Raw genomic sequence first — 144,179 nt, 5'->3', positions numbered from 1 at the left:
CCTAGTAAGTGAATTGAGTTTTCTGCAGCAATGTATTTACTGCATACAGAAATAATGTTTTATAAAATAATAAAATGCAATGTTTCTCTATCATTTACATAACAATTAAACAAGTCAATATAATAAACAGCTGTTGTTTTAAACATTGTTTGAACATTAAAACATGACATTGTCATAACGTTTAAAATGGTAAAATGTAACATTACTCTAACGTTCAGACAACAGAAACGTTCCTAGAACTTAAAAAAAACTAGCCGCTTTTAACGTTGGCAGAATGTTTTTGGGAACATTCGGGAACTTTCAGGGAACGTTCTTAGAACTTTTTATTTCTAGCTGGGTATTCTTTTATGGCAAGTAAAATATTACCAAAAATTACATAATCATTCTTAACCCCATTTTGCACCATCTGAACACAGATATTAAACTTACCATGTTTAAAGACAGGTAATAATAGTTATATAAAGATGTACTGAATTATACATAATTTTGGTTAAAGGTGCAGTGTGTAATATTTAGAAAGATCTCTTGACAGAAATGCAAAATGATATACAAAAGTATATTATCAGGGGTGTATAAAGACCTTTCATAATGAACCGTTATGTGTTTATTACCTTAAAACAAGATCTTTTTATCTACATACACCAGGGCCCTAAAATTTACACACTGCACCTTTAAAGTCAAACATTACAGGACTTGTTTATTGTTTTGTGTTTGTTCATTACAGGAAACAAGAACATTAGCAGTTCACTTCGAATAGGAATAATTGTTGGTGTAGTGATTCTTGTTGTGGCAGTAGCAGTTTTTGTGGCTTGCTGGAAGCGAAACTCTAGTTCAGCAACAAATAAAGGCAAGTATTACCTACTTATTGATCTTTTCATCTGCCTAATTTTATTACTTACTCAAATAATCTATTTTTAAAGGCACAATATGAAAGATGTTTGGGGAAAAAAACTATCAGAGTTATATATTCACTTTATTTGTGTAGTAGTTATATTATTCCATTTATTTCAAAAATGTTTGAATCCAGAAATATTCAGAATTTGAACCAGTGTAACATCAATCCTTCATCCCCTGTCAATGGTGACATGTACACATTATCCACATTCTAAATCAATCTATGTGACCCAGACGAGTTGACAGTACTGTATTCATTATAATGTAACAGTTATAAAACGTTTTCACTACGTCATTCATGAACTACATTCAACCTATGTCAGTGTTGTTTTTATGACCTCTAGTGGTAAAATGTACATATTGTGCCTTAAAGGGGACATATTATGAGATTTTTTTTAAGATGTAAACTAAGTCTAAAATAGGTCTGAGCAAAAGTGTGCCGTTTTGGGTGTGTCATTTAAAATGCAAATGAGCGGATGAAGTGCAACCACTGATCACAATGATGGTGGTTTGTTGCAATTGAAACTCAATTGTGCTGTGAAATATTTTATCTCTCTCTTTCTCTCCATACTAAATGGTTGTGCTGTGGTTGGATAGTGCAGATAAAGGGGGCGGTATTACCTTATTCTGACATCACAATAAGGGCCAAATTACAATTACCTATTTTTTCACATGCTTGCAGAAAATGGTTTACCAAAACTAAGTTATTGGGTTAATCTTTTTAACATTTTCTAGGTTGATAGAAGCACTGGGCACACAATTATAGCACTTAAACATGGAAAAAGTGAGATTTTCATAATATGTCCCCTTTAAACAATGTTAGATGTACAATTAGTTTTGTATTGTGAAAACTGATTATGATCAAAACAGTTGATGAGGTGATAACTAATGAAGACGTGCTTTACTCCGAGACGACATTTTGTGCTCGTGGTGTACATGGTCCGGTAAGATATGAGATTGCTGTGTGCACTGCGTGTTTCTGTCTGCCTGTAAAAAGCTGAATCCACAGATGCTGAAAGTTTGCTTATACAAGTGGAAGAGCCACAATTGTCTTTTTGTGCTTTTGCTTCATACTTAATTAGTGTTTTTGCATTATAATCAGAAAGCCAATATAATATATAGGGGTGCAAATTTCCGGGATTTTCAAGGCTTCATTTCGTCATACCTGTTTCGAAACGTTTAGAAAATCCGACAGTTCACCACTAGGGGGAGTTGATCACTAATGACCAGTGTAGGTGAACTCGGGTCAGTTTTATTATAAAAGTTTATAGAACATTCATCCTTCTGACTAATAACACTACCATTTTGTCTACTTTTTGTTTATAAACAGCTTTAATGACAAAAATGTGCATAATTACAAAGGGAGTTAGTTTTAATGATTTGTTTGCCATAAATAAAACTAAAACACAGAATACGCTTTAATTACGTCTTAAGGGAATAGTCAATTTTCTTAAAAGAAAAATCCAGATAATTTACTCACCACCATGTCATCCAAAATGTTGATGTCTTTCTTTGTTCAACGGAGTTTCAAAGGACCATAAACGATCCCAAACGAGGCACAAGGGTCCCATCTAGCGAAACGGAAAAAAAATGCACTTTTGAACCACAACTTTTCGTCTAGATCCGGTCCAGCGTGACCTAACGTAAATGCGTGGTGACGTAGGATGGTCACATGTTACATGTATGAAACGCACATTTGCGGACATTTTTAAACAATAAACTGACACAAAGACATGAATTAGTATCATTCCACATACAACAACGTAGGAACGTTCCTCTTTCTCAACACTTGTAAACACTGGGGCGGAGTTTCGCGTTCGTCCTCTTTGACCTCTTGACGTCATGATGTATTACATGAGGTCACATTGGCGCATCACGACCGGACCTAGACGAGAAGTTATGGTTTAAAATATTTTTTATTTTTCTTGTCAAAAATGACAATCGTTTCGCTAGATAAGACCCTTATGCCTCGTTTGGGATCGTTTAGTCATTTGAGACTCCGTTGAAAAAAAACGTTAAGTGTTGAGTTAAATATTAAATGTTGGGCTCTATTAAAGAAAAATCCTGCAATGTTTTCCTCAAAAAACATAATTTTTTCTCGACTGAACAAAGAAAGACATTAACATTTTGGAGGACATGGTGGTGAGTGGATTGTCTGGATTTTTTGTTTAAGAAAATGGACTAATCCTTTAATTAAATTAAATAATTTATATTTCTTAAAAACATTTTTAGAGCAATCTTGCTATTATTTTGTAAAATGTGTCAAATGTTTGGACAGATCTTGCTGCTTTTACACTATTTTGACCAGCAGGTGTCGCCAGCGTGTATGGTGTTTCGAACGCTTTGAAAAACTGATTCAATTTGCGAAGCAATTGGTTCAATTGATTCAAAGCTTTGAAAAGCTTAATTTCTCCTATCACTATTACACACAAATAAATCCAGGCTTAAGGAGTGTAAGTATCAGGAATCTTCGAAATTTGTATTAGGCGATGCATGTCTGCTTATGAACAAACAAAATGTTTATTTATGTTTGTATATAATATAGTTTATTAAAATTTCTCAGAATTTCCAAATACCCATAAATTTCCATTAAGTTTAGAATATGTAAAAAATCCCCACATCCCATGGAAAGTTTCAGAAAATTTACTGGAAATATATAATTAAAACCCAAAATACAGAACTGCTTTGTTTAACACCCCTTGGTGGTTGAAATGTTAAACTTACTTGTATTAATTTAGCAGAATGTTTTACTAGTTAAACTAAGAAATCATCACAGGTTACACGAGTCCTCCAGTTTCTAAACAAATATATAAAAGTACAAAAAAGTAAAAAAGTGTTTGTTGCGTCATGTGAACAATGTTTTGTCAAAATAAGTTCATATATATGAAGAGTTTCGTTGCAAAACAAGATAAATCAATTTTTTAACATTTTTGTCAAAACATGTTTATTATTATGTTATCATGTTATTATTTTGTTTTATGGTGCTACTTAGCTGTATTTTTTAAGTTATGAAGGTTTAAATCAAAACAAACCAACAGCAGTTGAATTGATATTAATTGGAATGCACAAACAAAATTTTTGAACAATTAAAAAAACGGTGGTTATCTCGTTTTGCAACAAAACTCTTAATATGTCAAAACAGACGCTTATGTTTACGAAATATACGCAAGACACTCCCTTAACAGTAAACTCTGATTACGCCTGAGATTATACAAGTATCTGGCAAACGCAAGTGTCTTTTTTAATCATAAACTCATTAGACGCGTCTGCAGCACGCACTTATTTTGACAAAACACGTGATGCACACAGGTTCACTCGACGCACCGAACACATATTTTGAAATTACGAAAGTTTTGGAGGGCATTTACACCAGTCTTTATACGATTGGATAGCTATCTTATCAAAGAAAACACAAGTGACCAGGTGTAAAAAGCCCCATACTCTCGGTGTTGGTAAATTTTGTTCAGTACGCTTTATTTTAATGACACATGCTGCTTTTCAGTCTCTGCATATATGTGGCCCTAAAAGAATTTGGACTCTTGAAAGTGTTTGAATGTTAGTGCACTTAAATTAATGACATCTGCATGCCACCTACAGTGGGGCAAAAAAGTATTTAGTCAACCACCAATTGTGCAAGTTCTCCCACTTAAAAAGATGAGAGAGGCCTGTAATTTTAATCATAGGTACACTTCAACTATGAGAGACAAAATGAGGAAAAAAATCCAGAAAATCACATTGTCTGGTTTTTTAGGAGTTTATTTGCGATTTATGGTGGAAAATAAGTATTTGGTCAATAACAAAAAAGCAAGATTTCTTTCTCTCACAGACCTGTAACTTCTTCTTTAAGAGGATCCTCTGTCCTCCACTTGTTACCTGTATTAATGGCACCTGTTTGAACTTGTTAGCAGTATAAAAGACACCTGTCCACAACCTAAAACAGTCAGAATGCAAACTCAACTATGGCCAAGACCAAAGAGCTGTCAAAGGACACCAGAAACAAAATTGTAGACCTGCACCAGGCTGGGAAGACTGAATCTGCAATAGGTAAGCAGCTTGGTGTGAAGAAATCAACTGTGAGAGCAATTATTAGAAAATGAAAGACATACAAGAACACTGATAATGTCCCTCGATCTGGGGCTCCACGCAAGATCTCATCCCGTAGGGTAAAAATTATCACCAGAATGGTGAGCAAAAATCCCAGAACCACATGGGGGAACCTAGTGAATGACCTGCAGAGAGCTGGGACCAAAGTAACAAAGGCTACCATCAGTAACACACTATGCAGCCAGGGACTCAATTCCTGCAGTGCCAGATGTGTCCACCTGCTTAAGCCAGTACATGTCCGGACCCGTCTGAAGTTTGCTAGAGAGCATTTGGATGATCCAGAAAAAGAGTGGGAGAATGTCATATGGTCAGATGAAACCAAAACATAACTTTTAGGTAGAAACTCAACTTCTTGTGTTTGGAGGAGAAAGATGCTGAGTTGCATCCAAAGAACACCATACACAGCAAAATCCCCGGTGTTAAATAAACACTGTGGGTGTATGTGTGGTCCACTCCCAGATGGGTGTGTGTGAAGACCGGTGTTAAAGTTTAACACTGAAGCAGTGTTAAAGTTAATGAGATAATGAAGTGATGATTAAGACATTAATGGTGAGCACCTGCTGGTAATTCTGTGTCGGATCATCTTCAATCTATTTTCCCTGTCTTTAATGTTTTATTTTGATGACTCTTTTTCTGGATAAAGTAATACTAAAGTGATGCAGAAAGACAAAATATTTAAATGTAATAGATGAAATCCCCATAGTTAAAGGGGACATATTATAAGATTTTTTTTAAGATGAAAACTAAGTCTAAAATAGGTCTGAGCAAAAGTGTGCCGTTTTGGGTGTGTGATTTAAAATGCAAATGAGCGGATGAAGTGCAACCACTGATCACAATGATGGTGGTTTGTTGCAATTGAAACTCAATTGTGCTGTGAAATATTTTATCTCTCTTTTTCTCTCCATACTAAATGATTGTGCTGTGGTTGGATAGTGCAGATAAAGGGGGCGGTATTACCTTATTCTGACATCACAATAAGGGCCAAATTACAATGACCTGTTTTTCACATGCTTGCAGTAAATGGTTTACCAAAACTAAGTTATTGGGTTGATCTTTTTAACATTTTCTAGGTTGATAGAAGCACTGGGGACACAATCATAGCACTTAAACATGGAAAAAGTCTGATTTTCATAATATGTCCCCTTTAAATAAACACTATCATCATCATCTCTGTTTGAAAACTAAAATTACAACTTGCTTGCAGAGTTACATGGATAACTTCGATACAACTGCTGTAAATCTGGTTAATAAAGTTAGTCACCATTGCTCCGATTAGTGTTTCCTTTAGTTGGGTACTTGGGTCTTAAAGTTTATTGTTAGTTTTTCTCTGCTCATTGTGGCAGTGTGTTTATAAAACACTTCTGTTAGAGCATAGAAAGATGAGAGAAATGAAGTCTAGAACTGTTACAATGTTAAGTATTATGAAAACATAAGTGTTGTGATTCAATGATCTCATACAAAAAAATAATCACTGTATGTAAGTGTATAATTTTATATTCGGTCCACCCAATAAATCCATATAGCCTTAAGAGTTAATATTTTTCACCGAAATCTAATCTGTGATATCAGTCAGACACACTGAGACATCAACAATCAGCCTATAAAACACAATCATGGTGACAATCAAGAACAAAGCTTCATGCCGCAATGCATGCTGGGTACCAGGATTGTATAAAACTCATTCATAACTCCCATCATGCATTGCTATATGAGAAAATCGTGCAACTTTCTTACCATTTACTGTCACTCTTGTTGAGATTTGTATCAGAAGTTATGATGTCTCTCTTAAGCAAAAAAAAAAAAAAAAAAACTAAAGCATTACAGCAGTCTTATTCAGAACAGTGTCTTTCATAGAGCATTTTTGTATTTGCATTGTATTACCATTTATTTATGATGAAATGTTTTAATGATTGGTAAAAAATAAAATAAATAACCAAACTCAGATGCTATGAAAAGTTTTCCCTCTACATCAAGCAATGAACAAACAGTCTTAATAAAACAATGTTACAATTGCTAAAAAAGGAAAATTAGTTTAGTGAAGGTCAAAGGACGAATGTCTAACTAAAGAAAACGTTAATCACAATAATGGTGACTTCAAATGAACCCATAACAAACACAAACTTAAGATTTAATGTGATACATTCTTTGATTACATCACGTCAGAAAGAAGATTTGTCTACTAAATCATGTGTGTGGATGCTTGTATTTTGTTCTGACAGCTGTTTAGAAGTTAAACTTATCATCCCGGTTTAGAAAATAACGCTGCAAGTTATAATTTTAGTTTTTTTTAACAGAGATGATGATAGACAGGCTAACGTGAAAGATTGCAGCTTTTGGAGTCATACACCCAACAAGTTTCATTTAATACTGGGGATTTCGCTGTATTCATCTATTGCATTTTGTCTTTCTTCATAATTTTAGTATTACTTTCTCCAAAAAAAAAATCCAGGAAAATTTAGTTGGTTTGGCACAGAATGACCGGCGGGTGTTCACCATTGGTGTCTTGATCGTCACTTCATTGTCTCGTTGGCTTTGACACTGCTTCGGTGTTGAACTTTGGCACCGGTCTTTGTGCACACCCATCTGGGAGTGGATTGTATGTGCACCCACGGTGTGTGTTTGGCACCGGGGATTTTGCTGTGTACCTACTGTGAAGCATGGGGGTGGAAACCTCATGCTTTGGGTCTGTTTTTCTGCAAAGGGACCAGGACAACTGATCCGAGTTAAGGAAAGAATGAATGGGTCCATGTATCGTGAGATTTTGACTCAAAACCTCCTTTCGTCAGCAAGGGCATTGAAGATGAAATGTGGCTGGATCTTTCAGTATGGCAGTGATCCCAAACATACCGCCCGGGCAAAGAAGGAGTGGTTTCGTAAGAATAATTTCAAGGTCCTGGAGTGGCCTAGCCAGTCTCCAGATCTCAACCCCATAGAAAATCTTTGGAGGGAGTTGAAAATCCGTGTTGCCCAGCGACAGCCCCAAAACATCACTGCTCTAGAGGAGATCTGCATGGAGGAATGGGCCAAACTACCAGCAACAATATGTAAAAACCTTGTGGAGACTTACAGAAAACGTTTGATCTCTGTCATTGCCAACAAAGGGTATATAACAAAGTATTGACATAAACTTTTGTTATTGACCAAATGCTTATTTTTCACCATAATTTACAAATAAATTCTTAAAAAATCAGACAATGTGATTTTCTGGATTTTTTTTCCTCATTTTGTCTCTCATAGTTGACGTGTACCTTTGACAAAAATTACAGGCCTCTCTCATCTTTTTAAGTGTGAGAACTTGAACAATTGGTAGCTGACTAAATACTTTTTTGCCCCACTGTAGTTTGGTATTTGCACTCATAGATTCTTCCAAAGTGTCCAGATACTTTTTTTGGCATTGAAGAGATTTCATTACCTCACAGTTTCTTGAGGAACGCTTCAGGGCTTGTTTCTCATGTTTCAATTTCTGTTTTCTTGCAGATGGCTGATGAAGACCACGTAGTGTACTCAAGTGTCACTTAAGAGATGAGATCATTAGTAGTATATTATCAATAGATTTCAATTTCTACATTTACAAAGCTACATTTAGCTTAAATAAATTGATTGCGACCACTTACCTTAAAAAAAATAGTAAATTGAATGAATAATTTTTTTTTAGTGTACTTGCTTTTGCAATGATGGTGCATTTACACCAACCGCGGTAGAGGCGTGAAGCGCGAGTGATTTCAATGTTAAGTCAATGTGCGGACGCGTTGATGCGCGTCAGGAGGTCCCGCGGCGCGAAAGAGGCGTTCGGCGCGAATTGAGCGTTGTGCGCGGTACGCGCGAATGGTGCTATTGTGCATTTTGCGTTTCACGCGAATTTGCGGCTGACGCTGAGTTGAAAAATTTGAACTTTGGCGGAATTTCGCGCCGCGTTAACCAATCAGGAGCCTGCCTGCTGCTGTGGTGGCAGCCCCGCCCGGAGTCACTCACTCAAACAGTCACTCGAAGCTATATGACACAAGTTGTTATTTCTATTAGGAGACAGGAATAAAAAGGACCTCGCTTGTAAGAGTGTCAGTAAGGACTTTTGGCAACCTGGTACGTTGTAATACACACTTCACTTTTGAGTCAAGTGACGTTTATTCGACCCGCGCCGTTTATTTACCCCCTATAGTAAGGTTACCCAATACAAACTGGTAACTCTCTTGATAAATGCACAATCAACATCAGTCATCTTGCAAACAGACACTCGCACAGCAGTTGCCCCTCCCACAAGAAGCGGATTTTGCCTCGGACGCGCGTCAAATGCTTGCTTTTTCCGCGCGTCTTTTCCGCTCTACACGCGCGAATGCATTCAAAGTGTTCAAGCTGCAAACTAGGCGCGGTAGATGCGATTTTGACGCCCAAAACGCGTTTGGTGTAAACCCTGCATAACAGTTGTTGTTACACTGAAAAAAATGATTAATTGAATGTAATAATTTTTTTTAAGGTAAGTGGTTGCAATCAATTTATTTAAGCTACATTTAAACAAAAAAGATTAGTAACGTAAAGTAAAACATAAAACTTTTGTTTAAATGTAGCTTAAATACATTGATTGCAACCACTTACCTTAAAAAAATTTATTAAATTCAATTAATCATTTTTTTCAGTATATATGCAGTTAGTTGTTTAATCTGTTACACAGTACATGTTACAACATAATGTAAATGCTGAGAAGTATTTCATTTATGAATACTCTTATAATAGCATTAGTCTGCCTTTGATAAAAACTAACTGAACTAAACTCACTTGTCTTTTTACAGCACTTACAATTTTATATGATTTTTTTATACTGTCTTTACACCAGAGATTATATTTTTCTATCCATTATATATCTTCATTTGGCCGTATAGGATATAGCCTTCTTCTGGATCACATTTTTTACAGGGTGTCATGCCTAAAAGGGACTGTTAAATGATCTACAGGCACATTAGAAGCTTTTGATTTGGTCATCTATTACTTTCAAATGGCTATAACTCTGTTTTTATCACTTGTTGTTGGAAAAAAGAGCTTCCAATGTCAGGCTAAGAGCATGCTCATCATGAATAAGATATGAAAAGTGGTTGATGATCTTGGAAACAAAAGTGTCCAATTGTCTGTGAATTTATACTGCACTTAACATTGTTGGGCCTGGACATGCAATATAAACAGTATCTCAAAGTAACCCAGACTGGTCTTGTCATGTTTTAGTATCATGCATACACACTGAAAAAATGTTATGTTGAATTTACTTAATTTTATGATGACAAGAAGATGCACACAATTAATTTATCTAACTCCAGATATATTTATATAAAGTTGAGTGTACCTATAATTTATCAATTGAGTGTACTTATATTTTATATGTAATTTCAGATTAATTATATTCATAATTATTTTGAGTAGAATTTGCTCAATTTTTTTATGTTCAGTACACTAAAATTAATTATGTGCAAACAAATCAATTTAATGGTTTAATTTTTACATACTAAAATTAAGATAATCCAATAGTTTTTTTAATCTCTTATTCTATTTAACTTTTCACATTTGACTGCCACATTATGTTGAGCAAGTAAGAAGAGACTCAATAGATCCCAGTACTGGCATAAGCACAGTTATTGCTTACATCATGATTTTCATCGTGTCACGTATTGTCTATGTACACGCACCACTCTTCTGAATGATGGTAACCACAAAACTCCAAACAGAAACAGAAACTCTTCTATATCTCAAAGATAATTTAACCTGAAACACTAACAAGTCTTTCTTTTTTGTTAAAAACACAAAAATAGCGTTTAATTTCAAATTTTACTCTCCAAATGCAGTCCCATGCAAAGCATGCTGGGAAGTACAAGCCCACTGCCTAGTTAGTTATATTTACTTAAATAATTCAAGTAGTTTCAACACAAAATTTCCTTCTTACAAATTTGGGTGGATTTTACATAATGAAATTTACTCAGTAATTTGTTAATTTAGAATTAACTTAATTTTTGTGTGTTATTTTTACTTTTTACATTTTTTTAATAGAATTTAATAATTTCTTTTAAGTTAAATTTATTAAGGCACAGAATCATTTTTTTCAGTGCATATTTAAATGAGTGATTTAAAAAATATATTGTTTTCGGTTAATGATGCCAAGTTTTTTTGTTGATCCCTGTTCACTTACCTGAATTGTATTGTCCAACACGTGTGCAATGTGCACAATGCATGTAAAGTTTTAATGTCCCCTTAATGTGCATCACTTTTTCATGGCCTAGAAATTTAAAAATGAAAGATTTTCATCTTACAAGCATATTGTATATACAGAGCCCCCTCCGGCTGGGGATCGTCAGTACTGACTCATGATTGGTTCTTTCTAGTGAAAGGCGGGACTTCTGTCCTCAGATGGGCCATGTGGAGCATTGCATTTGCCCCATAACGTGCTCAATCTTGTTATATCTATATTTGACCATGTAAACTTTGTTTTAACTAAATTTTTCATTCTGCTTTTCTAATGTGTTTTCTAACAACCCACAACATGCAGTCTACACAGTAAACAAAAGTTTCCGTTAAACTAGGTCAACCCTGTTGATGTGTGGTTTCATCCTCTCACATAAAATCTAAAATGTTTTAATCTATTTACTTAATTCACACCATGGAAATATTAGCTGACAAAGCAATACTTCATAGGTGTACTGTTTTAAAAAGTGTTTTATTTTGCTCACAGTTACAACATAAACCCATCAGCGAGGAGACAAACAAGAACAATTGTTTGTGAAAGGGAAAGAAAGCGAAAAAGAAAGTTTCGGTGGTTCGATGTCTGAGAAAACATTTGCAAGGTGCGGAAGTGCATTCATTGTTAACTGAATCTTAGGCATTGAAAGCATTGAGTTCTTTGTTTTGTTTGTTTTTTTATGTTTATTTTTTCTCAACTGATGAAGAATATGAATCACTCATTGTTTGTTTTGCTCTGTCTGCTATGGTGCTTAAATGGTAAATTTTACTTTCTTATTTTTTCAGCCTTTGCAAGTTAGCATTAAAAATTTATAATAACAAAATATTTTTAATACCAAATTTTTAACTTGGAGTGTACAACATTCATTTATCGCATATTCCATATTTGTTTGTGTGCCAATGTTTTCTGAGCTTAAAATGATACAGTATGTCACTGATGGTTGCATGTGCGGCTGTGTGTCCCAAAACCTTCTTAGCTTTAGGTCGTTAAGTTGTGCCTAAAGCTTTGTTTTATCATGTGTTTCCCGAAATATTCTTAGTTAAGTTTACCTCCTGTAAGTCATACGTTAGGAAGGTTGGTATGGACAGTTAGGTAACCATATCGGCCTAGAAAATCGCAACTTTTAATTTCCAGTCTTAGTACACGATGTAAGAGTCAAGTTTTGAAGAGGAACAATATTGATGCTAATGGTCTAATCAGATTCAATGGGTTATGCTAAGCTATGCTAAAAGTGGTACCGCCAGACCCGGAGATCAGCTAAATGGATTCCAAAACAGTAAAACTCAAATGTTTAACTCTAGGGTAGTGTCCTTTTAAGGCAATGCAAAGAAGCAAAAGACATCCTGCGGCTCGAAACATGTGAATGAAGCAAGTAAACTCAAAGTGTTCAAGCATTCAACTTTTTTTGCTTCTTCCGTGTCTGAACAAATTCTGAAACTATTTTTTTCACGACTAGAGTGGAATATGTAAAAGAAAAAAATTATTTACTTTTCCATTTTAAGATAAATAAACAAATTATCCAAAGGTACCCTAATCGATCACGATTGATGCAATCTCTGTTTCTTCATTTTAAGCTGAACTGAAATTATAACATTTTGGCTTAACTTAATGTTTTCATTTTGAAAGAACATGATTCAGTCAAGTAACTCAAACATAATGCTCCTCATCCAGTTTACTTATTTTAACTCTTTTCCCGCCATTGACGAGTTTAATTTTTTTCCCCGCCATTGACGAGTTATCTCGTCAATTAAGAGAAAACATTTGTATGAAAAAACGTGTTCCTGATGAGTTTTTAGTGAAAAAACTGAAGCAAAAAATTATTTATCCATTTTAAACGCTGTGTATGTTTTAATCAGACTGTAAAAAAAGATGGAGGTAGTGTCCGTGACGTCACCATTTGGTTTCTGAAGATCGTTTTTGAAGCTTAAAATAGGCGTTGTCTGCCGTAGCCACCTTGGCCGCACGTCATTGCGCATCACTTTCTGCGGATATCAGAAAATGGGTACAGAGGCGGGAGGTGGGTGAAGCTGAGGTGTCTGGTTGCTTAAAACAATGGTTCCCAAACTTTTGCAGCATGCGGCCCCCCTTGTGTACAGTGCATTTTTTCGCAGGCCCCCGAAAGAAAATTTAGGACAAAAACAGTTTTAAAATGTAATATTTTAATTAAACAAAACATATAAAATTATACCTAGTAGTGCTGTTGGTTAGTTGGCTTATTTTTTAGGTTTAATTACACAGAATTCATGATAAATTAATGTATTTTATAAAATGTCATAAAACTGGGGCCCCCCCGGCACCATCTCGCGGCCCCGGCCCCCAGTTTGAAAACCACTGGCTTAAACCACGCCCGCCTAGCTCGACTCTATGACCGCAGTGGCTGTTCACAAGTGGCCACGACCTTAATTTTGCCGAACTTTAAAGCTTAATATAATTTTTTTTTAATTCACCCCCCTTGTCATGAAGGACAAACTTAGCTATACAGACCAAAAACTATTTTTGTACCATATTATTTTCTGCTGTAAAGTTGGCCATTTTAACATGGTGGTCTATGGTAATTGACTCCCTTTTGGAGCTTGCCTCTAGTGGCCAGTTGATGAATTCAAGTTTAAGTAACTTCTGTATTGGCTTCATCAGAGAGATCGGAAGGTTGCCCTTTGGTTTTAATCTTCATTCTGAATCTGATCTCTGACAAAATTCCTACACAAAAATGCAATTATTTCAAATATTTTTGAAGAAAAATGCCAATATTTACAGAGCCCCTAAGGGGACATGGAGCAAAAATAAATAAAGTTTAGTAACACGTGCTTACGTGAAACTATCGCATGTGCACATGAAACTACCGTGTTTAATTTCGTGTGCTCACTTGAAACTATCGCGTGGGCAAGTGAAACTTTCTCTTTTAAGTGTAGGAGTGATAGTTTCACGTGAGTGCGCGAAAGTTTCACGTGAGCGCGCAAAAGTTTCATGTGAGCACGCGAAACTAAACTTAAAAAAAAATCTGCACATGAAAGTTTCACGTGAGCACATGAAACTAAACTTTAGTTTTTTTACTTCAATGTCACCATAGGGGCTCGGTTAATATTTAAGAGTTTATAAGCAGATAAAAAATATAGATAGGATGAAATGTTTTTTCCCCGTTTTTTTTTTTAAGCAGAGGGTCTGTTCTTTTGTTTGATCTATGTATATGTTTATATATTTTTAGAAGAAAATTTTCCTAGAAGACATTTTGTGAAACTTGCGAAAATCACACAAAAAATTATTTAAAGGTGATGATTGAACGGGGTATTTATCCTTGTTCTGTGATGTGACATGTAGACAAAACATTTTTTGTTTGGTTCTGTAATGCCTTAGAAGCTTCCTAAATACCTCTCTCAGATAGCTCTATTAGGGTGGGGGATTTTAAACAAGTGGTTTTGCACCTATTTGGCTCCCCCTACTGGCTTAACTTGCAATCTCATTACTGATTGGCTGACTTTACTGCCACTCAAAAAATGTAGCCAATTATTTTAAAGTGGAGGGGCAGTTAGATGCCTGTGATGTCATAAGCATCAGTTTTTCAGATTGGGCCGTTTTCTGGCTGACATTTCTAAAAGAGGAATTTCTATGAGACTGAGATGTTTAGCATGTTTAGCACTTTTTGTATGTTTGTGAATGTGGGTAGACTATCATTATTCAACAAAGACAAGCTAAAAATGTTTTTTCATTCTCTGTCCCCTTTAAAAAAAAAGCTGGGAATGAGTTAAACATATTAATTAATTTTGTTGCTGTTTTTTTGGGGTATTCAGGCGCTTTTCGGCTGATTATGCTACCAGACCACTCTTCAAACGTTATACCAACATATCAGCATGTTTTTTTGATTTCTAAATATTTGTATCTGTGTTCCAGATGATTCTTGTCATGCAATAAAGACAGCGATGAATGACACACATATACCTGATGTAAGTTCACAACTCTAGACAGTTCATTTTATCAAACTGCTTCAGCTTACAGTATATGCAATTTTTGCTTTTCTCGTTTCAGATCCCAACTCCTAACATGGTCAGAGATTTTTCATCATCTATAAAGAATTGTATCATTAAGTGTTCTGTGTCGAGTGTAACACAGGCAAATCTCTTGTGGTATAACGGAAGTGGTGTATACACCAGCCTGAAGATTACTGATCTCAACACCAGATTATATCTAGAGGTGGACTATCAGGATAAAAACAATTACAGCTGTGTTGTGTCCAGTTCATGTGCCAATGTGACCTTACATCTCAACATTACTAAACTCTGTCAGCAGCCATGTTCAGGTAGGACAGATCTGATGTTTCTGTCTGTTTAATATGTGACATCACATGTCTGTCAGATGTATGTATGTATGTATGTATGTATGTATGTATGTACGTGTGTATGTATGTGTGTGTGTGTGTGTGTGTGTGTGTGTGTGTGTGTGTATATATATATATGTGTGTGTGTGTGTGTGTGTGTGTGTGTGTGTGTGTGTGTGTGTGTGTGTGTGTGTGTGTGTGTGTGTATATATATGTGTGTGTGTATATATATGTATATATGTATATATGTATATGTATATATATAGTCTCCTGATGTATTTTAATACAGATAACATTTCAACTTTGATGCCAGTGAGTGAGGGAGAATCTTTCACTTTATCCACTAACCTTACTAAACTGCAGGACAATGATTTCATAACATGGTATTATATAAACAAATGGATTGCTCAACTCCATGGAAACAAAACCGAATATAAATTGAATGATAGATTCAATAACAGACTTCAGCTGGACATTAATACTGGAGCTCTCACTATCACTAACACCAGTAAAATCCACTCTGGACTCTATAAACTGCTGATCACCAATGGAGCACATCAGAAATGTCTGAATTATAATGTTACTGTATATGGTGAGTTAATCTGACCTGTAGTAAAATCATTGTAATGCATTACCGTCAAGACTCAAGGTTTACTGCATGCTTTTATAAAACTTTTGTTTGTTTATTAACTGATCATGTATGTATTTAATCTGTGATGTGCTCCAGATCGTCTGCCCTCTCCTATCATCACCAATGACTCGACACAATGCTCTTCAGAAAATTTAAAATGTGTTGTGATGTGTTCAGTGAATGTGACACATATGACTCTTTCCTGGTATAATGGAAGCAGATTACACTCCAGCATCAATGTGTCTGATCTTAAAAGAAGTAACTTTCTTTGTCTGGTGATTGAATATCAGGATAACAACACATACAGCTGTGTGGTGAACAATTCATTCACCAACAAAACTACACAACTCAACAAGAGTGCACTATGTAATGGTATGATATCAGTTGATATTATTGCTTATTTAAGATGATCTCTGCTTGTCAAATTTTGTTTTCGCCACAGCTCCAGAACTCTCAGCATGACTTATATTTGTAAAAATATAATATAATATACAATATATAAAGAAACAGTCGGCTGTCTGTAAATGTTTGACTGTTGTGCAGATTAGAGTTTTTTTATGGAAACTGTATATGAATTTAGCAAATTGTACTTGTCGAGTCATTCACGTAATCGGACAGAGTAAATAGGAATTTTGATTTATCTTCATGACTCAAATCATTTCATTATTTCTCACTTTAGCTCATTTCTTTGTGTATCCTCTTTTCCTCAAAGTGCACAACTTTCACACTAACTGCCACTTAGTTCTAAGAATACTGTTTTATTGCAATAATTTATGTCATGTGATGAATTAACCCCCATAAAGTAACCAAATATCAGTTATTGTTAAATTTCTGCTGATTCTTGTAGCTGTTTATTATCCGATTGGCAATCATATTTGCAAAAGTTACACAAATATCTGTTTTCTGTTTGTTCATTACAGACCACAGTCAGCCATCAAACTACACTGATATTAAAATTGGTGCTTCTGTTGGTGGTGTTGTTGCTTTCATTGTTTTTGTTGGTTTGGTCTGTTGCTGTTATAACAAGAAGTTCCCATGTCAAAAGGGCAAGTATCTCTAGCATTTACTGTATAAACATATACACTGCAAAATCCCGGGAGTTAAATTAACACTGCTCAGTGTTTATATAGGTCCACTCTCCAGAGTGTTAAAAAAGTAACACCGGAGAGAGTTAAAAGCTACAATCTGTGACTTTATTCTCTCTATCACCATCTCTGTTTGAAAACTGAAATTGCATTTTACATCTTACTTTTACATCCTACTTGAGTTATTTTCTTAACTTAGGTTTAGATGTTGGCTGTTTCATTTAAAGTCACCATTATTGTGATCAGTAGTTGTTTTAGTAGGACTTGACTCTTGACTATTAGCTTGTTAGTTTTTTCTAACTGCTATATCTTAGTGTGTTTAAAACACATTGTTATAGCAAAGAAAAGGTTATTGTGTGACTGAATAGTGATGATTAAAACAAAATGTCAAACATAATCATTTAATGAACAGATTTATTAATATAGTTTTCCCCCTCATCAGAAGCATCATTTTCTATTAATAATAAATTACTACAGTTTAAGGTCCAGAACTCTCATAGCAGTTTGTCACTCTAAAGGACTTTGATAGTGTGCACAAAAACATTAACTGCTGAACAATGTAGATACAAAGACATCAAGAATCGGAGTATAAATCTCAACAATGGTGACTAAGAATATGGTAAAAAAGTTCATTATTTATTCATGCCGCAGTGCATTCTGGGAGTTCTGGATGAGGTTTGTAATTTGTTAATACCCAGCATGCATTGCAGCATGAAGCTTTTCATTTTATTGTCACCATCATTGTGATTCATACTCTGATTCTTGATGTTTAAGTGTCTACATTATACTGCAGTTAATCTGTAAATGTCAGTGTTTAAAATTGTTCAGAATGAAAAACTGCTATGAGATGGCTGGATCTCATACTACAGTATCATATTATTGACAGAAATAAACACTTCTAGTAAGAAGTCACTAAATTAATTAATTATTTTTTAAGAGTGTTATTTGAAACTATATCCATAGAGACGCACTAGTGTCTCCTCTTTGGCCACAAAAACATGTTTTAAACACATGCAATTGTAACAGCCAAAAAAAGCTGAAAAGGTAAGACTAAGACTCAAGAGTCCAATTAAAACAACCACTATTCACAATAATGGTGACTTTAAATGAAACAGCCAACATCTAATCCTAAATTAAGAAAATAACTCTACAAGTAAGATCTAAAATGCAATTTCAGTTTTCAAACAGAGATGGTGATAGAGAGAATAAAGTCACAGATTGTCGCTTTTAACTCTCTCCGGTGTTACTTTTTTAACACTCTGGGGAGTGGACCTATATAAACACTGAGCAGTGTTAATTTAACTCCCGGGATTTTGCAGTGTAACACCATTTAAAATAAATATGCCACCACAACCAGTTTTGTTGTTTTAGCGCAATTTTAATGTCCATCCTATTTATTTTTTACTCTTTATTTAAGATACAAACAGAAAATACAGGAAATATGTACACAAAATTAAAGACTAAATGAAGAGTTTGGTTCCAAAACGCAATAAATCCATTTTGACAAATTTCGGTAAAAACGTGTTTTCTATACCAAAAAAGTGACAAGATGAAAACCACTATTTTCTATTACAAACTTTTACATAGCATCTTTAGGTTATAAAAACATAAAAAATTCAAATCCATAACTTGATTTTCAAAGATTTATTATAAAAACTAATTCTTTTTTCCACAAAATGCAATAAATCCATGACAGTTTTTTTATTTCAAAATGCTATAAATCTATTAAATTAATGTATAAATGTGCATTCATCTTTACCATTTTATATTTATTTAGTTGACTAGTGGTATACAATGATTAAAAAATAAACATTAATGGCATTAACCAAAAACACTTACTTTGTTATATTAAGAACACAATGTGTTAGCATGAGAAGCTTGATGCTGTCTGGAGAACAAGCAACCGAGTGCCTCTCAGGGAAATTATTAGATGTTGATGGCTTACATTTCTTTCCCATCAAAGAAAACCATCACAGTTTTAGCAATGCAATTAAAGTATTATTTTGTTTTGTTTGTTTATTACGAAGTACAAAGTAGATGAGGAAAACTAGGACTCCGTGTACTCAGCGGGCCGCCATTGTTTGTTTACATTGCGTGAATGGTGCGCTGTGGGATTTATTGCGTTCTGTAAAAAAGGAGGAGTGGCGTTTGCCGCATTTTGGGAAAAAAGGGAGAAAAGATGACAGAATATCACGGCGGGTATGGATTTTGCGTAAAATTAATTATTTACTTTTAACTACTGACCTGATATAATACTGATTTTGGCAGTAACTCATTTTTTTCAAAAATGGCGTTTATCGCGTTTTGGAACCAAACTCTTCAAATGTCTTCTTTATGCATCAGTCAGTATTTAGTGTGACCTCTTTTGGCACGAAACACATCTTGAGCGTTTTTGAGGAGACTGAAGTCCTGAAGTCATTCCATTAGAATTAGAAATTAGGATTTAGTTTTATTTAGGTTTAAGAGATCCTGCATTTTCCTGCTATTGCTCAAGTGGAAGGGGAGTTTACCCTAAAAACTTTACACATCAGTTTACATTTTTATACAGATCTTAATACTATATACAAATTTCCTGTATTTTCTGGATGAGACTGAGAAATAACTATATATATAATCTCTATAACATTATAAAAACAACAAATCTTATAGTGGCATGGCCTTAGACTTTTGCAAAGTACTGCGTTTATATATCTGCTTTTTTTACATCTTCACAATACACTGTCCTTGTGTAAATTCTTCAATAATACAATATATTGACTTAAAAAGGACAGATGATATTTAGGCCAGAGATTACAAATAAGTAAGTATAAGATCTCATGGTTATTATGATGACTCTGAATTTGTTTAGCAGATACCAGTGAAGATCAACAAGTGGCCAACACTCCTGGACAAGCAAATGGTGCTTTACATTTTTACCATACATCTTAAATCAATATGAATTTTTGTTTGTTTTGTTTAGCACATTGATAAATGTAAAACTAAAAATGTGTATCTTTAGGTTGTTGACCTGCTATACCAAATTGTAATAAAGTTTAAGCATAGCATAGCAAATGTTAAATGTTAAAACAGTATAAGATCTCATAGTCATTTTGATGTGACTCTGATTTTGGGTGTTCAGCAGATGACAGTGCAGATCAAGAGCAGACCAGTAGCACTTCTGCACAAAACAATGGTAACTGATGCTTTACATCCTCACAGTATGTCTAAAGTGTAAAGCATTAAATAATTACTCAAATGATACTGTCATGGCGACATTTAACAGAAAATGTATTTTTATAACATGGGCAGCTGGAGCAGGCACTTCAGGCAACAACCCTGAGGAAGATACACCTCTGATAGATCAACCATCATCATCATCACCACCACAGGAGTCTGTGCCTTTTAAGCAGCTTTGCTGCAAATAGTTACAGAAACCTTCAGTTAGATAAACTATAATCCATTCAAAGGTTTGAGCATTTTTTATTATGCTGTATTAATATGATGTTAATAGTTGCATTAATAACATGTATAATATTATAAATTACAATTTTAATTTATTTTAAGCTAATGTTGTTGTCTTCTAACTTTCTGTTCATCAAAGAATCTTTATGAAGCTGTTACATAATTGAGATTTTCAGGTACATGCTCTACGTTTTGTCTGTGACCTTGAAATGTAGATTTATCCATTTAAAATTATTCAACATTCAATTTTTCAGAAGTACATTGGTCAATTTGTAATCAGAATTTTTGTCGTTCTTTTCTTTTGCTCTTTCACTGATATTGCAGCTTAAACCATCACAGATCCAACACTGTGTTTCACCATGGACACACAAAATTCTCTGGAGCTTTTCTACAACTCTTTTATATCTGAGAAAGAAACTGAAAGTGCACTCATCAGAGGACAATACTTGTTTTACAATGACACGGCTGACACCATTGAAACATTTGGCATTGGAACAAGTGACCAAAGGTTTGCCTATACCAGTAAGACTATGCTCCCAACAAACATTATATCCATTTTTATTTAATTCATTATTTTGTACCTACTTTTATTTGATAAATATTTAATATTTAAAGGATGTTTTGGTTTCATTTATTTTTGTAACAAAAAATCAATGTTGAGTTTATTGTGCAAAGATTGTTTTTTATCTGACAGCTTTGTAATGTTTTTAGCTGCATGTAGTTTTATATATTCACAATCTGAAACTGAAAAGTTCAGTGTTTTACATCAATATCAGGTCATTACATTTTCCAACTCCCAGAACCAGCCCATCTCACATTACAAGCATTACAAGTGTTACTTTTCTGGTGATGTTTGAAAGACATATCTACACTAATTATGTCAGGTGGACGGTAACACAGATTATAAGAAACCTTAAAGGGGACATATTGTGAGACTTTTTAAGATGCAAAATAAGTAATTTGTGTCCCCAGATGTGAAGCTTCAGCTCAAAATACATTATAAATAATTTATATAGCATGTAAAATTTGCTGGGTGTGTCCTTTAAAATGCAAATGAGCTGCCATAATGGTGGTTTGTTGAATTGGAAACTAAATTGTGCTCTTAATTAATCACACAATTAATCGTTACACCCCTTAATGTGTCATTTTGAAAGTTTATATACAAAAGTAATATTATTAACATATGCGCTGATCTTGGGGAAAATTGCACTGTGTGAAATGAATTGTGTGTGATTACGATTAAATAACCACTAGAGTGCAGTGTTGTGTGATGAACTAGATCATTAGTTGTCATTTGTCCAAGTAAAAGCATACAAACTTGATATTAATTTCATGCATATATTTATTTAAATAACAGTTTTCTATTTACCTCTCTTCAATTGTTAATAAAGTGATATATTGAAGTCCTGTATATCTCTCATTGAATGTTTGCTCTATTAAAAATAGATGGTTAATTTGTTTATAGGTTGGTTTTAGGTGGGTTACAAAAATCACTAAAAATTTTACTACTTGCACTTAATATATAAACATAATCTTTGATATATTTGAAATATAATTTATTGTGTGTGTTTTTTGTGTGTGTGTGTGTGTGTGTGTGTGTGTATATTATATAATTCATAAAAGTATATGAAAGTGCGCTTATTTTTCTCAAGGGTAGATTTTCATTAAATGAGTTTATTTTCTGTTTGTATGAAGGGCTTCAGAGGATTTTTATTGAACACAAGGCTTACATTATTTAACTAATCAAAGACTGGAATCGTTTGTTCAGATTGCTTGTGCAGCTGCAACCTCTCTTTTTGATATGGTGATGTATATAATTTGAATAATTTCTTAGGGACATTCAGAAAAAAAATTTATTCCAGAAATGCACAGAAACAGCCAATAGTATAATTGTTATAATATTCAAATGACAGAGTTTGTTTAACAAATTTTTCAAAGTCCATCCCAGTAGATGGCGGAAATGCACCTAAAGGTGGTTTTGCCTAACCGCCATAAAACACAAAAGAAGAAGTAACGTCAGTTTGTTGTTGGCTTGCTAGAGAACAGTCGTAATAAAGTGTGCGTTTACCATGTCGAGACGGTGTTATTTTCACCCCGACTGCAAATCTCCTATATATGGCCTTCCCAAGGATGACGAAATTAGGGAGCAATGGTTAAATTTTATTTTTAACTCGGGTTCTGAACATAACAACCCCAACATATTTCTGTGCGCTGCGCATTTTACAGATGACAGCTTCCTTAATCGCGGGGAATACAATGCTGGTTTCGCACAAAGGCTTATCCTGAAAAATTCATCAGTTCCCACTTTATCAGGACAACATGATAATGGACCAAAACCTGTAAGTATGCTTTATTTTGTGCTATGTTTTCAGTTTCAAGCGTAATTTGGCGCCGCTAGCCAGTTAACGCTAAATGCTAATTCATTAGTGTGTGTGCATCTTAAACATCATTTACTCTGAATCACTAAGTTAAAGCTACGTCCCAGTTCCTTACTAATAATATGCATTAATAGTATGCATGCTACTGTAGTTGTGTTTAAAAAGTACTTACTTTTGAGTGCAAACCACACTGTGCCGTTTTTCAGTCTGAAGGCTGCAGCCTCCGGAGGTCGCATTTGCAGGGTGCATACGTCATCAAGACTGTCTTATTTCATAACATTAACAATTATAAAAAGTTGACCATTATTTTTAGTAAATCGTAAATTGGTGTAATATGCTTGTGATTTGCGAATGTAATGCTCATTTAACTAAAATAAACCAGACTTGATGACGTATGCATCCTGCACGTGCGACCTCCGAAAGCTGCAGCCTTCGTATTGAGAAACGGCCACTTTTTAGGAGAGATATTATGCAGATTGTGTCTCTCTGTTTGACGAAATCAAATAATTTATCATCTTAATGTGTGTGTTGTGTTGTTAGGATGTAGATGAGGATTGTGGTGAATCTTCGGTGTATGTAAATGATGGGAGCACCTCAGAAAGTCTGGATTTAGTGATCACCGAACAAGATCAGCCACTGATGGACAAACATATCTCTGAAGAGACATCCGTTCCCACACAGGAATCGGAGCTCAATCTCACTTTACTCTGTTATAGCGAGTCAAGCCCCGCAGACGCTCATATTACGGTCACTGTGTGTGACAGTGATGATCACGATGAGGAGATCCCGCAGACAACAGTGAAGACGTCTTCAGTCGGAGTGGGGGATTGCAGAAACCAGATGGCGAAAAAAACAGAAATCATAGTAGTGGAAAGTGACAGTGATGATGATGATGAAGAAGATGAGGAAGAAGAGGAAGAAGAAGAAGATAAGGATGATGCTGGTGATGATGATTTTGTCCCTTCGGATGAGCATTGTGATGATGATGATGATTTCATTCCTTCAGGTATGTTTCTTTATTATTGTTTGTGTCACTAGTTTGTATACATTTAAGTAAAAAAAAAGATTTTCAATGCTGTTGTGTGTTTTTTTTTTTCAGATGAGATCAATCAATCTTCTGATGAAGATAAAGCAAAACAAATACACAAGTGTCCACACTGTGAGAAGAAATTTTCCTATACGTGGAAGCTTAAGTCACATGTGCGTTTACACACCAAGGAGAAACCGTTTCAATGCAGCGTATGTGGAAAAACTTTTAGGCTTTCAGGTTCTTTAAAGTCACACGAAAAAACACACAGCGAGGACAAACCCTTTCCATGTTCACACTGCGATAAACGTTTCAGGAATAAACATCGTGTGATGGTCCACGAAAGAGTTCACACCGGAGAGAAACCGTACCTGTGCCAAGACTGTGGGAAGAGCTTCTCTAATACAAATGCTTTTAAATTGCATCAAAGAGTTCACACCGGAGAAAAACCGTATCAGTGCACTCAATGTGAAAAGAGCTTCGCACGTCACAAGTCCTTTAAAATTCATCAGCGAGTCCACACTGGAGTAAAACCTTATCCGTGTAGTTTTTGTGGGAAGAGTTTCACTCGACAGGACAATTTGGCGACGCACCGGAGAATTCATACGGGAGAAAAACCTTACAAGTGCACTCAGTGTGATATGGGATTTACACAAGCAGTTCTCCTGAGACTCCATCAGAAAAAACATACTGGAGGAAAACCTTAACATCTGTAGAGATATTCAGTCATGTAGGACCTTTAAAAGACTCGTCATCATGTTGAAGAACAGATTGTGAAAATGACAAATAAGTCATTCACAAAAAAAAAATGTTACAAGCACTATTTTACATTTGTACAAACTTTGTATTTTGACAATAAGAGCAGATTTAATTAGATTTTGCACTCCAGGTTCTGCTTCACTAGAAGATTTTTCTACATTTCTAGTTTTGTGCCATTTCTAATGTGATCTTTTTTATGTTTATGCATGTATGCGTATTTATTTATTTTATACATATAATTATAAATACATTTTAAGGATTGTTTTTGGTTCACCCAGAAAGTTTTCTTTACATAAATTGAGCATTAGTACCTGTATATTCAGAAAAAAACGAATGTTTTGGGAACGGTATCTATTCTCGAATGTAAATAGTTAATGTTGTGTTATTTATCATTCCTCTAACTAAAAAAGTCAAACACATCATATAAAATAATGAGTGGGATTCAATAAATATATTGGATTCAAATTCTGTATCAGTAATTAACTTTTATTTTATTTATTTTATTTTAATATGTAACACTTAAGACTATTTTAATTCAACTACCTTAAGATCACATATAGTGTGAACTTTCACTTATTAAGATTTTACTTATTTAGATAGTTAAGTGGGTTGAGTGTTCTCATTAAGCCCACCAAAATGTACAGTTGCGCTCAAAATGATTCATACCCAGGCCGAATTTTTAAATGAAGTTTATTTAACTAAGTTTGGGAGAGGCATTGGTCATGTATTCCAACCAATCAGTGCGAAGAGGTGCCTATAAATAGCCGTCCCACATCTCTGTCCCATTTTGGCAGCATCCCTCCTCCACCCCATCACTTCACTCTCAGCTAGTTTATCTAGTTCAAGTTTAAAGAGGGAAAGTAGGCTACTTTGGGTTCAGCCTATAATTTTAAGCTTGGGGCCCTCCCCTTGGAAATCTTTATCTAATTTCCTATTGATTACATTTTAATGCGAACTATTGGATAAATAGGCATCTTCTGGCTGGAAATGACACATGTTAGAGACATTATTAAAAAGTATTAGCTGTTTTTTCTTATAAGGGTGAGGTTTTTTGCAGATTTCTACAGGGATTTTGGACCACTTCTCTTTTGCATAGATCTCCAGGTCGTCCTTAATTGAATTCAAGTCTAAACCATGGCATGGCCACTCCAAAAAATGTTGTAAAATGCCCAGGTCAAGTTCTTCTGCACACTACCTAATGTTTTGCTTCAGAATCATAATGTAGTCTTTTTTTCAGGATGCCATTTACTTTTAACAAGGTTGCCTGGCCCATAGGCTGAACCCCCCAAAAACATTTAATTCTCACCACCGTGCTTGACCATGGGGATGGTGTTCAGGTTGAATGCTTTTCCAATGCTTCATCCAACAATGGTGGCCACAAAACATTTAGAAATACATTTGTAGTCTTTCCCTTTTTTGTGTGAGCATCTATAGCAACCGAAGGTCCTCACTAAGCTCATTGGTTTTACCATGACTTGCAAATGACCCGAAACTGATATCTATAATTTAAAATTATCATCATGTCACGTGCAAGATTTTATTTAATGTGAAAGAAAAAAAAACACAGTAACACCAGTGACACAACAAATCACCAGTTACTGGTGTTACTGATCTTTATTGGTGTTACCCGTAACACCAGTGACAATTTTCATGAAAACGGCATTTTACAATTCATTAAATTAAGTAGTTTAATCCATTTGTATTCTAGTTTTATTGCAATTTCCAAACAATAAAGGAGGTGACGGTCATACCAGTGACTTAAACTAAAAGCTTCATATGAAATCATGAAATAAATTAGAATATTTAACTGAAAAGAGACAGTGGGCTTCTCTTCATAGATCTCCAGGAAATTGAATGAAGAAATTCAAGTGATGTCATCAGTGTGATTTTGATTTAAAAAATAAAAGCTTTTTTTCGTTAAACGGTAACACCAGTGACACAACTCCAGGGGACCACTACTTTCATTATATATTTTATAATATTTATTTCGCATTTTGTTTTTTAATGTAGTCTACATCATATATTTGATAGTTATGGACACATGATTGTATTTTAAAAGGAAGAAAACACTGTTTTTGATCTCAAAATAAAGCATTTCCCTTCTCTACATGACTGTGGAATTCTAATTAATTAATAAAAATCAAATATTGCTACCTTGATGGCTCAAGGTGGTGTCAATTGTTCAAATAACTTATTGTTTCATTTTAAAATATAAAAAACCCTAAAGTGTTTTTCAAGTGTAATATTTCTGTAAAGGCTAGGGACATAAAAATTGACATTTCCATAGAATGACCCCAATAGCCTCAATTTTAATTGTATTTATTACATATTTTTATATTAGCTTGGCTTCTTTTATGTATGTTAACATTTTAAACAATTATAAAACATATCAACAAGTAAACTAAAATAGAATCAACAAGTAAAACAAAAAAGTTTGGGTAAACTATATCAAAAAAGTACATCCCTCCAGATGTTTTTATCCATTATGGTAGCCCTTGCCCCTGTATAAAAGGCTGCCTGAAAATGTGCTTATTTTCTAGGCCATAAGTGACCAAATGTATAATTAATAATTAATAGAAATTATTTATTGAAAGGTAAAGTATTATTTAATTTAATGTACACTTAAATGTATTGTAAACTGATTAAATCATATTTTCGTTCACATTAATTGATTGTCAGTACATTAAGCAGTATGATTTAACTATATTTTAAATAAACTAGAGGCAACATAATTTAGATTTTATATTTAGCTTTTCTTCCCATTCCTCCTTATGGGCTTCACGCTCCGTTCCAGTAGATGGCGGAAGTGGTTTACCAAACAACCGCCATCGTAAAAGAAGAAGACGTAGTTGTTGACAGATCTCCTAGAATGGAGTTGTTGTAATAAAGTGCTTTTATCATGTCAAGACGGTGTTATTTTCACCCCGACTGCAGTTCTCCTATATATGGCCTTCCTAAAAATAACAAAATTAGGGAGCAATGGTTAAATTTTATTTTTAACTCGAGTTCTGAACATAACAACCCCAACATATTTCTCTGTGCTGCGCATTTTACGGAGGACAGCTTCATTAATCGTGAAGAGTACAATGCTGGTAGCGCAAAAATGCTTATTCTGAAAAATGAATCCGTTCCCACTTTAACAGGACAACTTGCTAATAATGGACAAAAACCAGTAAGTAGAATGCTTTATATGTTAAATGTGTCGTTTAACAGTTAAATGCATTTCATTTGTAAGCACTGCTATCCCAGCTAACAGAAAAAAGTTCTAAGAACGTTCCCTGAAAGTTCTTTACGTTCCCAAAAACGTTCTGCCAACGTTAAAAGTGTCCAGTTTTCTTGACGTTCTAAGAACGTTTTTGTGTTGTCTCAACGTTAGAGGAATGTTACATTTTACCATTTTTAAATGTTATGGCAATGTCATGTTTTAATGTTCACACAATGTTTAAAACAACAACTGTTTATTATATTGACTTATATGATTGTCATGTAAATGATAGAGAAACATTGCATTTTATTATATTTATTTTTTATATTTATATTATTTTATAATATTTATTATATATTATATATTTATTATATATTATATATCTATTATATATAAGTTTAGATGTTGATGTTTTGTTTCAATTTAAGTCACCATTATTGTGATTAGTGTTCGTTTTAGTTGGGCTCTTGAGCCTTGTCTTTTGCTTGCTAGATTTTTCCCTGGCTGTGCCAACTAATCGCTAACACACAACATTTGTTATGAACACGCTAAGTTAGTAGTGTAACTCTGCGGTGCGGTGGCCGGAACACAATGGAAAAAAAATCATCCCTAATTAATTTACTAATCAAAAGTTTATTTTCTGTCAATAATGTAAATGAGATCCAGCTCTTTCACAGCAGTTTGTCATTAAGGAGTTTAAGAAACTTTGGACAAAAAATATCCGCCGCACAGTTGGGACGCACAAACATCAAGAATCAGACCACGAATCTCAACCATGGTGACAAAGAAAATTGGGAAAAAAATCATTATTATCCATGCTGCAGTGCATGCTGGGAGTCCTGAATGAGATTTGTAATTTGTTAATACCCAGCATGCATTGCAGCATGAAGTTTTTCATTTAATTGTCACCATGGTTGAGATTCATAGTCTGATTCTTGATGTTTGGGCATCCCAATTAAATAGCGGATATTTTTTGTCCAAAGTTTCTAAAACTCCTTAATGACAAACTGCTGTGAAAGAGCTGGATCTCATTTACATTATTGACAGAAAATAAACTTTTGATTAGTAAATTAATTAGGAATGATTTTTTACCATTATGTACCAACCACCACACCACAGAATTACACTACTAACTTGGCATGTTCATGGCAAATGTGGTGTATTAACAGGGAGTTGACACAACCAGGGAAAAAACTAGCAAGCAAAAGACAAGGCTCAAGAGCCCAACTAAAACAAACACTAATCACAATAATGGTGACTTGGAATGAGGCAAAACATCAGCATCTAAACTTATATATAATAGATATATAATATATAATAAATATAATAAAATAATATAAATATAAAAAATAAATATAATAAATGCAGTGTTTCTCTATCATTTGCATAGCAGTTAAACAAGTCAATGTAGTGAACAGCTGTTGTTTTGAACATTGTGTGACTGTGAACGTTGAAACATGACATTGTCGTAGCGTTTGGAAATGGTGGAATGTGGCATTCCTCTGGCGTTGAGACGGCACGGGAGCGTTCTTGGAGCGTCAGGAGGGCTGGACACTTTTGGCGTTGGCAGGGCGTTTTTGGGAACGTGGGGAGCTTTCGGGGAACGTTCTTGGAACTTTTTTCTGTTAGCTGGGATGTATATCAGAAAGTAAAGGTTATTTAGTAAGTCAGAATTGTTTGTTGATCATTTGGGTGATTCTCACGAAAACTTGGTTTTAAAAATGTCAAGCTCAAGCATGAAAATGTAAAAATTGCTTAAATTTACTTTTTTTCCCACCAGACATTGAAAAACAAAGTCTGGAGTAAATGGGAACATTAATTTAAAAACTTGTACTTATCATTTAACACTTTTTGTAACATAACTTAGAAAATTAGTCCTAAAAAATCTCATTACCGCAACAGTCAGAATCACAACACTGACATATTTTCAAAATGACATGACAAACCTGAAAGAACATAATTTGGAGATTCTGCACATGCATTTAAAATCAAAGTATTATGCTTCTATTAATTAAATGAACATTTAATAAGCATCTGTTGCGGTAATGATAATCAAAATGTTGTGTAAGCATTCTGACAAGACAATATTTCAAATTAACTGTAAAAAAAAGATCTTACCTGGTAGCCATCTAAAATTCTGTATGTGTGCTTAAACTGTTCTCAAAAAGTGTTGCGGGGGATGAGAACATCAGGCATGGACACATCATTTTCCTAATTTTTCTTCATTATTATTATACATGAATATTCAGTAAATATTTTTTCTGTCATCTAAAGTAGTCTAGCAAAACATCCATTTATTTTTTTCTTAATATTTTTGTGTTCATTTGATTAAATTACAACATAACGCATGTTCAAACACAGCCGGACACATTGCGGTACTGAGAATTTCAGCAGAAAATGAGATAAAATTTACAATTATAAATTCTTATGTTGAAATCACACATTGTGCAAGGTAGAACACAGTATTGTGTTAATTCTGATGCTTTTTAATGTTACTATATTACACATTTTAAAGCTAAAATCATTAGTGCCGTGGTGTTTCAAGGGTTTCGTGAGAATCACCCATTTATAAACTTTTTGTGTGTGTTGTGTTGTCAGGATGTGGATTGTTTTGAATCTTCAGTGTATGTGACTGATGGGAACTCCTCAGAAAGTCTGGATTCAGTGAGCATCCACCAAGATCAGGCACTGATGGACAAACATCTCTCTGAAGAGACATCTGGTCCAACACAGGAATCAGAACTCAGTCTCAATTTACTTTGTTATAGCGAATCAGACAGTGATCAGGAGGATGAATCTACTGAACAAACCATCAAAGAGTCTTATGATATTGTCTGCAAAGCTGAAGAACAGCAGGAGATCCTGCAGACCACAGTGAAGACGTGTTCAGTTCAACTGAAGGACTGCAGGAACCTGATGGAGATAAAAACAGAAACCAAAGAAGAGGAAGATGACACTGAGAATGATGAAGATGATGATGAAGAAGATGATGATAAGCGTTATGATGATGATGATGATCAATCTACTTCTTCAGGTATGTTTCATTTTTATACTTTTGTTAAAGAGAATTAAATGGCACAAAAATTTATATAAAAAGGTCATTTATTTTAAGACTCTGACAGGGGACCTTAGTATATAGGTTGTGATGCTGAATGTGGAAAAAGATACAGAATCACCTTCTCGTTCCCTGTACTTGCAGTTTGTGTACATTTAAGTTATATAAAAACTATTTTCAATGCTGTGGTGTTTCTTTCAGATGAGATCAATGAATCTTCAGATGAAGAAAAAGCACACAAGTGTCCATACTGCAAGAAGATATTTTCCGATACGTGGAAGGTTAAGTTACATTTGCGTCTACATACCAATGAAAACCGGTATCAATGCAGTATATGCGGGAAAACCTTTAAGCTTTCAAGTTCTTTAAAGTCACACGAAAAAATACACAGTGATGAGAAACCCTTTCCATGTTCACACTGTGATAAATGTTTTAGGAATAAATATAATCGAAAAGAGCACGAGAAAGTTCACACTGGAGAGAAACCGTACCTGTGCCAACACTGTGGGAAGAGCTTCTCTAAATCCGCTGGTTTAAAAGATCATCTAAGAGTTCACACCGGAGAAAAACCTTATCACTGTTCTCAATGTGGAAAGAACTTCGCTCATCCCCAGGCCTTTACGCTTCATCGGCGCGTTCACACTGGAGTTAAACCTTATCCGTGTAATGTTTGTGGGAAGAGTTTCACTCGACGGGACAATTTAGCGACACATCAGAGAATTCATACGGGAGAAAAACCTTACAAGTGCACTAAATGTGATTTGGGATTTACACAAGCAGTTCTTCTGAGACTCCATCAGAAAAAACATCATGGAGGGAAATCTTAACATCTGTGGAGAAATTCAGTCATGTAGGATTTTTAAAAGACTCCTCATGCTGAAGAACAGACTGAAAATGACAAATAACAAACAGTTACAAACACTATTTTACATTAATAGAAGACTTTGTATTTTCTGTACTGTATTGAAAATAATAGCAGATTTATAGATCTCACACTCCAGGTTCTGCTCCACTAGAAGATTTTTCTACATTTCTAGTCTTTTCTAGTTTTTTTTTGTATGTTTATGCATGTATGCATATTTATTTTTTATACATATAATTTTAAATACATTTTAAGGTTTGTTTTTGGTTCACCCGGAAAGTTTTTTTTTAACAGAAATTGAGCATTAGTACCTGTATATTCAAAAATATTTTTTTTGGAACGGTCTCTATTCTAGAATGTAAGTAGTTAATGTTGTGTTGTTATTTAGCATTACTCTAACTAAAAAAGGTTCAAATAAAATAAGATTCATAATAAATATATTTGATTCAAATTCGGTATCAGTTATTATTTTTTTATTACCTTCAATATAATATAGAAGCAACAGAGTTTAGATTTAATATTTTGTTTTTTCTCCAATTCCTCCTTATGGGCTTCACCTCCATAACAGTAGGTGGCGGAAATGCACCCAGATTTGGTTTACCAAACAACCGCCACAAAACAAAACAAGCAACGTAGCTGTAGGACTGCATAGATATGTACACTAGATCAGTGGTTCTCAAACTGGGGTCCGGGGCCGCCAGGGGGGCCGCGAGATGGTGCCGGGGGGCCCCAGTTTTATGACATTTTATAAAATACATTAATTTATCATGAATTCTGTGAAATGAAATACTACTTTGTATAATACAGCACTACTTTGTATAATTTAATGTTTTGTTTAATTAAAATGTGAAGTTTTAGAACTGTTTTTTGTCATAAATTTTCTTTGGGGGGGGGCGCGAGAAGGAATGCACCATACACAAAGTGGGCCGCACGCTGAAAAAGTTTGAGAACCACTGCACTAGATGTCGCCTTGACTACGGCAGTTCATTGGACCGAATGCGTCAAACAGAGCCGCCATTTTTAAACAGAGTAGCCCCGTATCAGTGTCATTGTAGGCAATGGTGTAACGGACAATAAAATCACCATAAATCGTCATGAATGCGATTTTCTATGTTTTCTTTTGGTTCGTTTCAACAGTCAGACATCTATTTAGCATTGAGTCCAGAAAAAAAAGAAAGTTTTGATATTTTAAAATCTACTTTTTCTAACTATAATGCACAGTGCTAGTAGGCCTAACATCCATACGCAGCACAAAAGTCTGGCATTGTCCATGAATTCGAATTACAGGTGGATATAGCAGCTTTACCTAGCTACTTCCTATGACAAGACCCCTGTAACAAGATGGCGGCGGTTTTGACGCATGCTTAGAACCCCAAGGTGACATCTAGTGTATATATCTAGTAGGACTGCTAGATAAGAGTTGTTGTAATAAAGTGCTTTTTACCACGTTAAGACGGTGTTATTTTCACCCCGACTGCAAATCTTCTATAGCCTATATGGCCCAACATATTTGTGTGTGCTAGGCATTTTACAGCTTCCTTAAAGGAACATTCACCCTTAAAAACATTAATCTTTATTTAAGTGGGTCGTATTTGTAGTCAAAATGTAACAAAGTTCGAGTTTGGTGCCTATAGAGGGTATGCATTGACGTCACTTTTCCACGTGACCACGCCAGAATTCGCCCTGTTGAGTGGCAAACGTTCAACAAAATTGCTGGTTTTCATAGCGGCTGCTGGGAAAATGAAAGTAAAACGAACTATTATCAGCTTAAAATTGAATTTAGTTGGATTGATAGCAGAGGTGGACAATACTTAGTTACAAGAGTTACACTTTCCAAGCATCTGTGCTTTATTAGGACGTTTGTATTGGGAAAAATGTTACTTCACTTCACTACAGTCTAAAGCATAGAATCATACTGTATATTTTTTATATTGCATATTAAAATGTATTTAATACCTAATTACATTTAAATTGTGTACTTCTACTTGAGTAAAAGTATGTACTTAAATATTAAATGTAAAACAAAAACAAAAGTATGATAATATGCTTTGGAATGTATGTTTTCTAAAGAAAGACACAGATAAAATACAAATACTTGAAAAATAATTTTAAGTAGAAAGTAAAATCTCTGCTTGATAGTGAACCTAGCAACTTGTTAACCCACCTGTGGTCTGTGGACGTTGGCATGAACGATCAATTTACTTCTCTTTTTTTTTGGTGTTTTTTTTGTCAGTCTGTAAAACGATATCTCAGAATTCTTGTCAATCTGTTAGTACAGTCTATCGCACAACAGCTGTTTCAAATTGAAACGCGTTATTCCCGTGTGATTTCACAGTGTATTCAAATGCTGCCGCTCTGTCTTTTGCCACTCAGTGGGCGTAACCGCAGTCATTTTCGCCGAATGTGACGTCAAGTGCATACCCTCTATTTGACCGCATTTATATGGACGACAACAACTCCCACAATGCACAGCTCTGCAAGCCACTCCCACTAATCAGAACACCGTCGCTTGCGCTATGGCCTAGCTTAGCTACCACCACCACAGCTTCACATTCATTTTACACAAATTTTGTAGTGAAGAGTGAGTTGGCGAATTAATCAGTGAATTACTTATTATTAGTTTGTTTTTCTTTTGAAATGGTGAACTCTTGCATGGTACCGGGGTGTTCAGACAAAACCAGGAAAAGACAACAAGTAAGTTTTCATTATGTACCGAAAGATGAGGAGCGATGCAAACAGTGGCTAAGGGTGATAAACCACCCGATCTATACAGAATACACACCCGCGGAATACCTAAAAACACTAAAGGTTTGCAGCATCCATTTCAAAAAGGAGGACTTCGAACTCAATGTTTTGGGAATGAAGAGAGTCGCGCTTTTGGACACCGCAATTCCGTCGGTGTTTACTTTCCCAGAAGACAATGTAATGCCTGAAACATCGGTGTTTAACGTTACATTTCCAGAATACAATGAAACACTTCCAGAAGACGATGTAAAGCCTGAACCGTCGGTGTTTAACGTTACATTTCCAGAATACGATGTAAAGCCTGAACCATCGGTGTTTAACGTTACACTTCCAGAAGACGATGTAAAGCCTGAACCATCTGGACTTAACGTTAGTAGCGCTGAATGCTTTCTCTTGGAGGTAAGAGTCTTCTGCAGTAAATGATATAAAATGAGTTGTATATACGTTGGCTATTTACAAAGTAAGTCTTTCGTCTTTCAATACACACAAAGAAAATAAACATGTGTAATTGCAATACTTTTCTGTGAGACGTAACGTTACTTATCACTTTCTTGAAAAATTTCAGGGGTGCCAAAACTTTCGGCCATGACTGTATATTCCTTCTCGCATATTTAAGTTACTAAAAAAAGAAACGTTAAAATAATGTTATGTAACGGTAATAATGACCGTTATTTTTTTCAATTACGTGAATTCGCGCTTTTTTGCTGAGCACAATCGAAAGCGAATAGAGCGTATGCATTGACGTCACTTTTCCACGTGACCACGCGAGAGCTCGCCCTGTTGAGTGGCAAAACGTGCAACAAAATGGCTGGTTTTCATAGGGGCTGCTGCGAAAATGCCAGTAAAACTGACTATTATCAGCTTAAATTGAATTTAGTTGAACTTGATAGCAGAGGTAGACAATACTTAGTTACTAATTAATTAATTACACTGTCCAAGCATCTGTGCTTTATTAGGATGTTTGTATTGGGAAAAAATTTACTTCACTACATTCTAAAGCATATAATCATACTGTGTATTCTTAAAATATTGCATATTAAAATGTATTTAATACCTAATTACATTAAAATTGTGGACTTTTACTTGAGTAAAATGTACTTAAATTTTATATGTAAACAAACACGTGTATTTATGAAATGTAATACAATAAAAATCATTATAATATGCTTTTTTCCAAAGAAAGACACGGATTAAATACAAATACTTGAAAAATACTTTTAAGTAGAAAGTAAAAAGTTTGCTTGATAGTGACTCTAGCAACTTATCAACGCACCTGTGGTCTGTGGACGTTGGCATGAACGATCAATTTACTTCTCCTTTCTGTGTTTTTTGTCAGTCTGTAAAACGATAGCTCCGAATTCTTGTTAATCTGTTAGAACAGGCTATCGCACAACAGCTGTTTCTCATTTCAACGCGCTTTTACCGTGTTTTTGTCGATGTGACGCTGTACTCAAATGCTGCCGCTCTGTCTTTTGCCACTCAGTGGGCGTAACCGCAGTCCCTCTCGCCGACAGTTACGTCATGTGCATACCCTCTATACTCGTAAAGAGAGCGGGGTAAGCATGTTCAGGGGAGCATGCGCATATCAGACGTGCACACTAAAGGAATAATGGGTTGGATTATGCTTTCACTTCATTTCGTAAAAAGAAGACATTAAAGAACGTTCTGTCTAAGTTAGTTTAGGTCATTTAACAAAATAACCACCCTGCAATGTATTTTATGGTTGCAAAATATATTATTTGGTTCCCAAAAAATAACCAAAAGATTCCTGACCTATGATCTTAAAAAATCCTCAACTGAATGTAAATGTGTTAAATCAAGTGCATTCGCTAAATGCGTTTTATTCAGCACAGCTACTACAATACGATTAATTAGTTATATAGATTATTTAGTGAGTCAGTTGCGTGTTGATTCATCTGATATTATTTTGAATCTTACTGTGTGTGTGTTGTTTTTAGGATATGGGTTTCGATTGTTGTGAAACTACAGTGTGTGAGACTGATGAGAGCTCCTCAGAAAGTCTGGATTCAGTGGGCGATGAGACCGAACCAGATGAGACCGAACCAGATGAGACCGAACCACAGCCACTGCCGGACAAACATCTCTCTGAACCAGACACAGATCTCAGCCTCAATTTACTCTGTTACACCGATTCAGACAGTGACAAGGATGATGAATCTTCTAAACAAACCGCCACAAAGACTCATGATATCGCCTGTAACACTGAAAAACAGCAGCTGATCCTGCAGACCACACTGAAGACGTGTTCAGTCAAACTGGAGGACTGCAGGAACCTGATGGAGATAAACACAGAAACTACAGAAGAAGAAGATGATGACACTGATGATGAAGAAGATAAGAAGAAGCGTTATAATGACGACGATGATGATTTTGTTCCTTCGGATGAGTCTAATGATGACGATGGTGATCACTCTATTCCTTCAGGTATGTTTGTTTTTTATTCTTTCTTGACATTGGTGTAAATTCCTGTTTCGGGAATTTTAAAAAGATCAGATTTATTTCAAGCCTCTGAAGCAGGAAGTTTGTTTATTTGCGCGTGAATGCTGAAACGCAGAAATGGGTCGTATTTTATTTTTTTATTTATGATAACAAGCAAAATAAACAACAAGATTATCTTAGTCGACAGACCAGGGGTCTCATTTATAAAACTGTGCAGTAAAAAAAGTAAAAAATATTTTCAATGCTGTTGTGTTTCTTTCAGATGAGATCAATGAATCTTCTGATGAAGAGAAACCACACAAGTGTCGGTATTGTAAGAAGAAATATCCCAGTGAATGGACGCTTGCGAAACATATGCGTATACACAGCAAGAAGAAACCGTATCAATGCAGCGTATGTGGGAAAACCTTTAAGCTTTTAGATTATGTAATAATACACGAAAAAATACACAGTGAGGAGAAGCCCTTTCCATGTTCACACTGCGATAAAAGTTTTACTAATCAACATAGTCTAAAACTACATAATAGAGTTCACACTGGAGAGAAACCGTACCTCTGCCAACACTGTGGGAAGAGCTTTGCAATACAACAGAATCTTAAATTTCATCAGAGAGTTCACACCAAAGAAAAACCTTATCACTGCTCTCAATGTGGACAGAGCTTTGCGCGTCCCCAGACCTATAGGATTCATCTGAAAGTTCACCTTGGAGTTAAACCTTATCCGTGTAATATTTGTGGGAAGAGTTTCACTCGACAGGACAATTTGGCGACACATCAGAGAATTCATACGGGAGAAAAACCTTACAAGTGCACCCAGTGTGATATGGGATTTACACAAGCAGTTCTCCTGAGACTCCATCAGAAAAAACATACTGCAGGAAAACTTTAACATCTGGAGAGATATTCAGTCATGTAGGACATTTTAAGACTCATCATGCTGAAGAACAACTGTGAAATGACAAATAATTAAATCATAAAAATAAAAAAATGGTTACAAACGTAGAAGACTTAGATTTAATTAGATTAAAATAAAACTGTGAGATTTTTCTACATTTCTGGTTCTGTGACTTTTATGATGTAATATTTGCATTTTCGGCATGTATGTGTATATATTTTTATACATGTACATTATAAATACATTTTGTTTTTTGGTTCACATGGAAAGTTTTCTTTACAGAAATTGAGCGTAAAGTAAAGAAACAAAACTATATTCTCGATTGTAAACAGTTCATTTTGTGTTGTTATCTATCATTCCACTAACTAAAAAAACTCAAACACATCAGTTAATATGATGAAGAGGATTCATAATAAATATATTTTATTCAAATTCTGTATCTGTGCCTGTTTTTATCATCTAATTTATAATAATATAAAAGCAACAGAATTAAGATTTAATATTGAGATTTTTTTGGTTGGGTTCACCTCCATTCCGGTAGGGGGCGCAATGAACATTTTTCTCTTCTTCAGCCTGCACGCGTAGCGGTTTGAGCAGACTCGGCGAAATATCAGTCAGGTAGTAGTAACTTAGTAGTAGAAAGATAGCTTGTGAATAATATTAATAATGGTGATTACGTGCATTGTGAAGGGATGTGAAAACAAGCAGAAAGTTTATAGCGCCGTCATGTTTCACAGAATTCCAAATAACCATAAACGGCGGAAAGCATGGCTTGCTGCTTTGAACATGGATCCGACGACGACTCCAGAAGAACTAATGAAAAATTGTCGTGTTTGCTCCGAACATTTTACCAAGGAGGACTATACCTCAACGGGATTACGCCTAAAAGATACTGCGACACCAACGATCTTCAAATCACCAACAGAGCAAACCATATCAACACCCAACGCTGTAAGTGTCCTTTAAAATGAGTACTTTTGCATTATTTTTCCCTAGTCTGCACGAATAACCTCAGTGCGATTCTGAAAAGGGCAGATTTACGATTTTGTTTGCATGACGACTGAACTCAGAGATTCAGATTAAGTATACAACAATGTGCAAAGTCCGCAATGTAACGTTACATGTCACTGACAACATCAGTTGGTGTTTTAAAGGGGCGTTTACCCCAAAATGACAGGGTGGACCGCAATTTTAGGGACACGTGCAAAATGCTTAATATGATGACAAATGAATATAAATTATAAAAATGACTTGTTGAGGACAATAAGAAAAATCTAAAAGTTTTGGAATATTATGTAATTTATTCACTTTATACACTCACTAAAGTTAGCTGAGCAGGGTGTGGGACATGCCAAAAAATGGGAAAAACATTTCAAGAGACTTATCAATGAATTTGTATGTGTGAAAATGTTTGGCCATTTTAATACAGCCTCAGAATTTCATTATTTCATTATTTTTTATTATATTCATGATGAAGGAGTGATTCTGATGAGGACAGCAAAAGGCACTTTATTGTGATATTGATTGATCCGTCTACCATGCTAATGCATTGAACCATGTTACACGACTGACAGCACCCATACACAGTGAAATTTAACAGCAAACTACACACAAGTGCACGAGTGCCAATACCTAAAAAAGATGACAGCAAGCCACACACAGTGCAGCTGGTAAAAATAGCCGAGGCTTACCAGGAGTGCCATGACCAGCTGTCACAAAACGTGTCAGCTGCCTCAAAAAGTTACTGGCAGCTCAGACTGTGACCGGAAGTGCTAGCTGACTAGCTAGCTGACACGAAATGAGACAATTGAGCTTTGCTTGAATGATGTACAGCAAGAGCTTAAAGGATTAGTAAATTTTCTTTATAAAAAATCCAGATAATTTTCTCACCACCATGTCATCCAAAATGTTGACGTCTTTCTTTGTTCGGGTGGGAAGAAATTATGTTTTTTGAGGAAAACATTCCAGGATTTTTCTCTTTTTAATAAACTTTAATGGACCCCAAAACGTAACAGTGCACGTGCAGTTTAAAATTGCAGATTCAAAGGACTCTAAACGATCTCAAACAAGGCATACGGGTCTTATCTATCGAAACGATTGTCATTTTTTGTAATAAAAATAAAAATATGCACTTTTAAACCACAACTTCTCGTCTTTCTCCGGCTGTGTGGCGAGCAAGCGCGACCTCATGTAATTGCGTAATGCCTTGGAAAGGTCACGTGTTACATATATGAAATGCACATTTGCAGACCATTTTAAACAATGAACTGACACAAAGACATTAATTACTATCATTTGACATACAACAACGTCGTAACGGTCCTCTTTCTCCACACTTGTAAACACTGCATGGGGCGTAGTTTTGCATACGTCATCCGTGACCTTTCGGCGTGATGACGTATTATGTGTATCACGTGAATTTGCGCTGGCATCACAGGACCCCAGATAGACGAGAGGTTGTAGTTTAAAAGTGCATATTTTTTATTTTTCTTGTCAAAAATGACAACGTTTCGCTAGATGGGACCCTTGTGCCTCGTTTGGGATCGTTGGGAGTCCTTTGAAACTGCAATTTTAAACTGCATTAGAACTGTTGAGTGTTGGGGTCCATTAAAGTCCATTAAAATGAGAAAAATCCTGGAATGTTTTCCTCAAAAAAACATAATTTCTTCTCAACTGAACAAAGAAAGACATCAACATTTTGGATGACATGGTGGTGAGTAAATTATCTGGATTTTTTTTAGAAAATAGACTAATCCTTTAAACAGATTAAACATGTTTAATATTTACAAATTGCTATCGGGGCAGCTCTGACGTTCTTCTGATCAGGTTCAGACACTCTTAACACACCTCACACCAAGGGACTATCTGATAAGATAATATGTAGAACCATCAAGATAATCGGGACATCGCTAGGATTATCGGAAAGGGGAAAATTGGCCCAAAATCAGCCCGATTATCTTTTAGTGTGTACCCAGCATTAGAGAATCACCAAGTTTTAATTTGTGCCACCATACTTACTCGTGTAACTACTCATGTAACAGCCTTTAAATAGAGAAAACATGGAAGTGTTTATTGGCTTCTAAATTATTCCCTGTTTGGATCCTAAGGAATAAATGGGGCTAAATGCTAACACATTCACAACACGCTTTACAAAGTGCATGTATTTTATTTAACAGCTGAATGCGTTGTTAGAATGTATGTCAGAAAGTAAAAGTTATTTAGTGGCTCGGTTGTGTGTTGATTCATCTGATATCATTTATAATCTAATCTTACTCACTTGTTGTTAGGATGTGGATTGTTTTGAATCTTCAGTGTATGTGACTGATGGGAGCTCCTCAGAAAGTCTGGATTTAGTGAGCAACGAACAAGATCAGCCACTGCTGGACAAACATCTCCCTGAAGAGACATCCGGTCCAACACAGGAATCAGAGCTCAGTCTCACTTTACTCTGTTACAGCGAGTCAGACAGTGATCAGGAGGATGAATTTACTGAACAAACCACCAGAGAGTCTCAGATTATTGTCTGTAACAGTGAAGAACAGCAGGAGATCCTGCAGACCACAGTGAAGACGTCTTCAGTCATACTGGAGGACGGCAGGAACCTGATTGAGATAAAAACAGAAACCACAGAAGAGGAAGATGACACTGAGGATGATGAAGATGAAGATCTTGATGATGATGATGATGATGATTTTGTTCCTTTGGATGTGCCTTTAGATGACGACTATGATCACTGTATTTCTTCAGGTATGTTTCCTTTTTATTCTTTCTTGGCATTGGTGTATATTCATGTTAAATGGCACAACAAGCAAAATAAACAACAGGTAGATTACCATAATGGTGGTTTTCCATTGAATAGTACCCCATGGGTCAGATCGCGTCAGCTTACTTTACTTTGGCTCGATTAGCTTTTAAATTGAGTTTAGTAGCACTTCAAAGTGGGAGGGATTATAGGCGTGTCATTATATATGCGCTACCTACTGCTGTGACATCATTCAAAAAGTGTGAGTGAGCGTAGTTAAAATTCATACATTAATTTATTTGTCAATCCGCTACTAAATCAAAATTGACAACCACCACAAATAGATGTTTGCGCATCACGATTATCACTATCTCTGTATCACATGACTGTTTCTGTACAAACACCCATGGCATCAGACGACGCGCTCCGCTAAGTTGCAAAAATGCCACGTGTGCATGCAGAAGTTAACAAAACGAATGTGCCGCCTAGGGCTGTCGCAATGATTAAATAATCGTCTCATCGCATTTGTTTGTCCTTATCACGAAGATTTCCAATCACCACGATGATTGCACATCTTTCTAAAAAACACAAGGGGGAGCTGCAGCGCCTGTATAAACGAGACTGTATAAGATTACTTTTAAATATGTGTTATAATATTTATTGCCAGATAAACCTTTCAAAAATTTTAATTTAAATAATCACAACGTGTGAAAATTATTTAATGAACTAAAAATTTTTTATAAGAATTAAATGTCAAAGCAAAAAAACAGTCAATTAATCATCATAACCGTCAAAGCCCTAAAACAGGCAATTAACTGTAATAATCGCCACAATTTCTTAGTCAATTAATCGTCACCCAAAATTCATAATCGCAACAGCTCTAGTGCCGCCACAAACAGATAACAACAGGTTTGCTCGAGACAGGGCACGCACAAAGGTAAAGCTAATCTTGCGTTTAGCAGTGACGATTCTCTCAGACCAATCAGTAATTTACAGTGTTTATACATTACGTTTTAGTATCAGCTCAGATCGATTGTAACCCCAATCAAAAAAAAGTATTTGGTTATATTGGAAAAGCGCCTTTAGTAGACAGACCTGAAACTATCTAATTGGTATGCGTTTACTGAAAAATAATGCACGCCCGTAGAATGTTTCTCAACCAATCAGAATGAAGCATTCAGCAGCACCATGGTATCATATTAGCATAGTTTTTTAAAGCACTTTTAAAGGACTGACAAACAAATTTCTGTCTTGTGGAAAATGATACAAAATCACCTTCTCGCTTGTTTGCAGTTTGTGTAAATTTAAGTTAAATAAAAACTATTTTTAATGCTGTTGTGTTTCTTTCAGATGAGATCAATGAATCTTCTGATGAAGAAAAAACACACAAGTGTCCATACTGCAAGAAGACATTTTCTGATGCATTGAAGCTTAAGTCACATGTGCGTTCACACACCAAAGAGAAACCGTTTCAATGCAGCGTATGTGGAAAAACCTTTAAGCTTTTAGGTTATTTGAGACAACACGAAAAAACACACGTTGAGGAGAAACCCTTTAAATGTTCACACTGCGATAAACGTTTTTGTAATAAACCCAGTCTAACGCGACATAATAGAGTTCACACCGGAGAGAAACCGTACCTCTGCCAACACTGCGGGAAGAGCTTCTCCAACTCCAGGGGTTTTACAGATCATATGAGAGTTCACACCGGAGAAAAACCTTATCACTGCTCCCAATGTGGAAAGAACTTTGCGCGTCCCCAAGCCTATAAGCTTCATCAACGAGCTCACACTGGAGTAAAACCTTATCAGTGTAGTTTTTGTGGGAAGAGTTTCACTCGACAGGACAATTTGGCGACACATCAGAGAATTCATACCGGAGAAAAACCTTACAAGTGCACTCAATGTGATTTGGGATATACACAAGCAGTTCTCCTGAGACTCCATCAGAAAAAACATCATGGAGGGAAATCTTAACATCTGTGGAGATATTCAATCATGTAGGACCTTTAAAGACTTATCATGCTGAAGAACAGACTTAAAATGACAAATAACAAACATTTACAAACACTATTTTACATTAATAGAAGACTTTGTATTTTCTGTAATGTATTGAAAATAATAGCAGATTTAATTGGATTCAAATAAAACTATTTGCTGTGAGATTTGTCTACAATTCTGGTTTTGTGACATTTATGTTGTGATATTGGTATTTTCTGTATGTTTATGCATGTATGCGTATATATTTTTATAAATATACATTATAAATAAATTTTTGAATCACCCCGAAAGTTTTTTTATCTGTATATTTAGAAAGAAACTAATGTTCTGGGAATGGTCCCTAACTTTATTTTCGATTGTATCATTCCTCCTATTAAAAAAGTCAAACGCATCATTTAATTTAATTACAAAATTTATTAACTCAATAATAATAATAATTTAGAAGCAATATAATTTAGATTTTAATATTTAGGATTTGTTTCTCCCGTTTCTCCTCATGGGCGTTTTTCCTCCATTCCAGCAGGTGGCGCAAGTGCACCTAAAGCTGGTTTATCAAACAACCGCCATAAAACAAGAAGAAGACGTAGTTGTTTGCATACTGGAGAAGATTTGTTGTAAAAAGTGCTTTTTACCATGTCAAGACGGTGTTATTTTCACCCCGACTGCAAATCTCCTATATATGGCCTTCCTAAAGATGACAAAATTAGGGAGCAATGGTTAAATTTTATTTTTAACTCGAGTTCTGAACATAACAACCCCAACATATTTCTCTGTGCTGCGCATTTTACGGAGGACAGCTTCATTAATCGTGAAGAATACAATGCTGGTTTCACACAAATGCTTATCTTGAAAAATGAATCAGTTCCTACTTTATCGGTACAACCTGATGATAATGGATCAAAATCTGTAAGTATGTTTTATTTATGCTTCATGCATAATTTGGCGCCGCTGGCCAGTTAAACTTAGCTAAAGATAGTTTACTAAAAATAAAATAGTTTGAGAGAGTTTAATGTCATGAATTTTCTCTGAGGAGTGAGGGGGCGTAGGCTAAAAACTTGAGAACCACAACAATAGTATCTTAATCCGAACTCTGCAGCCTGCGGACGTCACATTTTCAGTCTGCATACGTCATCAAGCCTGGTTTAATTTAGGTAACTATGCCTTTCATTCGCAAGTCATACGCATATTACACCAAATTTACGACTAACTAAGAATAATAGTCAACTTTATAATTGGTAATACCCTGAAGTAAGACAGTCTTGATGACGTATGCAGCCTGCAAATGCGACCTCCGGAGGCTGCAGCCTTCCGATTGAGAAAAGGCCACATGTGAACATGTTAAATAGTGTTGGGTCAGTTGTGTGTTGATTAGCTGATATCATTTATAATATTAATGTGTGTGTTGTGTTGTCAGGACGTGGATTGTTGTGAAACTTCAGTCTTTGTTAGTGATGGGAGCTCCACAGACAGTCTGGATTCAGTGACCATCCACCAAGATCAGCTACTGATGGACAGACAGCTCTCATCCGGTCCCACACAGGACTCAGAGCTGGGTCTCACTTTACTCTGTTACAGTGAGTCAGACAGCGATCCGGAGGATGAATCTAATGATAAAACCACCACAGAGTCTCATGATATCGTCAGTAACGCTAAAGAACAGAAGGAGATCCTGCAGACCACAGAGAAGACGTCTACAGTCAAACTGGAGGATTGCACGAACCTGATGGAGATAAAAATAGAAACTATAGAAGTGGAACATAACACTGATGATGATGAAGATGAAGAAGATAAGGATAAGTGTTATGATGAAGATGATGATGATTTTGTTCCCTCGGGTGAGCTTTATGATGACAATCACTGTATTCCTTCAGGTATGTTTCTTTTTATACTTTCTTTGCTTTGGTGTTAATTACTGTTTTGGTAAATGGCATAAAAAAGGTCATTTATTTCAAGCCTTTGAATGGGACCTCTTTATTCACACGTGAATGCTGGAAAGCAGGAATTAGTCGAATTTCAAGCTTGCGCTATAGACGGTTTCGGCAGTAACAACATAAACAAACGGCTTTCGTTGAACAAATGTAACTTCCGGTAAACTTTGCAAAGAATCAGTAACAACAGCGTCCTTTTATAGTATTTATTTTCTAATAAAAAGCTAAAAAAACAACAACAAATAGATTACCTTAGTTGACAGACTTGGAACTTCTTCATAGGAGTATGTTTACTAATCACCTTCTTGTTTAGTGTGTTTGCAGTTTGTGTACATTAAGTAAAATAAACTATTTTCAATGCTAATGTCTTTCTTTCAGATGGCATCAATGAATCTTCTGATGAAGCAAAAACGCACAAGTGTCCATACTGCAAGAAGACATTTTCTGATGCGTTGAAGGTTAAGTCACATGTGCGTCTACACACCGAAGAAAAAACGTATCAGTGCAGCGTATGTGGAAAAACCTTTAGGCTTTTACGTTCTTTGAGGGCCCACGAAATAACACACAGGGAGCAGAAACCCTTTCCATGTTCACACTGCGATAAACGTTTTGGTACTAAACATCGTGTGATGGTCCATGAGAGAGTTCACACCGGAGAGAAACCGTACCTCTGCCAAGACTGTGGGAAGAGCTTCTCTAAATCTCATTCTTTTAGAGTTCATCTGAGAGTTCACACCGGAGAAAAACCTTATCAGTGCTCGCAATGTGAAAAGAGCTTCGCGCGTCCCGAGGCCTATAGGCTTCATCGGCGAGCTCACACTGGAGTTAAACCATATCAGTGTAGTTTTTGTGGGAAGAGTTTCACTCGACGGGACAATTTATCCACACATCAGAGAATTCATACGGGAGAAAAACCTTACAAGTGCACTCAGTGTGATTTGGGATTTACACAAGCAGTTCTTCTGAGACTCCATCAGAAAAAACATACTGGAGGAAAACCTTAACATCTGTAGAGATATTCAGTCATGTAGGACCTTTAAAAGATGACTCATGCTGAAGAACAGATTGTGAAAATGACAAACAACTAATATAAAAAAATTGTAACAAGCACTATTTTACATTTATAGAAGAGTTTGTATTTTCTCTACTGTATTGAAAATAATAGCAGATTTAATTATAAATCTGATGTATTTACTGTAAAATTCTAAATTTCTAGTTCTGTGACATTTATGATGTGTTTTTATGTTAATGCATATATGTGTATTTAATTTTATACATATACATTATAAATACATTTTGAGGTTTGTTTTTTGGTTCACCCGGAAGGTTTTTATTACACAAAGTGTATGTTAGTACCTGTATATTAATTTAAACAAAATATATTCTGGGAATTGTCCTTAACTTTATTCTCCATTGTAAATAGTTAATTTTGTGTTGTTATTGATCATTCCTCTAACTAAAAAACCTCAAATACATAATTTAATTTAATGAGGGGGGGTTCATAATAAATTTTTGATTCAAATTCTGTATCTTTATTTTTTATTACGTTAATAATAATAATACATTTAAAAGCAACGTAATTTACATTTAATATTTAGGATTTGTTTCTCCCGTTCCTCAATATGGGCTTCACCTCCATTCCAGCAGGTGGCGTAAGTGCACCTAGAGCTGGTTTACAAACAACCGCCATAAAACTAAAGAAGAAGACGTAGTTTTGTGGCCTGTTAGAGAAGATTGCTGTAATAAAGTGCTTTTTATCATGTCAAGACGGTGTTATTTTCACCCCGACTGCAAATCTCCTATATATGGCCTTCCTAAAGATGACAAAATTAGGGAGCAATGGTTAAATTTTATTTTTAACTCGAGTTCTGAACATAACAACCCCAACATATTTCTCTGTGCTGCGCATTTTACGGAGGACAGCTTCATTAATCGTGAAGAATACAATGCTGGTATCGCACAAATGCTTATACTGAAAAATGAATCAGTTCCAACTTTATCAGGACAACCTGATGATAACGGACCAAAACCTGTAAGTATGTTTTTATATAATAAAAAATATATATAAACGGAGGTCAGAGCCATTTGCACATCGCAGGGCCAGCCGCAAGTAGGATCTCCATAGGATTTTGATTGGTTCTGTATTGTTGTGGCCGCAATGACTTTGTCACAAGATTTAAAAGCGAGTGTTTTTTGTGCACTGTATTGGCCTGCGAGCGCGAGGTCTTGCTTTCTTCGGGCAGGCGCGCATCTCTCTTCGGCGGCTTTCGGTAGTTAACGTTACCTATGGTAATAACGCGTGAATGAGCTGTGTACTTGCAAAACAGCATTTCTATTAATTTATTTGGGATTGGTTCATCTTTATTTATTGTTTTGAAACGGGACTATTTGGATAAATAGACATGAACATAGCTCAGCTCATTTCTCTGCACTGCTACTACAAATTAAACTTAACTCAATACAATTAATATTAATGGTTCAATGACGTGACGTTAATTATTTTGAGTCCATATTGTTCAATTAAATGTAAAATGTTTCAAAATAATTTGCAGATTACTTGCATACATTCTCTTTTTTGAGGACCATATCTAAAATTTTCTGGTATTTCATTTTGAAAGAATATTTGGGGGAAAATAGCAAAAATGTCAATGTGGTGTAACCGATCTGTGTCAGTTGGTGTAACTAGTATAAATATATTCATAAAAAATGTGGAATAAAATATAATCATTTAGTTTAGTGTAATATGATTTTTTTAACATCGATTTTACATAATTTGTCAATGATTATTTAGAAAACAGAGCTGTTTTCAGCATATGTCAGGACAAATATTACAAAAACGCATTAATATTTACATTTAGAAATAACTAATAAAATGATATTTTAAAGTTATTCTTTTTTTATGATGATGATGATTACACTTACATGCCGTCAAGGTGGATAAAATATTTAATATTTCTCATTCTTTTGCGCAATCGGCGGTTACACCATTTGACATTTTCAGGTCGATTCAGTCATAACTTTAATAAAATGGTGCAAATGTAATTTTTTATTGCATAAAATTAACATAAATACACTATGTGCATTGAAATAAACCTGATGCATGTTTTTAAAACAAGTTTTTGTCACTGACCCTAGTACAAATGTATGTCAAAAAGTTATTTAGTGGATCAGTTGTGTGTTGATTCAGTTGATATCATTTATAATCTTACTGTGTGTGTTGTGTTGTCAGGATGTGGATTGTTGTGAAACTTCAATGTATGTGACTGATGGGAGCTCCTCAAAAAGTCTGAATTCAGTGAGCACCGAACAAGATCAGACACTGGTGGATAAACATCTCTCTGAAGAGACAACCGGTCCAACACAGGAATCAGAACTCAGTCTCACTTTACTTTGTTATAGCGAATCAGACAGTGATCAGGAGGATGAATCTACTGAACAAACCACCAAAGAGACTTACAATATTGTCTGTAACGCTGAAGAACAGCAGCAAATCCTGCAGACCACTCTGAAGACGTGTTCAGTCCAACTGGAGGATTGCAGGAACCTGATGGAGATAAAAATAGAAACTACTGATGATGATAATGATGAAGAAGATGATGATGATAAAGAAGATAAGCGTGATGATGAAGATGATGATGATTTTGTTCCTTCGGATGAGCCTTATGATGACGATAATGATCACTGTATTCCTTCAGGTATGTTTCCTTTTATTATTTTTTTGACTTTGGTGTGAATTCCTGTTTTGGTAAAGAGCATTAAGCAGCCCTGTGGTATTAAATTAAATTTTGTATTAGCATAGCTTTATAAAACTTGGACAAACGTCATTTTTGAACGTCTTCTGAATGTGGAAAATTATCACCACAATAGAATTATTTTCAATGCTGTTATGTTTCTTTCAGATGAGATCAATGAATCTTCTGATGAAGAAAAGCCACACAAGTGTCGATACTGTAAAAAGAGATTTTCCAATAAAAGTCAGCTTAAGTCACATATGAGTTTACACACCACGGAGAAACCGTATCAATGCAGTGTATGTGGAAAAACTTTTAAGGTTTTACGTTCTTTAACCTTACACGAATTAATACACAGTGAGAAGAAACCCTTTCCATGTTCACACTGTGATAAAGGTTTCAATAACAAACATAGTCTAACACGACATATTAGAGTTCACACTGGAGAGAAACCTTTCCTCTGCCAACACTGCGGGAAGAGCTTCTCTAATAAAAACGGTTTCAGAATGCATCAGAGAGTTCACACCGGAGAAAAACCTTATCAGTGCACTCAATGTGAAAAGAGCTTCGCACGTTATCAGGCCTTTAAGCTTCATCAACAAGTTCACACTGGAGTAAAACCTTACCAGTGTGAGTTTTGTGGGAAGAATTTCACTCGACAGGACAATTTGGCAACACACCGGAGAATTCATACGGGAGAAAAACCTTACAAGTGCACTCAGTGTGATATGGGATTTACACAAGCAGTTCTCCTGAGACTCCATCAGAAAAAACATACTGGAGGAAAACTTTAACATCTGGAGAGATATTCAATCATGTTAGACATTTTAAAAGACTGAAAAGAAGAAACATGCTGAAGAACAGACCGAAAATTTAAAAAAAATCATGGTTACAAACATTTTACATTTGTAGAAGACTTTGTATTTTCTGTACTGTATTAAAAATAATAGCAGATTTAATTGGATTCAATTAAAACTCTAATGTATTTGTTGTTTGTTTTTTCTACATTTCTTGTTCTGTGACATTAATAATGTGATATTGGTATTTTTTATACATATAGTTAATTTTATACTTATACATTATAAATACATTTTTATGTTCACCCGGAAAGTTTTCTTTACAGCAATTGAGCGTAAGTACATGTATATTCATAAATAATAACAAATATTCTGGGAATGATCCCCATTCTTGATTGTAAATGTTGTGCTGTTATCTATCATTCCTCTAAATAAAAAAAAACTCAAAGACATCATTTAATATAATGATGAGGGTTCATAATAAATATATTTGATTGAAATTCTGTATCTGTAATTATTTTTTTATTACCTTAATTATAATAATTTAAAAGCACCGTAATTTAGCTTTAATATTTGGGATTTTTCGTCCCGTTGCTCAATATGGGCTTCACCTCCATTCCAACAGGTGTCGCAAGTGCACCTAGAGCTGGTTTACAAACAACCGCTATAAAAACCAAAGAAGAAGACGTAGTTGTTGGCCAGCTTGAGGAGATTGTTGTAATAAAGTGCTTTTTATCATGTCAAGACGGTGTTATTTTCACCCCGACTGCAAATCTCCTATATATGGCCTTCCTAAGGACGACAAAATTAGGGAGCAATGGTTAAATTTTATTTTTAACTCGAGTTCTGAACATAACAACCCCAACATATTTCTCTGTGATGCGCATTTTACGGAGGACAGCTTCATTAATCGTGAAGAATACAATGCTGGTTTCACACAAATGCTTATTCTGAAAAATGAATCAGTTCCCACTTTATCAGGACAACGTGCTGATAATGGACCAAAACCTGTAAGTATGTTTTATTGTGTGATTATATGTTTTCAGTTCCAAGCGTAATTTTTTGCCGCTAGACAGTTAGCTAAAGATTGATTTTTTAATGTCATGAATTTTCTTTGGGGAGTGGGGCACAAAGGAGATGTACCTCACGTGATGTTCGTGAACGAATCGTTCTTTTTGAACGAATCTTTTAGGTGAACGAATCGTTCTCGTTCCCGCAATCTATTGACTCATATTTCTCGTTCATTAGGCTGAACAGTTTAGAAATATACAGCTGCAGTCCCGCAGCGCCACACAATCTAGGCCACCCGTCTCAGGCCGGAAGTGATGTTGAACCATATATGGTTTTTGTTATGGGATTTTTAATGGGATTTATAGGTATAATATTGGAAAACAATATCTGAAAATACCAAAACATAATTATATATGTTGATTTAATAACATTTATTTTCATTAACTAATGCAACATCATGGCATAGTGTTTTCCATTTGACAATTAAGTTATAATATTTAATGTTCATTGGGTAACAAATACCGGTACTTAAAGATACAGGGTATAAAAGTTTAATGTCAAACTTTATTTTTAAAAAAATCAGATAAACAAAATAATACTTGTACTTGTACAAACATTTTCAACACAGAATACACAGGTAAAGTTTAATTTGAATGATTTAGCTTAAAATATAGATAATAACAATAATAATATGATAATTTATTATAACATGTTAAAATTGCCAATTTGTATATAGGTGTGAGCAAAAATGTGCTGTTTTAAGGTGTGTCCTTTTAAATGCAAATGAGTTGATCTCTGCACTAAATGGCAGTGCTGTGGTTGGATAATGCAGATTAAAGGTGCCGTGTGTAATTTTTAGAAGGATCTCTTGACAGAAATGCAAAATAATTAACAAAACTATATTGTAAGGGGTGTATAAAGACCTTTCATAATAAACCGTTATGTGTTTATTACCTTAGAATGAGATGTTTTTATCTACATACACCGAGGGTCCTCTTACATGGAAGTCACCATTTTGTGCCACCATGTTTCTACAGAAGCTCTTAACGGACAAACTTTTTTACAAAGTTGTCTCTGGCGATGACATGTTTGTCCGGTGGTGGCTACTGTAGCTTCTCTATGTGTTTCTAAAGCAAAAGGTGAACAATGGACTGAGTTTTTGGTTGCAATTCGCAACCTCGCCACTAGATGCCACTTAAATTTACACGGTGCACCTTTAAGTGGCGGTATTATTATAACTAGATGAGGTTAAAGTTTGTGAACAAACTTTATGTTGGCTTGAGAAAGCCTAGTCTGCGAGTAATAGATGGAGCTGCAGTTGGGGCAGTTAAGTTAGTTGGGGCAGATGGGTTAGTTGGGGCAGAATTGGGCAGTTGGGGCAGAATGGGGCATTTGTGGCAGATGGGGCATTTAGGGTAGTTGGGGCATTTGGGGTAGAATTGGATAATTGGGGCAGACGGGGCACTTGGGGCAGATGGGGCATTTAGAGCAGTTGGGGCATTTAGAGCAGTTGGGGCAGAATGGGGCAGATGAGGCAGTTGGGGCATTTGAGGCATTTAGGGCAGTTTGGGCAGAATGGGGCATTTAGGGCAGATGGGGCATTTGAGGCATTTAGGGCAGTTTGGGCAGAATGGGGCATTTAGGGCAGATGGGGCATTTAAGGCAGATGGGGCATTTAGGGCAGAATGGGGCAGATGAGGCAGTTGGGGCATTTGAGGCATTTAGGGCAGAATAGGGCAGATGGGGCATTTAGGGCAGATGGGGCATTTAGGGCAGTTGGGGCATTTAGGGCAGAATTGGGTGTTTGGGGCAGATGGGGCATTTAGGGTAGTTGGGGCATTTGGGGCAGAATTGGGTAGTTGGGGCAGACGGGGCAGTTGGGGCATTTAGGGCAGGTGGGGCATTTAGGGCAGAATGGGGCAAAGGATGCATTTAGGGCAGAATGGGGCAGATGAGGCATTTGGGGCAGATGAGGCATTTTGAGCAGAATTGGCCAGTTGGGGCAAATGGGGCAAAATGGGGCGGTTGGGGCATTTGGGGCAGATGAGGCATTTGGGGCAGATGGGGCATTTAGGGCAGTTGGGACATTTATGTGTGTGTTTGTTTGAGTATGATTGGGTGTGTAATATTGTGTTTGTGTGTGTAATATTGTGTTTGTGTGTGTAATTTTGTGGTTGTTTGTCTGTGTGTGTGTAGTTGTGGGTTGTGTGTGTGTGTGTGTGTGTGTGTGTGTGTGCGTGTGTGAGTCTGTGTTTTTGTGACAGCATGTTATATATAATTTTGTGTTTGTGTGTGTAATTGTGTAATTGTGTGTCTGTGTGTAGTTTTGTGTCTGTGTGTAGTTGTGTGTCTGTGTGTGGTTGTGTGTGTGTGCATGTCTGTGTTTTTGTGACAGTATGATATATATAATTTTGTGTTTGTGTGTGTAATTGTGTGTCTTTGTGTAGTTGTGTGTCTGTGTGTAGTTGTGTGTCTGTGTGGTTGTGTGTCTGTGTGTGTGTCTGTGTGTAGTTGTCTGTGTGTTTGTGCTATTGAGTGAGTTTTGTGAGACAGAGATAGACTGAGAGAGGTTGAGAGATGATGTAATGTGTTTGTATGAATGAGAGTTGACAGTTAGAATTTGAAAATAAACACTCAGCCTAAACATTCTATGAATGTAAGTCTATGGGACTTTTTTGGGACGTTTGATCGGACGGTTTAGGAGAACCGTAAGTCCGATCGCTTAGAAAAGATATAGCAACTCAAGTCAGATCAGACTGAAGGTCTGTGCAAAGTTTGGTGTGTGTAGCTTAAAAGCTCTAGGAGGAGTTAGAGTTAGAAATTTTGGTCTCAGAAGAAAAAGAATAATAATAACTAGATAGAAAAGTTTGTTGACAAACTTTATGTTGGCTTGACAAAGCCTGGCCTGAACGTTAAAAACGGTTTGACAGAAGTTTAGTTTAGTAGGCTATCTGGCTGTTAGTATGTTTAAGTATGAAGCTAGCCTGATTTAACATGAAGCTAGCATGATTAGCCTGAAGCTAGCATGAAGCTAACATGATTAGCATGAAGTTAGCATGATTAGCATGAAGCTAGCATGATGCTAACATGAAATAGCATGAAGCTAGCATGATGTTAACATGAATTAGCATGAAGCTAACATGATTAGCATGAAGCTAGCATGAAGCTAACATGATTAACATGAAGTTAGCATGATGCTAACATGAATTAGCATGAAGCTAGCATGATGCTAACATGAATTAGCATGAAGCTAGCATGATGCTAACATGAATTAGCATTAAGCTAGCATGATGCTAACATGAATTAGCATGAAGCTAGCAGGATGCTAACATGAATTAGCATGAAGCTAGCATGATGCTAACATGAATTAACATGAATTAGCATGAAGTTAGCATGAAGCTAGCATGATGCTAACATGAATTAGCATGAAGCTAGCATGATGCTAACATGAATTAGCATGAAGCTAGCATGATGCTAACATGAATTAGCATGAAGCTAGCATGATGCTAACATGAATTAGCATGAAGCTAGCATGATGCTAACATGAATTAGCATGAAGCTAGCATGATGCTAACATGAATTAGCATGAAGCTAGCATGATGCTAACATGAATTAGCATAAAGCTAGCATGATGTTAACATGAATTAACATGAAGCTAGCATGAAGCTAGCATGATGCTAACATGAATTAGCATGAAGCTAGCATGATGCTAACATGAATTAACATGAATTAGCATGAAGTTAGCATGAAGCTAGCATGATGCTAACATGAATTAGCATGAAGCTAGCATGATGCTAACATGAATTAGCATGAAGCTAGCATGATGCTAACATGAATTAGCATGAAGCTAGCACGATGCTAACATGAATTAGCATGAAGCTAGCATGATGCTAACATGAATTAGCATGAAGTTAGCATGATGCTAACATGAATTAGCATGAAGCTAGCATGATGCTAACATGAATTAGCATGAAGCTAGCATGATGCTAACATGAATTAGCATGAAGCTAGCATGATGCTAACATGAATTAACATGAAGCTAGCATGAAGCTAGCATGATGCTAACATGAATTAGCATGAAGCTAGCATGATGCTAACATGAATTAGCATGAAGCTAGCATGATGCTAACATGAATTAGCATTAAGTTAGCATAATGTTAACATGAATTAGCATGAAGCTAGCATGATGCTAACATGAATTAGCACGAAGCTAGCATGATGCTAACATGAATTAGCATGAAGCTAGCATGATGCTAACATGAATAAGCATGAAGTTAGCAAGATTTATTATGAAATTAGCATAAAGCTAGCATGAAACTAGCATGAAGCTAGTATGACTTAGCTTGAAGCTAGCATGAAGCTAACATGACCAAAAGACCCAACCCCCATGTCTCTATGATGTTCGGATCCAGAGATATAAGGCTTTGTTTATTATGTTGCTAGGGTGCTCATATTTGGTTGCTAGGGGCGTGGCTTAATAGCTCAATAAGAATCCTTAGAGACTGATTGGATGCCTGAGTAAAATGAGCCCACCCCCATGTCTCTGTGACACTGTGCTGCAAAGATATCCATCTGGGCATTTTATAATGGCAGTCTATGGGAGATGTTGCTAGGGTGCCCAAAAATGGTTGCTAAGGGCGTGGCTTAATTGCTATGGGATGATCCAGAGAGACTGATTGGATGCCTGAGTAAAATGAGCCAACCCCCATGGCTCTATGACACTGTAAAGCGAAGATATTCCATCTGGAACGTTTCTATTCCCTTATATGGGCGTGTTTCCTGCCCCGTTATAAGTCAATGGGGAATTTTGGGGGCCTCCTACACCCCAGGGGTGAAACTTACACCCCAATGTGAGGTATGTTCTCACAGTGCCTGTAAGCCTCCTTAAATATGGTAAGCCACAAGTTTCTACAAATTTCTCACTCGGAGCTATGACCTGTCAAAGTTTGTCGCAATGTTAAGTAAATGGGACTTTTCGGAAGTTTTACGTCCCGTTTTAGGAATTCTGTAAGTCGGATCCCGTCAAAAAGATATAGCACACTTCTTTAGACCAGTCAGAATGTCCGTGGAAAATTTCGTGGATGTAGCTTGAAAGCTGTCGGACGAGTTAGCCGCAGAAATTTTAGTCTCAGAAGAAGAAGAAGAAGAAGAAGAAGAAGAAGAAGAATAATAATAATAAGTTTAAATACAATATCAGTATGTTGGCTTTGTCAAAGCCAACATAATAAGTTTAAGTGCAACAACAGTATGTTGGCTTTCTCAAGCCAACATAATAAGATCCCTTTCTGATTTCACAAGGGGAGCTAAATTTCAATTACCTATTTTTTCACATGCTTGCAGAGAATGGTTAACCAAAACTAAGTTACTTGGTTGATCTTAGCACAGTATAGACAACTAGATGAGGTTAAAGTTTGTGAACAAACTTTATGTTGGCTTGAGAAAGCCTAGTCTGAGAGTAATAGATGGAGCTGCAATTGGGGCAGTTAAGTTAGTTGGGGCAGAATTGGGCAGTTGGGGCAGAATTGGGCAGTTGGGGCAGAATGGGGCATTTGTGGCAGATGGGGCATTTAGGGTAGTTGGGGCATTTGGGGTAGAATTGGATAATTGGGGCAGATGGGGCATTTAGAGCAGTTGGGGCATTTAGAGCAGTTGGGGCAGAATGGGGCAGATGAGGCAGATGGGGCATTTGAGGCATTTAGGGCAGTTTGGGCAGAATGGGGCATTTAGGGCAGATGGGGCATTTGAGGCATTTAGGGCAGTTTGGGCAGAATGGGGCATTTAGGGCAGATGGGGCATTTAGGGCAGATGGGGCATTTAGGGCAGAATGGGGCAGATGAGGCAGTTGGGGCATTTAGGGTAGTTGGGGCATTTGGGGTAGAATTGGATAATTGGGGCAGACGGGGCACTTTGGGCAGATGGGGCATTTAGAGCAGTTGGGGCATTTAGAGCAGTTGGGGCAGAATGGGGCAGATGAGGCAGATGGGGCATTTGAGGCATTTAGGGCAGTTTGGGCAGAATGGGGCATTTAGGGCAGATGGGGCATTTGAGGCATTTAGGGCAGTTTGGGCAGATGGGGCATTTAGTGCAGATGGGGCATTTAGGGCAGTTGGGGCATTTAGGGCAGTTGGGGCATTTGGGGCATTTAGGGCAGTTAGGGCAGAATTGGGTGTTTGGGGCAGATGGGGCATTTAGGGTAGTTGGGGCATTTGGGGCAGAATTGGGTAGTTGGGGCAGACAGGGCATTTAGGGCAGTTGGGGCATTTAGGGCAGTTGGGGCATTTAGGGCAGAATGGGGCAAAGGAGGCATTTAGGGCAGAATGGGGCAGTTGGGGCAGATGAGGCATTTGGGGCAGATGAGGCATTTTGAGCAGAATTGGCCAGTTGGGGCAAATGGAGCAAAATGGGGCGGTTGGGGCATTTGGGGCAGATGAGGCATTTGGGGCAGAATGGGGCAGATGGGGCATTTAGGGCAGTTGGGACATTTATGTGTGTGTTTGTTTGAGTATGATTGGGTGTGTAATATTGTGTTTGTGTGTGTAATATTGTGTTTGTATGTGTAATTTTGTGGTTGTGTGTCTGTGTGTGTGTAGTTGTGGGTTGTGTGTGTGTGTGTGTGTGTGTGTGTGTGTGTGTGTGTGTGTGTGTGTGTGTGTGTGTGTGTGTGTGTGTGTGTGCGTGTGTGAGTCTGTGTTTTTGTGACAGCATGTTATATATAATTTTGTGTTTGTGTTTGTAATTGTGTGTCTGTGTGTAGTTGTGTGTCTGTGTGTAGTTGTGTGTCTGTGTGTGGTTGTGTGTGTGTGCATGTCTGTGTTTTTGTGACAGTATGTTATATATAATTTTGTGTTTGTGTGTGTAATTGTGTGTCTGTGTGTAGTTGTGTGTCTGTGTGTAGTTGTGTGTGGTTGTGTGTCTGTGTGGTTGTGTGTCTGTGTGGTTGTGTGTCTGTGTGTAGTTGTCTGTGTGTTTGTGCTATTGAGTGAGTTTTGTGAGACAGAGATAGACTGAGAGAGGTTGAGAGATGATGTAATGTGTTTGTATGAATGAGAGTTGACAGTTAGAATTTGAAAATAAACACTCAGCCTAAACATTCTATGAATGTAAGTCTATGGGACTTTTTTGGGACGTTTGATCGGACGGTTTAGGAGAACCGTAAGTCCGATCGCTTAGAAAAGATATAGCAACTCAAGTCAGATCAGACCGAAGGTCTGTGCAAAGTTTGGTGTGTGTAGCTTAAAAGCTCTAGGAGGAGTTAGAGTTAGAAATTTTAGTCTCAGAAGAAAAAGAATAATAATAATAAGTTTAAGTGCAACAACAGTATGTTGGCTTTCTCAAGCCAACATAATGATAACGCAATGCTGGTCCACAATACATATATTAGACACACAATTCAAGATATCCATACCTTTGTGGATAATTGAACCCTGTGCTGGTGTGGTTTATTAAAATGTAATTTAACTTGGTACACTGTTGAAGTTGGTGTTATGCTGCGTTTACACCAGCCGTGATAGAGGCTGCAAGCGCAGGTGATTTACATGTTAAGTCAATGCAAAGACGCGATTACACGCGGATTATTATCCTGCGGCGCGGTACACGCTGTAAACGCGGTGCGAATGGCGCATTCCGTGCGAATTGAGCGTTGCCATGGGAAATGCGTGATTGAATAATCAGAACTTCGGCGGCTTTCTGCACCGCGTTTACAGGACCTTGCTGTTGTGTGACGTGATTACAGGAAGCAAGCGGAGTCGTAGAAGCCCCTCCCATGACGTGAATTTCTCGAATGACTATAATTTCACACGTGAAGGAAGCGAGTGAACTCAAATGTTCAAGCGTCCAACTACGTGCAAATAGTGCGTTTTTGCTGCCACTACCGCCTCTGGTGTAAACGCAACATTAATCTTTTTTTCTAATGCTGGGTCTACACCAGCCGCAGTAGAGGCGTTGACGCGCATTCTGGAGGTCTTGCGGCACGAATGAGGCGTTTAGCACGGCACGGTAGACACCATTCTGACTCAATCGCCTGGCAAATGCATGAGTTGAAAATTTGAACTTTGGCGTAAAAACGCACACGTTAACCAATCAGGAGCTTGCTCTAGTAGTGACGTGATTACATGTGAACTTCCGCGTGAATGTATCGATGACTAAATTTCACGCGCGAATGAAGCAAGTAAACTGCTTTAAAATGCTACGTACACACCAAATGCGTTTGTTTCAAATGTTTGAACTATGCATTAAAAAAACATATGAAACAAAAACGAATGTGGTTTTACCACAAACACTTATTTTCAACACCCAATCAAAAAATAATGAACTGTTAGCAAAATTAAAACGGTAAAAACAGTAGGTTTAACATTTAAAAAATAAAATGTGAAATATGTTCACAGTCGGTATTAGAGCCTACTACACACTTTTACTTTTTTAGTAGTTAGTGAAAACTAAAAGCTGTTCAGTTGTGTGTTGATTCAGTTGCTATCATTAATAATCTTACTGTGTGTGTTGTGTTGTCAGGATGTGGATTTTTGTGAATCTTCAGTGTATGTGACTGACGGGAACTCCTCAGAAAGTCTGGATTCAATGAGCACCAACAAACATCTCTCTGAAGAGACATCCGGTCCCACACAGGAATCAGAGCTCGATCTCACTTTACTATGTTATAGCGAGTCAGACAGTGATCAGGAGGATGAATTTAGTGAACAAACCACCAAAGAGTCTTATGATATCGTCTGTAAAGCTGAAGAACAGCAGGAAATCATACAGACCACGGTGAAGACATGTTCAGTCCAACTGGAGGATTGCAGGAACCTGATGGAGATAAAAATAGAAACTATAAAAGAGGAATGTGACTCTGAGGATGATGAAGATGATGATCATGATGATGATGATGATTTTGTTCCCTCGGATGAGCCTTTAGATGACGATGAAAAACACTGTATTCCTTCAGGTATGTTTCATTTTTATTCTTTCTTGTCATTGGTGTAAATTCCTGTTTTGGTAAATAGAATTAAATGGCACAAAAAATTGCATTTTTTTTAATGCTGTTGTGTTTCTTTCAGATGAGATCAATGAATCTTCTGATGAAGAAAAACCACACAAGTGTCCATACTGTAAGAAGAGATTTTCCGATACAAGTCAGGTTAAGGCACATGTGCGTTTACACACCAAGGAGAAACCGTATCAATGCAGCGTATGTGGAAAAACCTTTAAGTTTTTACGTTCTTTTAAAAAACACGAATTAACACACAGTGAAGAGAAACCCTTTCCATGTTCACACTGTGATAAACGTTTTAGTAATAAACATATGCTAACACAACACGAGAGAGTTCACACCGGAGAGAAACCGTACCTGTGCCAACACTGTGGAAAAAGCTTCTCTAATACAAATGGTTTAAAAATTCATCAGAGAGTTCACACCGGAGAAAAACCCTATCAGTGCACTCAATGTGAAAAGAGCTTCGCACGTTACCAGGCCTTTAAGCTTCATCAGCGAGTCCACACTGGAGTGAAACCTTATCAGTGTGATTTTTGTGGAAAGAGTTTCAATCGACAGGACAATTTGGTTACACATGAGAGAGTTCACACTGGAGAGAAACCGTACATCTGCAAACAATGTGGGAACGGCTTCTCTAATACCAGTGCTTTAAAATTGCATCAAAGAGTTCACACCGGAGAAAAACCTTATCAGTGCACTCAATGTGAAAAGAGCTTCGCACATCCCCGGGGTTATAAGCTTCATCTGCAAGTTCACACTGGAGTTAAACCTTATCCGTGTAATGTTTGTGGAAAGAGTTTCACTCGACGGGACAATTTATTGACACATCAGAGAATTCATACGGGAGAAAAACCTTACAAGTGCACTGAATGTGATAAGGGATTTACACAAGCAGTTCTCTTAAGAGTCCATCAGAAAAAACACCATGGAGAAAACCCTTAACATCTGTAGAGAGATGTTCAGTCATGTAGGACATTTAAAGAACATTAGAAGAAACATGCAAAAAACAGACTGAGAAAATGACAAAAATTTATATATAAAAAAAAAAAATGGTTACAAGCACTATTTTACATTTGTAGAAAACTTTGTATTTTCTGTACTGTTTTGAAAATAATAGCAGATTTAATTGGATTCAAATAAAACTCAAATGTGAGATTTTTTTCTACATTTCTGGTTCTGTGACATTTATAATGTGATATTGTTATTTTCTGTATTTTTTATTATAAATACATTATTTATTTAGCACACCCAGAAAGTTTTCTTTACAGATGTTTAGCGTTAGTTTCTGTATATTCAGAAATAAAAACAAATGTTCTGGCAACGGTCCCTAACTTTATTCTCGATTGTAAATAGTTAATGTTGTGTTGTTATCTATCATTCCTCTTACTAAAAAATCTATTTAATATAATGAGGAGGATTCATAATAAATTTGATTTAAATTCTGTATCTGTCATTATTTATTTTTTTAATAACTTTTATTATAATAATTTAGAAGCAACGTAATTTAGATTTAATATTTAGGATTTGTTTCTCCCGTTCCTCCTTATGGGCTTCATCTCCACTCCAGCAGGTGGCGCAAGTGCACCTAGAGCTGGTTTACAAACAACCGCTATAAAAACCAAAGAAGAAGACGTAGTTGTTGGCCAGCTTGAGAAGATTGTTGTAATAAAGTGCTTTTTATCATGTCAAGACGGTGTTATTTTCACCCCGACTGCAAACCTCCTATATATGGCCTTCCTAAAGATGAGGAAATTAGGGAGCAATGGTTACATTTTATTTTTAACTCGAGTTCTGAACATAACAACCTCCCCAACATATTTCTCTGTGATGCGCATTTTACGGAGGCCAGCTTCATTAATCGTGAAGAGTACAATGTTGGTATCGAACAAATGCTTATACTGAAAAATGAATCAGTTCCTACTTTATCAGGACAACCTGCTGATAATGGATCAAAACCTGTAAGTATGTTTTATTTTGTAAATATATGTTTTTACTTTCAAGCGTAATTTGGCGCCGCTAGCCAGTTAAGTTAACTAAAGATTAAAGTTTTTATGTCATTAATTTCCTTTTGGGAGTGGGGCACATAGGAGATGGACCACACGTGAGGGGGCGTAAGCTAAACAGTTGAGATTTATCCAGCTGCAGCGCCACACAATTCAGGCCACCCGTCTCAGGCCGGAAGTGATGTTGAACCATATTTAATGCAAATTTTATGTATAATACTGGAAAACTACTTCTGGAATGCTAAAACATAACGTAATTATATATCTGTTAATTTTATTAACATTTATTTTCATGTAGTTGACTAAAGTGTCTCCATAGTACGTATGTGATGTTTTAGCTCAAAATATCATATAGATAATTTATTATTATTAACATGTTAAAATTGCCACTTTGTAGGTGTGAGCAAAAATGTGTGTTTTTTAAAATGCAGATGAGATGATCACTGCAGTAAATAGCAGTGCCGTGATTGGATAGTGCAGATTAAGGGGCGGTATTATCCCCTCCTGACATCACAAGGGGATCCAAATGTCAATGACCTATTTTTTTACATGCTTCCAAAGAATGGTTTACCAAAACTAAGTTACTGGGTTGAACTTTATCACATTGTCTAAGTTGATAGAAGCACTGGGGACCCAATTATAGCACTTAAACATGAAAAAGTCAGATCATTTTCATGATATGAAGAGTTTCGTTGCAAAACGAGATAACTCTGTTGATTGTGCATTCCAATTAATATCATAAATAAATAACTGCAGTTGGTTTGTTTTGATTTAAACCTTCATAACTTAAAAAATACAGCTAAGTAGCACCATAAAACAAAATAATAACATAATAACATAATAATAAACATGTTTTGACAAAAATGTTAAAAACGGCGTTATCTCGTTTTGCAACGAAACTCTTCATATGTCCCCTTTACGGAAAATGATCTTTCACGGGTGCTTTAATACATCTAATGATATATCAATTTCACTTTTTGCAAACAGTTTGATCATACAGTAGAACAGTTTAGACAGTGATAATGATAATTGAACCAATGCTGGTGTAGTTATTAAGGTGTAATTTAACTTGGTACACTCTTGGAGTTATTCTTTTTCAGCTTATATATTGGTTGTACGATTGCTATTTGAAGTATTTAGTGAAAACTAAAAGCTGTTCAGTTGTGTGTTGATCAGCTGATATCATTTATAATCTTGCTGTGTGTTGTGTTGTCAGGATGTGGATTGTTGTGAATCTTCAGTGAATATGAATGATGGGAGCTCCTCAGAAAGTCTGGATTCAGTGAGCGTTGAACAAGATCAGCCACTGCTGGACAAACATCTCTCTGAAGAGACATCTGGTCCCACACAGGAATCAGAGCTCGATCTCAATTTACTCTGTTACAGCGAGTCAGACAGCGATCAGGAGGATGAATCTACTGATAAAACCACCAAAGAGACTTATGATATCGTCTGTAAAGCTGAAGAACAGCAGCAGATCCTGCAGTCCACAGTGAAGACGTCTACAGTCATACTGGAGGACTTTAAGAACCAGATGGAAATAAAAATAGAAACTATAGAAGAGGAACATAACACTGATGATGATGATGAGGATGATGATGATGATGATGATGATGAGGATGATGATGAAGATAAGGAAAAGCGTTATGATGACGATGATGATTTCGTTCCTTCGGATGAGTCTAATGATGATGATGATCACTGTATTCCTTCAGGTATGTCTCTTTTTGTATTCTTTCTTGGCATTGCTGTAAATGCCAAGAAATCGTGCAAATCGAATGTTTCTCTACCAATCAGAATAAAGCATTTAGCAGCCCTGTGGTATCAAATCAAATTTTGTATTAGCATAGCTTTATAAAATACTTTAAAGAACCGACAAATGTCATCTTTGAATGTCATGAATGTGGTAAATGATACAAAATCACCGTGTTTACTGTGTTTGCAGTTTGTGTAAATTTAAGTAAAAATAACAACTATTTTCAATGTTGTTGTGTTTCCTTCAGATGAGATCAATGAATCTTCTGATAAAGAGAAACCACACAAGTGTCCATACTGTAAGAAGACATTTTCCAAAATAACTAACGTTAAAAACCATGTGCGTTTACACACCAAGGAGAAACCATATCAATGCAGTATATGTGGGAAAACCTTTAGGTTTTCGTGGTCTTTAAAATCGCACGAAAGAATACACAGCGGGGAGCAACCCTTTCAATGTTCACACTGTGGTAAACGTTTTAATTATAAGTATTATTTAACGGAACACGAGAGAGTTCACACTGGAGAGAAACCTTTCCTTTGCCAACACTGTGGGAAGACCTTTCCAAAACATCAGAATCTTACATTTCATCAGAGAGTTCACACCGGTGAAAAACCTTATCAGTGCTCTCAATGTGGAAAGAGCTTTGCGCGTCCCCAGACCTATAAGACTCATCAACAAGTTCACCTTGGAGTTAAACCTTATCCGTGTAATATTTGCGGGAAGAGTTTCACTCGACAGGACAATTTGGCGACACATCAGAGAATTCATACGGGAGAAAAACCTTACAAGTGTCCTCAGTGTGATTTGGGATTTACACAAGCAGTTCTCCTGAGACTCCATCAGAAAAAACATACTGCAGGAAAACTTTAACATCGGGAGAGATATTAAATCATGTAGGACATTTAAAGACTCATCAGAAGAAACATGCTAAAGAACAGACTGAAAAAAATTCAAAAATTAATAAAAAAAATGGTTACAAACACTATTTTACATTTTTAGAAGAATTTGTATTTTCTGTACTGTATTGAAAGTAATAGCAGATTTAATTTGATCTGAGTAAAACTCAAATGTATTTGTTGTGAGACTTTTTTCAACATTTTTGGTTCTGTGACATTTATAATGTGATATTGGTATTTTCTGTATTTTTTTACAGTTTATAAAAATATAATTTTATACATATACATTATAAATACATTATTTGGTACACCCAGAATGTTTTCTTTACATAAATTAGCATTAGCTAATTAGCATGAGCATTAGTAGCTGTGTATTCAGAAATAAAAACAAATGTTTTGGCAATGGTCCCTAACTTTATTTTACAATTGTAAATTGAGTTATTGTAAATTGTAAATAAATAGTTAATGTTTTGTTGTTATCTATCGTTCCTCTAACTAAAAAAACACAAACACATAATTTAATATATAATGAGGAGGATTCATAATAAATATATTTTATTCAAATTCTGTATCTCTAATTATTTATAATACAGATATATATTAATTTAGACGCAACATAATTTAGATTTAATATTTAGGATTTGTCTCTCCCGTTCTTTTTATGTCCTTCACCTCCATTCCAGCAGGTGGCGCAAGTGCACCTAAAGCTGGTTTATCGCACAACCGCCATAAAACAAAAGAAGACGACGTAGTTGTTTGCATGCTGGAGAAGATTTGTTGTAAAAAAGTGATTTTTACTATGTCAAGACGGTGTTATTTTCACCCCGACTGCAAATCTCCTATATATGGCCTTCCTAAAGATGAGAACATTAGGGAGCAATGGTTAAGGTTTATTTTTAACTCTAGTTTTGAACATAACAGCCCCAACATATTTCTCTGTGATGCGCATTTTACGGAGGACAGCTTCATTAACCGTGAAGAGTACAATGCTGGTATCGCACAAATGCTTATTCTGAAAAATGATTCAGTTCCCACTTTATCAGGAAAAGCTGATGATAATGGACCAAAACCTGTAAGTATGTTTTATTTCATAATTATATGTTTTACTTTAAAGCGTAATTTAATAACTAGCCAGTTAGCTAAAGTTTGAAGTTTTTATGTAATGAATTTTCTTTGGGGAGTGGGGCACAAAGGAGATAGACCACACGTGAGGGGGCGTATGCTTAACAGTTGAGATTTATCGAGCTGCAGCGCCACCCAATTCAGGCCACCCGTCTCAGGCCGGAAGTGATGTTGAACCATATATGGTTTTTGTAGCGTTCTTATTGTTTTACATCAATTTTAATGGGGTTTATATGTATAATATTTGAAAACGACTTCTGAAAATACTAAAACATAACGTAATTCTGTTGATTTATTAACATTTATTTCCATGTAGTTAACTAAATATTTGGTGTCTCCATACTACGTATGTAAAGTTTTAGCTCAAAATACCATATAGATAATTTATAATAGCATGTTAAAATTTACTCTGTAGGTGTGAGCAAAAATGTGTCGTTTTGGGTGTATCCTTTTAAATGCAAATGAGTTGATCTCTGCAGTAAATGGCAGTGCCATGGTTGGATATTGCAGATTAAGGGGCTATATTATCCTCTTCTGACATCACAAGGGGAGCCAAATCCATATCCGTTTGATCATACAGTAGCAGCACAGTTTAGACAGTGATGATGATAATTGAACCCATGCTGGTGTGGTTTATTAAGATGTAATTTAACTTGGTACACTCTTGGAGTTGGCGTTATTCTTTTTCAGCTTATATATTGGTTGTACGATTTCTATTTGAAGTATTTAGTGAAAACTAAAAGCTGTTCAGTTGTGTGTTAATCAGCTGATATAATTTATAGTCTGTTGTGTTGTCAGGATGTGGATTGTTGTGAAACTTCAGTGTATGTGACTGATGGGAGCTCCTCAGAAAGTCTGGATTCAGTGAGCACCGAACAAGATCAGCCACTGATGGACAAACATCTCTCTGAAGAGACATCTGGTCCAACACAGGAATCAGAGCTCGATCTCAATTTACTCTGTTACAGCGAGTCAGACAGCGATCAGGAGGATGAATCTACTGATAAAACCACCAAAGGGTCTCATGATATTGTATGTAATGCTGAAGAACAGCAGGAGATCCTGCAGACCACAGAGAAGACGTCTACAGTCAAACTGAAGGATTGCAGGAACCTGATGGAGAGAGAAATAGAAACTATAGAAGTGGAAGATGACACTGATGATGAAGAAGATGATGATGATGATGATTATGATGATGATGAAGAAGATAAGAAAAAGCGTTATGATGACGATGATGATGATTTCGTTCCTTCGGATGAGTCTAATGATGACGATGATGATCACTGTATTCCTTCAGGTACATCTCTATTTTTCTATATTGGCATTTGTTTAAATGCCAATAAATCGTGCACACCCGTAGAACGTTTCTCTACCAATCAGAAAGAAGAATTCAGCAGCCCTGTGGTATAAAATCAAATTTTGTTTTAGCATAGCTTTATAAAACACTTTAAAGAACCGACAAATGTCAATCTTTGAATGTCATGAATGTGGAAAATGATACAAAATCGCCTTGTTTGCAGTTTCAGAAATCTCGTTTTTTGGTTGTGCATTCCAATTAATTTCAATGCAACGGCAGTTGGTTTGTTTTGATTTAAACCTTCATAACTTAAAAAAATACAGCTAAGTAGCACCATAAAACAAAATAATAACATTATAACATAATAATAAACATGTTTTAACAAAAATGTTAAAAAATGGATTTATCTTGTTTTGCAACAAAACTCTTCAAATCTATTTTTAATGCTGTGCTGTTTCTTTCAGATGAATCTTCTGATGAAGAGAAACCACACAAGTGTCCATACTGTAAGAAGAGATTTTCCGATACAACTAAGGTTAAATACCATGTGCGTTTACACACCAAGGAGAAACCGTATCAATGCAGTATATGTGGGAAGACCTTTAGGCTTTCATGTTCTTTAAAGTCACACGAAAGAACACACAGCGGGGAGCAACCCTTTCCATGTTCACACTGTGGTAAACGTTTTAGTTCTAAATATTATTTAACACAACACGAGAGAGTTCACACTGGAGAGAAACCTTTCCTTTGCCAACATTGTGGGAAGAGCTTTGCTAAAGCCGATGGGTTTAAATTTCATCTGAGAGTTCACACCGGAGAAAAACCTTATCAATGCTCTCAATGTGGAAAGAGATTCGCACATCCCCGGGGCTATAAGGCTCATAAACAAGTTCACCTCAGAGTTAAACCTTATCCGTGTAATATTTGTGGGAAGAGTTTCACTCGACAGGACAATTTGGTGACACATCAGAGAATTCATACGGGAGAAAAACCTTACAAGTGCACTCAGTGTGATTTGGGATTTACACAAGCAGTTCTCCTGAGACTCCATCAGAAAAAACATACTGCAGGAAAACTTTAATATCTGTAGAGATATTCAATCACGTAGGAAATTTAAAATACGCATCAGAAGAACAATGCTGAAGAACAACAGACTGTGAAAATGACAAAAGTCATTCACAAAAACAAGTTTATATATATATTTTTTTGTAGTATATTGAAAATAGTAACAGCTTTCATAGATACCTTAATTAGATAAACAAAACTCTAATGTATCTGCTTACCACATTTTTTATTCTGTGACTTTGTTTTTGGTTCACATGGAAAGTTTTCTTTACAGAAATTGTACGTTAGTATATATTCAGAATTAAACATATGTTCTGGGAACGGTCCCCTAACTTTATTCTTGATTGAGCACTATTTCCCTTCAATAGTTCATGTTGTGTTGTTATCTATCATTCATCTAATCTAAGTTAAATAAGTAAAAACACACACACACACACACATATAATTATAATTGACATACACATACGCACACACACACACACACATATACATACATATTATATATATATATATATATATATATATAAATGTCACAAGGTGACGATCTTTTAGGGGGCTTTTAAGTGTTTCCGCCCGGACCGGAAAGCCAGAACACAGGAACTTCCGGTAGCGCCGTAAGAGGGAAAATCGCCGAATTGGATGCACTTGTGCCTAGTTATGAAGAGCGGTTGGTGATTGGAGGACACGCTGAACAGGGCAGTACTTAAGACCAAGTTTAATCACAGTTTGGGAACTTTTTGGTGTGTTGAAGCGCTGTGTTGTGCTCGTTGCGTTGCTGGTGGCTGTCTAAACTCTCTCTCTCGCAGGCTGAAGTTGTATGGTGGTGAAGACATCGCGAACCTTAAAGGTTGAAACGGGAATGGAATATATTGCAAACGGAGACAAAGTGAAAAGGAATTGAGAACGGCGTTGATGCGAGTACCCAGATTACATTGGAAACGCATTGTATATTGATCTGCCTTTGTGTTAAACACCTCCCGGAGAAGGAGGGCGGCCCTACCCCTAAGATAGCGTGGTGGGTGAGCCGAAGGAATATATACTGAAGCAGCCACAACACCGACACTACCAACTAGGCCGTATATTTCATCGCCAGATCCGATCTAAGCGAGGTGGAGGAAGACGGGTGCCCTTTTGTGTACACTTGAGTGTGGTGGGTAAGTCCTGGTGCTGTGGAAACCTTTATTTTAACGTGGTGCTGTATATTGCTCTGGATTGCTGTGTATTACTGTGTGTCTTGTCAGATAAACCCCCGCCTTCACACACTTCGTCGAGGGAGGACGAAGAGGCTGCCGGTCCTAGAATAATTTAGTACAGCATATATTGTGCGTGTGCTTCAGGTCTAGAGCAACGGTACGGTGCCCCGGAACGATTTTCCCCCGTCCAGACATTGGGCGGATTTGGAGAGTGGCAGTGAAGAACGGAAGGATTAGCAGATGTGTGAGTACGATCAGGGACTATCATTGCTGATGTGTTCAACTGTGTAGAACTTGCCGTTGCAGAGAGAGAAGTGTAGAAATTCCACCGTCCCGATGCCTCTACAAAGGGGTGCCCCTGTCCAGTGTTCGATCGCCTAACGGTAGCGAGGAGAGGGCAGCGCTCGGCCCGGTGAGACGGTGTGACGTCCACCCCTCTGTAACGTGGCTTTAGCCTAGTAACAGCCAGCCCCTGGGTGTGACATATATATATATGTCACATCCAGGGGCTGGCTGTTACTAGGCTAAAGCCACGCCCCTTCTCAACTTCCACCTCGAGGAGGTCCCCAAAGCCAACCCAATCAGGGACTATCCCCGATCAGGGACTATCATTGCTGATAGTCTGGCATGGCCTTAATTGGTACTTTGGAACCATTTAAGCCCACATCATGATTGAAAGTCAAAGTTTACATTTTATTGTCAATTCTGCTGCACGTACAGGACATGTATGGAAATTATGTTCCCTCAACCCCACAGTGTACAACAACATCACACAAAAACAAGTTTTAGAAAATTATAAATAAATAATATACAATATTTAAGGAGATGCCATCACATAAAGGAAGTGTACAGCATATTTACATACTGCAAGCAGTTTGTGTGATTAGATGTCTGTGCATTAGGTCAGTGGTTCTCAAACTGGGGGCCGGGGCTTTTTGTCATAAATTTTGTCATTCTTTGGAGGGGCCGTGATGGAATGCACCGTACACAAGGGGGGCTGCACGCTGAAAAAGTTCAATAGCATCCGGCTGCAGCCCCGCAGACTCACCTCCGACTAGACACCAGTGGCTGGACACCAGTGGATAGACAGCATACGTCACTTCCGTTTCGCCGCTAATTTCCTTTTTCGCTGCTGAATGAACAGCAATTTTATTTCATATTTTCATATCTGGATAGACAGCATATTTATTTTCGGTTTTTACCTCTGGATAGACAGCATATTTATTTTACATTTTCACCTATGGATAGACAGCATATTTATTTTCGGTTTTCACCCCTGGATAGACATTTTTTGCAGGCTTAATTGCACACGTCTTTTCCGTATTGTCATTTTACTTTAATGACTTAAAATATATAATATAAAATCTGTGTGCAAATTGAAATATGATCTTTATCTTTATCATATCTCTTTACATAAAACAATCTCAATAATATGCTTAATATTATAACATCATAATTCATGCAAACTGCATTCACAAGAACCACCTTGAAAATATATATTGTTAAGATCATTTCACTATTTTTTGTGACTTAAATTCAGCCTAGATCAATGGACTATAACGTTTTGTCAATACAACAGACTTGTAACTTTACATGTTAATTGACCACAGGTTTTTTTTATGTAACCACTTAAAAATATACGTAGATTCACATGATCAGACAATTTACCAAACAAAGCAAATCAAATTAACACTTCGTGGTTTTGCAATATTTATTGGAAATTACACACATCTTAGTTAAATTAGACAAATCTGATCATCAGAATGAAGATGCAACAGTCAGGCCCGTAAGGGTATCGTTGTGGGGGAAGTCCCGATTTCAAGAGAAAATAAAACATGAAAAGTTCCAAATAAACTATTGCACACTGTGCACACCACACATCATTACTGCCCCCTAAAACTGGCTAGCTAGTTTGTGCATTTGAATTCTGACATGACCGATAAATCATCGACAGTTTATTATTTTTTCTTACGGCTGACATGTGCATGGCGCGTCAAATTTGAAAAGTGAATGACGATACGGAAATGACGTCAGCTGTCCATCCACTGGTGTCCAGCCACTGGTGTCTAGCAAGAAGTGAGTCTGCGGGGCTGCAGCTGGATGCCTCTCAAAAAGTTTGAGAACCACTGCATTAGGGTAGTGCTACAGTTTAGTGCCTCTGTCTAGGGGAGAAGCTTCCTAACAGCCTGTTAAGTGTTTTCCGAGTTAATCTGTTGTTGTTTATCTAGTCCAGAAGAGATGGAGTGAGGCACCACAGGGCTTTAAGGTTGTGGGTGGTGCAATTTCCAAACCACACAGTTATGCAGCTGGTGAGGATGCTTTTGATGCTGCCCCGGTAGAATGAACACATGACGGTGTGAATTTTTGATTCATGAAATATAAAAAATATTAAAATATATTTATTTAGTGAAATTGCTTTTACTTATGTTTGCTAGCGCTCACCACCTGTAACAAATTACCCCTTTCCTGATGAGAATCAACTCTTGGCCTTCTTCCTCAAAAACTGTCTACTCCAAACTGATTTGCTATCATAGTGTAAGGGTTTTGTCTTTTCATGTTTATGTCTTTTATTTTGAAGTATTCTTTGCCAGTTTTTCATTAAAGGGGTTTCTTGTTAAAACACATGGGGGTGGTTTTCCAGACAGGGCTTATCATAGTCCCTAGGGCTGGGCGATGTGTATCGGGGGGTTGTCATTGTGCATCTCGTCAGCTGCTTTCAGATGGAGCGCTATTTACTACACAGAGCCGTGGTTCACTGACAAGCTGGGCCAAATCGCATCGCAGGCGATACGTCCTCGATTATTAATGCAAAATTACCCCAATTGTCAGTGAACCACGGCTCTGTGTAGTAAATGTGGCTCCATCTGATTCTGAAGATGGCGATTTATAATTACTAATCAAGGAACTGGCTTTACTGACGAGATGGGCATGGCAGTCCCCCGATATGTGTTGCCCAGCCCTATCCCAGACTAATATGAAGTGATGGAAATAGCTTGATGGATTAAAGTGCTAATGCATTTTCCATCTCAACATTGGGAGATCTAAATGCTTTTGAATTCTGTAAGAGGTTTTTCCAATTATAGTAGCTAATAAGTTACAGTTTTTGTAGAAAAATAAAAGATTTTGGTGCAGTTAATCCATTACACATGACAGGAATATCAGGGTTTTAGAAAAATTCAACATATGAAAGCAAAAGAGGGCGATTCATATAGGATCTAAGTTGCAAGTGTTAAAGCCCAAGGTATACTTGAGCCGTCTGCTTTCACAAGCATGACGTATTTTTCATCCTCAGGAGGGTCCGCAGTCGTCTGCACAGCCGTCTGCAAGCAATCCAATTTATAAGACTGTGTGATGGTACGCATCATATTTCCACAAATTCTGGATCAATATCAATTTTAAAAACGTCTCCGTTATGTCTACTCCTGTGAATAAGTGACAGAAGCAGAGGGCCGGCATAGCTGACATAATTAACCCTAATAAGTATTTTCTTTAGTTAAAAAACATGGTTCCCTTATCTCAGTGGTAGGGATGGGACGATACTGGTTTCACGATTAACCACGATAAAATGTCCTGACAGTCAGTATTATCGTTTAAAATTTAATTATCATTACAACCGTGCTTGATTGCCGTGATTTTGAAAACTTGCGGTAAATCCTGTCCAGCAAGAATCAATTTTACGCAGGCATGGTTTTTTGCACAAGAAGGCATTTGTATCGTATTCATTCACAGTAAACTTATTAGACAGATTTATTTATTTTTTTACCACATAAATAATTTCAGGGACAGGAAATATTAAATTGTGATTTTCAAAAATAAAACTTAAAAAAAATCAGTGTGTGTATCAGTGTTTTTTTTTTAACATTTCCATCTCATTTTAACAAAACCATGATAATATTGGTGATAACTTTGGCCACTATAATCATAATATGAAATTTTCATACCGTCTCATCCCTACTCGGTGGAATAAGTTTTCAATGTCAATATTGAAAAAAAAAACTGGGCTTCGTTCTGAAGATGTGAAAAAAATGTTATCAAAAGAGGCCCTTGGGGTCAAAAATGAATTGGAAATAAAATTTTATTTTCTTCTTGTTTGTCAATAAAAAAGTCAATGCATCCCCAATATATCTGAAAATGTCAATGCAGAAAAGAAGGTCTGGTACTGGAGCACAAATGCAATATAGAAAAGACATTCTCCATTACACACACACACACACACAGACACACACAAAGGTATGACTGCCACAGAGAGCATTTTTTACAGAATTTGGCATAAAAAACATCCACCGATGCAAAACAAAGATGTAAATTGGTGGGCTCTAATGTTCACACGGGTTCGTGCACACATACACACGCACGCGCGCGCGCGCACAAACACACCAAGACACAATAAAACTTACACACACATAAAGTCACACATGCACGTGTACACACACAAACACACAAATGTATCACTGCCACAGAGCGCTTTTTTATAGAATTAAAGTCCTTTCTAATGTTTATATATACATACATTCACAAAATGTACCACTAAAGTAGTGATGTGAGCTGTTGGCCACATCCAGTGAAATGAATGGGTCTCTATGGGCATCTGCTGGTCGAAGTGATTTATTCCCTAAACTGTAATTCTTTTATGTTTTTTTCTAAACACCTGGCTGAATTCAACATATAACATCTAGATCAATATCATAAAACGATTTAAATAAAATTTACATCATAATTTATTGTTTATTGATATTTTACGGACTAATGGTGTGACATGTTATCAGTCTGATGCGAATGCTTAAAAGGTCTTTTTAAAAGAAAATAGTGGTTCAAAAATGTAAAATGTTTACACTCTGTTATGTGTATTATATTATGCAAAATATGAGAATGCTGTTTGAAATTATTTTTGCAACATATAATCATTTATGTTATATTACATGTACTATTACAGGGAAACTTCTTCATACTTTGAGAGAGCTGTTCAATCATATTTCTTTCCTTGGCTACACTCAATACTTAATAACATAATAACTATGCATTAGAGAAGAGAAAGACCACGAAGTGCTGGAGTAATATTACCACTCAGACTTTGTGGCATCACGTTCTTCCTGATCCCATTGTTCAAACTTTAGTTAGTGTGTAATGTTGCTGTTATAGCATAATAATAATAATTTCACTGCCAGGCGATATATTTTATTTAACAGAAGTCCCCTTTCAAAGCCTACAGCAAATGGATGGTTTGGACTACAGCCCTCTATTCCCAGTTGACATCAATAAAACAGTTTTTTTGACTAAAGGAATACGTCAGTCACCAGCTAAGCTCAAACAGCTCTGCAAAACCTTTGTTGAAGTCTGTGTAAAGTGATGTGTTCAGAGTTTGTCACAACACAGAAAAATGTGTCATTAACTTCCCAGCCAAATTGGAATGAAACAAAACCCAAGTAAATAAAATAAAATAAGCTGGAATCTCTGCTCTTAAACGTTGGGGCGTGTCTACTGTTGAGACTGGAACCACGCCAACTCATAGGAAAGCTCCTGGTCTTACAATAGTTTTTGTTTCTGCGATATTTGCTTTCACAGGCGGAGCTTACTTGAATATTTATAAACTTCCATAATTTATAAGATGTGTTGAGACTAAAGGGCGTCCCATCCTTTTTTTTGGGAAGTTTATGAATACTCACATAAGCTACACCCAGTTGTCTCGTCAATCCAATCAATCAATCACTTTATTTGTCACTTGGTCACAGGTACCAGAGAAATTATCCATCAACTTCCAAACAAACAATACATAAAATCTGACAAGGGGGTAGACAGAACAGGTCAACAGGATATTGAGAAAGAAGTACAGCATTACATCAGGGAGGGGAGGAGAAAAAAACAAACCCACAGATTATGCTCCAAAGGAGACACAAATCGCTCTGATGATATTTTGATGTCATCCGCCTTCCAGTCAACGTGATGCCACATGATGTGAACCCATCCCACAAGAAAGATGCATTAGAGACTACGTAGCTATCATCTAACCATCCTAACAACACTTGAAGTAAATGCATTCGAGTACAGTCTGCATTAGGTCTTAAGAGAGCTAGGAGATACTGTTTTAGAGAGACAAACCTCACCAAGTAAGTAAACCTTTCATTAAAGTTGATTGCTGGTTTTATTTACCTTAGAGTTGCACACACTTCTCCAGTTGACATATTTAGATTACCGAGAAACCTTTATAATCTTTAAATAGGTAAACTTTCTGTATTCTTTATTTCTGTTGGATCTTGATTGATTATGAGTTTTAATGGCAGCATGTTTTAATGATTTGAATGGAAATTATATAGCCTAACAAAACCAAATTTTTCTGTCATTTTCTAAATCAGAACAATATATTTTAAAACTTCTCAGTTTTGATTCAAAGAAAAGAAATAAAGCCATAAGGGGCTTGAATGACGCAGTAGTGAGTAATTATTGAAAAAATAAAAAAGGGACTTGGGCAGTGATCTGACATTAAGCTGTCTTTATATCATTTTGCTACAGATCTTACTATAGATGACTTTTATTAGAAATGCATATTTACTTTGTGTTTCTGCTTATTATTATTTTACAATATCCCTTATACCTGACCAGTCAAGGATATAAGTTATTCTCTACTTTTCTTACATTATGCAGTTTGGTTTGCTCACTTGTTGTTTGTTTGCTGTTTTTATCTGTGTTGTGCACATAAAGCACCTTAAAACTGATACTGAGGGGGCTGGAGAACGAGGAGTGATTGACATGTAAAGAACATGTCGTAACTTTTTATATATAAAGCAACTGTTGTGATTTTATCTGCAGTTGTTAATATTGAAAGTATTTAAATGAAATAATTTGATTATTCTTCATTTAATGTTTTTATTTTTTATATTTTATTTGGTTGTTAAAGATGACGTAAGTCAACGGAAGTTAGATGTTGTGACGTAAATTAGCGGAAGTCATTTGACCGCAAGTCATTTGACCGCCGTACATTGGTCGCCATCTTTTTCCAGATGCACGCTTGTTATCTATATCCTTTATAAGGATATATTAGATATACTGTGAAATGTTTAGCAAAACGATGACAGGCATCATATTCCTCATCCTGAACTTAGGTACGTAACATGTTCTTTAAGAAAAGACGGAAAAATTGTCGCATACGTAGGTACAGAATCAGCTAAGCTAATATCATGTTTTTTATACATTGTTTATATATAACATTACATGCAATTATCATTTACTTTGCTATGCTATGCTTGTTGGGTGGACGTCTGTAGTATTTAGTGTGTGAATTATCCAGTGACATTGTACGGGTGAATGGGATGGGGTTCGGTGGTACACTCTAAAAGCAAACGGTGCTAAATAGCATCACTTGAAGTCATAGGGGAACCATTTTAAGTGCCGTCCCACTGAGCAAAGCGTCTTAAAAAGACGTCATTTCGACGTCCCATGAGGAGCCAGAATGAAAGTTTTTATGACGTCTTTTTATGACCTGTTCTGAACATCCAAGATTGATGTCAAGGGGACCTCCACGCAAAGTAAAACTATTTAAAATGTGGCATTTTTAAACATTATATGTGTATATATAATTTTTATATATGAATAAATGTTAAAAATTTTTGCTTATAGATAATTCCCAAATATACCAGTTCCACCTTAACTGTCTGCGTCTGCAATCTTGCTCTCTCTCTCTCTCTCTCTCTCTCTCTCTCTCTCTCTCTCTCTCTCTCTCTCTCTCTCTCTCTTGCACTCTCTCTCGCTTTCTCACTCTCTCTCTCTCTCTCTCTCTCTCTCTCTCTCTCTCTCTCTCTCTCTCTCTCTCTCTCTCTCTCTCTCTCTCTATCGTTCAATAATTGAAGTGAAGTGACGTGAACTTCATTCTTCCTCCCACGCTTGCTCTCGCTGGATAATTGTTGCATGTACATTCTCTATAGCAATGTCATCACCATTACAAACAGTTGTTTTAACAAAGCATTGTTTTGAAGTAGGACCATACTGACTAAACAAACCAAATTCACTCTATTTTGTCATTTCTACCTGCTCGTTTTTGAGAAGATTCTGATGTTTTATTGAACATGTTTTGTCACCATCATGGTGATCAGTGTTTCCTTTAGTTGGGTAGTTTGATTCTTTGTTCTTATATTGTAGTGTGTGTGCTTGATGATGGTGTTTTTTTAAAACACATTATTATTGCACCAAGTGTTTGTTACCAATGCAACTTACTTGTGGCTTCACATTAATTATATTGGTGATCAGAAGTGGTGGTATAATATAACTGAACTAACAACACAGATAAGGCATCATAAATTTAGTTTAGAAGTAAACCTCTATCTCAGTTTTGTTTGGAGCTGCAATGAACATACTTCGGTGCATACAGCTGCCTACTGTAACTGAAAATGAAACCTCGTGGCTGTAATAAAAAATCTAAAGTCTAGAAATTTTTGACACAGATGCAGACATCAAGAATCAGCCCATGAATCACAACGATGGTGAGTTTTCTAAATGTTGCAGTGCATTGCACCAGCGTATTATAAAACTCATGAGTCCAGAGAGTGTCACCACCGTTGTGATTCATGGGCTGATTCTTGATGTCTGCATATGTGACAAAAACATCTGGACTTTTAATTTTATATAAATGCTTCCCAGTGGTGGTATGAACCTAAATAATAAGTTGGATGTGACACCTCAAATCAACTGAGAAATTGAGACAATACTACATGGATTACAAAATGAGTTTACAGACTTTACATATGTGGTATTACTCTTGGTAAACTTTGAATGAAGTTGTAAGATCCACATGTGAGTTTTATTTATAACAAATTTTCTTTGCAGCAAATAACATGCTTTAGTTAACACTCTTACAAAGACCGAACACGACTATGAAAAGTCAAAGAGTCAAACTACCCAACTAAAGGAATCACTGATCGTCATTATGGTGACAAAACATTTTCAATAAAACGTCAGCATATACATCTCTGTTAATTAAAGAGAGAGAGAGAGAGAGAGAGAGAGAGAGAGAGAGAGAGAGAGAGCATTTAAGGTGGAACTTTATCTATGAGCAGTGCTATGTTTTTGAACACTCATTCATATATAAAGATTACATTATTTTATCAGCTTAACAAAATTTTTCTACAAAAATACATGTGATGTTTATGTTTTTTGACTCAGAACTCATAGACCACATTTGTATAAAATGTTTTTGTATTGATTTCCCGAACCCATTTTGGACGTCTACCTGACGTCCAAGAGGGGTCATAGTCAGACGTCCAGATACTGTACCAGATCTGCACGTTGTATAGACATACAGATAAGGGCCTGGACCAACCGACCTAATATAGACATGATCTGCACGTTGGGGAGACGTCTCATGCTTGGTGGGGTATAGCACCTGTGTTAGTCCTGCACAACTAATCGCATCACAATTGCAATCGCGATGTCAGCCTGTGCGATTATATGACAGCAAAATGTTGCAATTATATTCAATAAATAAATGTGTGGACTTGTTAACACAAACTTTCTGATAACAGTTTGATGATTTTCCTTGCTGTTTAAAAAAAGAAAGAAAAACGAACAAAAAAAGGCAGTGCATGTGTGGCATGCACGTGTGTGGTGTGCGTCGTCACTTGTGTGTGCGCAGTGCGGAAATACCAGAGCGAAGATGGAGGTTGACAGTGATCTGGTAGCTAAAAAAACCTCTATGTCTGTTGTATGGCGGTATTTTGGATTTAGGATTACTGACACTGAGCAGTTGCTACATTACGTGGCAATACGAAAACATTTCTAGTTTTACAAATACACATTTTAGCATTATCACTAAACTGTGTGTGGATTTTCCTTAAAACCCATCAAGTTGACTCATGATACCATTTATTATAATCGCAATCGCACATCGCAATATTAGCATGAATAACCGCAATGGGAAAAATTACCCAGATCGTGCAGCCCTAACCTGTGTAGAACTATATTGTGCTATATAGAACCATATGTGGTGCTATTGTGGTGCTACCGTATGTCACCCCCATATGGTTCTTCATAGTACATTAGGTGCAATATAGCACTAAAATGGTTCCCCTAAAATGATAACGAGCTTTAGTGCTATTTAGCTCCAATGTGTTTAAAGTGTAGGCCATAATCATATTTAACAAATTGGCAGGTGTCAATAACCAAAATAACATTACACCGGCCTACAGTACATAGTTTGTGAAGGTACACTGCAATACAATAACTAAAGTTTAGTAGTTTATGAAAACATTGTTAAAAACACGGCCTTCACATCTATGCATCATCAATGCAGGCATGCAACATATGAGGAAATACGAATTTTGTTAAACATCTTAATTTGTGTCTTGCTCCTATTCGATCTGAAACATGTTTATTAAATAGTTTCTGTCTGTCTGTTTGTTTCAGGTGTGTTTGGTGATGAAATAAAGTCAGTGTCAATGTCAGTGATGGAGGGACAGTCTGTTACTCTACACACTGATATTACTGACATACAGACAGATCAGCAGATTCTGTGGCAGTTTGGACCTGAATGCACTACTATAGCTGAAATCTATAAGAAAAGCATTCGTAGGTATAAAAGAAATGAGTTATTTGGAGACAGACTGAAGCTGGACAGTCAGACTGGATCTCTCACCATCACAAACACCACAATCACGGACTCTGGACTTTACGAACTATTGGCTGTCGGCAACATAACTCCATTAAAGAGATACAATGTTACTGTCAATGGTGAGTAATTAAGATCCTGTTTTAATATATTACTCATCTTCTTTTTTGATCTTGAGAATTCATATCAGCTCCTACTATGCGTTTACACATATAAATTGGAAGGGTTTTCTTGATTTGTAAATCTATATATTATTGTAATTTCTTAAATAAAATGTACAGATCCTCAACATGTGTGAACATCACCAGCTTTGTGTGAAAATACAGACCATATGTCATAATAAAAAAAAAAGTGAATGTATTCAAGAACAGTGAACAGAAAAAGTAAATAAACATGTAGAGAAAAGAGAGAGAATAACAGTAAATTGCTGTATAGATGAATAAATTCATTTCTGTTTGTTTTCCAGCTGGCGGAAACTCTACAAAATCTTCTTCATCATCATCAAGCTCCAAATGTGTATTGTTGTGTTTAGTGTTAACATTTATAGTATGGTCATGATGGTAACCAAAAGTGTGATTTACTTCACTGTAAATCCAAACAGTACAATGTATTCATTTAAAATGAGTGAACTGAACACAACCCTGTGAAAAAGTTGATTCAACTTGACATTTGTGGGTTTTCAACGAGTTCACCATTTTAAGTTCCACAAACTAAAAAAAAAACTCAAATATTTTATTTATAATAATCTAAAAAATAATCCGTAAACACGAAACCACTGAAACCGACTGAAAGTGGTGTAGTATATGCCGGACCAGTATGGGGCGCTGTAATTCTGCCGCAGATATACACTATACACGGAGAAGAAGACTTTGAGCATGCGCATAACCAACGTATGGTGTTGTCCATTATCGCTTGTTGGTCACCACAATTGCATAGAAGCAATAGATTTTGCTGTAATAAAGCTAGTAGGCTTAAGTAGCTTCTGTAGCACGAACACAATCACGTAGTCCGCCGTTATTGTTGTTGCTGTTACGTGTGAGGATTCCGACACGTGATGTGATGACGTTTTCGCTTCACAAAATATACGGATTGGCTGTACAGACGAAACCGCAAGGATGTCGGTTTCAGATTTATCCACTTTAGGACCCGGTTTCAAAAAATAGCGGATTCAGTCTCCCAAAACGCCAGATCCGTGTGGATGAAACGGCAATACGATAACAAATTTATACGTATACAGTGATACGCGTCTCCGTGTGGACAGCCCCTTATATTCTGTCCTCTTGTACAGTGTTGTTGTCTGCTACCTGTTGTCTTGTGATTATCGTGTACGTGTTCAATAAATATCCCCTTGTTGTCTTTCAGTTAGTTTATATAATGGAGAACTGTGAATTGTGAACAAGTATTAAATGGTAAAACATTTTAAGTACAGTATACTAAAAATATGTTGTATACAGTGCTTATGATAAACAGTAGTTTTATGTATAGTGTACTTAATTTTTAATATTTTATATATATATCGTCGCTGTCCGATGAAACTCACGTATGTTCATTTTGCCGATTTTGAGATTTTTCGACAGATTGAATGTCCAGGTTCATTTCCATATACAGTATGCGTCACATACCTAAATAGCCAATGAAAACTTGTGAAATCATGTCATCTGATTTTCACGTACCCGTTTGGTGTCAAAGCTGTCAATCACGCCGCATATCTTCCGCCTGTGAAGCATCTCGCCGGTCTCGTAAAGTTTCATCGAACCTCAGCACTGGATATAGCTGAATAAACATGACAATGACTTTCCTTCGAGGTAAACGTTTCCCCCGGACGCCAGACTAACATCTAGGAGTTACTTAATTACGGTAGGACTGTGCAAACAAAGTATCTGTCTAGCATTGGTGATATTTACGCTGGGGATTTCCCCACCACTTTTTGAAAGCATTTGGTTAAAATGTTCTGAAAAATCAAGCGATGCTTAAGTGGTCTAGTGTCACATATGTTGTGTTGTATGCTTATGGTGTGTTTTCTTGTACATATGTAATGAAATTCATTGTAATCATTTATTAAACGCGCTGCTGTTTTCTACGGTATGGTGCGTTGGCATTGTTCGGTTGAGCTGGTGTTGCAGGGACTGTTACATGTGTGATGTGTGCATTCGACATTGTTGAGGGTTTATACATTTATGCTGAGTATTTTCTTGTTGTTGACTGGCCTACGCTATGCCCATTTTTGATGCGCGTTATTCAATATTTTTCCCGTCCTGCAGTAATGTTTTTATAAGATCTTTTGTCCCCACCACTTTTCAACACAAACTGACGCCCCTGTTGTGTAGCATTACCATGTCAGTGTATTGATTCATTGTCCCTTAATGGTTTGCAAGAGACATTTAATACACTTATAATTAATATTAAATAAAGTAAGCGTATTTAACTAAGACGTAGGCTATTTAATAAACTGAGCGTATTCATCTGTCAATACGAAACGCGACTTGGCCATTCTAATTAATGATCGGAAGAACGCGTATCGATCAAAGTTACTGTAAAATATGCACGCATGTCCATTTAAACTCAATTTTGGTCAAATGTGGATTATATCATGACACTGGCAAGAATATGGTTACATGTAAATATGCCGTACCAAGTATGACAACGCTACATTCAACTGCTTTTGATATACGGTTTTTTTTTCACTTTCTGAAAAGTTACCGTTTTGGACATACGTGAGTTTCATCAGGCAGCGACGATATATAATGCATATGGTCAAATTTTGTATCCCTTTGAATAATAATAGTTGTAAGAGATGTAATGTAAACTGTTTTATCCAAATCATCAAATAACGGTTCTCACATCTTTTGAATTTAACCCTGTTATCTACATAATGTGCCTAAGACATATGGAGCCTGTATATCTTCTGTGCATATCTGTGAATAAAACTTTAACACCAACTTTGTTGTCTTTATTCATAAATGCAAAAGAGTCACATAGTGACCTTAATTTTTTTACAGAAAATATGTAAATTAATATGTAACAGATTTTTTCAGCCACCTATAGACGGTTTCATCGGACACACGTGAGGTGACGCGATATGCGTCTGGTCCGAACTTTATTTCCAGTTTCAGTTTTTTAATGGTTTGACAAGTTGATAAACTGAACTCTTGAACAAATACCTTGTTGAAAATAAAAAAATTGGTTTCCTAGGTAATCTATGTGTTGTTTAGTTTGCTTGTTGTTATTTATTCTTAGCGGAGTTTACCAGAAGTTACATGTTGACCACCAAAGCCGCTTTTGTTATGCTGTTACTGCTGAAACTGTCTATAATTAAAATATGAACATTTGAATTGTTATGTTATAAGCCAGAATGAACGAAGAATGACTAAAACATTTTAAAAGTTTTTGGTTTTTAATACCAGTACCTAACCATCCCAGCAAGCAATTTTGGCTAAAACAAGGAAAAACTTTGGCTCTCAGTGAAAGTCTAATAGACGTCTAACCATAGCCCAATAATAGACGATGCGTATACGCTTATGCTGCGTTCACACCAGCCGCAATAGAGGCCTGAAGTGCGAGTGATTTCAATATTAAGGGCGTTTTCACATCTGTAATACGGTTCATTTGGTCCGGACCAAAAGCAAAAAATGATACATTGTAACTTTTTTAGCAGATTTGGTTCCATTTCACACCACACTGATTGCTCTGATCCGCACCAGTTGAAACGAACCAAAATTCTGTCATGTGATAAGATCAACATCACTCATTGGCCACATGTATTTGAACGTATTTCCTAAACGGCTTCTCGAATGGTCAGAATCAACGTGCGGGAAATTCCAACGGAACCCCCGGAAGTAAACAAAAGAAGGATAATACAGCAGACACCGTGGACAGACGGCTGCGTGCTGTAATTATGTCTCTGTGGTTGGTATACATAGTTTGTATACATCACTCTAGACAAACTGTTCATTTTCAGAATGAATCGCAGATGCGGCTTGAAAACAATGTTCCTCATCCGATAATGCACTGCGCAGTTGACTACAGCAGCTGGTTTAGTCCAAAATGCGCAGTACTTTTGCAGTTAGGTTGGTTCGATCTCGGATCGTGTTCTCACCACAAACAAACCGCTCTAGAGTTCATTTGAAAGCGTACCGAGACCACCTCTGCAAGGTGGTCTCGGCCCGCTTGTTTGGTCCGCTTTTGGTGCGCACCAGAGTTCGAAGTCAATGTGAAGACACGTTGACACGCGTCTGGAGGTCTCGCGGTGCGAATGAGGCATTTAGTGCAGGCGGTAGATGCGATGCCGCCTCATTCTCGTGTCTAGTTCACTCGAATAGTGCGAATTGAGCGTTGCCGCGGCAACTGTGCGAGTTGAAAAATTTGAACTTTGGTGGAAAAACGCGCCGGGTTAACCAATCAGGCACCTGCTCTAGTAGTGACGTGATTACAGGATGTGAGCAGAGTCGCAGAAGCCCCTCCCATTATGCGAATTTCCGCGTAAATGTCTCGATGAATAGAATTTCACGCGCGGCGTTCACACGCGAATGACGCGAGTAAACTCAAAATGTTCAAGCGGCAAACTAGACGCGGTAGACGCGAATTTGACGCCTGAAACGCGGCTGGTGTGAACCCACGGTTAGAACAAATGAAAGAAAACTTAACTTTGCTTACATGATAAAATACAGTACTTCTCCAAGTTATAACGGCATGTAACCAAATTCACGGTTATTTAGCGTAGATTGAGTTACTCATAGCTGGACTATATTGGGTATATAGGTAAACATATTTCCCTGTCTCGTTTTTGCTTTCTGGGATGCATCTAACCGGAGCACTGTGCATTTTAAGTAAAAAAGATTATAATCGAGTTCATGATAAACAGTGACATAAACTAGCAAAAACTGCTACAGAATCCTTACAATCATTACAGAGCCCCTCCCCCTGAGCCTTTATTGATTGGTTCTTTATACTCTTTGAAAGGCGGGACCCAGAGCAGCCATGTTGAGCACCCTACCCATAGATATGTATAAAGGCTAGACGTCTTACGGTGGAGTTTTTAACGTCATCACCTGGCGGCCATCTTACCACAGACAGTTCGCTCACTCATAGCATTGAGTTTAATGGTGCAGGTACTTTTAAATGACCATAACTTGCTCCATTTTGTACCGATTTTCAAACGGTTTGGTTTCTTACAAACTTTATTAACATGGCTACAATTCTGCATGCTTTAACATGGTTCATAAAAATTATTCATTAAGGTTGCAGTGTCATAGATACATCTCTGACGTTTATAACAAATCAAACCGTTTGAAAATTGAACAAGTTATGGTAATTTAAAAGTACATGCTCCATTAAACGCAATGCTACGAGTGAGCGAGCGCCCTGTGGTAAGATGGCTGCCACATGGGGACATTCCACTCAATTGGCCAGCAGCGTGGGCGAGACATCTAGCCCTTTATACATATCTATGACCCTACCCCCCTCATTCTTACATTTACATTTATGCAAATGCTATTTTTACTCAATTTTTAATTTTTATTCTGTTTCTAACTAAACCCACATTATTATAATGCAGTTGGGAAAATCCACACAGTGAGCAAAAGTTTCCAAGAAACTGTTCCCTTTTACACAAAGAGAGCTGCTTTATATAAAACCAGTAAAGGTCTTAAACGCTAGTGCTTGTGGTTTTGTATTCAGGAAAACTGCAACTAGGTCAACAACACCGACAACTGTGTCAATGAGTAATTTCATCTTCTCACATAAAGTCCCTAAATTCATTTTATTATCTATTTTCTTAATTAAGGAATGGAAAATCACCCGACAAATACTTCATTGTTGTTTTAAAACGTTTTATGTGCTTACAGTTAAAACACAAACCCACCAAAGAGGATACAGAGAGATCAGTTGTGCAGGTTGTGACGTGAGAGAAAGTTTTTTGGGGGTTTGTGGTTAGATTACAGAGAAATAGATGCACGCACAACGAAGCACGCAGTGCATTTGCACCTTCTCACTTGAACGTTAAGCTTTGAACGCTTTGGTTATGTTTGATTTTCTTTGTTTATTTATTCTCACCTGATGAAGAATATGAATGGCTCACTGTTTGTTTTGCTTTGTCTGCTATCGTGCTTGAATGGTAAATATTACTTTCTATTTTAGATTAGCTTTTGCACTGTTAGCATAAAAGGAAGTTATGTTATCAACTTTAAATTATATTAATATCAAACTTTTTACTTTTTGATGGTTTTGGAGGGATTCTGGCTATTTTTAGTCAGGCCAACCAAAAATAGTTTATTTTCTTATAACATGGTAATAAACGATTCAGTTTTATTTGTTTATAATTTCTGTGTTCCAGATGTTTCTTGTGATGGACTGAAGACGGGCAACACTCTTGATGTAATACTGAAATTATCACAATGTCAAACTGCTTCAACTTTTTTTATATAAAATTCTTGTTTTTATCTATCTTATTTGCTTTTCAGGTCCCAGCCCCTAAAATTACAAGAGAATATCCACCATGCGCAGGAGGTTCAAGTTCAAAATGCCTCGTGGTGTGTTCGGTGTCGAGTGTGCCCTCGGCTCAGCTCTCGTGGTTTAATGGAAGTGTTTCATTGTCCAACCTCACAATTTCGAATTTCAACACCAAGCTTTATCTAGAAGTGGAAATAAACGATAAAAGCAACTACAGTTGTGTTTTGTCCAGTTCTGGAACCAATCAAACTTCATATCTCAACATTACTCATCTCTGTCGGCCATGTTCAGGTAGGACAGCTGTGATATTATAGCCTTTCTCGACCTGAAGGCTGCATCATCGAGAGGTCGCATACGCAGGCTGCATACATCATCATCAAGCCTGGTTTATTTCAGTTAACTGAGCATTACGTTCGCAAGTCATAAGTATATTACAACAATTTATGATTTAATAAGTATAATAGTCAACTTTATAATTGTTAATGTTCTGAAATAAGACTTGATGATGTATGCACCCTACAAATGCAACCTATGAAGGATGCAGCCTCACTTATATCTCTGTCCTACATTTTGTTTGTTCTCCCAGCTCACTTTTCTGTTTATGATGTTGATTTCCTGTTGATTGTCTTACATATTTTTATGGTGTAAATGGAAGTCCCCTTAGATGTTTGCATTGCCTCTAGGCTGCTATTTAAGCCATGCAAGACTAATGTCCAGTCTACTCGAATGGGAAAAGGCATCACTGACAACGGTCAAAATTAAGCAAACTATTCCCCGCAAACTTTGTCCAAATACCTTGTGCACTTCACATATGTGAGTTGTAATGCACGATGGGTCCTTTTTAAAAAACTTGTTTTAAAAGCACACATCAGGTTTATTTCAATGCACATAGTGTATTTATGCTAATTTTATGCAATAAAAAATACATTTGCACCATTTTTATGAAAGGTAAGACTGAATGGACATGAAAATGTCCAATGGTGTAACCGCCAATTGCGCCAAAGAATGAGAAATATTAAATATTTAATCCACCTTGATGGCATGTAAGAGTAATCATAAAAAAAAAACATATATAATTTTATTTTAATTTTATTAGTTATTTCTACATGTAAATTTTAATGCGTTTTGTAATATTTGTCCTGAAATATGCTGAAAACAGCTGTTTTCTAAATAATTTTTGACAAATAATGTAAAAATGTATGTAAAAAATGATATTACACTAAACTAGATGATTATATTTTATTCCTTATTTTTTATGAATACATTTATATTTTTATTAAAAAAAATACAAGTTACACCAATTGACACAGACCAATTTGGCAAGATGAGATATCCAAGAATCTTTTTAAAAAACTTGTTTTAAAAGCACGCATTAGGTTTATTTCAATGCATGTGGTGTACTTATGTTTATTTTATGCAATAAAAATATTTGCAACATTATTATGTAAGAAAAGACTGAATTGACCTGAAAATATCAAATGGTATAACCGCCAATTGTGCCAAAGAATGAGAAATATTAAATATTTTATACACCTTGATGGCATGTAAGCGTAATAATAAAATAATAATAAAAATAATTTTAAAATATAATTTTATTAGTTATTTCTAAATGTAAATTTTAATGCGTTTTGTTATATTTGTCCTGACATATGCTGAAAACAGCTCTGCTTTCTAAATAATCTTTGACAAATGATGTAAAAATGTATGTAAAAATTTTGACACTAAACTGATTATATTTTATTCCACATTTTTTACAAATATATTTATATTTATATAAAAAAACACTAGTTACACCAAATGACACAGACCGGTTACACCACACTGACATTTTTGCAATTATCCCCCAAATATTCTTTCAAAATTAAATAAAACCAGAAATTTTAGACTTAAAACTTTAAAAAAAGAGAGAATGTATGCGAGTAATCTACAAATTTATTTAGATTACAGACACACAGTGGCGTAGCGTCTGGGCATGCAGGGTATGCAAGTGCAAATGGGCCCGGCCAATAGGGGGCCCGCCCCAGCTTTTAATTAAAAAAAAGTTTCAATTTAGTTTTTATTTGTGGCCGCAATAAATATATTTTTGTATGCATATCATGTGTAGGGATTACTTATTTCTACATAATTTCTCATTTTTCCATCATTTCTTGTTTGTTTATTTTTTTTTTTGCACTCCGCAGCTGCCGTAGACTACTACGCCATCATTTTTTTTTACATGACGCATCACCGCGCCAAAAAAAAGAAAACACAGTGTGAAAGGTTATTATAACGGCTATCTACATGAACATTAAGGATGGACAAATATAAACATAAAAGTGGGGCCTTAAAGAGAAAAGACAAGGCAGAGAAGTTAGTCACGAGTCAAAAACTACCCAAAACATTTCATTTTTCTTTATTTAAATCTACCCTTTAAAGCAAAAAAGTAAAGTAAAAATATTTGGCTACCTTATTAAAAGTATATGTTGTTAACAGACCTGCACACCACAGTTAACAGTGCCAACGGGCAAGGTTGGGGGGCTTTGGCTTAAGGGGGCCTGCAAATTTGTTTGCATATGGGCCCGGGACTGACTTGCTACGCCACTGCAGACACAAAATAATTAACGTCATGTCATTGATCCATGTAACAATGAACAGTCTTGACCCATGAAAGAACAGTCTTGTGCACGTACTTCCTGTTGCGTGCATGTGCACACAAGTGGTCAATACCGCAAGTGTGGTATTTGTACAAAGACAATATCTACATTCACAGAAAAAAGGTACAAAAGCTGTCACTGGTGGTACCCTTGGAAACATGCATTTTTGTAACTTAAAGGGATAGTTTGGCCGAAAGTGAAAATGATCCCATGATTTACTTACTCTAAAGAGATCCGAGTTACGTATGTCCATCATTCAAACAACCACATATTAAGATATTTTCAGATTTTGAGAAGGATGAATGCACATTCTTTGGGCTTGAAGGAATTAGATCCCATACTCATCCATTACCTCTCATGCTCACCCCTACATATTTGTATTTCACAGTAACATAAAGGTTTTATATGTTTGATATGGTCTCTTATGTTTTGAAACAGCTAAAGGATCAAAGATATCCGTTACTGAGGGAGATTCTGTCACTTTACACGCAAACCTTACTAAACAAGTGGACATAGATTGGATGTATAAAGAAAACACTCTCATTGCTAAACACACGAGTCAAAACGCAACTACATACTATGGCTGTGAGGATGGCAGATTCATTAACAAACTTCAGCTGGATATTAACACTGGATCTCTCACCATCACTAACATCAGTAAAATCCACTCTGGACTCTATAAACTGAGCATCGATGGACAACATCAAGGATGTCAGAGTTATAATATTACTGTCGGTGAGTTCATCTTACCTGTAGCCTAGTAAAATCACTGTAACACACAAATGACTCACGGCTACTGCTTCTATAAAATGACAGCAATGGCAATATTATGATGAATACACTAATGTTTAATAAATAGTTACATAGTTATTATAATAAAATGTTTGCTGTTGCCAGGCAACGTAACCATTCATTTTCTTCATTCTGTGATGTTCTTCAGATCCTCTGCCCTCTCCTGTCATCACCAATGACTCGAAACAATGTCCTTCATCATCAAAATGTGGTGTAAAGTGTTCGGTGAATGTGAGAAATGTCACTCTGTCCTGGTACAAAGGAAACAGTTTATTGTCCAGCATCAGTGTGTCTGATCTCAAACAAAACTTTATTTGTCTGGAGGTGGAATATCAGGATAAAAACGCATACAGCTGTGTGGTGAATAATTCAGTTACCAGGACTACACCACTCAACATCCCTGAACTATGTAAAGGTATGACCACAGTTAACATGAGTAACATTCCAATTTCTTTTAAAAGAATCTAGTTTTTCAGCTCCCCTAGAGTTGCAGATTTTATTTTTGTCGTGTTGGAGTCCATTCGGCTGGTCTCCGGGCAGGGTGGCCATTCGATCTCCCCGGGTCTGGCGCTAGCACTTTTAGCATAGCTTAGCACAATCCATTGAATCTGATTAGACCATTAGCATCGCACTCAAAAATGATTAAAGAGTTTGAATATTTTTCCTATTTAAAACTTGAATCTTCTGTAGTTACATCGTGTACTACCGACAGAAAATTAAAAGTTGTGATTTTTTTAGGCTTATATGGTTAGGAACTACTCTCATTCTGGCGTAATAATAAAGGACTTTGCTGCCGTAACATGACTGCAGGAAGCGCAATGATATTACGCAGCAGCCGAAAATAGTCCCAGGGGACTATTTTCAGGCAGTGCGTAAATCACTACACCTGCTGCAGTCATGTAAAGTCCTTGATTATTATGCCAGAATGAGAGTATAGTTCCTAGTCACATCTTTCTAGAAAATGGCAACTTTTAATTTTTTGTTGGTCTTAGTACACGATGTAACTACAGAAGAGTTTTAAATAGGAAAAATATTGAAACTCTTTGGTTATTATGCTAATGGTCTAATCAGATTCAATGGATTATGCTAAGCTAAAAGTGCTAGCGCCAGACCCGGAGATCAGCTGAATAGATTCCAGGACGGTAGAGATGAAATGTTTAGCTCTCGGGGATCTGGAAAATTAGCATATTTTCTAAAAAAGTGGAGTGTCCCTTTAATGTCCTGATCCCTCTCAGTCACGTGTATTTTTAGGATAATTATTTTATGTAGTTTGGGATACGCTTTGTGCTTGTTTCTATTGTAAAATATCTTTGAATGATTTTATTAAAATAAAAATAAAAATGTATTTACTGACATGTTAAGAGATTGTTAAATTTTTTCGTGAACAATAACACCAATCTTTATGTGTTCATGCATTATCTTGTTGGCTCTTTTCCAAATGTATCATTATAGTACAAATTACATGAATATTTTGATATTGTGAACCCTGTGTATAATAATAATGTCAAATAGGAACTGAAGCTGTATCTTGGCAATGCTTTTAACAAATAAAAATACATGATCGGTGAACTAAGTCCTAAGGTTTGCAAAGCAACGCCACCTGTTGGTCAAATGAAGTAAACAAATGAGTTAAATGCATTTAATCTTTAATACTCCTACACTGAAAAAATGATTCATTGAATTTAATAAATTTTTTTAAGGTAAGCGGTTGCAATCAATTTATTTGAGCTACATTTAAACAAAAGTTTTATATTTTATTTAACGTTACTAATCTTTTTTTGTTTAAATGTAGCCTAAATAAATTGATTGCAACCACTTACCTTAAAAAAATTGATTAAATTCAATGAATCATTTTTTTTCAGTGTATTGATATTTACTCTCTGATTTAACTTATAACTATCTTCTGTTTTTTATTACAGATGAAAGCCGTTCAAGTATTGGTATTATATTTGGGGTATTGATAGTTGTTATACTATTGGCTTTGGTTGTGATGTGGTGCCGGAGAAGACAAAGATATCATGGGTAACTATCACATACAGCTGATTTGGGCAAAAATGAGTTGCCTTTAGTTATAATAAAATTTTTGTTCGCACAAACAAAACAGCAATATTTAGTGTGTTTGTTATTTTAGTTTGATCTTTAGGCACATTGGACTTTAAAAGACTTTAGGAATGTTTTAAGGTGGATGATATGGCACAAAAATAAAAAATGGCTCATAATCTCACATACCAAGTAGCTGAGCCCTATATGCGCTGTCATATAGATTAAATGTAAAAGATTAAATAAATTTACAAGCTAAATGAAGATCTGTCAATCTGATGGCACCCTTGAATTTGTTTTTCGCAGACAACTATGAAGGTCAAACCACGGCATGTGAAACCTTTGCAGAAGGTAATTGGTCTTATTACATTTTCCTATGTAAACCATTGAATACCAAATTATTGCCAATGATATTGTCTGTTTTATTTATATAAAAATGTGTTTATGTAACAGGGACACGTCATACTGAAGAGACAGAACAACAAGGACTTGTTTATTTAGGTCAAAGTGGATTTCAGACAGACATTGTGGAAGCAGATATTAAAACACAAAGATGTACGACAGCTAGAATGTTTGTATAAATACCATAAAACAACAATAAATGTGTTTTCATATTCATTTTGGTGTCAATTTGAAAGTCTTGGAGTGATGTAAATATATTTTGTTTCGATTAGTTGTGTTTGCACAGGTAGAGGTGTAATATTTTCTTTCTTTCCTCAGCTTGTTTTGATTTTAGTTGTATTAACTCATTCCCCGCCAGTCATGATTTTCAAAAGTTTCACAAAATGCCTTCCAGAAAAATGAAATTATATAAACATACAAATATATCAAATGAAAGAACAGACCTTCTGCTTACAAACAAAAAACAAACAAACAAACAAAGTGGGGAAAAACGTTTAATCCTATCTCTATTTTTTCTCTGCTTATAAACTCTTTAATATGGGTATTTTTTCTTAAAAAAATTTTTTTTTGCAAAAGTTGAAATACTTGCATTTTTCCGGAGAAATTTCGTTAGAGATCAGATTCAGAACGATTATCAAAAAATACACAGAGTTTAAAATGAGTAAATAACGTTTTTGTCTTCAGTTTTTTGTAAATTGGTTAAGTGCGCCATCTAGTGGATAATCGCGGATTAACATAAAAATTTATCAGGAACACCTTTTTATGCAAATGTTTTCTCTAAATTGATGAGATAACTTGTAAATGCCGGGGAAAGAATTAAGTGACATCGACTAGCTACCTTTAAACATCACAGGCACTTACAAAAAATAAAAACAATACATTTTTGTTGTTTTTTTAAACCTTATTCAGTTTTTTTTCAAATAGCCATAGATATGTCTGTCTTCCAGTGACACTGTGTGAGCTGCGAGAGACAGATATGATATTATTTTTAATATCATATAAAATTTGATTTAAGAGACCAAACGTAACAAAAACTAAAGTGACCAACAACTGGGCTCAAACCAAACCGCATTGCGAAGCAGAAGCTTCCCCTTTTCACCACCAGATGCCAGTAAACTGCATTGGAAATTGCTTTCATTAGTAATATTACAATTTTTTAAATTAGAGTTTAATTTCATTTTTCTTTATTTGATTGCATGGTATAAATGGGGGATAAAAGAAAGAATATAAACACTTTTCAGGCACCACTGAATACAAGCACAACTCATACAAAATATCCATAAAAAACATCAGCCATATGATATTTCTTTGTTCTTTTTCCATTTCTATGTGTTTTTGTATGTTTTGAAGTTCTTCTGCCATCTTTTAAGTCACTCAGGATATTATAGATTTACCGCGTTTAAGATTTCTTCTTTCTTCTCAACATCATCTGCTTTGTACACAGATGAGTAGTTGCACAGTGTGGCTAAAACAATTTGTAATTTTTTATCTTAACCCTGCATCAAATAAATATTTTAAAGCTCACTGACATGTCAGCGCTTTATACATCAAAGTAAAAAAACAGAAATCAACCAATCCACAGAAACAGCACGGGAATCAAGACCACAGACAGGAACTTTGTCTGTAGTTTTTGTTTTGTTTTCATCATTCAGTTTTCTTTTAGTAAGACGTCGAGTTTTCTCACACACTGACTGTACGCAGAATCTGCTGAGTAAAGGTGAGATCAAATGCTTAAAATTACAGTTTTGTTAATTATCTTCTTTATAGTCAATTTGTGATTTTATTTCGGATTATAAATGTTAAAATGTAATAATTCATATCAAAGCAAATTTACAATTTCATTTGATTTATAAATGTTTATTTTGTACTTTTTGTAGATTTTTAACGATTCACTTTTAGGGGCGATTTCCCGGACAGGGTTCAGATTAATCCAAGACTAGGCCTTGGTTATATTAGGACATTTAAGAAGTTTTTACAAACAAATATTATAATACAGATGTGCATCTTAAGACGAAAAAATGGCAAAAAATATCTGATTCCTCAATCACAAACACTGAAACACTTCAATGCATCCAAAATGTATTTTAATGTATTTCTAATCTCTCTGTTTTTTTTGTGTTTTAGATAAAAAATTATGAAGAATATGGCTCACGCTCTGTTTGGTTTGCTTTATCTAAAGCTCTTGTGTGGTAAAGTTTACATTTATTAAAATCGGGGTGCATGATTTTTGAAAAACACTTTGGAAAAGAGACACCAAATGTGTACCAAAACACACTTGTAGCCAATCAGCAGTAAGGGGCGTGTCTACTAATCAACTTTGTTGCCTGGGTTGCGTATGTGTGGGGCATCTATCAAAAGAAAATCCAGATTCTATTGGGGTAGGGGCGTGAAGGTGATTTCGAATATCAACATTGGCTTTCAAAGATCATGTACCCCGCCTTTAAATACCAAATTCATGTCCAAATCTGTACGTCTATGTCCCAAACAGAATCGTTTTAAACCAGTAAAAGGTAATTAAATCACATGATTTAGTTTGATCTGTATGATTTCTGTTTGTTTTCCAGACGTTTCTTCTGGTGGAGTGATGACATACAACACTGATACACCTGATGTAATCCTAAAACCAGTAGCGGCTCGTGACTGCTCATTCGAGGGGCACAAATTCAAAATAATTGTTCGGAGTGTCATTGCTCGTGTTTTTTCAAAATATGTGTTTGTTGCATCATGTGAACCATGTGCCTCACGTGTTTTGTCAAAATAAGTGCCTGCTGCACACGCGTCAAAACCGTTTATGATAAAAGAGACGCTCACGTTCACAAAATACACGCAGGACACTCACTTAACACTAAACTCTGATTACACATGAGATTATGTGAGTATCTGACAAAGTGAATGTCTCTTTTATCATAAACCTTTTAGACGCGTCTGCAGCAGGCACTTATTTTGACAAGACACATGATGCACATAAGTGAACTTGACGCGCAGAACACATATTTTGAAATTATGAACCACACACATGTTGTGACGAACTTCGCATCAAGCGCCCTTGAAAAAACAAGTCACTGGCCGCCACTGCTAAAGACTCTAGAAAGTAACATCTACTGTACATTTTTTGTATAAATATTGTTTTTAATTAATTTCTCATTTGTTTTCAGATCCCAGCTCCTAATATTATCAGAGATTATCCTCCGTGTAACGAAGGTCCACAACAAAATTGTCTGGTGATGTGTTCGGTGTCGAGTGTTTCGCAGGCTCAGCTCTCGTGGTATAATGGAAGTGCTATATACTCCAGCATCACGGTTTCTAATCTTAACAACAAACTTTATCTTGTGGTTCATAAAGAGGATAAAAACAACTACAGCTGTGTGGTATCCAGTTCAGGCACCAACAGCTCTTCATATCTCAATGTTACTCATCTCTGTCAGATATGTTCAGGTGAGAAATTGATTTGTGATGTTTGTTAAAGGATTAGTCTATTTTCTTTAAAAAATCCGGATGGTTTGCTCACCACCGTGTCGTCCGGGATGTTGATGTCTTTCTTTGTTCAGTCGGGAGGTAGTTGTGTTTTTTGATGAAAGCATTCCAGGATTTTTCTCACTTTAATGGACTTTAATGGACCCCAACACTTAACAGTTTTAATGTATTTTAAAATTGCAGTTTCAAAGGATTCTAAATGATCCCAAACGAGACATGAGGGTCTTATCTAGCGAAAAGATTCTCATTTTTGGCAAGAAAAATAAAAAATATGCACTTATAAACCACAACTTCTCGTCTATCTCCGGTCCTGTGAAGCACCAGCGCGACCTCACGTAATTGCGTAATGCCGTGGAAAGGTCATGTGTTATATATATGAAACGCACATTTGCGGACCATTTTAAACAATAAACTGACACAAAGACATTAATTAGTATCATTCCACATACAACAACGTCAGAACGGTCCTTTTTCTCCACACTTGTAAACACTGGGGCGGAGTTTCGCATACGTCATCCGTGACCTCTTGACGTAATGATGTATTGCGCTGGCGCTTCACAGAATCGGAGATAGACGAGAAGTTGTGGTTTAAAAGTGCATATTTTTATTTTTCTTGCCAAAAATGACAATCGTTTCGCTAGATAAGACCCTTACGTTTGGGATTGTTTAGAGTCCTTTGAAACTACAAATTTAAACTGCGTTAAAACTGTTAAGTGTTGGGGTCCATTAAAGTCCATTAAAATGAGAAAAATCCTGGAATGTTTCCTCAAAAAACATAATTTCTTCCCAAATGAACAAAGAAAGACATCAACATTTTGGATGACATGGTGTTTATTTTAAGAAAATGGACTAATCCTTTAACCAATTCTTAAAATACATGCCAATTCAGGTCAGGGTGTCTCAAACATAAACCAAAGCAGATTTCATCATTGATATTATGATTAATATGTTTCATTTGGTGTGTTTTGAAACAGTTGTAACAACAACACTGATACCAGTGAATGAAGGGGAGTCGGTCACTTTACCCACTAACCTTATTCAACTACATGATGGGGATGACATCATGTGGTTTTATGAAAGCACTTTTATTTCTGAATTTTATGAAAACTTGACCATATATCATGATTGTATTGATGGTAGATTCAGTAACATCCTACAATTGGACAGTGAAACTGGATCGCTCACCATCACTAACCTCAGTAAAAAACACACTGGAGTCTATAAACTTAAAAGTCCAACTGGATCACTGATTAATCACCAGCAACAAGAATGTCAGGGATATAATGTTATCGTCTATGGTAAGTTTAAATCCATTAACTCCGTATTTGGTAAATATTGGACAAACCACATGCTGGGTTAAAAATGACCCAATGTTGGGTTGTTGTTGTGCAAACCTGGTTTAAAATAACCCAGCAGTTGGGTCGATTTTAACCCAGTGGTCTGTTATGTCCAATTTTACCACAAAATAACCCAGCCATTTTTTAAATGTTTGATGTGTTGTGTTTTGTTTGTACGTTCATTGATCATTCATGTCTTAAATGTTTTTAGATCCTCTGCCCGTTCCTATCATCACCAATGACTCGACACAATGTTCCGCATCATTAAAATGTGTTGTGATGTGTTCAGTGAATGTGAGAGATGTGAGTCTGTCCTGGTACAAAGGAAGCAGTTTATTGTCCAACATCAGTGTGTCTGATCTCAAAAGCAACTTTCTTTGTATGGAGGTTGAATTTCGGGATCCAAACACTTACAGCTGTGTGGTGAGCAATTCATTCACCAACAAAACTACACAACTCAACATCAAAGCACTGTGTAGAGGTAAGACAGTAAATGATATTAATGTTTGTTTACACCCATATGGCAAAAAATACATTTTCAAATATAATTTGAAATATTTACAAAAAAATGGCCAAAAATATATGTGCTGAAATATAATTTGAAATATATTTTAAAATATACATAATAAATGCCAAAAAATAAATGTGCTGAAATATAATTTGAAATATATTTTAAAATATACATTAAAAATGGCCAAAAAATATGTGCTGAAATATAATGTGAAATATATTTTAAAATATACATTAAAAATGGCCAAAAAAATATATATATATATGCTGAAATATAATTTGAAATATATTTTAAAATATACATTAAAATGGCCAAAAATATATGTGCTGAAATATAATTTGAAAAATATTTAAAAAAATGGACAAAAAAATATATGTGCTAAAATATAATTTAAAATATATTTTAAAATATACATTACAAATTGACAAAAAATATATGTGCTGAAATATAATTTGAAATATATTTTAAAATATACATAAAAATGGCCAAAAATATGTGCTGAAATATAATGTGAAAAATATTGTAAAATATACATTAAAATGGCCAAAAATATATGTGCTGAAATATAATGTGAAATATATTTTAAAATATACATTAAAAAAGGACAAAAATATATGTGCTGAAATATAATGTGAAATATATTTTAAAATATACATTAAAATGGCCAAAAATATATGCACAGAAATATAATTTGAAATATATTTTAAAAAATGGACAAAAAAATATATGTGCTGAAATATAATGTGAAATATATTTTAAAATATACATTAAAAATTGACAAAAAATATATGTGCTGAAATATAATGTGAAATATATTTTAAAATATAAATAAAAAATGGCCAAAAAATAGGTGCTGAAATATAATGTGAAATATATTTTAAAATATACATTAAATTGGCCAAAAATATATGCACAGAAATATAATTTGAAATATAATTTAAAATATACATTAAAAAAGGTCAAATATGTGCTGAAATATAATTTGAAATATACATTAAAATTGGACAAAAATATATGTGTTGAAATATTATTTGAATTATTTTTACAAAAATGTATTTTTCACAAATATATATTTTTGGCAATTTTTTATATTTTGAAATATGTTTACAAAAATATTTTAAAGCATTTATATTCATGTCGCATTGGAAGAGAAACTTACAAACCTGTAAATATAACATGTTTGAAAAGGTAAAAATAAAATTTTATTTTCAACTGCAAAAATATGCTTATAATTTTATATTTTATACAAACTTTTATACTTTTGAGCAGAATTTTAATTTTTTTTGCCATATGAGTTGTAAAACTAGATTTTTCTACTTGTTGTCCCTGCAATTAATTTTGAAATATATGTTAATATATGTTTAATATATAATATAGGTTAAAACTAAATATATTTTCAAATTCAAAAATATATTTAATTAAGCTTTACTTTCTACAAAATGTATTGTAGCATATATTTACATATTTTTTTGGCCAGAGAAATATATTTTAGGGGGTATGGGCACAGCCAATCTTTATTACTCGTGTATTATTTTCTCCTATCCAAAGTTTCTTTTACTTTGGTTCTTTTGACTTTGATTGATCTTTATGACTCTTACAATCTTGTAATATACTCATTTCTGACACGGGCGGTGTTTAGCGACTTTTGCATTTGAGCTTCTCAATTGTACAGATCCAGTCTTTTAATATTTTTCTGTGTGTCATATTATCTATACTGCATCTATATTAAAGATCAAATTGAATTTTGGTTTGTTTAGTGTTACACAAGTAAGTTACACTAATTACTGTTTTCTGTTTGTTCATTACAGAAGAAATCCAAGAATTTAAAATAGTTGTTATAATTGGAGCTGTTGGTGTTGGTGTTTGTGTCATCGTTGCTGTTTTTGGTGTCATAGGCTGCTGTTGCTACAGAAGGAGAAGTGCAAATCCCAGATATAACCAGATATAACACTTTTAGTCAAGAATAGTTTTTAAAATGAAGATCTAAAATATCTTGTAATTACCAGTGTTGTTTGTCAGGAGCAATATTTAGTACTGTCAAAGTCAACCTTATCATGAAAAGTAAAGTTTTTAACCATACTGGTATTCTATATGTGAATATTTGGTGATTTGAATACTCGTGCATTGTCTCTGTTAAAGTTTTAGAGCATTTTTTGGTCATAGTTAAGTAATTGCAAATTTCAGAATTGTCAAGTCCATAACAAAGAAATGACACATCCATAATAACAATGTTTCTTCCTCATAAATGTGCATACAAAAAATATTTTTGATTCTGGTTTGTGTCTTTTTTTTCATCCAAATACTACAAAGTATGATGTCTCACAAAAATGTTTTTTATCATGTTTTTAACGCATGCATGTTTCCCTTATCTAAAACTAACAAAAACATGAGTAGACTATATTTTAAATATATAATGATGTCTGAATTGTTAATCATAAATATAAATAGATGGTTCAGCATATTAATAACAAATGTATTCTTTGAGAATTTATATTTCAAGTTTTAACTGCAAATGTCACGTCCATAATACTGAAATTGCTCAATTAGCTAGCTGTTGAAATCATTATTTGGATTAGATACTTGAAACCTGGAAGGTATTAATGGCTTTAAAGTTGTTTGATTTAGCACATTTGTTCGAGTTTTTATTATGTGCAATAATTACAGTTTTGATGTTAAAAATCTCAAAAATGTTGCTGACTGCTGCACTAAATTAAAGAAGAAATGTAATAAAGTTGAGAATAAATATATATTTTAATGTGTCATTGGTCAATGTTTTTGTTTATTGTTTCATACCTCTTAATTTAAATTTAATTTATGTTGTGACAACTTTGAAGTGTTTTAAATCTACCCAGTAAACAATTACCGTCTTTCAACGTTGAAATATGGTTGAAAATAAGTCGGTCCGCCTTGGACTGGTTTATAACGTGATTTCAACTAAGTAGTTTTGGCTGGACTGTTGACTACTTGTTTTCAACTGACCATGTTTTCAACTCATAATCTAAGACAGCTAGATAATCTGTTATACATGCTAAAACAACAAAGAAAACCAAACCATGTTTATTATTATCTTAAATAAATGTAAAGAGTTTTACATATTCCGTCAAAGTTATAAAAAGTATGAAACTGCGATTGAGGCGCAATGAGGATTCATTCATTATTTGGTATGTTAATGTGGACCTGTTTTCAACATTGAAAAGTTAGACATATTTGACGTCTTTTCAATTGTCATTTTCAATCTTCAGTGGACCAAAATTAGACATTGAAGGTTTACGTGTATTCAACGTCTTATAGACGACTTTTTGCTATCTGGGTAGTTTATAACGTAATATTTTCAGAGATCATGAATGTTGCAGTTGTTCAGTACAATTTTTTCTTTTAAAACCAGTTTAAAGTGCACATTTGAAGATTGTTAAATTGATCAACTCCCAGAACTCTTGATTCTCGTATTACAAACATTGTCTGTCATTTAATACTTTGTATAAATCAGTTTTTGCATTCATTCTCACTGTGTATCGCCCTTTTCAAGTACAGTTTGAAATTTGCAACTACACTAATTATGATGACGAAGCTATCAGTAAAACAAATGACATAGATTTCCAGAAGGGAAGTGTAAATGCTGAAAAGACTTAACAAACACAGATTTTCACACAGAAAGGGAGAGAAGTTAAAAAGTACATAAAAACCTATGGAACCAACAAACACATGAGGACTGATCACAGTCACAGAACTGATTCTGTAGTTTTTCTTTCGTTTTAAGATGAATCAACATCTTTAACATATGCACATAACTGGGCTTTTTACAGGCTTTTCAGAGGAACAGACACCCACAGGTGGGATAAAATGTTTAATTGCACATTATTGTGTATTTGGTTATAATTTACTCATCTACTTTATAGTAGTGTGGCTTTTTTGTATTTTCAAATGCATTGGTTTTTAATCAAATGTGGTGATTCCTACTGAAAAGGTCATAAATATTTAAATTTTTAAATGCTAAATTTGGATTTTCAAACTGTTAATTGCCTAAATTTACCAATCCATTCGGAGATTTCCCAACATTTTTCTTCATTTCTCTATTGTTGTGTTCATATATGTTTCATGTAATTAAGCTATTTTTTATCATTCACTTTTACCAAATAATACTTATTTCATTCAAAATGTCATTGTGTTTTATTATTAAAAATGCTGGAGTTTGTTGCCATATTTTTTGTTGCACTTAATTTTTTAAGTTTAATTAACTTTAATTAATTTATAATTCATTTCAACTTTCTTGCTATACATTATAAAAATAAAATTATTAGCTTAAGTTATTTCAACTTTATTTTTATACTTTATAGAAACTCCTTACTGGTCATGAAACTAATTGTGATTTCAAATTGATTAAACTTAAAAATTTAAGTGCAATATGGAATTTTTATAGTGCAGGTGATACTGTAAACTTTATCACAACAGTTTTAAAATGTTTAATAAATCATATATAAAAATGTAATTTATGTTTGACACAAGCTTTAAAGTGCAAAACAATTGCTCGACTTCTTCACTGAAAAAAAATTATTCATTCAATTTACTCAATTTTTTAAGTTAAGTGGCCGCAATCAATTTATTTAAGCTAGATTTAAACAAAAGTTTTTTGTTTTGTTTTTCTAATTTTTTGTTTGGTTGTTTAAATGTAGCTTGAATAAATTGATTGCGACCACTTAAATTCAATGAGTGTTGCACTGACTCGTGTGTACGTACATGTACGCGCACTGTAAAAAATATGCAGACTTTTTGTCAAATTAACATATATTTTATATATTATATATTTTATGATTCTTTAAATTAAAAAATTAAGTAAAAAATGTCAACTTGATTTTATAAGTTGAGTCAACTTTTCACAAGCCATAACTTCAAATTTTAGGTTTAATTAACTTGCAAAACCAAGTTGTTTTAACTTCATGCTGCATTTGGTGCACCTCAGTTCATCTTTTTTTCTTTAAAAGAATGTTTACTAAAGATTTCAATGCCTTATCATCTTGTTTTCTGTGTTTCAGATTAATAAAAACAAAATAGAGCCTCTTGACTGTTGAAGAAGATGTCTCTCTTTCTGTTGACTTTGCTCTTTTTACCAAATCTCTTGTGTGGTAAGATTTCATGTGACTTTTTTTACTTTTAGCACAAATGGCAAAAATTTCATTTTGATTAAATAAAGGTTTGTTTAACTACCAAATTATAATTTTTATGGTGGTTTACTGGTTTTAGAGGGAATGGGCATGTAAAAAAATGCAGCATGAACTTGAAACAACTTGGTTTTGCTAGTCAATTCAACCTAGTATTTTAAGTTTTGACTTGTGATAAGTTGACATAACTTATAAAAAATATAATATACAAATACATATTGCTTTGATGTATTTTTTTCAGATCTGTAAATATTTTCTATGTGTTTTCCAGATGTCTCTTCTGATGGAGTGAAGGCAGATGAAACTCATATTACTGATGTAATACTGAGATTTATCACATCTCGCTTTAGTTTGCCTTTTTAAAAAAACATTTAAGATCAATGTAATGCTTTTTATTTTTTTTTCATGTTTTTCAGATCCTATTTGCTACAATTTCTAGATATTATAAATGTGTGGATCGTTCAAGCTCAAAATGTATAGTTGAGTGTTCAGGGCCGAGTGTTCCACAGACACAGCTCTCGTGGTATAATGGGAGCAGTTCATACTCCAACCTCACGATTTCTGATTTTAACACCAGATTATATCTAGAGGTGGACAATTGGGATAAAAATGACTACAGCTGTGTGGTGTCCAATTCAAACACAAATCGGACCACATATCTCAACATTACTCAGCTCTGTCAGACGTGTCCAGGTAAGACAGCTGTGATACTACTGTCTGTTTATTGAGCTTATTTACTTAAACTGTCCAACAGACACCATCACTGTTTCCATGACGTTGGGCACAATTTAAACAATTTAATTCAATTATTTTTGGTTTAATATAGTTAGATAGGACTGAAATGTAAATGTGAAAGCATTTAATGATGTCCTTCAGCTGTCGCTCTTTATTTCAACACTGAGATTATAATTCAGAGAGAGAGAGATTGTGCTTGAAACGGTCTCTTAATGTTTTCAGATTTAACAGGTAAAAAAATAAAAACTATGTTAGTAAGTAAGGGAGACTCTGTCAATTTTCACACTAACATTACTGAACGACAGAATGAGCACATAAAGTGGATTTATGGAGGAAACACTTTCATTGCTAAACTCTATGCAAACACAACTACATACAGTCAGTGTGATAGTAGACGCAACAGAGTACAGCTGGACAGTAAAACTGGATCTCTGACCATCAAAAACATCACTAAAACAGATTCTGGACTCTATCAGCTGATCACTAATTTGGCTCAAGAATGCCAGGGTTATAATGTTATAGTTTGTGGTAAGTTAAAATATATTTATTTGCATACTTATATGACTCTTAAAGGTGCAGTGTGTAATTTTTAGAAGGATCTCTTGACAGAAATGCTAAATAATATACAAAACTATTATCAGACCTTTTATATTTAACCGTTATTTTTTATTACCTTAGAATGAGACGTTTTATCTACATACACCGAGGGTCCCCTTACATGGAAGTCGCCATTTCGTGCCGCCATGTTTCCACAGAAACCCTTAACGGACAAACACTTTTTACTAAGTTGTCTCTGAAGATGACATGTTTGTCCGGTGGTGGCTACCATAGCTCCTTTACGTGTTTCAAAAGCGAGGGGTGAGCAGTGGACTGAGCCATTGGTTGCAATTTGCAATCTTACCACTAGATGACGCTAAAATGTACACACTGCACCTTTAATTACTGTCAGACAATTTGTACGTTTTTGCTTTTCAGTAAAAATAAAAGCACATTTGCACTGTAAAAAGTAAAAGTTCACTTAACTTAAAAAATTACATCAATTGGTAACACCTAGAACATCATTTTTTTTCATTTTAAAATTTCTCTCTTTAACTCTTTCCCCGTCAGCGTTTTAAAAAACGTTGTCAGCCAGTGGCAGCATTTTTATGATTTTCACAAAAGTTTAATACTTTTCAAAAAAATTTCTTCTTTAGATATATAAACATACAATATATCAAATGAAAGAACCATCTGCTTTCAAACCAGAAAAAAACTTCATCCTACCTTCATTTGGTCTCTTTTATCACCTCTCAAATGTGGGTAGGTTTCTTAAAAAATTCAGATTCAGAGCGATGATCAAACCATACTTAGGGCTCTATCTTACACCCGGCGCAATACAGCGCAATGCGCAGCGCAAGTGTCTTTTGCTAGTTTTCACCCTGCGTATTAACATTTTCACTTTTAGCGCCACGTTGTTTAAATAGCAAATGCATTTGCGCCCCCTTTTGCGGCCATGGGCGTCACAACAAGGTGTGTTCAGGTGCATTGTTGTCGCGTTGCTATTTTGAGGCAACTAAAATAAACGACGCCATTGACCAACTAAAACCTGATCTAAAGTCTAAAGACAATGGCGCAATATGTTTTTTGTTATTTAAAGAGCGCATTAGTAATATGCGCCTATAAACGGGAAGACAACGCAGGTTTGCTTATCACATACATGAATGCGCAGCAGCACAAAACACTTTTAAATATGAAAGATTAAAGAATTAAATGTAAAAAATCATTATTGAGTCTCTTGGACATTTATGAGATGTTAGAAGGCGCAAAGAGCTGCTTCACCTGCAGCCTGGTAAGTAAAAAAATGCTTTGCTTTAAACAAACGCATCTGTTTTTAAATGTTTTTTTTTAAATGCTACGTCACGGATTTATTGTGTATGATGACTTTGTACCTGTGTATATGGTGAGATGAGAAACATTTTTAAGTAATGCCTAAAAAACTCTTTGCTTAAAAAAAATCGCTGTCCAAGTGCTGAAACGTGCGGAGAGCCGTTTGTAAATTCTTTATCTCATGTTTGGTACAAATAAAGTATTTTTGGAGTACAAACATTTTCTTTCTTGTAATTTATTTTTTGATGATATTGGATAGCCATACATTTAAAGCAATTAAAAGTCTGCTTTTTTACTTTCATGACTCAAAGAAAACGTGTTTTAAAGGTTTTAATAACAACACAATTTTTTTTACATTATTCTTAAACTGGGGATCTTCTTCCTCCGCTTAGTTTTTCAGTTCCGTCATCTAAATAGGGATAAGCGCCAGCGCAACAGGCTTTTAAAGGGGATGAGGGCTGAGACTCTCATTGGTTTATTGCACGTTACGCCCAAAATACTCCCATTAATCATAAAAAAATAGGACCAACCTTTTTCGACCATGCGCTCGGCGCACAAACCATTTTTCCCGTCCTTAGATTAGCAAAAGTGGATTCGGACACGCCAATTTAGACATTGCGCTGTGCGCTTTAGACAATGCGCTTAGATCGTTAAAATAGCGCCCTTGGAGTTTGAATTGTTTGACGTATACTTCCAGATTTTAGAAGTTGTGTAAGGGCTCCACCTGGTTGATAATAGTGGTAATACGGATTACCGGAAAAACTCGTCATTGGCAGGGAAGCGTTTTCTCTTAATTGATGAGTGAACGGTGGGGAAATAGTTCAGTGAAATCTTACATTTTTTAGTTGTTAACAATTGAAGTATTTTTTTTTTACCTAAAGTGAGAACGTTTAAGTTGATAAAACTTTTTATTAAGTGTTATCAACTGAAGTAATTTCTTTAAAAAGGTATAGGTTATACCATAGGGTTGTTAAATGCTTTATTCTGATTGGTTGACAAACGTTTCAAGGGTGTGCATTATATTTTCTCTCTCTCTCTCTCTCTCTCTCTGTCTCTCTCTCTCTCTCTCCCTCTCATTTTGTCCTACTCACAAAGCATTTTAAAGACAAAAACCTGTCAAGTTTCTTAAAATAAAACACCTGAACAATGTATTATTATTGTGTCAATATAAGCAAAATAATTGACTCTGTTTTGTCAAATTATACTAACAGGGTTTGCATTATTTTAGAAAAATGTAACTTCCTGTTGTCAATAAGTGTTGTCATTTAAATGATGATTTAATTCAGCTCTCATTTGTTTCTTCATTTCATTCTTTATTTTTCAAAATGTTTTAAAAGTTCTTTGGATGTATTCTGAAACAGGTAAAGAAATACCAATATCTTTGCATGTGGGAGAGTCTGCCACTTTACTCACTAATCTTACAGAACAAAACCAGGATTACATAGAGTGGTTATATGAAGAAAACAAACTCATTGCTGAACTCCGTATAGACAAGCCCAAATATTATGACTGTAATGATAGTAGGTTCAGTCAAAGTCTGGAGCTGAACAATAAGACTGGATCTCTCACCATTAAAAACATCAGGAAAATCCACTCAGGGCCCTATAAACACATCCGTGATGGACCAAATCCAGTATGTCAGAATTATCATGTTACTGTCTATGGTGAGTTAAAACTCCCTTATCTGTTGTAAAATCACTGTAACACATGCATGACTTTGTCATATTGGTTTTATAAAATAAGTATGTCCGATATTACAGCTCTGTTTGTTATTGTGGCTGTAGGTTATAACATCAATAAATGTATTGAATATAGTTGCTCATTCCCATTCATTCTCTGATATTCTCCAGATTATCTGCCCTCTCCTGTCATCACAAATGAATCTCCACCAAGTTCATCATCATCATCAGAAAAATCACCCAGCTTAAAATGCTCCTTGCTGTGTTCAGTTATGAATGTGACAGGTGTAATTCTCTCCTGGTATAAAGGCAACAGTTTATTGTCCAGTATCATCAGTGTGTCTGATCTCAGCATCAGTGTGTCTGAACGCAACATCAGACTCTATCTACCTCTGGAGGTGGAATATCATGATACAAACAACTACAGCTGTGTGGTGAACAATACTTTCACCAGCAAAACTACACACCTCAACATGAGTGCACTATGTAAAGGTATGACAGCAGTTGTTTATATATTATGATTCTAGACAAAGAGTATACATCATTCTCTCAACCAACATCATGAGGTGCATAATAGGATGCTTTTAGACAGGAGTTTGCCTCCAAATCAATGAAAACCCTTAAGGGGAACATTTCACAAGACTTTTTAAGATGTCAAATAAATCGTTGGTGTCCCCACAGTACACCTGTAAAGTTCTAGCTCAAAATACCATATATATAATTTATTATTACATGTTAAAATTGCCACTTTGTAGGTGTGAGCAAAAATGTGTCGTTTTTGGGCCGGTCCTTTAAAATGCAAATGGGTGATTCTCACGAAATCCAGATTTAGAAGGTGCCTGGCATCAGAATTTAATTTTTTTTTGCACATATAAGATTAAGGTCTGAACTTACTATAACAATTATTTTTAGAGAATTAAAAATATTTCCTATAGAATTATTTACATTTTTTAGATTATCATTATCCGCAACATGATATTATATTAAATATATGCATTTACAAACTCATGTTTCGGTAATGAGAACTAAAAAAGTTGTCTAGGTACTATGACAAACAAAATTTCAACTTTTATCTGAAAAACTGTTTACCTGGTAGCCATCTTGAGTGTCACAGTCAATTATGTCCCTTCCAAAAATTTTTTTTTTTTTTGAAAGTGATAGTTCCTTGAGGGCTTAAACAATAATTGAAAATTGTTGCGGAGGATGAGAAAATTGCTCTTGGACACATTTATATTCCTTATTATTGTCTCTACATTTACCAATGATCACCAAATACCACATGTTTTTTTAATGTAAATGTTATTGTCATGATTTCGGTCTTACCGGCCGCCTTGTCTTTGTTTCCTTATGTGTTGTGTTTTGACAGCTCCACACGTGCGCCCCTTCCACCTGGTGACCTCATTATCGCTGACTCTTTTCATCGGCGTCACACACCTGATTTTCATCGCCATCAGCTAAAGGCGTTTTCAGCTGTTACCCAGCTAACAGAAAAAAGTTCTAAGAACGTTCCCTGAAAGTTCCCAACGTTCCCAAAAATGTTCTGCCAACGTAAAAAGTGTCCAGTTTTATTGACGTTCTAAGAACGTTTTTCTGTTGTCTGAACGTTAGAGGAATGTTACATTTTACCATTTTTAAACGTTATGACAATGTCATGTTTTAATGTTCACACAATGTTTAAAACAACAACTGTTTATTATATTGACTTGTTTGATTGTTATGTAAATGATAGAGAAACATTGCATTTTATCAATCACAGCTCATGTTAAACTATTCAATATGAATTATATAAAACAATGTTTTGGTTATAAACTTAAGTATGGGTTTATTGCAACAAATCTGTGATTTTAAATTACCATTTAACATTAAAAATGGCGAGCAGTTGCTGACTTAAAGGTGTATTGTGTAAATTTAGTGGTGAGGTTGCGAATTGCAACCAATGGCTCAGTCCACTGCTCCTCACTCGCTTTTGAAACGCATAGAGAAGCTACAGTAGCCGCCACCAGAAAAACATGTCATCGACGGAGACAAATTAGTAAAAAAGTTAGTCCGTTGAGGGCTTCTGTAGAAACATGGCGGCACAAAATGGCGACTTCCACGTAGGGGACCCTCGGGGTATGTAGATAAAAACGTCTTATTCTAAGGTAATAAAAACATAATGATTCATTATTAAAAGGTCTTTATGCACCCATGATAATATAGTTTTTAAATTTTTAGCATTTCTGTCAAGAGATCCTTTTAAAAATTACACACTGCACCTTTAATGTACAGGACTAATGTACGAAAGTAGGCAAAAATAAGAATAACGGTAACGATCTGTATTTTTCATGCAATAGCTAACATAAAATAACAATAACAAATATTTCTATCATTGCAATTTTGGTGATTTTGGGTGTTCAGCAGATGGCAGTGGAGGTCAACAGGAGAGCAGTGGAGCTCCTGCACAAAACAATGGTAGCTTTTGCTTTACATCCTCACAAGATTCTTTCACTGTAAACCATTGACTAATAAGTTGCACTGTAAAAAAATCTGTAGAAATTACAGTATTACTGTCAACTGTGTGTTAGTAACTTATTGTAGATTTAAATTTATGTTATTTACTGGCAACAGTTTGTTCAAAGTTAAATAAACATTAAACATTAACAAGTCTTTGTCTTTACAGAATAAAACTAAAATAAAATGCAAAGCATTCTGGGAACCAAAATCTTAAGGAAAAAAACAGAAAAAGGTTGATAAGGATTTCTTGTTCCCAGAATGCTTTGCATGAGGCTGTTATTTTAGTTTTATTCTGTAAAGACAAATACTTTTTAATGTCCTTTAGATTTGTACAAACTGTTGCCAGTAAATACGTTTATTCAACAATCTACAGTAAGTTACTGACAAACAGCTGCATAACTAAAGCAAATTTTTTACAGTGTGCCAAATGACATCATTATCATGACTGGACATTTAAAGAAAATTTGTTTATCTAACAAGAACACCTGGAGAGGGCGCATCAAACACAGGTCCTAATGAACAGACCAAATTGATACCCCCTTCATCCTCCAAGGAGTCATTACAGGAGTCCATCCCCTTACATAATTGTTGTTTTAAGAAATAGTCTGTGGCCTTCTCTTACCTGAACAGCAAGCCATTCGAATGTTTGAAAAACTCAATGGATGATTTATTTATCAATAATGCATTGATTCAAATAATTACAGTAAAGACATTTATTATGTTACTAAGTACAATTTTTACTTTTAACCGTTCTCAAAGAGATATGGTGACATTTGCTTTCTATAATTTATTGGCTTTCATTTCTCACTGACTTTACTTTGAACATTTACACATCTAAAGAAGTTTTTTTAACTAAGTTCAGGAGGAACATAGTCATGTAATCCAACCAATCAGCGCAAAGAGGTCTTTATCCCTCCCCTCTCTCCTGTGACAGTTTTTTGGAGCTTTTCTCCAACCCACCCCATCACATCACTCTCAGCTGGTAAATCTATCCCGGTTAAAGAGGCCCTCTTCCCGTACAGCAAAATGCCAAATATACTTTATTGTTATACTACCCTTTTGATTACATGTTAATGCGAACTCGTATGCAATTTTGGCAATTAAATAAGTGCCTGTTTTCTTCCATTATGCTGTATTATTTTTAGTTTATTGTGCAAAGTATAAATCTGACATATCTGTGATGTAATCTTTTTTTTTTAGAGATCAATGTTGTTAAACATGTTTGACATATATACCTATTTTAAACCAGCTCAAAGTGCAATTTCACATTTTCATCTCATATACATTTTCCAAAGCATCTCGTATTACAAAGGCAAATATTTGGCAAGAAAGAAGGAGATCTTAAGTCATGACTTGAGGTATGCTGTGGTTATTTTAGGTGATCCACATTTACCACATCCGCATCACACATATTTCCCAACCTGTCTCCACTTTATGTTTCTCAATGCTTTCACGTTGAACCCCACTTATTCTCCTGGGGGTGGGGAAATCCCTGTGTTCATCTTCTACACTCTGCCATCTGTCTCTACTGTGTGCAGGCTAAACCTCTGTTCTTGTAGGTTGCTCCTTCCAGGGAGTGTCCCAATTTGTTTTTCTGCCTGTTATATATTAATATGGTACCAAGTATTTTATTCATCAAGGTTCATTTGTACATCAAAGTAAGATGTGTAGACTTAGAAACATCTTAATACATTATTATTGGTTGATGTATGTATATCAAAATACACTGGGAGAAAGTAAATCTATTGAAACAATAGGCTATATTCATTGAATCAGTTTAACAAAATGATTTCAAAAATGTTTCAAAACACCACTTGCTGCTGATACCTGCTGCTCAGAAATGTATAAATGCAACAGTTCAGACATTTATGACACAATGGTTGAAAACAAAGTTTCTGTATAATACGTTTTTTTTTTTTAAAGGCTATCATATGAAGGCTAGTGGTAGTTTGTGTGTTTTTAGTTTGTCCACGGTTTGTCAAACAAGTCTGTCTTTATAAGTGTCTAAACAGTAAAAAGGTACCAGTCAGAATCGTTTAAGAGTTAAATGTTTTTAAATATGTCAGCATGACTGCAGCCTGAAGTAATTAAATGTACACAAACTTTTTTTGCCCCCTTAATAAACATCCCTTTAGTTATATTCAAAGGCTCAAAAAATTAAACGTGAAAGATTTGCATCGTTTGCATACTGGGTGCAGCTGATGCACGACCATCAGATTGACGTCACACTACCGCGAGACCAATTCGAGTAAGCCTATACAGAAATCTGCTTTTGAATCGCTCTCGCGGTACTTCATGGCATAAGCATAGACTTTAAAAAAAATACGTCGAAGTCTGCGCAGAAACGCGCTATTGGTTGCAATCCCTGTCAATTATCACACCCACCGATAAAACAGAGGATGTGAATCACCTCTTAAGCATGCCATCGAATTAAGGCGAGCACTGACCACGGATCAGTACAAATAGGCAACTTGCTATGTCATTTTAGATTTATGGACCTACATTTTAAAACTGACCTAAGAGCGCAAGACTTCTCACGAGTCAAGTTTCATAAACGCCCATTTCTGTGATCCTCCTACTGAATAAAACTTTCATAGAGGCCTTTGATATCTTGAACATGTTTATTGACTTCGGCAAGACAAACTTTAAAAGAAGATATAAAACTATTTTGCATGTTATTTCTGGATTATCGTTTAATGTGGCGATATATTCATTCAGCTTTTGGAAAATACGTTTTGTGCCTATGCATGTTGTTCTGTAACGGTAAGTCTTATTAGGCTGCACGTATATGAAATGTATGATTTGCTCTTTGTTTAAACAGTGCAAAACTTATAGGATTGGGCTACTAAGTTACCCAATTTTGAAAGATGAGCCACATTTTTTTTGGCATTTTAAAGGCATGGTTTAAAAAATAATAATCCCGCACACTATCCTTGCTATGTTAATAGATACGCGGAGCAGAATACGAATTAACAGAACTGTATGGGAAACCATCGCATATGTAACCCTGCCTATGTAAAGATCCTTAAGTGAAACTATAATCATGATATATTTAATATTGACTGAGTAAGATAATGTCAAAGATTGAAATTTTGATGATCTTAGATTATGAGAATATTTTTTTGCAATCCTATTTCTAAAAGTGATTAAAAAGTCCATATCTTAAGATAAAAAAAAATACATATAGAGAGATCCATGTAGAACAATCAGATTTTGTGCAGGTCTATGAGAAACCCCCTGGCAACAGTGCTACAGACCTAAAGTATTTGAATGCTGTTGTAAAAGAGTATGAGAGTATGCAGCAAGGACATCCTTTAAGTGGAATGAGCTTACTTATGATATGCTGACATAAGACACTAATGAAGAACACAGCTTCAAATTCTGATTCAGGAATGAACCCAAATATTCACATCCTCACATTTGTGGCCAAACTGAGGATCTCAAATTTAACCTCATCAGCATAAAATGTTAAATTCTGTTCTAATCTGTTGTATTTTGTTCTGTTTAATTGAAGACTGTTTGCTCAGAATGTCATTGTAAAAATGTTGTCCTGTTAATAATACTGCTAATGTGGTTACTCAAATCAAAGCAATCATGGAGAATTCACTTTTTAGGGAGGAATACTGTTGTTTATTACAGCATAACACAGAGCTTAATTGACAAGCATTAATAAATACTGTTTTGTGAGTAACCTTTTTTTTATTTGAGCAAAGTTTATATTCAGTCTGTTTGTCACTATATGCAGCTTTGATTTGTATTAAATCTCTCTGTGTTTTAGGTGTGTTTAGTGTTGATGGAGATGAAGTGAAGTCAGTGTCAGTGATGATGGGAGAATCTGTTACTCTACACACTGATATAACTCAAATACAGAGAGATCAGCAGATACAGTGGATATATGAATCTCAGATTCTTATAGCTAAAATCACATATAGAAAGGATTATCATGAAGAGATATTCAGAGACGGACTGAAGTTGGACAATCAGACTGGATCTCTTACCATCACAAACATCAGTATCACAAACTCTGGACTTTATGAACTAAAGATCAGCAACAGCAGAGGAACTTCATACAAGAGATTCAATGTTACTGTCTATGGTGAGTTCTTTTAATATACTTTACCTTTTTAATAGCAAATATTATGTATTGATTTTAGTAGGCATATATCTTAGACACTCACAGTTTAGTTCATTGAGTGCATTATTTATGGTTTGATTCAGGTTTGATAAGTGAGACATTTAACATCTAAAGGTCTTGAAGAGGAAAGTGTGAATGTATAAGGCAGATGTTGATTCAAAAAAATTACAATTTTGTTTCTCTTATGTTTTCCAGATTCTCTGCCTGTCACCGTCATCATCAGAAACTTATCACAATGTTCATCATCATCAAACTCAAAATGTCTATTATTGTGTTATATGAGAGATGTGAGTCTGTCCTGGTATAAAGGAAACAGTTTATTGTCCAGCATCAGTGTGTCTGATCTCAACATCAGACTCTCTCTACCTCTGGAGGTTGAATATCAGGATACAAACACATACAGCTGTGTACTCAACAATACCATCACAAACCAAACTCAACATCTTAACATCAACCATCTCTGTCATATGTGTTCAGGTATGACGGTAATAATAGTAATGATTATTTATTAGAGTGATCTATTGCATCGCTTATTGTGTAGAAGTCCTTCAATCAAGCAAACATTTGAATATAAGTCATTGTGTACTTTAAAGAGGTGTGACAAAATATTATCTTGGTAAATTTCCCTTTCAACAAAAATATTTTTTACTCACAATCATAAAACCATCATCAATTTTGAATGCTTTTAAAATTAGAAACTTCTATCATTACAGAACTCCACTGGCTTATACAGCTAATAGTTGATAGTTCTCTGGTGGCGCTGCTGGTGGCTGCAGTTGTAATAGGTGTGATTTGTTGCTGCTACAAAAAGAAAATCAACCTGACAATGGAGGCAAGTAAAGTATTTACATGCAAAGACTAAAAAATAACTATAATTTTTAATTCCTAATTAAGATTCAGATATTTTTAAATGGGACTTATAAAAAAATCTGACTTTTGCCATGGTTAAGTGCTATGATTGTGTCCCCAGTGCTTATTTCAACCTAGAAATTATTAAAAAGATCAACCCAGTAACAGTTTTGGTAAGCCATTCTCTGCAAGCATGTGAAAAAATAGGTTATTGAAATGTTGCTCCCCTTGTGATGTCAGAAGGGGATCTTATTATAATAATACCAGCCCTTTATCTGCACTCTCCAGCCATGTCACTGCTATTTCGTGCAGAGAGAGAAAAACAATTGACAACACAATTGAGTTTCAATTTCAACAAACCACCATCATGGTGATTAGTGTTTGCATTCAGCTCATTTGCATTTAGAGGGACAAACCAAAAAACGGCACATTTTTGCTAACATCTACAAAGTGGCAATTTTAATAAGCTATAATAAATTATCTATATGATATTTTAAGCTAAAACTTTACATACATACCACCAAATATTTACATCTTTAAAAAGTCTTGTGAAATGTCCCATTTAAATGTATTACATAAATGTTAAAGAACTGAACACAGAAGTTCACTTTCATTTGTCACTATACTCTGTTTGACCGTGTAAGAAAACTCATTACTCATCTTTCACATTTGTTTTCTATCTCTCATTTTTTTATTCAGGCTCAAGTCCCCCCAGTAGAGACTCAGTTGTTTTTGATTTCAGATGTTGATGGAAGCAAGAGCCAGATTAAAGAAGATAAGGATGCCTGCCATACACCTGTGGCTGGTTGCATAAGCTGTTTAGACTAGTTTTACAAGTTAGTCACCATTTATTTTTCTTCAAAACGGATCATCACTGTTTTTCAGTTACATAAATTTGTAGAATGACCTCATTTCAAACCGAAAAGTAAGATTGACTAACTGCTAGTTTGTTAGACTAGTTCCTAAGACACAGTCTTAATTTACAGGCTATTTATGCAACCAGCCCCAGAGGGATATAGTTGCAAAAGACAGGCTGCACTCTAAAAAAAATCCGTAAAAAAACGGACAAAGTACTGTGTAAATATGAAGGAATTTTCCGTATTTATGTTTTACAGGCATTTATCCGTTTTTTTTAATAACATGTTGCATTATGGTTGCAATAACCCCTGCTGCAATCTTTCACTTTTGCCTCTCTATCTCCATCTCTGTTTGAAACCTAAAATTACAACTTGCTTGCAGAGTTATTTTCTAACATGGATGATGTTTAACTTCTAAACAAATGCTGTCAGAACAAGATACAAGTGTTCAACTATTCCAGCATCCACACACGTGATTTAGTAGATAAATCTTCTTTCTGACGTGATGTGTAAGTCAAATGGATATTTACCACAAAATGTATCACATTAAATCTACAGTTTGTGTTTGTTTTAGATTCATTTGAACTCACCACTATGGTAATTAGTGTTCCCTTTAGTTAGGCTTTTGTCCCTTTACCTTCACAAAACTGACTCTGCTCTTTCAGCATTGCAACAGTGTTATTGCTTGTAGGAATTACAACTTGTTTGTTGCTTGAGGAAGGAGAATTGTCTATGATGTCATATAATCTTGGTTGTTTTTATGTTGTGCTGCCTTACATTTAAATATGAAATGATAAAATAAGATTAAAGAACTGAAACGTATAAGAGTGACACTCTATGCTGATCTTAAAACACACTGTATTGAATAAGATTGCTGTAATGTGTTAGCTGTGGTTTTTGCTTAAGAGACATCATCACTTTGGATACAAATCTCAACAATGGTGAGAGTAAATGTTAAGAAAGAGTTTTCTACAATCCTGGTACCCAGCATGCATTGCGGCATGAAGCTTTGTTGTTGATTGTTACCATTGTTGCGTTTCATAGGCAGATTGAAGTGTCCCTAAAGGTTACGGAAAATGTTATGTAAATTTACGGACAGTGTTCTATAAATCTACAGAATGTTCAGTTTTTGAATAAACGGAAGTGTCTGTAAAAAAAAACGGAAAAAGTACCGGTAATTTTCTGCCAGGACATTATCCGTTTTTTTACGGATTTTTTTTTTAGAGTGATTACTGAGTGACAATTAAAATCAATGTTATAATCATTGTAATGTAATAATACAAAGCTCTAATGTAGTAAAAATATAAAAGTACAATAATAAAAAACAAGTGAATTAAATAACAAAAATATATTTAAAAAGATTCCAATATAAAAACAAGTCAACAAAATGATATAACTAGACCAAACATACTTTTTATATTGGGACCAAGACATTTATCCAGATCAGATCATAAAGGGAAAGATATCAGCATATTGGACAACCTGAGACAAAATATAAATAAATAACAAGTCAAATCTACATAACAAATAGATAATATTATTTCAGCTTATTTTAAAATACATTCAAATCCTTTATTATGAAAACGTAATATTTTCACTTGTACAACTTGTTTTCTATTAAATTAAAGGGGACATATCATGAAAATCTGAAGTTTTCCATGTTTAAGTGCTATGATTGTGTCTCAAGTGTTTCTTTTAACCTAGAAAATGCGAAAAAGAACAACCCAGTAACTTAGTTTTGGTAAACCATTCTCTGTGAAAAAAATATCTCATTAACATTTGGCCCCCTTGTGATGTCAGAAGGGGATAATACCGCCCCTTAATCAGCACTATCCAACAACGGCACTGCCATTTAGTGCAGAAAGATAAAGAGAAAATTGATAACAGAACTGAGTTTCAATTTTAACACACTACCATCGCTGGCGATCGGTGTTTGCATTTCATCCGCTCATTTGCATTTTAAAGGACACACCCAAAACTGCAAATTTTTGCTCTACAAAGTGGCAATTTTAACATGCTATAATAAATTATCTATATGACATTTTGAGCCTAAAACTTCACATACGTACTCTGGGGACACCAAATATTTATTTAACATCTTAAAAAGTCTTGTGAAATGTCCCCTTTAAATAAAAAAAGCTAATTAAACTGAAAGGAAATTATAGTAGTGCGTCTTCATTCAGTCAGGACAGACTGACTGACTGCAATAGAGATAAACTGAGACATGAGCCCACATGTGTCATGTGAGAGAACAAGAGAATACAATACAATCTCTGTAATACAAAACAATATAAAACAATGTAGTAGGCACATTATGAAAAATGATATGATTATAAGTTTAAAAGAAGGCGCACACTAATATTTTGTTGCAGCACTTTAACATTACAGCTAATGCTTCAGTGTTCCTGTTGCTCAGTTGGCAGAGCATTTTGTTAGCACCACAAAGGTCATAGATTTGATCCCCATAGGATATATACTGATAAAAACGCACAGAATGAATTTGGTTTAAGTCATTTTGGTTTAAAGTGTCTGGCTGTAAACTTGCATTGCCAGAGCAATTATTTCCATATTTACATTCAATTTCGTATTAGACCCTACAATGAACATAGCAGTAGTTCTGCTACACTCTAAAAAAATAATCTGTAAAAAAAACGGATAATGTCCTGGCAGAAAGTTACCGGTACCTTTTCCGTTATGTTTACAGACACTTCCGTTTATTCAAAAACTGAACATTCTGTAGATTTATAGAACACTGTCCGTAGATTTACAGGACATTGTCCGTAACCTTTAGGGACACTTCAATCTGCCTATGAAACGCAACAATGGTGACAATCAACACATAGCTTCATGCCGCAATGCATGCTAAGTACCAGGACAGAAAACTTTCTTAAAGGGGACATATTATGAGATTTTTTTAAAGATGAAAACTAAGTCTAAAATAGGTCTGAGCAAAAGTGTGCCGTTTTGGGTGTGTCATTTAAAATGCAAATGAGCGGATGAAGTGCAACCACTGATCACTATGATGGTGGTTTGTTGCAATTGAAACTCAATTGTGCTGTGAAATATTTTATCTCTCTCTTTCTCTCCATACTAAATGGTTGTGCTGTGGTTGGATAGTGCAGATAAAGGAGGCGGTATTACCTTATTCTGACATCACAATAAGGGCCAAATTACAATGACCTATTTTTCACATGCTTGCAGAAAATGGTTTACCAAAACTAAGTTATTGGGTTGATCTTTTTAACATTTTCTAGGTTGATAGAAGCACTGGGGACACAATTATAGCACTTAAACATGGAAAATGTCTGATTTTCATAATATGTCCCCTTTAACATTTACTCTCACCATTGTTGAGATTTGTATCCAAAGTGTTGATGTCTCCGAAGCAAACGTGTTATTAAAAAAACAGATAAATGCCTGTAAAATATAAATACGGAAAATTCCTTCATATTTACACAGTACTTTGTCCGTTTTTATGGATTTTTTTAGAGTGTATGTTTACCCCAGGGCAATCGCTTCATTGATGATTTATGTAATCAGGTAGATTTTAATGATGTTGCTCTAATGGACATTTTTTGCTTTGGACTTAATGGTACTGTGGATTATCTCATGCCTTGGAGTCCTGATATGGGAACCTTAATTGAACATTGGTTCTCTTGTTTTATGTGTTCGGTTTTTATTGGTCATTGTCGGTATATAGCCCTCATGTTCCCAGTCTTTTGTCTAGCTTTAAAGGGACAGTAAGTAGGATTTACCGCCATCTAGTGGTGAAATTGTATTTTGCATTCAAAGAATAGTGCTCTCTAGTACCTCGTTTTTCCAAATGCATGTTGCAACTACGGTAGCCGTTATGTACTCACTGATCTCCTTGTCCGTTTCAGCTAGTTAATGTTTTCTGAATGAAATCGTGTTGTGGAAATGCATTGGTAGGCTAGTGCTTTTGTCCCTCTCTGCTATTATAGTTTATCAATTCGACGAAACGACATGGAAGCCTCCTTGGACTTACCCGTTCAATGTAAGTAAAGATAACAATATTCTGATTTTGATGAATAAAACACTTAACATCCTATTTATTGTCCCTTTAATGTTGTGTAGTATCTTCTGTCGGTGAGTCTTCCATTGTTTATGCTAAATTTATGTTTGGAATAATAAACTGCACATGGGTTCAGTCGACTTGTCTTCAGTAAAAAATCATATTAATGACTGTACTTTTGTACTTTTTGGTTGTGTAGTATAAAAGCATAAAATGTTGTGATGAATATATAGACGGATGATGATTTAATTGTGATTCTTTATGTTGGTTTAGGTCCCATAGCTGCCACCTTTTTTCAAATGTTAATAAAAATAAAGCATCATCTGCCATTTGTCTCCTCAGCAGCAGCTTGACATCTACGGCATCTGTTGAAGACAAATACAAAGATGTCATCATAATGATCATTGAGATCTTGCACTGTCAGATCTTCATTTAGCATCAGTTATTATGATGTTTCTAAAGCCATTGGGTTAAATTAACCCAGAAATGTTAATATTTGACCCAACAATGGGTTAAAACAAACAACTTAGCATTTTGGGTTGAAAACTCATTATATTACACACATGAAATGGTTTACACAGAGAATGTACATTGTGAAAATATAAAGCCTTAAATCTTCCTGTATCGTTTATTGCAGCATATATTTATATACAGTGTATATAACTTTATAACATTTTAAATATATTTAACACAAGCAAAGACTAAATGTTGTTCATCAAGTATGTTTAACCGCATAACCTTCCTGATTAGGGCAGTGTATGATGTCCTGCCTAGCCCAGCAAACCTCTGTATGTGGGGAAAAGCAGACACATCAACTTGCCATTTGTGCCCAGCTCGTGGAACATTGGAGCACATTCTCAGTTCCTGCCCAACAGCGCTCGGCCAGGGTCGGTACACTTGGCGTCACAACCAGGTGCTGAAATCTATTGCAGACACCATCAGCAAAGAGATCAGCAAAGGCGGCCGAGGGAGCAATACAAATTGCTCAATCTCATTTGTTAGGGCAGGAGAACAGCCACAAGCAGGGAGGAAGGCACCAGCAGGGATCCTGGCATCAGCCAAGGATTGGAAACTCTGTAGATTTGGAGAAGCAGCTTAAATTCCCCCAGCACATTGTCAGCACAACGATGAGGCCAGATATTATCCTAGTCTCAGAGAGCACCAAGAATATCATCATCATGGAGCTGACTGTGCCATGGGAGGACCTTTTGGGAGAAGCCCAGCTAATAGAAAAAAGTTCTAAGAACGTTCCCTGAAAGTTCTTTACGTTCCCAAAAACGTTCTGCCAACGTTAAAAGTGTCCAGTTTTCTTGACGTTCTAAGAACGTTTTTGTGTTGTCTCAACGTTAGAGGAATGTTACATTTGACCATTTTTAAACGTTATGACAATGTCATGTTTTAATGTTCACAGTCACACAATGTTTAAAACAACAACTGTTTATTATATTGACTTCTTTGATTGTTATGTAAATGATAGAGAAACATTGCATTTTATTATATTTATTTTTTATATTTATATTATTTTATTATATTTATTATATATTATATATTTTTTATATATTATATATCTATTATATATAAGTTTAGATGTTGATGTTTTGTTTCATTTTAAGTTACCATTATTGTGATTAGTGTTCATTTTAGTTGGGCTCTTGAGCCTTGTCTTTTACTTGCTAGTTTTTTCCCTGGTTGTGTTAACTTTTTGTTAATACACCACATTTGTTATGAACATGTTAAGTTAGTAGTGTAATTCTGTGGTGTTGTGGTTGGTACATAATGGTAAAAAATCATTCCTAATTAATTTACTAATCAAAAGTTTATTTTCTGTCAATAATGTAAATGAGATCCAGCACTTTCACAGCAGTTTATCATAAAGTAGTTTTAGAAACTTTGGACAAAAAATATCCGCTATTTAATTGGGATGCACAAACATCAAGAATCAGACTATGAATCTCAATCATGGTGACAATTAAATGAAAAACTTCATGCTGCAATGCATGCTGGGTATTAACAAATTACAAATCTCATTCAGGACTCCCAGCATGCACTGCAGCATGGATAAATAAGGATTTTTTTTTTCAATTTTCTTTGTCACCATGGTTGAGATTCATAGTCTGATTCTTGATGTTTGTGCATCCCAATTATACAGCGGATATTTTTTGTCCAAAGTTTCTTAAACTCCTTAATGACAAACTGCTGTGAAAGTGCTGGATCTCATTTACATTATTGACAGAAAATAAACTAGTAAATTAGTAAATTAATAAGGGATGATATTTTTCCATTATGTACCAACCACCACACCACAGAATTACACTATTAACTTAACATGTTCATAACAAATGTGGTGTATTAACAAAAAGTTAACACAACCAGGGAAAAAACTAGCAAGCAAAAGACAAGGCTCAAGAGCCCAACTAAAACAAACACTAATCACAATAATGGTGACTTAAAATGAAACAAAACATCAACATCTAAACTTATATATAATAGATATATAATATATAATAAATATATAATATATAATAAATATAATAAAATAATATAAATATAAAAAATAAATATAATAAAATGCAATGTTTCTCTATCATTTACATAACAATCATGTAAGTCAATATAATAAACAGTTGTTGTTTTAAACATTGTGTGAACATTAAAACATGACATTGTCATAACGTTTAAAAATGGTAAAATGTAACATTCCTTTTACATTGAGACAACACAAAAACGTTCTTAGAACGTCAAGAAAACTGGACACTTTTTACGTTGGCAGGATGTTTTTGGGAACATTGGAAACTTTCAGGGAACGTTCTTAGAACTTTTTTCTGTTAGCTGGGACTATATTTATGTACTGTACTAGTCTCATATTTTCAACTTATTAAGGTGCAAACTGAGTTTAGCGATATCAGTAGCAGTATCTCTCTGGTCAGCTATTATGCCAAAAAAGCCATAAAATGCAAATATTAATAATAATAATAATATACCTTAAACATTTCTATATAGAAATGATCACTTAAAAAATTAAAACAGAACCTCATCAACAAAATATTTGCAAATACTTACTAAGAAACTATGTGCATATTTTAGCCTACTTTTCTTTAAATGCCCTTATTTGGAAACATTAGGGTGCAGTTTCTCGGACAGGGTTTAGTCCCAGACGAAAATGCATGTTTGAGCTGCCTTAATTTAAAAACATCTTGCACTGATGTAGGGATGGGCAATATAAATGATATGCAATGTAAACGATAGAAAATTGGCATACGATAGAGATTTAAAATCTATCGCGATAATGCGTGTTGATGACACAATCTACCCGCGAACTTAAGAGCCACGAGCTGCAGCCGAATAAACATGGATGAAAGCGTCAGTGAAACAGAGGAACTCGTGAAAAAGACCGATGCAACATCTATTTTTTGGATTTAAGCCATAAGTTACATAAGTTAACTGCTGCTCCACACGCGAAATTGGCATTATGGTAATATACAATAATATATATGCTGTAGAGTGTGTCAGGCAAAAGATCCAGCTAAGAGAGGTAACAAGACTAATCTGGCCATAACAGTTTACTTTTACTTACTTTTTAGCAGTTTGGCTTTTGTAAGGGTCTATATAACCTGTTCTGAAACGTGTCTATTGAAAGTATTATATCGCAATACATATCGCTATCGCAAGAGGCTGCAATGTATAACGCAATATGGATTTTAGGCCATATCGCCCATCCCTACACTGATGTATCTTAAAATATATCATTGTTTTATCTTAATATGCAAACCAATATTGTTTTTGTAAGGTAATAAATGTCCTGATTTAACTAATGCTTAACTAACTAATCTGGATTAATCTAAACCCTGTCTGTGAAACTCCCCCTACAAGAAACAAGAGAGACTCTTGCTATGGTTTATGTTGACAGTATCATTAATCAGCATGCCAAATTTAACAACCTTCCTAGAAAGCATTCTATGTGTTTTGACAGTAAGGTTTAACTCTCACTCTAAAAAAAATCCGTAAAAAAACGGACAAAGTACTGTGTAAATATGAAGGAATTTTCCGTATTTATGTTTTACAGGCATTTATCCGTTTTTTTAAAAAAAACATGTTGCATTATGGGTGCAATAACTCCTGCTGCAATCTTTTACTTTTGCCTCTCTATCACCTTCTCTGTTTGAAACCTAAAATTACAACTTGCTTGCAGAGTTATTGTCTAACATGGATGATGTTTAACTTCTATACAACTTATGGTTGTTACAAATACAATACTGCACTCTAAAAAAATAATCCGTAAAAAAACGGATAATGTCCTGGCAGAAAATTACCGGCACTTTTTCCGTTATGTTTACAGACATTTCTGTTTATTCAAAAACTGAACATTCTGTAGATTTATAGAACACTGTCCGTAAATTTACAGAACATTTTCCGCAACCTTTAGGGGCACTTCAATCTGCCTATGAAACGCAACAGTGGTGACAATCAACAACATAGCTTCATGCCGCAATGCATGCTGGGTACCAGGATTGTAGAAAACTCTCTTAACATTTACTCTCACCATTGTTGAGATTTGTATCCAAAGTATTGATGTCTCTGAAGCAAAAACCACAGCTGACACATTTGCAGCAATCTTATTAAATATAGTATGTTTTAGATCAGCATAGAGTGTCACTCTTATACAATTCAGTTCTTTATTCTTATTTTATCATTTTATGTTGAAATGTTAGGCAGCAAAACATAAAAACAACCAAGCTTTTTCAACAACATAGACAATTCTCCTTCCTCAAGCAACAAACAAGTTGTAATTGCTACAAGCAAAAACACTGTTGCAATGCTAATAGAGAAGAGTCAGTTCTGGAAGGTCAAGGGACAAAAGCCACTAAAGGGAACACTAATCACCATAGTGGTGACTTCAAATGAATCTAAAACAAACACAAACTGTAGATTTAATGTGATAAATGTTGTGGTAAATATCCATTTGACTTACACGTCACGTCAGAAAGAAGATTTGTCTACTTAATCACATTTGTCGATGTTGGAATAGTTTAACACTTGTTTCTTGTTCTGACAGCATTTGGTTAGAAGTTAAACATCATCCATGTTAGAAAATAACTCTGCAAACAAGTTGTAATTTTAGGTTTCAAACAGAGATGGTGATAGAGAGGCAAAAGTGAAAGATTGCAGCAGGAGTTGTTGCACCCATAATGCAACATGTTATTAAAAAAACAGATAAATGCCCGTAAAACATAAATACGGAAAATTCCTTCATATTTACACAGTACTTTGTCCGTTTTTTTACGGATTTTTTTTAGAGTGTATGTTGATATCTAACGGTAAGTCTACACTCTAAAAAAAATCCGTAAAAAAACGGACAAAGTACTGTGTAAATATGAAGGAATTTTCCGTATTTATGTTTTACATGCATTTATCCGTTTTTTTAATAACATGTTGCATTATGGGTACAATAACTACTGCTGCAATCTTTCACTTTTGCCTCTCTATCACCATCTCTGTTTGAAACCTAAAATTACAACTTGCTTGCAGAGTTATTTTCTAACATGGATGATGTTTAACTTCTAAACAAATGCTGTCAGAACAAGATACAAGTGTTCAACTATTCCAGCATCGACAAATGTGATTTAGTAGACAAATCTTCTTTCTGACGTGACGTGTAAGTCAAATGGATATTTACCACAACATTTATCACATTAAATCTCCAGTTTGTGTTTGTTTTAGATTCATTTGAAGTCACCACTATGGTGATTAGTGTTCCCTTTAGTTAGGCTTTTGTCCCTTGACCTTACAGAACCGACTCAGCTCTTTTAACATTACAACAGTGTTTTTGCTTGTAGCAATTACAACTTGTTTGTTGCTTGAGGAAGGAGAATTTTCTATGATGTCATATAAGCTTAGTTGTTTTTATGTTATGCTGTCTAACATTTAAATATGAAATGATAAAATAAGAATAATGAACTGAAATGTATAAGATTGAGACTGTATGCTGATCTAAAAACACACTGTATTGAATAAGATGGCTGAAAATTTGTCAGCTGTGGTTTTTGCTTCAGAGACATCAATACATTGGATACAAATCTCAACAATGGTGAGAGTAAATGTTAGAAGAGTTTTCTACAATCCTGGTACCCAGCATGCATTGCGGCATGAAGCTTTGTTGTTGATTGTCACCATTGTTGCGTTTCATAGGCAGATTGAAGTGTCCCTTAAGGCTACGGAAAATTTTCTGTAAATCTACGGAAAGTGTTCTATAAATCTACAGAATGGTCAGTGTTTAAATAAACGGAAATTTTGTAAACATAACGGAAAAGGTGCCGGTAATTTTCTGCCAGGACATTATCCGTTTTTTTACGGATTATTTTTTTAGAGTGTAATGTTATCCCACATATAAATATACAGTTTACTATAGTAAACTGTAATAAATTGTAGTGTACTGTCATAGTGTAGTAATTATACTATTAAATTGTAATATTGTGTGATTGTAATATTAAGGGCTAATTTCGGTAATACAGTTACTATTAGGTAATCTCTTAAATCATATTGAGCTTATTTTTCTGGAAAATCTGTATATTTTACACCTTACAGCAGGACAGCATGTAGGAATTAATTCATTCTCATTTGAGATTTCATATGTTTCAGGTGTGTTTGGTGTTGATGGTGATGAAGTGCAGTCATTGTCAGTGATGATGGGAGGTTCTGTTACTCTATACTAGGGATGCACCGAATCCAGGATTCGGTTTCGGATTCGGCCGAATACTGGGCTTTTTGGCGGGGTTCGGGTTCGGCCGAATCCTAGATTTTTTTTCCACCGAACCGAACCCTAGGCTTGCGCTACGCTGGTCGACGTCACGCAGCCGTTGATTACACACATCGGGTGCTGACGTGGAGATTAGCTTTTTCTTTCGGTCAGCTGGACACACCAAAACTTTTAAACACCGCTGAAAACGCCTTGAGGACCCCAAATGCCAGCTGTTTTTCAGCCGAGCGCTTGGTAGCTGTGATGCTTCAGCTGTGAGCCGGTTGGTTGCTGTGGTAATGTCCCGCCCCTCCTCCACTGTAATTGGACGGCCGTGTGAAGAGACTGACATTGACGAGCGGAGCTTCTCACTCAAAGTTAAATATAGTTTTCAGCGCGGAGCTGCTTGCTTATTGGAAAAACGAGCGTGTCGCAACGCATCGCTTTCATTATGCATAGGCTTATGGTAATTGTCAAAATAGTTTTTCCAACTTGTCATCCTGGCATAATGTACAGTTAAAATTAAATAAAATGAAAAATACACTGCTGTGGACGTTTTTTACTTCATTAATGTGTTTTACTGTGTTGGAATAAGGATGCGAGTAGGATTCGGTATTCGGTTTCGGATTCGGCCGAATCTTAAACGGTGGATTCGGGATTCGGCCGAACCTAAAAAATCTGGATTCGGTGCATCCCTACTCTATACACTGATATTACTGACATACAGAGATATTATCAGATAGTGTGGATGTTTGTAGCTCAAGATACAGCTGAATCTCTTCCTGTAGCTGAAATGATTGAAAAGAAGAGCTTCATATATGATGATGATGAGAGATTCAGAAATAAACTACACCTGGACGATCAGACTGGATCTCTCACCATCACAAACTTTAGCAGCAAACACTCTGGAGTTTATAAAGTACAGATGAACAGCAAGACTTCAACAGCATCTTTAAACAAAAGATTCAATGTTAATATCTATGGGGTGTCGCTGCCCGGTCGAAGCAATTTACTTGGTAGGTTGCTCCCCACCAAAAAAACTTTAAAATTCTGATTATTTTCCCTGACTGAAATCTTCGCTTTCACACAAAGGGATAGTTCACCCCAAAATTAAATACATTTTCTTTGTTCTTGTAATAGTGCACCGTGAGGCTCTATTTTCAGGCATGCGCCTCGACCATTACCGTTCTACTACACACATAGGAAAATATTTATAATCAAGCAGGAATCAGAAGCACCATTGACTTAGTAGGTAAATATTACAATGGAAGTCAATGGTGCTCAAAAATGATTTGGTTACAAACATTGATCAATGCATTTGCATTCAACACAACAAAGAAAGTTTTACAGGTTTGGAAACACTTGAGAGATGAGTAAATGATGACAGTATTTTCTTCTTTTTGTGACTGTCCCTTTAACCTAAATTGTGTTTCTTGAATCATTTTCAGTCAAGCTGATACAAGTTTATTCTCTGATTTAGATTTCAGGAGTCTGTAACAGGTTTTTTTGTTTGTTTGTTTATTTCAGATCATACCTGGCCATTAAACACTGTGTTTCTATTACTATCAGTGTTGTGCTTTTGGGTCCAGGTGTGAGATGGTGAAGGTCGAAGCAACCATTTCAAGAAGAAACATCAAATACACTGTAAAAAAGATCTTCGTTTTTAGACCTATTACTCAAAATCTTCACAGTGGTTTGCCATTATTTAAAATTTTAATTAAAACTCTGTAAAATTACAAACATTATATGTCTATTAACAGCTCAAATGTTATTTTAAGTATTTTTTGATATGTTTTATACAGAAAAATGCTTTATTGTTTATGCATTTTTTTCATAAATTACAAATTCATCTAAAATTACAATGTGTAGTTCGTTATACTAAAAGTACATGACCTCACTAACAATTTAACATAAAAAAAACAAAAATGTAAAATAATTATAATCAATTTATTGTAAAAAGTGTATAGGATCACTTAAGACGTAAAAGGTAATAATGATCGGTAAAAAAGTCATTTATTTAAAGCTCCCGTTCTGTCTGTGATTTTGAAGCTTTGATTGTGTTTATAGTGGGCAATATAACATGTATTCATGTTTCACGTGTAAAAAACGCGGTATTTTTCCACACAATTTACTTATCTGTATAGTGCTGTTTTCACTGTCCTCAAAACAGGCTGATGTCTTCCTTGTTATGTGAAGTCCCTCCTTCAGAAATACCTAACAAGTTCTGATTGTGTAGTTTGTTTAGTGTGCTGTGATTCGATAGCAGCTTAGTTTAGAGCCGTTTGAGCCAAAGCTGGTGACTGACGTATTCCTGTGGGCGGAGTTTAGTCAATGAACTGTTTTACTGACGTCATTAAAGCAGGAAATAGAGGGCTGTAGTCCAAACCGGCCGTTCGTTGTAGGCTTTTAAAGAAAGAAAATATTTCGCCTGGCAGTAAACTTTGAGCTTGATCATTTTACAGGTATTAGTTATGGTATTATAGCAACATTACACACTAACTAGGGTTTAAAAAATGCTATCAGGAAGAACGTGACCTTTAAGATATTTTCAAGGTTAATGATATTTACTATCAGCTAACCCAACAAAACGTAATCATCACAGGAGGTGCAAAACCCAGTAAACACGAGATGGGTCATCACGCAATTATCACAGTGACATCACACCATTCTCATATTATGAAATTCTTACATTGTTGTTGGTATTTGTAAGCAGCTAAGTCACCCTGCGTAGTGTGCACACTATGAAGGGTGCACACTTTGTAGTGTGTACCCTGCGAAGGGTGCACACTTTCACCATCACAAACTTTAGCATGGATGCACAAACTTTAGCAAGGATGCACACTTTGTACTGTGTACACTACGAAGGATGCACACTTTGTAGTATGCACACTATGAAGGATGCACACTTTGTAGTGTGCACGCTGCGAGGGATGCACACTTTGTAGTGTGCACACTACGAAGGATGCACACTTTGTAGTATGCACACTACGAAGGATGCACATGTTGGAAACTCAAAAACTGTTATGAAACAGCAACCATTGAACAAGTATTGCCACCTAGTGTCCATATACAAATTATATATCACTGAGTGTATAAAGATATTTTTGCTTTGTAGTGTGCACCCTTTCTAGTATCCTACAAATGGTGCACCCTTTGGATGCACACTACGAAGGATGAACACTTTGTAGGATGCACACTACAAAAACAAGTACCTTTTTACAAGTACCCTTTGGTATTTGTATTTGTCTATGTGAATTGGTCTTTGTAGAATGCACACTATGAATAATATATCACAGAGTTTAATGAAGGTATTTTTGATTTGTGTATGCACCCTTTCTAGTGTCCTACAAATGGTGCACCCTTTGGATGCACACTACGAAGGATGCACACTTTGTAGTATGCACACTACGAAGGATGCACCCTTCGTAGTATGCACACTATGAAGGATGCACACTTTGTAGTATGCACACTATGAAGGATGCACACTTTGTAGTGTATACCCTACGAAGGATGCACACTTTGTAGTTTGCACTCTATGACGGATGCACGCTTTGTAGTGTGCACACTACGAAGGATGCACATGTTGGAAACTCAAAAACTGTTATGAAACAGCAACCATTGAACAAGTATTGCCACCTAGTGTCCATATACAAATTATATATCACTGAGTTTATAAAGGTATTTTTGCTTTGTAGTAGGCACCCTTTCTAGTATCCTACAAATGGTGCACACTTTGTAGGGTGCACACTACGAAGGATGCACACTTTGTAGGATGCACACTACAAAAAAAGTACATTTGGAAAATAATGATTAACTTTGTTTAAATTCTGTTTTTGTAGGGTGGTTGATTTGTATATGTCTATGTGAATTGGTCTTTCTAGTATGCACACTATGAATAATATATCACAGAGTATAATGAAGGTATTTTTGATTTGTGTATGCACCCTTTCTAGTATCCTACAAATGGTGCACCCTTTGGATGCACACTACGAGGATGCACCCTTTGTAGTGTGCACACTGTGAAGGATGCACCCTTTGTAGTATGGATCCCTTGTAGTTGTACAGGTGACTTTCCTTCCTGTTGTTTTTGTCGCTTGTTTACATAATTTTGTGACAATTATGGTCAAATCTTCTTTTAGATTTTGATGTCCTTGACTTCATGCCAAACAGGATCTGATGCTGTAATTTAGCAATAGGTCTACTGTTATTAAACCTGATTGGTGAACTGATGCCACCTTGTGGTTAGTTTATTTATGAAACATAACTAGTATTAACAACAATGCCTTACTAAAACATTTTTGTGTGGATTTTGAGGCAAAACAAAGGGCTCTTATATATTTTATGATATGTCAGTGCAAGTTGTTTTCAGTTTGGACAGCTCTTACATTTATTTTAGTCTAGGACTAGTCTAATCCCTGTCCAGGAAACCGCCCCATAAAATGTTTAGACATGGCATCAAGAGGCCTATAAATAAAGTTCACACAGACTGGAGGTAAAAGTGTTGTCCAGGCAGGGGCGGAGCGGGGGGGTGGCTTTTGGGGCTCGAGCCCCGAATGTTTTGTCAAAAGCCCCGAATCTTTTCAGATCTGTAAAATAAATTCATCCAGGACGCTAGGTGGCGGCACTCAGCTTTAACTCTCCGGTCCCCCACGCAACTGAAAATGAATAAGAGATGCGTGTTGAAGGCAAAATAATATGCTGAATCTCCCCACAGTAAACGCATTTTCAAAGTGTCTTTATTATTACAGTACCTTCGTTATTACTGTAAGTGTATATTTATAGTTATGTGATGTAAATACTGTTAAATAGCGTCAACTGATTATCTGCATGGCTAACGTCTAACTTACTGTGGTGCTCTGGTCTAGTCTGCCTCATCGGTCATTGGTAACGTTGTATTTAAAGTACATTTAATAACAGTGAATTAAAACTTTGAAAAAACTTGCTCATTGTTGCATATATACTTTTTTATAGATGGATATACGATTTATATTTTAAAAAGACGTCAGAAGTAAGAAAATGAGAAAGTATATAGTTAGTTAGGTATGTTTTGTCCATATGCATTTGAAATTCGCAATGATTTTACATCAGAAATACATTGATAGACAGTTATAAAATGTGAATCCCCAATCTCTTACATTAAAATATCCTTATGTGTGATAACTGTCAGTGCAAATAGGAAGAGAGGAGGGTGGAGAGAGATCACAGATAGACAGAAAGAGAGAGAAACGCTTCCATAAGCAGGTGAGAAATTGTTCTGTCAATGAAGTCAAAAATTGTTATTCTTATGTAGCTTTATAGTTACTGGATTAGCCTTCAGCAAACATGTTTCCCTATTTTTGGATAAGAGAAGTTAAAGTATCATTGTCAAAATTTGTTATGTTGCAGTTTCAAAGACAATACCAGTGTTGGGTAAGTTACTCAAAAAAGTAATTAATTACTAGTTACTAATTACATCTTCAATCATGTAATTAAATTACTTTACAAATTACTCTCTCCAAAAAGTATTTAATTATTACTAATTACTTTCTAAATCCTATTTAGTACATGATACAAGGATAGGCTTGAAATGGCTTGAAGAAACAATATATAAAAGTACATCAATTATTCTGGTCCCACTTTAGGGTTCATTTCTTTCTATTAATTAACTATTAACTACTTTTGCCTCAATATACCTCAACTACTGCTTATTAATACTAAAGTAGTTGTTTATTTTAAGTATTTGTAGAAATGGGGAGGGTTAAGGGTGTAGAATAAGGTTTTGCAGAATCAGGCATTAATATGTGCTATTTAAGTAGGCCTACTAAAAAACAGTCAACATCTCAGTAATATTAATGCTAATAATCAACCAGTTAATAGTGAGAATTGTAAACTAAAATCATGTTAAATCCACTATTTATTATAGTATACATAATTGTTCTACAGTCCGACAGTATTTAGTTACATCAGAAGTAACTGTAATTCGATTACAAGAAAAATAAGAGTAATCCCTTACATTACTTTTTCAAGTAATTAAATTACAGTAACAAATTACTTAGTTACACCCAACACTGGACAATACAGAGAACACTTAGATTAAAAAATAGTTTATAAAGCTTAAAAAATAGTTTAAAAAATATCAACAGGGGACCAAGCTTTGAAACCCCTAGATTTGGGCTAAGCCCCCAATGTCTACAATGTCTGGCTCCGCCCCTGGTCAGTGGGAATACACACATTGACTTGAATGGAAACCGAATGACTCCGCCGCCGTTCCGCAGCGGATCCGCAGCCGCTCCGCAGTCGGTGGAAATTGAGGGTAAGATGTAAATGCCTCAGTGTTACTTTTTTAACACCCTGTATGTGGATCTATATAAACACTGAGCAGGATTAATTGAACACTGGGGATTTTGCAGTCTACATTAGCTCCATCAAGAAATGTTTATTTATTTTTTTGTAGTTGTTGTGATTCTGCTGGTATTTTGTCTTTATTCTCTTCTTGTTCATCTTTCTTTAGTAATTCTGTTTATTAACAGCAAGGGTTTATCATTAATGGTCAATCATCACTTCATTCATATCTTCATTATCTTTATCACTTCTTCAACCTAACCACACTCATACTTGGCATTGGTTTAGTTAACATTGGCTTTAGTTTCTACATAAGGTTCATGTGGGCTAAGTCACATGGGGCCAGCATGAAACCCGGGTGCAAGACCAGCTTGGGGCTCATATTGCAAGCCCATATGGGGCCTACATTTGCCCCACCAAGCACTGCTGGCTGGGAAACTAAAATCATGTAACAGTCATTAAACTTTGGGAACTTTAAAATAATATAAAAAAGTGTAATTTAAAATTTAAATAATTGTGTAGGTAAGAGCACAAATGCAAACAAGACAAAAAGAATGCTGTTTTTGCAAAAATGTATATATCTTGTTTTGCCTTTACTAAGATTGTTAATTGTCATCTGTAATATTCACTGCTGCGTTGCTTTTTTAGTAACATTTAGTCATAAAAAGAAGAATGAAGGTTTACACCAGTAATCAATATTAAATCTGTACTGAAACGTGACTGTATTATTTTGAAATACTATTTATTTTATTATTAACACATCATTCATTCTTTGGTATGGTGATTTAAAAACAATGCATAACTGTGAAATAAAAATTCATCTTGACAACCATTTCTAAGCCCTTGATATTCTTTGCTTAGACTAGCAGCACATATCCATATATAAACTAAATCCTCATGCAATAATATAATAAGTGCAACAAAATTTGTTTCATGATGTGTTAATATAAGGGGGAAACATTGAAAACAAAAATAAAACCGTCTAAGTAGTCAAAACTAGACAAGTTAGGATTTGGCAATCTGCTCATGAATAAATCTTGATAAACACCAAACATTTTAGTTGAAACAAAAGAAAATAGTGTTTTAAATTGAAAATACAGATTCTTGTTCAATGAACCCTATGTATACATAAAATACATCATAATAAAAAGTAAATACACAGCCAGTGTCATTAAATGTTTTTAGACATGGAGATGATAAACAGTTCACAGTTTAAAAACACATAAGAATACAACGGATCTTAACTTTTGACCAAAGCAAACCTGGTCCTTAAACTGTGAGTTATAACATAAAATATAGAATATAACTTAATTTTTGTGTCCTCAACCAATTATCATCATACAGTAACATTACAATATTCATAACACATAATTAACATAATTATGAATCTGCAATCGTCTCATATTTTCTTTGTCCATTTATTAGGGTGCAAACTGTGCTGTAGTAAGGTTACATAAATTTGCTTATTTGCAAATGATCAGATTCGCTTGCAACATTGAAAAAAAAACTAATCTTTAAAAAAAAATACTTGACAAATTGATACTGACTGCAGACACACAAGAAATAAAAGATCTGTCTGTCTTTCTCAACAGGTAACGATTCAGGATAGTGAAAACTTCTAACTTGGTATAAGTACTTCTTGTATTTTTGCCTCCCTATAACAAATCGCTTAATTGTTGTTTCCTAATCCTCGTAAGTAGCTGATGCTTTTATCTAAAGCAAAATGCTTAAATGTAAATGCAAATACAATTTGTGAAATAGACAAAAATATATGTATTAACACCTCTGCATGGCCAACACAGATAGTAATAGACTCTGGGGCTTAAGACTTCAAAGCTCCTTTGTCTATTGCTATCTGAAAAGGAATCTGTAGAATATATCAAACTATTATAGGATAAAAAATTAAAAGCATTTTAAGCATCTGTAGAAAATGTATTATATCCGGGTATGCTGCCAATGAACAATACGCCTTTACAATCATAGTGTTTATTAGTAGCAGTATTCCTCAAGCCCTGTTCCGGCCTTATCCTTACTGCAATATCTAAAAAGCCATAAAATGGAAAAAAAAATAACTTAAACATTTACGTGTAAAATTATCACTTGAAATATGAAAACAACAGAATGTCATCAACAAAATATTTGCAAATACTTAGTAAAAAAAGTGCATATTTTAGCCAATTTTCCTTTCCTATTTAAAAACCCTTCTAAGCAATTCTGACAAACTCCCAGTAAGGTTGAACTTACACTGATAAAAACACCCGCTGCATGCAGAGCTTCATCGCTTTAGTGATGGAAATGTTGTATGTACTGGTTTTAGAATTGGTCAAAAGGGTATATTTTAACATGAAATGTACAGAAGATGCTGACTAAGGATGCACAGGTCAAAGGTCATGTAAACGTACTTAAAACAGTACAACTAACAGTCACTTGATTCGCTCAGAAAATTATGAACCAATAACCATAACAAATCGCATTGAAAAGACTTGAGTGATATTGATTTTAACTCAATTGTAATGTTTTTTTGACGAACTCCCAGTAAGATTTAACAAGAATAATAACACTGATAAAAACAACAACTGCATACAAATCTTCACCACTTCTCCTCTTAAATATTCAGCATACATCTTCTGCGACTACATCCCCTGGTGTTTGGTCTGCATTCTTGTATTTTCTAATCTGTCTTATGCTTTGATCAACATCTGGAATCAAAGACATCTGAGTCTCTAGTGGAGGGACTCGAGCCTGAATAAAAAATGTAAAGACAGAATACAAATGTTAAAAGATGAGCTTTCTGTCAAACAGAGTAGTGACTGATGAAAGTGAACTTCTGTGTACTCTACTTTCATTTAAAAATATATGAATTTTAATTAGGAATTTAAAATTCTCTTTATTTTAAAGTTTGGCATGTTAATACTGTACTTGCCTCCCTTGCCCGGTTGATTTTCTTTTTGTAGAAGCAGGAAACCACACCTATAATAACTGCAGCCAACAGCAGTGCCACCAGAGAACCAACAACTACTGGCCATATAAATTCGTATGGTTCCTCCTTCTCCTCCTCCACCACCTCCCCCTCCTCATAGTAGCCTTTTGTTTTGAAAAAAAAAGTTTATGAAAAGTTTGTGATGCTTTTTTAATCGTGAGAAAAATATATTTTTGCAGAAAGAGAAACCTACCAAAATAATATTTTGCCAGACCTCTTTTAAGTACACAAAGACTAAAAATCAAATGTTGTCTTAGTACTAGCTTTGCCTAATAAATCAAAACATTTATACTTTTCACCTCAAGGCCTTTTTTGTTAAACCTGAATCAGCTATCAGATTATAAGTAATGGAGTTAATTAACTAAACTGGGTGATTTTAGGTTTAGATGCCTAAATATGATATTATACTCCGCTTCTCAACAAGAACTGAAATAAGTAAATAAGTAGGTTGTAATGGGTAAACTCACCATAAACATTAACTCTGAATATCCTGTATAAAGTTCCTCTCCTGTTAAAGATCTGTAGTTTATAAAGTCCAGAGTTTGTTTTTCTGGTGTCTGTGATTGTGAGAGACCCAGTCTGATGGTTCAGATGTAGTTTATGGATGAATCTCCCATGTTCATCCTCATCATCATATACAAAGTATAAATTTGCCTCTTCAATGATTTCAGCTATAATAGCCTCCTGAGGTCCAAACCTCCACAGTATGTGATCATTTCTCTGTATTTGAGTAATATCAGTGTGTAGAGTAACAGAATCTCCCTCCATCACTGACACTGACTTCACTTCAACTCCATCAACACCAAACACACCTGAAACACAGAAATTTCACAAGTATAACGTTATACAGGTATAGACTTCAGATGAACTTTGTCTAATGGTGTATTACCGATTGTCTTTAATAAAGTCATGAGAACATGCACTTTTTTATTTTTGTAAGTGGAATGGCACAAATTATACTTGATATGATCGCCATAGATCTTTAAAAAGCTTGCCCTAACAAACCTCAGAATGTGAAACGTGGTTTACACCTTTATTAGTTTACCCAACATTTGTGGTTTTGTACCGTTTATAACAGAATGTAAAACCGCATATTTAACAGTTAAGCTAACTTACCGTTAGCGATGATAATGAGCAGAACCAAGCGACACATTCTTCAAACATTTTCTTCAAAGTTGTCAGAAACGTAAAACATCATATTGCCATGACAAGAAACGATATAAGTTAAGTAACTATATTCCAACTCAGCATAAAGAGTTTAACGAGCTTTTCTTAAAGACAACAAACAGACGACCGTCAGGCCTCAGTCATAGACGGGCCGACAGAGATAGTTTGGGTGTTTCCGAACGCGTGTAACTTTGAAACCTTGGCGAAACTGACTTTGGGTCAGCTTTATAATATGGGTCGATACAACTACACAGACCTAATAGTGTCTATACTGATCCCTGGTCAGCGCTTGCTTGTAGATGGCATGTTGCGCCTAATCCCCGCCCATATGGTGACGCGCCAGCGGGTCAATGATGACTGATGGAGATCTAAACCAATAGCAGGATTCTGAAGAAGTGAAAGTAAAAGACGGATATGCACAGTAGCGCCTCACTGCAGAACGCGACATCCAGGGGGCCGGGTTGGATTTAGATCCAGGGGCGGAGCTGGATCCCGATCCAAAGATCCCATTGGTCGGCAGTTTTACCACAAGACACGTCATACACGTGTTGCTGCGTTACCATTTCCGCATTAAGTCGTAACTAAAGTTATTATTTTTGACATAAAAACTAACTTTACTTATGACTACAATAAAAGTAGTGCCTTTAGGTTGAAATGTAAGTTTTTTGCTATAATGTTTTGGAGTAAAACATTTCGGGTAAGCCTACTATGAGTAATCTTCCCTGCAAGTAAGCTTACGATGGGCCTGTATGGGCATAGCCTAAGGGCCCCGCACAGGTTTGCTCACTGGCGAAACGTTGGCCCCTTAGCGCTGGCCCTGCATGGGCAGCCCTCACTTAGCCCCCAGGAATCCCTCACATAGAGAAATCCCCAGAGTTAAATGAAAACTGCTGGATGTATATATTGTCCCAATCTTACAGAGTGATAAAAAGTAACAATGAAGCAGAATTAAAAGCTCTGTTATCCTCTCTCTCACCATCTCTGTCTGAAATCTAAAATTGCATTTCACATTTTACTTGTAGAGTCATTTTCTTAACTTATGTTAAGATGTTGGCTGTTTCATTTAAAGTCACCATTATTGTGATCAGTGGTTGTTTTTGTTGTACTCTTGACCGTTGGCTTCTTAGTGTTTTCTAGCTGCTATATCTAAGTGTGTTTAAAACACATGTTATGGCAAAGATACACTTAAATTGATAAGAGCAAACGTTGGCGACCACAGGTTGCAACTAATCGCGGGCTGCAACAACGCAAATATACTGGTTCAATTGGCGGAACAAAGTATATAAAGTGGGAGGAGTTGGATCTAGATCCAACCCCGCCCCCTGGATGTTGTGTTCTGCAGTGAGGACCATCTCGATATGCAGCCCAGCGGGGGTATCATAGGCTGAATCCGAAACCGCATACTGCCATACTATATAGTAGGCAAAAAGCAGTAGGCGAACGAATAGTATCCGAAAACCTCAGTATACGTAAAAAGGTAGGCGAAAATTAGCGGGATTTTGGACTATTTCCCGCAAGATTCAGAAGCACGTGTACTTAATGCTGCGTTCCAGGCAACCTGTAACTAGGGTGACCACCTGCTAATAAGCCCAAGGGGGGACAAGAGGTGTGTTTCTGAGGGACAATGTGGGACACTCCCTGGCCCGGCAGTGCACCCAACCCACGGGCCGACTTATTGATAGTGGTTTACCCATTTCTAGCACATACCACCTTACACTGCAAAAAACTTATTTTCTAGAAAAAAAATCTTGTATGTTTGTCTTGTTTTCATATCTAAAAAATTCTTAAATGAAGATGTTTTTTCTTGATGAGCAAAACGACCCAAGAAAATAAGTCTAGTTTGTAGACAAAAAAAATCAAATTTAAGTGATTTTGTGCACAAAACAAAAAAATCTGCCAATGGGGTAAGCAAAAAAATCTTCATTTTTCTAAAACACTAAATTCAAGATTTTTTCCTTGTTTTATGCACAAAATCACTTAAATTTGATATTTTTGGTCTAAAAACTAGACTTATTTTCTTGGGTCGTTTTGCTCCTTAAGAAAAAGCATCTTAATTTAAGACTTTTTAGATATTTTTACTGAAAACAAGGCAAAAATACCAAGACATTTTTTTCTTGAAAATCATTTTTTGCAGTGTACATGGCATATTAATAACGCCCTATTCCCCTAAACATTATGTATGCTCATGAATAGGCCAACCAATGTGTATTTTTTTTAAATAAAGATTCATAATTTTTTGAACATTCAATGATTGACAGATGCACTTTCACTTACGATTTACTTTAGCTATTTAATTTATTTTTCATTAATATTTATTCACTTTAAATACATTATAATATAATTAACAGGAATTGAAGTTGCTCAACAACACAGAAACAGTTAAAAAAAAGTCTTAATTAAAGGGGTCATATGATGAAAATGTTAGCATTGCCACTTTGTAGGTTTGAGCAAAAATCTGTCATTTTGGGTGTGTTTTTTAAAATGCAAATGAGCGGATGAAGTGCAAACACTGATCACAATGATGGTGGTTTGTTGTAATTGAAACTCTATTGTGCTGTCAAGTCCTTCTTTTCTCTCTCTTTCTCTCTGCACTAAACGGCAGTGCAGTGGTTGGAGAGTTCAGATTAAGGAGGCGGTATTATTCTAATAAGATATCCTTATGACATCATAATGAAAGCCAAATTTCAATGACCTGTTTTTGCTCACACCTACAAAGTGGCAATGCTAACATTTTCACCACATGACCCCTGTAACTCCAACTCCGGAGGTTCACGGAACGAGAAGAGGGAGGAAGGATGCTGAACTTGCATGTTAGTAAAGGCAGGCGCAGGAAAAAAATTTTTTCAGTGTTCTGGAAACATCTTTAGGACTTTCAGCCACAAATATTTATTTTCCTAGTCTTTCTTGTACCCACACCTTCTCTTTTTAATTGATGATGGCAGTGCAGAGTCAGACTCAGTCTCTTTCTCCATTTTTCGAATTGGAAAGCGTGCATCTAAAATGGATGCACGTGCGCGTGGCTGCGTGCGGACTGCGCTGTCATGACAACAACGAAAAGTCAGCAGTTCAGCTGAGGGGCAACAGTAGCGTGCGAGTAGCAGAGGTGTAAAATCCATGTGCCATGAGCAAAAATCCTCTCCAGTATTTCGTTCCAATCACCTGGATTTGATAATTAGCACAGTTCCCCAGCAGGAGGTGACCTCCTGACTCGTTGGTGTTTTAAGCCCTCAACGAACCCTTCAAGACAGCGCTGCCTGGAAGGCACTCCCCGTCCCCCGAGCGTTTCAGCCAATCACAGCACTGGTGCTACATATGGAGCATTCCGCCAGCTTCTGGCGGTTCGGGCTCGCCGTTGGTCGGATGAGTGGCGCAGATATGGTAGGATAGGAATGTGACTGTTTTGAATTCAGCTTGAAATGTTTTAAGTGTTTAAGTAATGTGTTATCACATGTCTGTGGCACGACTTTCTTAATCGTGCCAGTTTCACATATCGGTAATTTGCTTTGTTTCTTCTTTACAAATTATTGTTGCTTGGAATTGGGGTTAGATTTGTGGTTTTTGTCTGTTTTTTAAACTGTTTTTAGGTGAGGATAAAGTTCGGTTTGGCATTAATGCAGACGTCATTTTAAACAATGGTTTTATGTTTATTTGTCAGAATTTTAAACAGAGTTTTCGCTTGGCGTTGGGTTAGGATGTCATTTTATGTAACAGAAAGTTGTTCTAACCACAATCCCAAGCTACAACGGTAAGAAAATAGAAAAAACAATTGAGCAACCAAAATGTGCCAAAGACACGTGAAGACACAGAAAGGTGTCACTTAAGCGCTCGGATCATTTCGAGCTGAACTCAAATACACTCGCATTCCTATCTTACCATATCTGCGCTGCTCACCTGGCCGGTGGTGGGCTCGAACTGCCAGGGGCTGGCGGAGGGCTCGATGTCTGGCACCGGGGCTGTGGTTGGCTGGGGCGCTCGGGGCGTGGGGATTGCCTTCCAGGCGGTGCTGCCTTGGGGGCTTTGTTGAGGTCACCTCCTGCTGAAAAACTGTGCTAATTAGCAAATCCAGGTGATTGGAACAAAATACTGGAGAGGACTTTTACTCATGGCACATGGACTTTACACCTCTGGCGAGTAGCGAGTGGCGAGTGAGCCTGAACTGTCTAGTGTAAATAACCCAGTTATTTAGTTTTTAGAGTTTCTTTAAATGCACTATAATAAGCATAAGTTTAAGTTTCTAAATATTAGTTGTGTTTTATTCTGGTTTAAAAAAAAATTATTTACATGCAAGGTTATTAAGCCTATAGAGACTTTTATTTTGAAATGGCGGAAAGACGGACTGCCGCGGAAGATCGCGCATGCACAGAAATCGAGCACATGGGGAGATCGCTCGTGCACGGAGAGAAGGAGCAACACGGTCACGGAGTAAAAACGATTAAATATAAAGTTAAAGCAGCTAAAAAGTAACTTTAAGTTATTATAGTTGCCTGATTAGTGTAGCACACGGTTTATTTTGGTTTATTTTTGGATATTTTGGTTAGTTGTGTTTTTGGCCTTCTTTTATTTTAGTACCTGGTTGAAAGAGGCACAAAGGTCAGTCACGTGTATTTGTTCACTTCAATATAGTTATTATAGTCTTTGTGCTTGCTTATAAGTGTTTGCTTGTTATACAAGTAATTTTATATTGTTTATATTAGATGTTATCTTTAAAATGTGATAGTTTGCTGTTAATTATTATATTATTTACTTTCATTTTGTATATATCTTAATTATTTGTGAATGTTATTATGTGTTTTAGCTCTTACGGTGTTGTGGACTCAAAAAAGGCAATGTGAAGTGAAATAAGGTGCATTTTAAGGAAAAATAAAGCTGGAAAAAAGAGTCAAACGCAAACATCAGTGCAAGAGTCAACTTTATTTCAACCGGGCTGCTACATCTAGTAATGTTCGTTTGGCTGCCTGGGGCTCGAGGATACAGAGCGATCAACTTTTTTTTAAAGGGGTCATATGATGAAAATGTTAGCATTGCCACTTTGTAGGTTTGAGCAAAAATGTGTCGTTTTGGGTGTGTTTTTTAAAATGCAAATGAGCGGATGAAGTGCAAACACTGATCACAATGATGGTGGTTTGTTGTAATTGAAACTCTATTGTGCTGTCAAGTCCAAAAATGTGTCGTTTTGGGTGTGTTTTTTAAAATGCAAATGAGCGGATAAAGTGCAAACACTGATCACAATGATGGTGGTTTGTTGTAATTCAAACTCAATTGTGCTGTCAAGTCCTTCTTTTCTCTCTCTATCAGAGTTCAGATTAAGGAGGCGGTATTATTCTAATAAGATATCCTTATGACATCATAATGAAAGCCAAATTTCAATGACCTGTTTTTGCTCACACCTACAAAGTGGCAATGCTAACATTTTCATCATATGACCCCTTTAAGCAAGCATTGATTATGCGTGACACGGTCTCAATTTGCGGGACGCATGAATTGGGCTTCAAACGCTGTGCGTTCAAGCGCTACGCGGGACGGGTGGTCACCCTACCTGTAACCCGTAACTCACGACTTCAAAACCACGACTCACGACTCTGAACTGGGAGTACATCGATCTACACTGCAAAATCCCGGGAGTTAAATTAACACTGCTCAGTGTTTATATAGGTCCACTCCCCAGAGTGTTAAAAAAGTAACACTGGAGAGAGTTAAAGGCAGCAATCTGTAACTTTATCCTCTCTATCACCATCTCTGTTTGAAACCTAAAATTGCATTTTACATCTTACTTGTAGAGTTATCTTCTTATCTTAGTATTAGATGTTGGCTGTTTCATTTAAAGTCACCCTTATTGTGATCAGTGGTTGTTTTAATTGGATTCTTGAGTCTTAGTCTTAGCTTTTCAGCTCTTTCTGGCTGTTATAATTGCATGTGTTTAAAACATGTTTTTTGTGGCCAAAGAGCAGACACTAGTGCATTTCTATGATTGTGATGGTTATTAGGATATGCTTTCAAATAACACTCTTAAAAAAATAATTTATTTAGTGATTTCTTACTAGAAGTATTTATTTCTGTCAATAATATGATACTGTAGTATGAGATCCAGCCATCACATAGCAGTTTTTCATTCTGAACCATTTTTAAACACTGACACTTACAGATTAACTGCAGTTTAGCGTAGACACTTAAACATCAAGAATCAGAGTATGAATCACAATGATGGTGACAATAAAATGAAAACTTCATGCTGCAATGCATGCTGGGTATTAACAAATTACAAATCTCATCCAGAACTCCCAGAATGCACTGCGGCATGAATAAATAATGAACTTTTTTACCATATTCTTTGTCACCATTGTTGAGATTCATACTCCGATTCTTGATGTCTGTGTATCTACATTGTTCAGGGGTTAATGTTTTTGTGCACACTATCAAAATCCTTCAGAATGACAAACTGCTATGAGAGTTCTGGACCTTGAACTGTAGTGATTTATTATTAATAGAAAATGATGCGTGTGGTGAGGGAGGAAAAACTATATTAATAAATCTGTTCATTAAATGATTATGTTCAACATTTTATTTTAGTCATCAATACTCAATCACACTACAACATTTTCTTTGCTATAACAATGTGTTTTAAACACACTAAGATACAGCAGTTAGAATAAACTAACAAGCTAATAGTCAAGAGTCAAGTCCTACTAAAACAACCACTGAGCACAATAATGGTGACTTTAAATGAAACTGCCAACATCTGGTCCTAAATTAAGAGGATAACTCTATGGGGCGGTTTCCCGGACCAGGATTAGCTTAATCCAGGACTAGGCCTTAGCATAATTAGGAAATATAACTAGTTTTAACAAACATGCCTTACTAAAAACATTACCTGTGTGCATTTTGAGGTAAAACAAAGGGCCCTGATGTATTTTAAGATATGTCAGTGCAAGTAGAGAGCTCTTAAAAGAGCTCTTAGTCTAGGACTGGTCTAATCCCTGTCCGGGAAACTGCCCCTATAAGTAAGATGTAAAATGCAATATTAGGTTTCAAACAGAGATGGTGATAGAGAGGATAAAGTCACAGATTGCTGCTTTTAACTCTCTCCGGTGTTACTTTTTTAACACTCTGGAGAGTGGACCAATATAAACACTGAGCAGTGTTAATTTAACTCCCGGGATTTTGCAGTGTAGTACGAGTTCACGGGTGGGAAGTCACGGGTTTGACTGCCGTTCCAGTGCACTTTCACCGGTAGAAGGTTGTAAAAACACGAGTTACAGGCTGCCTGGAACGCATAGGGTCGTAAGTCGTGGTTTTGAAGTCTTAACTCACGGGTTTAAAAACCTGCCTGGAACGCAGCATAAGTATTGTCCGAA

At 35.6% G+C, this 144,179-nt stretch overlaps 10 protein-coding genes and 1 long non-coding RNA gene across 14 annotated transcripts; 10 read left to right on the top strand and 1 right to left on the bottom strand.

The window, feature by feature from the left end:
* The first annotated feature begins 11,595 nt into the window (after positions 1-11,595).
* LOC129453783 (uncharacterized) lies at positions 11,596-21,292 on the top strand. 2 transcript variants are annotated; one of them, XM_073861644.1, is made up of 11 exons: positions 11,596-11,970; positions 15,098-15,150; positions 15,233-15,503; positions 15,811-16,113; positions 16,249-16,524; positions 17,073-17,198; positions 20,089-20,136; positions 20,359-20,409; positions 20,526-20,683; positions 20,818-20,854; positions 21,003-21,292. In XM_073861644.1, exons 1-9 carry the CDS (start codon positions 11,892-11,894, stop codon positions 20,639-20,641), a joined length of 1,323 nt encoding a protein of 440 aa, XP_073717745.1. In that variant the 5' UTR covers positions 11,596-11,891; the 3' UTR covers positions 20,642-20,683; positions 20,818-20,854; positions 21,003-21,292. The 2 variants fall into 2 exon arrangements, with proteins under 2 accessions (XP_073717745.1, XP_055074135.2); XM_055218160.2 differs by having other exon boundaries at positions 11,597-11,970; positions 20,356-20,409.
* A 1,368-nt stretch (positions 21,293-22,660) lies between these two features.
* Positions 22,661-25,103, top strand: LOC129453781 (uncharacterized). The gene is made up of 3 exons (XM_055218154.2): positions 22,661-23,017; positions 23,597-24,062; positions 24,156-25,103. The coding sequence occupies exons 1-3, from the start codon at positions 22,748-22,750 to the stop codon at positions 24,788-24,790; spliced, it is 1,371 nt and encodes a 456-aa protein (XP_055074129.2). The 5' UTR covers positions 22,661-22,747; the 3' UTR covers positions 24,791-25,103.
* Positions 25,104-27,178: 2,075 nt separating this feature from the next.
* On the top strand, positions 27,179-32,415 carry LOC129453784 (uncharacterized). Its single transcript, XM_055218161.2, has 3 exons — positions 27,179-28,014; positions 30,646-31,081; positions 31,304-32,415. Exons 1-3 carry the CDS (start codon positions 27,742-27,744, stop codon positions 31,927-31,929), a joined length of 1,335 nt encoding a protein of 444 aa, XP_055074136.2. The 5' UTR covers positions 27,179-27,741; the 3' UTR covers positions 31,930-32,415.
* Positions 32,416-33,986: 1,571 nt separating this feature from the next.
* Positions 33,987-68,744, top strand: LOC129454268 (uncharacterized). Its single transcript, XM_055218748.2, has 6 exons — positions 33,987-35,108; positions 36,668-37,154; positions 64,268-64,885; positions 65,603-65,991; positions 66,840-67,338; positions 67,803-68,744. Exons 1-6 carry the CDS (start codon positions 34,602-34,604, stop codon positions 68,417-68,419), a joined length of 3,117 nt encoding a protein of 1,038 aa, XP_055074723.2. The 5' UTR covers positions 33,987-34,601; the 3' UTR covers positions 68,420-68,744.
* Positions 38,651-47,027, top strand: LOC129453782 (uncharacterized). The gene is made up of 6 exons (XM_073862340.1): positions 38,651-39,014; positions 41,351-41,810; positions 43,156-43,776; positions 44,428-44,711; positions 45,220-45,676; positions 46,112-47,027. The coding sequence occupies exons 1-6, from the start codon at positions 38,730-38,732 to the stop codon at positions 46,735-46,737; spliced, it is 2,733 nt and encodes a 910-aa protein (XP_073718441.1). The 5' UTR covers positions 38,651-38,729; the 3' UTR covers positions 46,738-47,027.
* LOC141359348 (uncharacterized) lies at positions 47,429-50,336 on the top strand. Its single transcript, XM_073861643.1, has 3 exons — positions 47,429-47,765; positions 48,963-49,428; positions 49,633-50,336. The coding sequence occupies exons 1-3, from the start codon at positions 47,493-47,495 to the stop codon at positions 50,256-50,258; spliced, it is 1,365 nt and encodes a 454-aa protein (XP_073717744.1). The 5' UTR covers positions 47,429-47,492; the 3' UTR covers positions 50,259-50,336.
* On the top strand, positions 50,912-61,705 carry LOC129453777 (uncharacterized). Its single transcript, XM_055218151.2, has 3 exons — positions 50,912-51,271; positions 59,781-60,213; positions 60,326-61,705. Exons 1-3 carry the CDS (start codon positions 50,999-51,001, stop codon positions 61,201-61,203), a joined length of 1,584 nt encoding a protein of 527 aa, XP_055074126.2. The 5' UTR covers positions 50,912-50,998; the 3' UTR covers positions 61,204-61,705.
* A 184-nt stretch (positions 68,745-68,928) lies between the features above and the next one.
* LOC141359501 (uncharacterized) lies at positions 68,929-81,455 on the top strand. Of its 2 annotated transcripts, none has more exons than XR_012365994.1 (3): positions 68,929-69,840; positions 79,986-80,309; positions 80,654-81,455. It is a non-coding gene; the product is annotated as an uncharacterized lncRNA (long non-coding RNA). The 2 variants fall into 2 exon arrangements; XR_012365995.1 differs by lacking the exon at positions 68,929-69,840 and adding an exon at positions 74,551-75,700.
* Positions 81,456-86,134: 4,679 nt separating this feature from the next.
* LOC129453786 (uncharacterized) lies at positions 86,135-92,717 on the top strand. The gene is made up of 8 exons (XM_055218163.2): positions 86,135-86,299; positions 86,519-86,559; positions 86,646-86,925; positions 89,706-90,002; positions 90,208-90,474; positions 91,979-92,081; positions 92,406-92,450; positions 92,553-92,717. Exons 1-7 carry the CDS (start codon positions 86,242-86,244, stop codon positions 92,413-92,415), a joined length of 1,056 nt encoding a protein of 351 aa, XP_055074138.2. The 5' UTR covers positions 86,135-86,241; the 3' UTR covers positions 92,416-92,450; positions 92,553-92,717.
* Positions 92,718-93,085: 368 nt separating this feature from the next.
* Positions 93,086-99,814, top strand: LOC129453785 (uncharacterized). The gene is made up of 7 exons (XM_055218162.2): positions 93,086-94,218; positions 94,626-94,690; positions 95,066-95,112; positions 95,657-95,936; positions 96,950-97,273; positions 97,524-97,793; positions 99,632-99,814. The coding sequence occupies exons 2-7, from the start codon at positions 94,636-94,638 to the stop codon at positions 99,769-99,771; spliced, it is 1,116 nt and encodes a 371-aa protein (XP_055074137.2). The 5' UTR covers positions 93,086-94,218; positions 94,626-94,635; the 3' UTR covers positions 99,772-99,814.
* A 33,644-nt stretch (positions 99,815-133,458) lies between these two features.
* LOC141359366 (uncharacterized) lies at positions 133,459-136,996 on the bottom strand. Of its 2 annotated transcripts, none has more exons than XM_073861706.1 (4): positions 136,777-136,996; positions 136,128-136,472; positions 135,600-135,764; positions 133,459-135,422 (listed from the first exon to the last, which is right to left on the bottom strand). In XM_073861706.1, exons 1-4 carry the CDS (start codon positions 136,811-136,813, stop codon positions 135,373-135,375), a joined length of 597 nt encoding a protein of 198 aa, XP_073717807.1. In that variant the 5' UTR covers positions 136,814-136,996; the 3' UTR covers positions 133,459-135,372. The 2 variants fall into 2 exon arrangements, with proteins under 2 accessions (XP_073717807.1, XP_073717805.1); XM_073861704.1 differs by having other exon boundaries at positions 135,604-135,764.
* Positions 136,997-144,179: the final 7,183 nt, after the last annotated feature.

This window comes from Misgurnus anguillicaudatus, chromosome 23 (genome assembly GCF_027580225.2).
Source record: "Misgurnus anguillicaudatus chromosome 23, ASM2758022v2, whole genome shotgun sequence".
NCBI lineage: Eukaryota > Metazoa > Chordata > Actinopteri > Cypriniformes > Cobitidae > Misgurnus > Misgurnus anguillicaudatus.
The sequence above is the reverse complement of the archived record's forward strand: the minus strand, read 5'-3'. Positions and strand labels throughout refer to the sequence as shown.

Coding starts and splice junctions, on each gene's coding strand:
- LOC129453783 (XM_055218160.2), top strand. CDS start 11,892: ATGTTTATTTTTTCTCAACTGATGAAGAATATGAATCACTCATTGTTT. Junction 17,199..20,088: donor GAAGTTCCCATGTCAAAAGG/GCAAGTATCTCT, acceptor TTTGTTTAGCAG/ATACCAGTGAAGATCAACAA. Junction 20,410..20,525: donor CACTTCTGCACAAAACAATG/GTAACTGATGCT, acceptor TAACATGGGCAG/CTGGAGCAGGCACTTCAGGC.
- LOC129453781 (XM_055218154.2), top strand. CDS start 22,748: ATGTCGAGACGGTGTTATTTTCACCCCGACTGCAAATCTCCTATATAT. Junction 23,018..23,596: donor ATGATAATGGACCAAAACCT/GTAAGTATGCTT, acceptor TTGTGTTGTTAG/GATGTAGATGAGGATTGTGG. Junction 24,063..24,155: donor TGATGATTTCATTCCTTCAG/GTATGTTTCTTT, acceptor TTTTTTTTTCAG/ATGAGATCAATCAATCTTCT.
- LOC129453784 (XM_055218161.2), top strand. CDS start 27,742: ATGTCAAGACGGTGTTATTTTCACCCCGACTGCAGTTCTCCTATATAT. Junction 28,015..30,645: donor CTAATAATGGACAAAAACCA/GTAAGTAGAATG, acceptor TTGTGTTGTCAG/GATGTGGATTGTTTTGAATC. Junction 31,082..31,303: donor TGATCAATCTACTTCTTCAG/GTATGTTTCATT, acceptor TGTTTCTTTCAG/ATGAGATCAATGAATCTTCA.
- LOC129454268 (XM_055218748.2), top strand. CDS start 34,602: ATGGTGAACTCTTGCATGGTACCGGGGTGTTCAGACAAAACCAGGAAA. Junction 64,886..65,602: donor GAAAAAACATACTGCAGGAA/AACTTTAACATC, acceptor CCTCCATTCCAG/CAGGTGGCGCAAGTGCACCT. Junction 65,992..66,839: donor ATGATAATGGACCAAAACCT/GTAAGTATGTTT, acceptor TTGTGTTGTCAG/GATGTGGATTGTTGTGAAAC.
- LOC129453782 (XM_073862340.1), top strand. CDS start 38,730: ATGGTGATTACGTGCATTGTGAAGGGATGTGAAAACAAGCAGAAAGTT. Junction 39,015..41,350: donor CCATATCAACACCCAACGCT/GTAAGTGTCCTT, acceptor ACTTGTTGTTAG/GATGTGGATTGTTTTGAATC. Junction 41,811..43,155: donor TGATCACTGTATTTCTTCAG/GTATGTTTCCTT, acceptor TGTTTCTTTCAG/ATGAGATCAATGAATCTTCT.
- LOC141359348 (XM_073861643.1), top strand. CDS start 47,493: ATGTCAAGACGGTGTTATTTTCACCCCGACTGCAAATCTCCTATATAT. Junction 47,766..48,962: donor ATGATAACGGACCAAAACCT/GTAAGTATGTTT, acceptor TTGTGTTGTCAG/GATGTGGATTGTTGTGAAAC. Junction 49,429..49,632: donor TGATCACTGTATTCCTTCAG/GTATGTTTCCTT, acceptor TGTTTCTTTCAG/ATGAGATCAATGAATCTTCT.
- LOC129453777 (XM_055218151.2), top strand. CDS start 50,999: ATGTCAAGACGGTGTTATTTTCACCCCGACTGCAAATCTCCTATATAT. Junction 51,272..59,780: donor CTGATAATGGACCAAAACCT/GTAAGTATGTTT, acceptor TTGTGTTGTCAG/GATGTGGATTTTTGTGAATC. Junction 60,214..60,325: donor AAAACACTGTATTCCTTCAG/GTATGTTTCATT, acceptor TGTTTCTTTCAG/ATGAGATCAATGAATCTTCT.
- LOC129453786 (XM_055218163.2), top strand. CDS start 86,242: ATGAAGAATATGAATGGCTCACTGTTTGTTTTGCTTTGTCTGCTATCG. Junction 86,560..86,645: donor AGACGGGCAACACTCTTGAT/GTAATACTGAAA, acceptor TTTGCTTTTCAG/GTCCCAGCCCCTAAAATTAC. Junction 86,926..89,705: donor TCTCTGTCGGCCATGTTCAG/GTAGGACAGCTG, acceptor GTTTTGAAACAG/CTAAAGGATCAAAGATATCC.
- LOC129453785 (XM_055218162.2), top strand. CDS start 94,636: ATGAAGAATATGGCTCACGCTCTGTTTGGTTTGCTTTATCTAAAGCTC. Junction 94,691..95,065: donor TTATCTAAAGCTCTTGTGTG/GTAAAGTTTACA, acceptor TTTGTTTTCCAG/ACGTTTCTTCTGGTGGAGTG. Junction 95,113..95,656: donor ACAACACTGATACACCTGAT/GTAATCCTAAAA, acceptor ATTTGTTTTCAG/ATCCCAGCTCCTAATATTAT.
- LOC141359366 (XM_073861704.1), bottom strand. CDS start 136,813: ATGTGTCGCTTGGTTCTGCTCATTATCATCGCTAACG. Junction 136,473..136,776: donor GCTCATTATCATCGCTAACG/GTAAGTTAGCTT, acceptor TCTGTGTTTCAG/GTGTGTTTGGTGTTGATGGA. Junction 135,765..136,127: donor ATTCAGAGTTAATGTTTATG/GTGAGTTTACCC, acceptor TCAAAACAAAAG/GCTACTATGAGGAGGGGGAG.